Source organism: Mobula birostris, chromosome 19 (assembly GCF_030028105.1).
Source record: "Mobula birostris isolate sMobBir1 chromosome 19, sMobBir1.hap1, whole genome shotgun sequence".
Taxonomy (NCBI): domain Eukaryota; kingdom Metazoa; phylum Chordata; class Chondrichthyes; order Myliobatiformes; family Myliobatidae; genus Mobula; species Mobula birostris.
The window spans coordinates 57,010,133-57,154,311 of NC_092388.1; the positions used below are offsets into that span (position 1 = coordinate 57,010,133).

At 42.3% G+C, this 144,179-nt stretch overlaps 2 protein-coding genes across 5 annotated transcripts; both read right to left on the reverse strand.

Annotated features, from left to right (window-relative positions):
* Positions 1-3,262: 3,262 nt before the first annotated feature.
* Positions 3,263-13,215, reverse strand: LOC140212620 (CD83 antigen-like). The gene is made up of 5 exons (XM_072283653.1): positions 13,110-13,215; positions 12,580-12,704; positions 10,118-10,340; positions 7,256-7,350; positions 3,263-6,999 (listed from the first exon to the last, which is right to left on the reverse strand). The coding sequence occupies exons 1-5, from the start codon at positions 13,171-13,173 to the stop codon at positions 6,889-6,891; spliced, it is 618 nt and encodes a 205-aa protein (XP_072139754.1). The 5' UTR covers positions 13,174-13,215; the 3' UTR covers positions 3,263-6,888.
* Positions 13,216-21,117: 7,902 nt separating this feature from the next.
* c19h18orf21 (chromosome 19 C18orf21 homolog) lies at positions 21,118-91,022 on the reverse strand. Of its 4 annotated transcripts, none has more exons than XM_072283652.1 (6): positions 90,937-91,022; positions 79,331-79,428; positions 72,559-72,581; positions 72,270-72,469; positions 30,933-31,156; positions 21,118-24,100 (listed from the first exon to the last, which is right to left on the reverse strand). In XM_072283652.1, the coding sequence occupies exons 2-6, from the start codon at positions 79,414-79,416 to the stop codon at positions 23,947-23,949; spliced, it is 687 nt and encodes a 228-aa protein (XP_072139753.1). In that variant the 5' UTR covers positions 79,417-79,428; positions 90,937-91,022; the 3' UTR covers positions 21,118-23,946. The 4 variants fall into 4 exon arrangements, with proteins under 4 accessions (XP_072139753.1, XP_072139750.1, XP_072139751.1 ...); XM_072283649.1 differs by lacking the exon at positions 21,118-24,100 and adding an exon at positions 28,659-29,577; XM_072283650.1 differs by lacking the exon at positions 21,118-24,100 and adding an exon at positions 28,659-29,577 and having other exon boundaries at positions 90,949-91,018.
* Positions 91,023-144,179: the final 53,157 nt, after the last annotated feature.

The window sequence follows — 144,179 nt, forward strand, 5'->3', positions numbered from 1 at the left end:
ATGGAAAAGAGTAACAGTTGACGTTTCAGGCTGAGACCCTTCTTCAGGACTGATGAATGGTTTCGGCTCGAGACGTCCACTGTTTATTCTTTTCCATAGATGTTGCCTGACCCGCTGAATTCCTCCAGCGCTTTTTTTTTGGTGCTTTGCTGCCCCTTTTTTCAGCTTGGATAACTCAACTAGTTACAGCCAGAGGATATTTACTGCGGCAGTAATTCCTCGATTTAGAGCCATTCGATTTGGATCCCACAGCAGGAAGACTGCAGTGGATTTTCTGAATAAAGCTGTACCTGCTATCTTGGCGTTTATTTAACAAGAACTTCACTCTGTGAAACATTAGTACACCGAAATCTGAACTCAAGTCTAGATGTCGTCCTGTTCTTGACAAAGCTGGTTTTTTTCTTAATTACTTCTTACACAAGGAGTGTATTGCACCAATTTCCTGGTGCATTTTAATCTTGTCCATACAGATGTTCCACTGCTTGAATAACTCACTTGTGGGAAACATATTAATCACCAAAAGAAATGGTTATGAAATGCCAGTGAGAGATTATTAGAGCTGGAAAACAATGCACCATGTTTTCCCCAGTACTGTATTCACAGAGCCTGAAAGTCCTGCACGAGCCTCCTCAGTTATAGAAGTCCTGAAGTTCCTGGCAGCTGCTCGGCAGACACCCTACGAGGCTCTGCTGCTGGAGTTGTGGCCGTTCCTACCACTTGAACAAACTGTACCAGCTACTCCTCTCCTCCACTTATTTTAATAGAGATTGAGACATAGAAGGTTGTGTTTTTACATATAATTTGTTAATCATGTGATTAATTTAATAGTTTTGGACCATTTATATTGGTTTGAAAGTCAGCTGACTCTGCTATGGTCCTTAACACATTTCCAAGGCAGGCTGTTCAAATTTACATACAGAACATCCCATGGAAGTCTTGGTAATGAAGTAATCTGCCGGTACTCAACATAATGATATGTGTTTTTGTTCCAGAGGTCAACAATGAGCACCAGCAGCTGTCACCTGCAATAAACAGACAATTTATCATCTGCCTTCCACAGACAGCCGTGAACACCAAGTCTTTGGGTATACCTAAAAAGGAGGTTGCTAGGTTCTTGATTAGGAAGGGTTATCAAAAGCAGGTGGATGGGATTGAAAGTGATCATGATGGAATGATGGCACAAACTCAAATGGGTCAAAAGGCCTGATTCTGCTCCGGGGTGAGGGCAAAGCAGACTGCTGATGCTGAGTTGGATCTTTATTGCAGAAAAAGAGGTGGCTTCAAGACCTTCCTGATGGGGGAATGGTGCCGTACAAGACTGAACATCAATGGTGAAGATGAGCCAGAGATGAACATGGAAGTTGGTAAAATGGTGGAAGTCGTGCCAGTTGCCCCAGATACAGGTGGGAAGGGGAGATAGAACTGAGTCAAAGTATGAGGAGGTTAAGTTCAGTGGGGCAGGAACGCTGTGAGTCACCTGCTGGTGTTTAATTTCTTTTCAATAGATGAAGTTAGGAAATATTTCTGTATGCAGAGAGGGAAGAACTCTGGAATTCTATTAAGTCACACTTAATGTTAATTGTTAACTTTAAAACTGGAGATTAATAACTTTTTGATAATCCAGAAATCCAAGAAGGGAGAATCTTCTTCCTGCTTCCTTTCCAGTACTGATGAAGGGCCTTGGCCCAAAATGTTGACTGTTTAATCCTTTCCATAGATGCTGCCTGACCTGCTAATTTCCTCCAACAGTTTGTATGTGTTACACTGAATTTCCAACATCTGCAGAATCTCCTGTGTTTATGAAACAAGCTTTGCCTGTCCAACCTATTCTCGTATTTCCAGATATCTCTCAGAATTTCCAGATTTTTATTTAATATCAGGTGGTGCATATGGCTCTCTTTTAATACTTAACATTTCCTAATTCAACAGCCAAAATGAAAATATGCCAAAGTGTTCAGGAAACATTTTCTGACCGATTCATGTGGAGAGAATTTTTGTTGGAACTCATAAGGAACAGGTTGAAGGCTCACAGGCCACCCTGCATGAATCATATTACATTGTGCCTGGCATTCACCACTTGCACTTCTCACCATCAATAGTGCTGCATGTCATGAAGATTTAAAACCCATAGGGTCATGCCTCTATCACACCTCAGCTGTGCTCCGCTTCTTTCAGAGGAAAGGTCAGCCATTTGAAATTAGGGCTTGGCACGTCTGGTGCCAGCTGATGAGTAATCTTGTCAGAAGAGTTAAATGAGAAAATGACCCCCAGGAATGAGTCAGTTAACAGTCCAGATGCTGAACACTTTAGGATCTATGAAATTATGTAAAAACAGCTGTTAATAAATGCCAATAATTCAGGAAAAAGCCAACAATTGTTGCATAAAACAATCAGTCAGACAGCAACAACTCCAAAACCAATTGAAGGTATGGATCCTCTAATTCCCAAACGGGGTAGACTGATCCAGCTAATGACAGGGTGCTGGAGACCCAGCTTCTCAGTCCAATCAGATTAAACAAAATGAAGCAGCAGGAAAGAACTGGGTAATGCTATGAAGCTGGAAAATTATTGGACAAAAGTATGGAACACAGAAAAATAATCAATTAGAGGAAGTAGAATCTTAACAAACATAGGCCTATTGTTGGTGCAGAAGTGAGATCTCTACAGGTACATTGTGTCATGTTAGAACTCACAATGGTCAACCCTAAGTCTATTACTATCTTCCTCTGGAGAGAAGCAAGTAAAATATCATTGGATAAAAAAGACCTATGATTAGATTAGATTTCTACGAGTCTGTGGTGGCCAGTGCTATCATGTTTGCTGTTGTGTGCTGGGGCAGCAGGCTGAGGGTGACAGACACCAACAGAATCAACAAACTCATTCGTAAGGCCAATGATCTTGTGGGGATGGAACTGCACTGTTTCATGGTGGTGTCTGAAAAGAGGATGCTGTCTAAGTTGCATGCCATCTTAGTCAATGTCTCCCATCCACTACATAATGTACTGGGTAGGCACAGGAGTACATTCAGCCAGAGGCTCATTCCACCGAGATGCAGCACTGAGCGTCATAGGAAGTCATTCCTGCCTGTGGCCATCAAACTTTACAACTCCTCCCTTGGAGGGTCAGACATCCTGAGCCAATAGGCTGGTCCTGGATTCATAATTTCCTGGCATAATTTACATATTACTATTTAACTATTTATGGTTCTATTACTATTTATTATTTATGGAGCAACTGTAACAGAAACCAATTTCCCCCGGGATTAATAAAGTATGACTATGACTATTCAACTTTATTGTTATTGTGCCAAGTACAGATACAAAGCCAGTGAAAAGCATTTAGCATCTGACCAGAAAATCAAAGAAGTGTTATTTACAAAATAACTGCAAATTTAAAAAGTACTACAGCACACAAATATAAAAGTACTGAGACAGTACAATACGGATGCAATACTGCTTAGCGCAGTGAGGAGAGGTTCAGCAGTGTCACAGCCAGGGAAGAAGCTCTTCCTGTCCCTGCTGGTGCGGGAGCGGAGGCTCCTGTAGCACCTACCAGACGGGAGGAGAGTAAAAAGTCCATGGTTAGGGTGAGATGTATCCCTGATAATGCTTTTCGCCCTGCCCAGGCAGCGTTTATGATAGATGTTCTCAATGGTGGGCAATTGGGTGCTGATAAAAGATATGTTATGGCTAGTAATGGAAGTTCAGAAACAGGCCAGTCTTCTATGGCAGCCCTGATACTTAAATAAAACATTATTTTAAGTATCGGCTGCTGAAGCATCTTATGTGTTTATGTGAACACCTTCGACATCCTCAGTTCATTGTTTTCCCAGGCAATTTCCAAATAACCATCACCTGTGGCACAAGATCTTGTCTGCAAGGTCATTTTAGAAAAAACATTTTCATTTAGTTAATTTGTGAGTGTCAGGAGTCTGCTGACAAGGGGTTGTTGTCAGTCATTCGAAATAGAGCAGAATGCACAGCATAGAATAACCACAGAAACGGGCCCCTTGCCCATCAATATACTAGCTGCTTACTCTAATCCTACAGTAACTACATTTAATATTCTTATGAAACACAGTTATGAGAAAAACTGATTGCGAGTGGGGCATGTCTGGTATGAGAAAGGGTGTGGTAATTGGGGGCAAAGAGTGATGTAATTTATTGTGTACATCCAGCCTGGGTGATGTAGGTGTATCCTCAATAAAAAAAAAACATCAAATCAGGTTACAGGTGGTTCTGGTAAACACCTCTGTGAATCCCTGTATCCACTAGCATAGAGCAAGAATTGTCCCAGAGCTTGGGGTGGAGAGGCTGCCTGTGAGGTGCACTCAGTGCTGAGATTCAGGGCTCCAGGTTGAACCCTGGTCATCAGAGTGAGTGGGGGCCATTGATAACACCAGCTTTGTATTGAAACACCAAATCCTCTGGTGTCTCTCATCCCCTCCTGCTAAGTAAGACGGAATCTGTGGTATCTTCTTTCGGTTAGGCTACACACCTCTCCCCACCCCAAGGATTTCACTAACGGCAAAGATCAGACAGCCAAGTAAGGTTGTGTGTGCATCTGTACACTTAGAACCACACATGCTATTTCCCCTCCATCCGGTCCATGCATGCTCCCTTTGAAGAAACCACATCAGTCCTGAAGTCACACAGAAACTGATAATTGCTAAATACGGAACTTGTATCCGGTCTATTCAGACGGTGAACCTTCAGGGAGGGAGAGGGAATCTCACTCTCCTGAAATAACAAACAAGAGAAAATCTGCAGATGCTGGAAATCCAAGCAACACACACAAAGTGCCAGAGGAGCTCAGAAGGCCAAAACGCTGACTGTACATTTTCCACAGATGCCGCCTCCTGGCCTGCTAGGTTCCTCCAGCATTTTGTGTGTGTTGCTCCTGAAATGATGTTTTACAATTACAATTTTTCAACATAAGGATAACAATAACTGATTAACGACAGTTTCAATTGCTGTAATCACTTAATTAACATTCTAAATAGAGTCAGGTAAAGAAAGAGAATTTCATATTTACAATGGTAGCACATCCAAGGATTAGAGGGATCTCCCTTCCCGCATTTGTGACATTTACTAGACAAAAGGCCCAACCCACAATCTCAACCGACTACCGTCAGTAAGGAGGTAGAAGCATCTCCTGGACTACTGGACTAGGACATAGAACATAGACTAGGTAACAGCTTCTTCCCTCGGGCTGTGACATTAATGAATACCCTGCTTCCACCAGGGTCTGATCATTGCGACAGCGATAAATTTACTGTTTACTCGTGCTGCACTTTACTACATACATTTCAAATTGCATCTTATTAACTTATTTAAAGTATAATGTTTTGGTTTATGTGCTGTGTGTGACATAAGTTTTGTGGGTGCACTATGATTTGGATGAACAGTGTTTCGTTTGGTTATAGATATGTACAGTCAGATGACAATAAATTTGAACTTGAACCCCTTTGGATGTTCAATACTGCTGACTGCTCCGTAAGCCAGACATCCAAAATATACCCTTTCTGTCAGTGACGGGTGGCTCCATGAAGGTACAACTAATTAGAAGGTTAAGAGAGAAAATGGGGCAGCACGGTAGCGTGGTAGTTAGTGTAATGCTTTACAGTGCCAGAAACCTGGGTTTAATCCCCACCACTGTCCGTAAGGAATTTGTACATTCTCCACGTGACTGCGTGTGTTTCTTCCAGGTGCTCTGTTTTTCACATTACATCCAAAGATGTAAGTTAAGTGGTCACGTGGGTGTAACTAGGCAATCCAATACAGGAAGCACTTCATCTCTAAACAGACAAAAACAAAACAGACATTGGCAGGGATACATCTTTAACAACGTGCTCATACAGGAACGTTCTCCTCATCTTCTTGATACCCCTTTAAGTGTGTCAGTAGCAGGAATGTTCAGATGGAGGATCTCGACCTGAAAGATTGACTGTTTATTCTCCTCTACAGATGCTGCCTGACCTGCTGAGTTTCTCCAGCATTCTGTGTGGGTTGCTTCCACCTTCACCTATTCTCTTTCCTTATGTAGTTCCAACGGGACAGAAGTGTCCCATCAAATTGTGTACAGATTTTATTTCCTGAAGACTAATTCTTATTTTAGTTATCCATAGTTATCTTATCCATAATGTCTCAGATCCAGAATGATCCCTAACAAGTTTTTCTGTATCATGCAATCTCTCACATATAACATTGTCACTAAGAGACAATAAGGGCCAATTTAAAGCAGAAGATTAACCTACCAATAAATTTTGTGGGTACAAGGAACCAGAACACCGGTGGAAAGTCACATGATCGATTGAAGAATATGCAAACACCACATGTACAACACCGAGGTCAGGATAACAGATACCGGGTGATCGTGCTTTTTCCCACATTCCAATGGGATGTGGGTCTGGTTGGTTAATTCACCACTCTAAATCAGTCTGAAGCAGGGTTTCAGGGATGAGACACTGAAGATGCTGGAAGGTGCAGCAACAAACAATCTGTTGGAAGAACTCAGCGGTTGGGAGAAAGGAATCGTGGACATTTTGGGTGGAAACCCTGCATGCAGAAGTTCTGATGCAGTGCTTCAACCTGAAATACGGACTTACCGCTTTCTCCTCCACAGCAGTTGCTGCTCAAACTGCTAAGTTCCTCCAGCAGATTGTTTATGGATACAGATTACAGCATCCACAGTCTCCTATGTCTTAGCAAGAAGTACTTGGGCTACTTTAGCACAAATAGGAATTTAACAGGAAATGGGAACAAGCATTCCCTTATTACTTGATTCGCGATCTGCACACAGTTTGCCTTGCTTCTGGTACTTGTAGCAGGCCTCTCATGCGAAGCTTCCATTCTGCCACGTGCAGTTTTTCATTCCATCAACTCAAGGTCACGTTGAGTTGAGCTTGTCCTTGATTGGTTCCTCAATTTGAATTTGAATGGAATTCCACAAATCCGTGTTTTTTAGCTTTCCATAGTTTTCACGTCCTCTGGTGATTTTCTGGAAATGGAATGGCGGAGGGCGGGGAGGTGGTGGTTTTGAGTAGGAAACACACACATTGTTAGAAATACTGATTTTACTTTCAATCCAAAGGACAGACTTAAATCTACTCATTCCCCTTTGATAGGAGTTTGTCTGTAGTTATAAGAGATTGTCTCTTTGTTACTAGTGAACACCAGCAGGTTCTAGGTCCCTTCAAACAGCAGTGAGTGATAAGCAGTAATTGTTTTAAAAGTACAAAGTAGAGCAAACTTACCTTGATCATAAAATACAAGCATAGTAAAGAAAGGAGGCAGGATATAGCTATTAGGGGTTTCAACATCCAGTTCAAAGTTAGCGAGCTTGTATGACCTAGACAAGTAAAAATTCAGCTCAGTTAAAACCAGACAACAAATGATGTAAAGGGCATCATTTTCACATGTACAGAAGATGACAATTTTCCAGCAGTCTGGAGATTATTGAGCATTGGAACCCTTGAGTTACTTGTCAGGGGTGTTACTGTCAGTCAGTGCAGAGGTGACCCACACTTATACAGGAGGACACTCATCCTCCAACAGTTTCACTCCTCCTCTTACTACCCCCTCTAGTTCTGCAGTTTATTCCCTCTCACACGTTCATCAATTCTACTTTGATTCTTTCTGCATTAAGCAGTAAATTTCAGATACCAGTGCAAATTTGGGATGTGGGAGGAAACACAGTCACAAAGGAAACATGCAAACTCTATGCAGACAGGATCAAGGTCAGGATTAAACCCAGGTGTGGGGGCATCTGCACTAACCACTGTGCCTAGGCTCTGCCACGCAGGTCTCCTGTAGATACCACTGCTGTAACAAGGTCGTTAGACATACAATTAGTTCTGAACTGCAACCTTCAACTACAGCTGAAGATTCCCCAGTGCCACATTCTTTTTTTGTACCCAGTGTACTTGACAGCAAATGGAGTGAAGTAAATTGGCTGAAGACTGGCTTATGTGATATGGGCACATTAGGGTGAAGACATTATAAACCATCTGCTTAGCACTTCTAGCCAAAAATATTTGCTGCAGACTTGAGAACTTGCACACTGGGCTCTGCCATTGTTCACAGAGCCTGGTCAATTGATGCCCATCAAGCAGACTAGATACGATGTGACTTCAGAGCTTTGATTTCTTCCTTCACTCTGAGACCAACCAAAACCCACCCACCTGGGTTCCAGCAGGACCACTCGCATCCAGACTTCAACACTGACCTGGCGCAAATGTGGATCAAAGATCTGAATTTCAAAGGAGAGTTGGGATTGACTCCCCTTGAGATAAGGCAGGATTTGCACATGCATGGCAGCAAGGAGCCTTGGTAAACTTGAAGTTAGTAAGTATCAAAAGGAAGTACTGCCTAAGGATTTGGGCCTGAAACATTGACTGTACTTTTTTTTTCCATAGATGCTGCCTGGCCTGCTGAGCTCCTCCAGCAGTGTGTGTGGTGTTGAAGAGGAACTACTCCAACGGTTTGACTTGTACCTCTTACAAAGGGAAGAGGTTGTGGTTGTCACGACCTTGAGGAATGTGGATCTGAATTTCAAAAGCAGCTGTTACTATTTGTGTGTTTAGTGCCAGTAGCTGAGGACTAATTTCCACCCAAAGTCTCTGGAATAGGATACGAAGGTACAGCTGACCAATCCTAAAGCATTACCTCTGCCAACTCAACCCAGAATGGCCATCACTGGATTCAGCCAGACCCAGACTCCTGAACAACCGAACACAACCCCCACGCTGGCTGACTTGGGTGAGGTCCCAGAGTGTACAAAGTGTTCCTTCAACACCTTCAGAAGAACTAGCATAAAAACCTAACGTGTCACGATGACACATAATGAGAGGATTGTGGAATTATGTGGTAAATTGATTAGCTGCTTGTCAACAGCTGTGCAACCGCTCATCACAATCAATAAAAGCTAGCTGTAGCCATGGCAACTCTTTCACTGTAACTGGCCTTGAATTAACAGGAACATACTGCAGTAAGAAAACAAATCCTCACTAAGACAGGAGCTGGTCCATTAAAGGAGTTCAAGGAAGGTAGCAACCCAGCCCCTCAGTTCTATTTGCATATTGATTTTTTAAAATTTCAAAATATACTTTATTCAAAAATAAAATTATTTACAATAAACCATTCAGCAACTTTCCATCCTTTACATACGTTTCCATTATAGTCAGTACATATCCGTACTTATGGCCACCCACGTGGCACTCCAGTTGTTCACCTTACCACATCATTGTTGAGGGGTATACTCCCCGCCACCTGACCCCTCCCACTCCCACGGGTGGAGAAACCTATAGCGTGGTCCTTCCCCACCGGGCCCTTGCGGTGGCTGCACCGAGTTTCAGTGCGTCCCTCAGCACGTACTCCTGCAGCCGAGAATGTGCCAGTCGGCAGCATTCTCCCACGGACATCTCCATGTGCTGGTAGATCATCAAGTTTCAGGCCGACCAAAGAGCGTCTTTCACCGAGTTGATGATCTGGCAGCAGCACCGGATGTTGGTCTCCGTGTGCGTCCCCGGGAACAGCCCGTAGATCAGAGAATCCTCTGTTACGCAGCTGCTGGGGATGAAACGTGACACTAGCCCGTCCATCCTCCTCCACACCCTCTTTGCGAACTGACAGTGTGCAAAGAGGTGGGTCACAGACTCCTCCTCACTGCAGTCCTCCCGTGGGCAGTGGGGTGCGGGGACGACATTTCGGGTGTACAGGAGGGCTCTGACTGGGAAGGCCCCTCTCACCGCCAGCCAGGCGAGGTCTTAGTGCCTGTTGGTGAGATCTGGCGATGAGGCATTTTGCCAGATGAACTGGACGGTCTGCTCAGGGAACCACCCTACTGTGTCCATCACGTCCTTCTCCTGCAGTGCCTGCAGGTGTGGTCAAAGGCGTTCTCCTGGAAGAACTTTTCTACGTAGGACAGGTATGCCGGCAACGACCAGCTGACTGGGGTGTTGCGCGGGAGTGGGGCCAGACCCATCCTATTTGCATTTTGATATGATTACAGCTGTTCTATAACCTCAACCCCATACTCCCAACTACTTGTGATACCTGCACTGTTCTTTAATTTACATGGTAACTTTAAACTTGCTATAAGGTAATTATCTACTTACCCATTACTTTCAAATTCACAAATCCCTTTTTATTTTCTTCTCCAACTGGTGCCCACAAGAAACAATGGTACGTTCCCAAGTCTTCACTGGAGATATTGGAAATAATCAAGGAATAAGGTTCGGTAGGTGTCGATCTAACCGCTAAGTCGCAACCTCTATACTTCTGGGCAGTTTTTTCCTTGAAATTGTTGAAAATAATTCCTGATAACCCATTATCAGCCACCTGTTGAAGTGTAAACAGAACTAAGAGAGTTAAACAGTACTGAATAACTTTCCATTTGGAGCTGAGAAATGAACCATTGCAACAGTTAAACCTGGTGGAGAAAGTGGAGGAATAGGATGGCATTCAGTGCTGCTGCCTCTCAGCTCCAACAGCCGAGGTTCAGTCCTAATGGCTGGTCCTGGTCCTGTGGAGTTTGCATGTTTTCCTTGTGAATGTGTGGGATTCTCTCTGGTTACTGTGGTTTCCTCTCACCACCCAAAGATGTGCTGGCTGGAAGATTAGTTGGCCACTGCGAACTGCCCCTAGTGTAGGCAGGTGATAGGATTGATGGAAATGTGGGGAGAATGGGTCACAGGGAAATTAGACTTCTCTGTGAGTCAGCAAGCCAACAGATATGCTTCTATGTTGGAAAATACAGAAATATTATTCATTTGCCTTGCAAAGAGGCAGCAGAAATATGGTGAGCCGGGCTATGAATACCTTCAAGCTCTCCTCACCTGGCATGGTCTTTTTACGCAAGTTCAATTGTTGTTTATGGCAGAGACCCTTAGTAATTTAAATTCAGCTAACTGAGGCAAAAAAAATCTGGTGAAAATGAGTATTAGTAACAGCAAACTTGAAATCACAAGACTGTCACTGCAAGAACGTCATTGATTCACTAAATCCACTAGGGATAAAAACTTGCCAATTTACTCAATCATGCCATGAGACTAGTGATACATCTTTTTTTGTAAAATGACATTGCAACCCATTTTTAGTAATGTCAAGACTGTTGCAACCACAGGACCTTAAGGGGGGAGGGGGGGATGTCCCAGTACTAGCAAAATTGAGAACAGAAAGCAAATGCAAACCCACATACTACGCAAACAGAATTACAGCACGGAACCCAAGTCTACTCACGAACACCCACTGGACATGAACGCTCATGGAAATTCAGCACAACACACAGCAACAGCCAAAAGGGAAAATAATGCGACCTTTCCAAAAGGTGCAATATATAATTCTAAATGTGGTTTTCTACAAGCTTTGACATTGCTAAGTGATTACCTACGCTGGTTGGTTCCTTTTTGGCTTCCTGTCTAAAATATAAGACTGTCTCTAAGTTTAACATCTAGCTGCATATTGCATGTTTCCTCTACAAATATTCACCATTGTTTATGCTTCTCTGCAATTTAAAGTGAAGAAGCAAAGGAACTGTCTAGGGTATTTTTAGAGTTTCTAGGCCATTTGCATGGCTTTTCCTGGAGTTTCTGGGCAGTCCCCACCCACTCCAAAAAATATTTCAAACCCTTAATTTCCTGACATAGTAAAATAAATACTTCCCCCCAAAAAAACCCTGAATTTTTACTAATTTTCAATTTCAAATTTACTACACTGTAGAAGTCATGATCCTGTACAGCTTGAGTGAAATGACTCCTGGAGTGTCCAATGTGGTGATTAAAACCTCTCTCAATCAACTCCCCGAAAGGACAGGTTACTGACCTCAGTGACTGTTGCTGCAGTCCCTGAATCAACATTTTTCTTTTGTATTTATTTTCTGTTTGTAATCTCAGACAGCATTTATTGCCCATCCCTAAATCCCCTTGAGAAAGTGATACTGCACCACCTCCTCAAACTCTACAGTCTTTTTGGTGAAGGTGCCCCTACGGCGTTGTGTGAGATAGAGATAGAGGGATAGATAGAGATAGAGGCATAGGTAGATAGATAGAGAGGGGGAGATAGAGAGATAGAGAAGGAAGAACACAAACTATGGAAAGAGCCTTGAAGGAGGTGGTGTCCCATGCACTCATATCCTTGGTGGCCAAGGTCATGTTGCAGCTGCATGGGAAGTAACTCGGTACATTTTGCAAATGTGCATGCAGTGGTGATGGGGATAGGCCGTTTTGCCCTAGATGATAGGATACCCAGCTTCTAATTTACGACCTGGATCTTGCTTGTACAGGAATGTGATTGATTAAAGGGTCTCCCCACAAGACACAGACCTTTAGGCTGGGCACTACCCTAGGTTAGGGTAGGGGTTAGTGGCTCGATGCCTGCTCATAAACAGAAAAGTTTGTAAGCAGCTGGCTGTCTAACAAAGTGGCACCAATATTTTAAGGTTCCACGTACACATAGTGTCCTCTTTATTAGGTTCACCTGTACATCTGCTCAACATCATATCCGCAACTCAAAGCATAAATAGACGTTCAATAGTTGCATCATCAACAGAGGCCAACAAAGTAGCCATAACTCTACGTACCTTGTACCAGCTGATACCCCAGTACCGGACACCCTCCTTCACCTGGTCTCTGCAGGATAAGGTCGTCTCTTTGCCCAGAATTACAGAGATTTCGCTGATCGCTTCTCCGCCCAGGCAGAACAGCCCTGCAACAGTAGCGAGAAATCACAGGTTAGGAACCAAGATATAACGAACGCAAATAACTGCGGAAGCAAAGGGGTGGTTACTATTCCGGGCCCAGTCCCTGTATAACCTTGACCGGCTAAATTCCTTTAACAGATAGTTTCTTCAGATCTCCTCTTGTCTGTAGACGCTAATAAAACATCGTAACTAACTTCACATACAAAATGCTATGAGTGGTGAGCCCTGACGAAAGGGTCTCGGCGCGAACCAAGTTTACTCTCCTGCAGAATCTGCCTGGCCAGCATTTAGTCCGTGTTTCGCAAGATTTACAGCATCTGCAGAGTCTTTAGTGGCAACGCATCCAAATAAAGCTCATTGAATCTATGATAAGTAACACTGCAGCCAGAAGAGAGCACAAATATAAATACCAAGTTGTAGCATTAAGATGAAAAGCGCGCTCGGCGTCAAGCAGGAGAGCAGCTCCATCGCCATCGTTAAAGCAAGAGGAAGCGAGTCAAACTTCAGCAGCAGCGCAGGCGCATTTGATAGCAATACTTTCAGTTCGTTAAGTTTCGTTTTCCCAGAAGAGGAGAGAGGCTTAGCATTGTCAACCCGTAAACACTGAGGAATTCTGCAGATGCCGGAAATTCAAGCAACACACATCACAGTTGCTGGTGAACGCAGCAGGCCAGGCAGCATCTCTAGGAAGAAATACAGTCGACATTTCAGGCCAAGACCCTTCGCCAGGACTGACTGAAGGAAGAGTTAGTAAGGTTAATTTATAGGTTGAGTCTGGTGAGAAGGTAAATGTGATGTTAACATTCATTTCATGAGGACTAGAATATAAGAGCAAGAATGTAATGTTGAGGCTTTCTAAAGCACTGGTGAGGCCTCACTTGGAGTATTGTGAGCAAGTTTGGGCCCCTCATCTAAGAAAAGATTAGGGAGGGTTCGAAGGAGGTTCACAAATATGATTCCAGGATTGAAAGGTTTGTCATATTTCGAGTGTTTGATGGCTCTGGGCCTGTACTCACTGGAGTACAGAAGAATTAGGGTGACTGCATTGAAACCTATTGCATGGTGAAATGCCTTTGCAGAGAGGTTGTGGAGAGAACGTTTCCTGTGGCAGTTGAGTCTAAGAGCAAAGTTCACAGCCTCAGAATAGAGGTATGTCCTTTTAGAACAGAGATGAGGAGAAATCTCTTTATCCAGAGAGCGGTGAATCTGTGGAATTCGTTGCTACAAGTGGCTTGTGGAGGCCAAGTCATTGGGTATATTTAAGGCCCGGGTTGATAGATTCTTGATTAGTCAGGGCATGAAGTGATACAGGGAGAAGGTAAGAGATTCGGGCTGAGAGGGAAATGGATCAGCCATGATGAAATGGCATAATTCTGCTCCTATACCTTATGGTGTTATGGTTTTGGGCCCCTTATTGAAGAAAGGATGTGCTGGCATTGGGGAAAGTTCAGAGGTGGTTCATGAGAATGATTCCAGGAATGAAAGGGTTACCTTTGGAGGACCATTTGAGAACTCTGGGCATGTACTCATTGGAACTCTTTGGAATGAGGGGGGAATCTCATTGAAACCTACCAAATATTGAAAGGCCTTGTTAGAGAGAATGTTTCCTGTGATGGGGGAGTCTAGGACCAGAGGGGGCACTGCCTCAGAATAGAAGGGATTCCATTTATAATGGAGATGAGGAAGAATTTCTTTAGCCAGAGGCTGCTGAATCTGTGGAATTCATTGCCACAGATGGCTGTGGCCAAATCATTGTATATATTCAAAGCAGAGGTTGACAGGATCTTGATTAGTCAAGATATTAAAGGTTATGGGGGTAAGGCAGGAGGTTGGGGCTGAGAGAGAAATTGATCAGCCATGATGAAATGGTGGAGCAGACTGGATGGGCAAAATGGCGTAATTCTGCTCCTACATCTTAATAGTTTTATAATCTAACCATCCAACAACTCCAAGAATAAGGGGCAAGTATCAACATGTGACTTGCCCCGTGTGTAGCTCAGAGGCAGACTCTCGAGGGAGGCTTGTGGGAATGTGGGGAACATATCTGATGAGTGAATATTGTGGGAATTGGCACAGTCTCAATATATTGAACAGTGTCCTTCAATGCTATAAGAAAATACACAGGCATGTGACTTTTTTTAGTTTTCACAAAAGCCTTTGCCTCTACAGATCAGGAGGGAGCAAGGAACATTTATCAAGTTAGGCTGTGCATAGATGTTCACCTCCATCTTACATCTCGTACATGATGCTGTGCCAGTCTTCACCTTTACCAGGTTCTACCACCAAAACAACCCACACGTCCCTGAAGAACCTCCTTTCCCAGCATTTTCAGATCCCACAGTGGTCCTATCAGCCACAACACGAGTGAAACCAAGTGATACTCAATCCCAAGGGAACACCTGAGATGGAGATTGAGGTCCTTTAACATCTGTCGGACGATGCTGAGGATGTTCTATGAGTCTGTAGTGGCCAGTGCTATCGTGTTTGCTGTTGTGTGCTGGGGCAGCAGGCTGAGGGTAGCAGACACCAACAGAATCAACAAACTCATTTGTAAGGCCAGTGATGTTGTGGAGATGGAACTAGACTCTCTGACGGTGGTGTCTGAAAAGAGGATGCTGTCCATGTTGCATGCCACCTTGGACAATGTCTCCCTTCCACTACATAATGTACTGGTTGGCACAGGAGTACATTCAGCCAGACTCATTCCACTGAGTGCAACACTGAGCATCATAGGAAGTCATTCCTGCCTGTGGCTATCAAACTTCATAACTTCTCCCTTGGAGGGTCAGATACTCTGAGCCAATAGGCTGGTCCTGGACTTATTTCCATCTGGCATAATTTACATATTATTATGTAATTATTTATGGTTTTATATTGCTATATTTATACTCTATTCTTGGTTGGTGCAACTGTAATGAAACCCAATTTCCCTCGGGATCAATGAAGTACGACTATCTATCTATCTATTTATCTAATAGTGTCAATTATTCTAATTCGTAATCGAGCATATTTTTTTCTACTTGGCTATCTTCTGAACAAGTCAGTTGTTTTTCTAGAGCTCAAAATTTTGGGAGGGATAGATGGGGTAGATAGTCATAACAACACACATCAAAGTTGCTGGTGAACGCAGCAGGCCAGGCAGCATCTGTAGGAAGAGGTGCAGTTATCTCGGCCTGAAATGTCGACTGCACCTCTTCCTACAGATGCTGCCTGGCCTGCTGCGTTCACCAGCAACTTTGATATGTGTTGCTTGAATTTCCAGCATCTGCAGAATTCCTCGTGTTTACGTTAGATAGTCATAATCTCTTCCTCCACCCCCCACAGAAATGCCAAATTCTAGAGGACGTGCATTCAAGGTGAGAGGGGTAAAGTTTAGTTATGTGGGACAAGTCTGTTTTATATACACAGAAAGTGGCACGTGTGTGGAACAGGCCGCCAGGGGCAGGAGTAACTGCAGCAGATATTATGGTGACAATTAGAAGTCTGTACAGAATGGAGGGCCACGAATCACTCTCGTGCAGAAGAGACTTTGTTTAATTTGGCATCATGTTTGGCACAGACATCGTTAGGTCAAAGGGCCTTTATTTTTTGAACGGTACTGTTCTATGCTGCATTGTATTTATGTTCCATTTCAATTAGTAGGGGCTCCAAGGGATTAACCTTAATCCCTGTAATGGCATTGTTATTATGTACATACAGCTGAGTCTCCTGAAGACGTAGATTCAAAGGCACATGAGCATTGTTCTCAACCTGTATGTCTGGGGTTACCTGCTTTCGATTACAACCTGCAACTACTTCTTGTAACCCAGCCACAATGCCTCACTGAAAAATTTAACGAACTTGTAAAGATAGAAACATAGAAGGCATGTCAGTAAAAATAATTCCAACACAAATTGCATTAAAAAACAAACCTGAAAAGTGAACTTGAACTTTGTTGCTAATTTCTACCCTCCTCTCACAGGGCCATCAACATTTCATTACATGGAAGCCCATCAGGAGTAAACACACTGAGAGGCTACCCATTCTCTCCTTCGTGGGCATTAATATTCACCAGAGATTTGGTGGTTTGCTCTAGATTTGTGGCACTGCCTGTAGGTGGGATAGGGGTTTGTGCCAGGTTCACGGTACAGCACTGCTGTCAGTAACACATCTCAAAGTCTAATTTACTGTTATATGCACAGTATGCATGCGCACAGGTGCAATGCGAAAAAGCCTAATTGCAGCAGCATCTGATACAAAACATTCAGAAGAAAAACAAATTAACATAAATTACACAATGAATAAGCTCTTCTTGGGCTTCCAGCTGGGTACAGGTATGCCCAGCATCTCACAAGGAAGGCTGAAGAACAAAGGAGCCTTGCCTTCTCTTTACGTAATGATTTAAAGCAATGAATATTGTGGTGAACTTCCTTCTCGTAGAGGTAAATGAAAAAAGATCAAGAGCTGGAAGCCTAAGAAGAGTTTATTCATCTTACACACCAGGAAAGCTTTAGATTCTTTTCTTTAATATAAATTATACAAATAACTACAAGAAAAACAAAAATCCATTGCAGTGCAAAGTGGTCATAGTGTTTCTCAACAGATAGGAATTAGATTTGTGCGGGTTTGTTCATGAACCGAATGGTTGAAAGGAGGGAGATGTTCTTAGTGATGTCTTCATCAGTCTTCTGTATTTTATAATGACATATTTTGGTGCTGACTTCATTAATGCTAAGTGTCCTATGCTTTTTCTCCCCCACAACTTTTAATGCGGGCAAATAATTTTTGTAAAGGCCAGACATCAATGGTGATCTTGACATTACATGTCATTTCCTTGATTTCCTGAATTAATGTGATCCACTCAAACAGCCTACAATCACGAGATCCAGTGCAGATGAGATTGTCTTTCATGATGGGAATGCTAAATAAGACCAGAAGTTGTGACCCAACAGATCACAGCATCCTAGAATGACAGTACACGAGACAAACTGCACTTCTTACATTGGCTTTTTGACAGTTTCTGATTAGTCCTAGCCCCCTACCCTTTGAAATAATAGGCTATAAATGACAAGAAAAATTATCTTCTGATATTCACTGGTGATAGAGCCTTTGCTGTGACACTGAAGGGTCACCAATTTAAGTGCCTCCATCTTCCCATGTAATATTGTCAGATTCTTGCTAGTCTTCAGACCTTTCCCTGATCTCCAGATCCTCCCAGGTCATTCTGCTTCTTTAATATGCCTTCAGGGAAGACTCAATAATGGCTGGACCTCTGTGATGCCTCCAGACATACAGTAGTACCTCCAGATGTAGCCCAGTGCCTCCGTATTACATGCATAAACTCTCTGGATGTTCTAGTTCCTTACCAGCGCCCCCAGTTTTTCTGTTTGCCAGACCATCTTCACTGTTTATAGCCTCTCTTAAATGCCACTTTACTTCCCCAGTGGCACTAGGGTGGTTGCTAGCCCCTCCAGATCCTCTTCAGTATAATCAATGGTCACTGCAGACCCTCTGATAACTGGCCCTGTGCTCTACATGCATTCTACCCTCATTATCCAAGTTCTCTATTATATGTCAGAACCTTGCCTGTATCTCAGTATTCCCAGATCCTCATGATACTGACTGGCCCTCTGCACTGCAAGCTGATCCTCCCTCATGTTCCCAGACTCTAAATTCTACACGGCACCTCATTTGTTCAGTTTGACCAGACCATGCCCAGTATGTCAAAAGTTTCTCAATACAACTGGACTCTCTTGGGCATCTTCAGACATTACACTTACTCCCCGCCCCCCCCATGGATTTCAATAGAATCTTAAGGCTATCTCAAAAAAAATCACCAGACCTCTGTATTACCCTGTCCCCCTCTATAGGTTCCAGGCCATCCTGAGCTACTCCAGTGAATCCTCAGCACCTCCATGTATCCAGTTTTCTCCTCAATACAACAGAAGTTTCACTACATCCAAACATTGTTACATCCACACTCAGCTTCTAAAGTCCTACTTTCAAGCTACTCTAAGTAACTTCAGATCCTCCACTGTTTCAAACTTGTGGATATGTTCCATAGACCATCCTGAGAAAATACAGATGATTTGAAATATATTAATATACTGCACAGTACTTCCAGAGAGTACATCAGTTTCATTCATTTTACCTGAATTGTTCTAACTTACAAATAATGTGGAGTCAATGGGTCACAAGGCCTTCTTCCATGCTGTAACCATTCTACGATAGTGATTGCGAATGTAACCCCAATTAGTGTCATAACAAGCAATCATGAAGTAAATAAGATGACAGCACTCTTACTTTTGTATTTGTTCTACTAGTGTTCTCCACTTTCACTTACAAGTTATAAGTATTTCAATTCTGATAAAATAAATTACGTGGATGCAGAAATTCACAGGAAGGAGCTAGTGGTATAATATCTGAAATACTTTATTTAGAAAGATTCAAGTATCAAGAATTCTGAAGTTTTAGCTGTACCTTCCAGTAACCTTTGAATTGAGTCTTTGATGAACCAGAATTTGATGTATATATTAACAGAATAGGTTGTACATGGCAAGGAAATAAAAACCCTGAAGTATTAAGGCTGCCCAGATATTTCCCATCTTTCTTAAGTGAATCAATTTTTTGTAAATGATTGAATAAATAAGTAAGTGTACTGGTTAACTGGAAGCTAGCAGTGTTAATTTATGATGACCATCTCCCTTTCAGAGAAAGGCCACTAACTTGAAGGGACCAGACTGCATATATTGAGTTACATCCGATACGTATTCTGGTACAACATGGGGGTTTTGCTTGGCTCATTATTTCATTCAGTTTGGAATGATTTGCAAATTTAGTTTGAAATATTGAAACAGCATATTAAAATGTTACATTTATGGCAACAATCAGATAGGATTTTAATTTTACAGTTGAGCAGACCTTTACATTTTAAAAAAGCTCACTGAAATTACATTAACATTTAGCATTTAATACATTATAAACACCCTTTTCATGCATGCAAACCTATTTTAGAAGATGTTTTTAATATTTCGTTCTTAATTCTTTGACCAAGAAAATGGGTAAATCACATCATTTCTCAGGTAATTCACCAACAAGACAACATTATCTGCAAATAGTAATGTCATAATCCTTTCAGGAAAGCCAAAAACAACCAAAGTAGTCCACTCTTTATAAAGTTCAGTAACTCAGCTCTCCTTCTACAGAAACTGAAGATGAAGTCCAGAAAAATCAAGCATTTACTTTTTGTTTTTACGGAAATGAACAAGGGACTTTGGCAAAGCCTATTAAACACTTCTAATAATATAGAAAGGGATTTTCCACATCCCTGCTACTGATAACTGGACTAGGGTGAAAAACAGGCCTAACCAGTAAAATCACAAAGTTTACTGGAGGTGGGAGTTGTGGTAGATGTGTTCTACCACTGTTAACCGCAGAACAAGACTGCACAGATGGGGTAGTAAAGGATAAACATTGCAAATTACCTTTTCTTATTTCATACCACGTCCTAGAGAAATAATATTTTAGGATATTCCTCAAAACCTATAAAGAGCCAGTTCCAAACCAAGCAGCAGCAGACAGTCACTTTTTACAGTGTGATCACCACCCTATCACAATAAGTTCTGCTGATAATCTGTTTCTGCAAATGGGTTCTTTCTCCTTTGCTCAGGAGGGTACTGCTTAAGTAAAGCAGCATTTAAAGTAACTGTACCAGACTGATTCTCAGGTTTACATGGTAGACTTCTCTCTTGCTTTCAGTTTAATTTCTACTTCAGTCTTTCACTTTTGATTCTTTTAATCATGGCCATTTTCAAGAACAAGGAGTACATAATTTGAAGGAAGGGAGAAAGAATGGCATTTGCCATTGAAATGATTTTTACTTATATGGTAATGATTTTCACTTATATGGTACCAATGGGAATGAAGGCAGCAATTTGCTTCATCTCCAGCTCGTCCTGTTGATTTCCAGGACTGCATGGCAGAGAACATTTAGGGAAAAAAGAGCATGAGGATGGGGAGCGAGTGTGTGCATGGAGAGGGGGGCCTGTGGGGGGTGCATGCGGAGGGAGGGATGACTGGGAGGGTGTTGTGCAGAAAGGGGGGTGCCCTGGGGAAGGTGTGCGGGGGGGGGGGCCTGGGGGAGGTGTGCAGAGAGGGGGTGCCCTGGCGCGGAGGAGGGGGGACCTGTAGTGGGTGTGTGCAGAAAGGGAGGGCCTGTGGGGGGTGCGTGTGGAAAGGGGGGGGGGCCTGTGGGTGGTGCGTGCAGAAAGCGGGGCCTGTGGGGGGTGCGTGCAGAAAGCGGGGCCTGTGGGGGGTGCGTGCAGAAAGCGAGGCCTGTGGGGGGTGCGTGCAGAAAGGGGGGCCTGTGGGGGGTGCATGTGGAAAGAAGGGGGCCTGTGGGGGGTGCGTGCGGAAAGAGGGGGGCCTGTGGGGGGTGCGTGCGGAAAGGGGGGCCTGTGGGGGGTGCGTGCGGAAAGGGGGGCCTGTGGGGGGTGCGTGCGGAAAGCGGGGCCTGTGGGGGGTGCGTGCGGAAAGAGGGGGGCCTGTGGGTGGTGCGTGCGGAAAGGGGGGCCTGTGGGGGGTGCGTGCGGAAAGAGGGGGGCCTGTGGGTGGTGCGTGCAGAAAGCGGGGCCTGTGGGTGGTGCGTGCGGAAAGAGGGGGGCCTGTGGGTGGTGCGTGTGGAAAGGGGGGCCTGTGGGGGGTGCGTGCGGAAAGAGGGAGGCCTGTGGGTGGTGCGTGCAGAAAGCGGGGCCTGTGGGGGGTGCGTGCGGAAGGGGGGGGCCTGTTGGAGGTGCGTGCAGGGGAGGTGGTTGTGATCACCAGTGGAAAAACTGATCTTTTTCAGGCTGTAAGAATATCACTGGTACCCTGCTCTGGGGATCAGTCTTTGGAATCAACTATTTGCTAGTTAGAATAATGACTTGGAGAATGGAACAAAATGTGATGTTTCCACATCTGACGATGATACAAACATAGAAGGAAGGCATGTCGTGAGGAAGACAGTAGAGTTAGCAGGGTAGATTGAGTTAGTGGTTGAAAACCTGGCAAATGAAGTCTAATGAGAGCCTAAGCACTTGGGAAAAAGGAATCAAGAAGTGGATGACCTAAATGAAAAGAGATTGCAGACGTGTAATGTTCAGGGTTTAAGTGCACAAATTAAAAAGTTATCAGACATGTCCAACAAATAATTAAGGCAAATGGCATGTTTCTTAAATCATGAACGGTTTGAAGTTTACAAATCGGGAGGATTTGTTACAGTTGTACTGGGTCATGAGGCAGCCATACCTGGAAAACTGTGCACAATTTTGGTCCTCTTACCCAAAAGAGGATATCGTAGCACTGGAGGCAGTTCAAAGGAGACCTACCTGGCTAGTTCCTGGGATGAAAGGGCTGGCTTGTCAAGAAAGGCTAGACAGTTTGGGTCTGTACTTCTTGGAATATACAAGAATGAGCAGTAACTTTTAAGACATAGGGGTCAGGTTAGGGTTTAGAAACAGAAATGAGAGGAAGTTAGTGGTCAAGGGTAGCAAATGAAGAGTCTGGGCAGGAATTAAAATCCAGGTCAAAGTGCTCCGATGTTGAATTTTAGTAATCACAGAAAACGTGATGCAGGCTCTGAGAAGGCCAGTTCACCTTGTCAGAAACTGGACCCAGGCAGGAAGTCTGTAAAGGCAGCAAATCCCAGGTATGGGTGGGAATCACAAGGGCTAGTGGGCACTAGGGTCGGAGGTTTGGGGAAGACTGGAAGTTGAGGCCTGAAGATCAAATCAGCGAAGTCTGGAGGCAAAGTTGAAGATCAAAGCTTAAAGGTAGAGGCCCAGAATAGTCACAAGGGCCCAGTTCATCAAGAAAGGAGGTCCATACAAATTTGGAAGTCAAGGCCTGAAGGTCAAACTTGTGATTGGTGTGCTGGGTAGAGTTCAAAGTTGGAGGAAGGGCTAGACGCATCTTACCCAATGGGTTTGAGGCCTTTTTGAAGGCGTGAGAGGGTGGGTGTGTGCTTTTCAGCTGCTTGTGTGTTTCTGTGTAACATTGTGGGCTTGCTATGGTGGTGCCAGAATGCGTGGTGACATCTGTGGGCTGGATAGGTGTGCTGGTTGTTAGGAATGATGCATTTCACTGTGCTTTGATGTACATGTGATAAATAAATCTAACCTCAAGCTCTTAATACGTATTGACAGGGATAGATGTCTTCAGTCACGGGAGGTCACAAAGGATCAGAGCTACAAATCAAGGGGTCAGTCATTTAAAACTGACGTGTAGAAATTTCCTCTCAGAGGGTAGTGAAACTCTGGAATTTCCTGCCTTAGAGGGAGATGAAGGTCAGATCATTAGATATACTTAAGGTAGAGACAGATAAATATTTGATAGATAAAGGAGCTGAGGCCAGCAAAGATCAGTCATAATCATATTGAATTACAGGGCAGACAAAGGGCCCAGTGGCCTTACTTTGTGTTCTTATATGAAGCATCTTTAAACTGCAGTTGTGCTTCTTCAAATCTACATTTTAATCACAAGAAACTGAGAATATTTTATACACAGTATGTAAGTATATCATCACCCTTTAAGCAACCCAACTGGCAAACATGAAAATTTTTTTTCTTTCAGCACAACTAAAATCCTTTTCCTAGTCCACCTCTCCTGACCTTATTACTCACTCTTCTCCTTGCTCACATTCATTTCCCAGCCGACCAGACACTCATGTATCTTGTCTGATCTTTCCCACCTGCAGTCTCTGCTTAAGGAATGTTTCGGGGAGAGATGAAAAACACTATAGAATCATGCACAAGATTAAAATATTAAGAAAGTAAAACTCAACCTTTAAGACTTAAGCAGGGACAAAACTGAAAGCAGTATTTGGTTAAATATGTATTTGTTACTCTAACCATTCATCTGGAACTTCAATCTCTACAAATGTTTGCATCGTCCTGCAAACAGCAGTATGTTTCTGAGATAACCAGATGGCAGATCAGCTTATTGTACACTAGACTGCACACATGCTTTTGGGTGATCTGCAGTTCCACATTTGCACTGTAGCACAGAGCTCCAACATGCTTGCTCTTGTAATGTTTCCAGAAGTTCATCTATAAACAGCAAAATCTATTTTATGACAATACTCCAAAACTCAATTGGCACAAAACTAAGGCTGTACATCCAAATGATTATACAAATTGACAATCAACCCATCTCCCCATAATTATATCTTCTCTCGCGTAGCCGAAATCTAGGCCACACAAACCACATTTTAAAAATGTTGCACCATTGCAGTTATACTGAAGATAGAAAATCTTTCAGAGAAGCCTTTGTGCTCTGCTGTTTCTGCTCAGAATTCAAAAGCATCTTAAGACGAGAGCATTGCAGCTTCTTTCCTTTAACTGATTTCAATGAGGGTGAAGATGTAGATGGTGTAGAGACAGATGTCCTAGAAAGATAAATATGAACGTTAGAAACAGTAATATTAATGCACTAGGTAACCGTTTACATTTGAGGTAAACAACATTTCTGATCACGTGTACTAAATCCTACAGACCAAAATTAGAAATTAAGACCAACATAGACGTGAAGAGAAAAGGATGCTGGATATTTCACTTAAAATATCACTCTTTCACTCTTAACTTAAATCTGTTATGACAAAAATCATTCTGCATAAATAAATGCTGCATTGTTAGTTCCATTTATCCAGCTCTTGGTTTCCAGACCTGTACATTATAACACTGCAAGTATTCATATGGGTACTTACTGAAATGTGAGAGCTCCTGTCCTCACTTGTCTTACATTTTTAGACCCCCCCCATAACTAAATGACTGAAGCTACTTGTAAACTCCCTTTTTATTTTTCTACCATGTATTTGTGAAGCTGAAGTCATAGAAGGACATACACAATGAATGCTAGGGCCCTACAGTATATTGACAATTAGTGGGACTATAAGACCATAAGACATAGGAGCAGAGTTAAGCCATCTGGCCCATCGAGTCTGCTCCGTCATTCAACATCGTTGATCCTTTTTTTAAAAAAAATCTCCTCCTCAACCCCAGCCTTCTCCCCGTAATCTCTGATGCCATGTCCAATCAAGAATACGTCAAACTCTGCCTTAAGTACACCCAACAACCTGGCCTCCACAGCTGCATGTGGCAACAAATCCCACAAATTTACCGCCCTTTGGCTAAAGAAATTTCTCTGCATCTCTGTTTTGAAAGGACGCCCCTCTATCCAGAGGCTGTGCCTTCTTCTCCTAGACTCTCCCAACATGGGAAACATCCTTTCCACATCTACTCAACATTTGAGAAGTTTCAATAAGATCCCTCCTCATCCTTCTGAATTCCAACAGGTACAGACCCAGAGCCATCAAACGTTCCTCGCATGATAACCCTTTCATTTCTGGAATCATTCTTGTGAACCTCCTCTGGACCTTCTCCAATGCCAGCACACCTTTTCCAACGTGAGGGGCCCAAAACTGTTCACAATACTCAAGGTGAGGCCTCACCAGTGCCTTATAAAGCCTCAGCATCACACCCTTGCTCTTGTATTCTAGAACTCTTCAAATGAACGCTAACATGGCATTTGCCTTCTTCACCACCGATTCAACCTGCAAGTTAACCTTCAGGATGTTCTGCACAAGGACTCCTAAGTCCCTCCGCATCTCAGATTCCTGGATTTTCTCTGCATTTTCCAACATTGTATTTCATTTGCCACTTTCTTGCCCATTCTCCTAATCTGTCCAAGTCCTCCTGCATCCTACCTGTTTCCTCAACACTACCTGCCCCTCCACCAATCTTCGTATCATCTGCAAACTTGGCAACAAAGCCATCTATTCCATCATCTATATCATTTATATACAGCATGAAAAGAAGTAATCCCAACACTGACCCCTGCAGAACACCACTAGTCACTGGCAGCTAACAAGGATCCTTTTATTTCTACTCGCTGCCTCCGACCAATCAGCCAATGCTCTAATCATGTTAGTACCTTTCCTGTAATACCATGGGCTCTTAACTTGATAAGCAGCCTCATGTGTGGCACCTTGCCAAAGGCCTTCTGAAAGGAATATACAACATCCATTGCATCCCCTTATCTATCCTACTTGTAATCTCCTCAAAGAATTCCAACAGGCTCGTCAGGCAAGATTTTCCCTGAAGGAAACGATGCTGACTTTGTACCATCTTGTCCTGTGTCACCAAGTACTCCATCACCTCATCCTTAACAATTGACTCTAACATCTTCCCAACCACTGAGGTCAGGCTAACTGGTCTATAATTTCCTTTCTGCTGGATGGCATCTAAACAAAAATGTGTGTCATTACACGTAAACCAATTACCATTTAGGGCGGTAAAGAAAGCATACAAGATGCTAGTCTTCATTAAACAGGAAACAGAATATAAGAACAGGCACATTATGGTATAGTTCAGTTTTATTACCACAGAACTGCATTGTTTGCAATCCAGTGGAATGATCAGATAATCAGAAGTGCATATCTCTGACCTAACTGGGTGGCATCAAAGGCATCAGCATTGGTGTGCAAAGGCAGCATGCGGTGTACCAGTGGGTAATTGTCTTGGACATTTCTCTTGTGATTGCAAGACCCTGTTAGACATTGATAACGTAAGATGTTGCAAGACTGTTTCCCTTGTTTGGTGTGATGCAACTGGCGGTGGGGAAGTTGCATACCCGTGGTTGTAGTGAGGACAAGGCCTCAAGCCGTGGGCTTGCTGCTGTCGTCCAGGAAAGGAGACATCAAAGGCAGTGTAGCATGGCATCTGTGCTTGGTTGGGGGTTGGCATCTTCCATCAGTGCTGCCCTCCAGTGTTCGATCGGTGGAATGAGAGACTGGATTACGTACGTCTGTGCTTTGCGGGACATGTAACTCAGACACTTGGGCTATATACATGTTTTTTGTGTGACTATGTTTTATACTCACTATTTGGAATGTGCTATGTACGATTTGCAACATGGCCTCAGAGGAACGTTGTTTTGTTCTGGTGTATTCATGTATGGTTGAATGATAATTAACCTTTGATTTGTTTTGGAACTGGCAATTGGGTAAAATGAAACTGTGGGTCAGTTTCCATTCAGATTAGGCTTTGGCTCCCAGTCTTTATCTAGACTTAATCATATTGTCCAAGATGATAACTTTCAGTACATAATGAATTTCCAAGACATTTACTAATTCTGAAATTGTTTTACAATGATTACATTTTCAAGCATGACCATTAGAATTATGAATATGCCAGAAATGTGCTGTAAGAGTAAGTCAGGCCAGGCAGCGGGTGATTTCTGAATGACTGCTTTACAACCTCCACAGCTTGGTTCAAATTCCCACCGAGACATCACCCACCCTTGCTGACCCAAATGACTCAGTGATTCATACCTCACATGCAAATTACATTCCTTTTCTGCTGTGTCATAACACATTTGTATCACTACCTTCTAAAGTTGTATTAGTCCACCATTAGTGGCTGCTCTTGTATTTTCTATCTTATCCTCCCAGTTCTCTACATCTCCTTCAAGCCTTCTAAAGCATTTCTTCAGACAATTACCTCCCATTCTCTTTGGCTCTGGACAGGTTGTCTACATGTCCACCTGGATTGTCTTTGTACAATTCTGTTATTTACATGCACATTGTTGTTAAAGGGGAATTAGCTTTTACTCAATCCTCTTTGTTTCAAAAAGTATCAATACAATTATCAGCAATTCTCAGCCAACTTTTTGGTCAACATCATGCTTCTTACAGTTGTATTGAGATGGCGTGAAAGAAGATATTTCATAAGGAAACTCCTGTTGTAGCAATGAACTTTTAGTAACAAAATCACAATTCTGACAAACCATTTTTGCATTAAGTAGCATGTACAGTGAATCAATGATTCAGGAATGAGGGATTTTAAATTATGTGGATAGACTGAAGACGCTGAAGTGGCTCTCCTAGGTTCAGGGGAGTTGCAAGTCATTCTGAGAGAAGCGTTTGTAACCATGATGAATAAACAAGGTAGGTAGAGAGGAACTGTGCTGGCCCCACAACTGTTCAGTTTGTACATTAATGATCTAGAAAAGGGGCAAGGAGTGTAGCTTTTGCTGTTGACACTAAATTGAATGAAAAAGCAAATTGTACAGAGCATGCAGAAAGTCTGCAGAGAGATATAGATAGATGAAGTGGGTGGGCAAAGTTCTGGCAGGTGGAGTAAATGCAAGGTCATCCACTTTGGAAGGAAATATTGATCAGATTATTTAAACGGTGAAAAATTGCAGCATGCTGTTGGGAGTGGTTGTGCATGAATTGCAAAAGGTTGTTCTACAGGTATCACAGGTTATTAAGAAGGCAAATGGAATGCTGGCCTTCATTGCCTAGAAGGAGTGAATTTCAAAACAGGAAGTTTAATTAACTGCACAGCATACTGGTGAGGCCATACCAGAGTCCTGTGTTTCCTGGTCTCCTTATAGTACTTGAGCAAAGACATACTGGTTTTGGAGATGATACAGACCAGCCATGATCTTACTGAATGGCAGAGCAGGATCAATGGGCCAGGTGGCCAACTCCTGCTCATATTTCTTACGTTTCCTATAATGGCGATTATTCTAATTACTGTATTCAACATTGAGCTGGACAAGAATTTGAGGACTCTGGAGAAGACAGCAGAAAGTAGGACCAGCTGGATTCTCTTATATAGAGCTGGTTCAAACTTAACTTGCCAAATGGCTGCCTCCTACACTAACTTGTCTAAAATTATACTTCATTATTAATATACTTTAAATCTAAACATTGACATCTAGCTTCTCACAAACCTAACCTTACCAAATCTCTCTCACACATTCATCAAGGATCACTTGATAACCTGTTTGGCAAGTTCTCTTTTCACAGAAAGACTTCTCCAACACCATAAATCGTGGTAATCACCCTCTTTAATGAACTAAACTTGGCACCGTTCTTTTCCAATGGATTAGTTCAAAGTGGCATTTTACGGCAATAATTTCACATCATGCTCATCCTGATAGTACACTCTCATTTCCACCACAGCCCATAAGCTTGTTGATTGCCAGCTTTACCCATATCACTATCAATTCGCAATTGATATTGCATTCGACCTTCCCCTTTTTAACTTCTCTCCCCTTTACGCTCACCCCACTTCTTTCAGTTTGCTGTTGTTAATTAAAAGGACTAGACTGCATACCACCTTGTGCTGCTACCATTGGAAGATGTAAAAGTCTGAGTATTTACTTTAGCATAGATTTCTACTCACATTCTCACTATAGTGTACAAGGCCAGTGAACTCCTTTATCCAGTGATAGCTGCAGATGAACAAGTGGCCCCATCCAGCTCTTGGGGAGAAGTACTGGGTGAAGGGTGTGGTGTATGAGGGTTACAGATCCAGTCTATAGTGACACGCATACAAACACTACCATGCTCTCTACAGCCTGAGAGTAGAACCTGCTGGTGTGAAGTACCAATAACTGGAATGAAGGCTGAGAGCTTGGAAGTTAGATTTACTCTAAATTGCTAAAGTTTTGGATTTTCATCTCTTATTTTTCCTATACAGAAATGGCTCTGAATGTCACAAATACAGGTGTATGCTGCTTAACATCCATTCAGACAACGTCTGATCGCATATATGTCCATAGTCCCGATCGGAGAAAGTGACGTAGCGGACGTAACCAATCTCGTGTATCACACGACTCTTGAGTGTAGTGGTGTTATCTCTGTTTAATTTTCTTTTGAAAGTATTACTGTAAAGAGCATCATGGCTTCCAAACGCAGCAAAACCACTCCTAGTGATAGCAGCAGCAAGAGGCAAAGGAAAAGTATTGATTTGGAAGTGAAACCAAAGGTTATTAAAACAATATGAAGGTGGAAAACCAGTCAATGCTATTGCGTGAGATTTAGGCGTGTTGCACTCGACAATCATGACGATCCTGAAAAACAAAGAAAAAATTCTCGAAGCTGTTAAAGGATCGGCTTCACTGAAAACTAAAAGGCTCACAAAAATGCAAGAGGGACCTACATCGGATATGGAGAAATTGCTAATGACATGGATTTAGTCAATACAGGTACACTACAGTACTCCATATAGGTTTGCTAAGTATATAATATGGTGTTCGCACAACGTCCAAATCACATAACGTCCGATTTCACAGAACGTATGTAGTGTGGACGTATACCTGTAACTTACTTTGCAAAGTTGAAGACTGTATAATAACACTGCTCCTCTTTCTATGAGCAAGCTTCACAATCCAAATGACCACAGTCCTCCACAATCCATTTCAAAAGGGATTGCTCTTGGTTGGTTTCACTTTGTTGGAACCAGAGAATCAACTGCAACGGTTTTTCTGCCCAGATGCACCCAGTTACCTTTGAAATGTTACTTTGAGTAACTTGGTTGTCTATCCCTTAATAAAGTTGTTAAAATCCTCCGGGTTCCACATGTACACTGATGGCATTCAGTTCCTTCAAACATCTCACTGGGGCACTCCAGCAATTTTCAATTGTCATATACAGTCCACCTTCACTAATCTGACTAGCTGTGATCTGGTTCCTTCGATAATCCGGCACTGATTATGCTTAATGTGATCCTTCTGTAATTCGGCATTTTCACTAATCCAGCACTTCTCAGGTCCCAATGGTGCCAGATTAGTGAAGGTCGACCTGTATATTGTATGTCATTTAGACACTATTGGAGGACCAACATTTCCTTGAATTAAACAAGGAAAATACTAAAGCCACTGTTTTTGTTGCATCAGCTCAGATCTTTGATAAGCCCTCCCATACCAGGAGCTGGTTGAACCAAGAGTAACATTGCCTGTTCCGTCTCAGTAACACCAGGTTCAACACCTGGCTCAGTTCACCAGCTGCTGAAACTGTGGCATCTAAATTTGACTACTTCAGTGCTCTCTTTTTCAGTCTCTGAACTTCTAACCTACATAGATTTGTGCTCATTCAAAACCCAGGGGTCTGCAACATACATCTATGTAGCCTATGAACACAAAACGCTGAAATTAGTTTGCTGGAAATATCTTCAAAATCTTACATAGCTTAACATTGTTATTTCTGTGCTTAGTTTTGTTTCATAGCCATATGATATTTTGCGATTTGACCACACATGGAAGAATTAAGGGTAAAGGGTTTTAGATTGAATCCAGAAAATCATAGAAGAGAGATTTTAAACACCCAATTTCCTCAAGATACTGGTTCACCTGATGAAATCCCTATTGCAGTCAAGACCTAGATATAAATCATGAGGAAATGAAGTTGAAATACATAGTATAAATACCGTGGAGTTATAGCTGGGCTCTTGATTTCTGAACTCAATTTATTCACATGCGGGGAATATTTGGTTGCTTTCTCAGTGGACTGGGGCATCCTTCTTCCTTCAAGTGTCTTTATGTCAGTTTTTGTCTTGGTTAAGCTTCTTGGGATGTGGGGCCTTACAGCCAGAGATCTTCTTCTTGCTCCATTAAATCTTGATGTTTCCTTACATGTATAGCATGTAACCAACTGCAGGGATTGAAAAAAATATTGTTAGCACAATATCTGTTCAAGGTCAAAACTGAATTTAAGTGATTTCTGAGTAAATGACAAGGGTCCTCCAAGCAATTTTAATAAAATACCATGAGGAGCAAGTAGCCAGTTCATCTAAGGAATTCTAAAAATCTTGCAAAATAATTTTTATTTTTCTCCATCAGCTGTAATAATGAGACAGCATAGCAGCACTGCTCATAAGTGCTGTCAGACAGCTCCAAGGACTTGTGTTCAATCACAGTGGCATTCACACATTTTATCTGCAACTGCGTGGGTTTCCTGAGTACTCTAGTTTCTTCCCATATCCTAAAGGTGTGCTTATAGATGAAATGACTGTTGTAAATTCCCCTTTAGTATAGATAATCATTAAAAGATTCAAAAAGATGTTGGTGCGAGAGGGGAAATGGGTTTAATGGGATTGGTGAGCTATGTGCCTGCGTGAATAAAATGGGCCTATAGGGTTTATAAGATGTACCTTGTACTTTATTCATTTACTTCTGTAAGGTTCCATGTTATGCTGTTACATTAAAACAACATTATTTTCTAAATATGAGAAAGTCTACAGATGCTGGCAATCCAAACCAACATATACAAAATGCTGGAGGAACGCAGCAGGTCAGGCAGCATCTATGGATATCAATAAACAGTTGACGTTTCGGGCCGAGATCCTTCTTCAGGACAGGTAGGGGGGGAGATGCCAGAATAAAAAGGTTGGGTTGTAGGGGAAGGAGGAGAGCTAGAAGGTGATAGGTGAAGCCAGGCGGGTGAGAAAGGTCAAGGGCTAGAAAAGAAAGAATCTGATTGGAGCAGAGAGTGGATAATAGGAGAAAAGGAAGGGGGGGAGGACCCAGAGGGAAATAATAAGCAGGTGAGAAATCAATATTCATGCCATCAGGTTGGAGGCCACCAAGATGGAATACAAGTTGTTACTCCTCCACCCTGAGGGTGGCCTCCTCTTGGCACAAGAGGAGACCATGGATCGACATATTGGAATGGGAATGGGAATTAAAATGTTTGGCCACTAGAAATTCCCACTTGTGGCAGATGGTGTGAAAGTGCTCGGTGAAGCGGTCCCCCAATTTACGACAGGTCTCAATACAGAAGAGGCCGCATCGGGAGCACTGGACACAATGGACGACCCCAACATATTCGTAGGGAAGCTGAACAACAAACATTACACTTCTGGTCATGCACAATATTTGGCACTAATCCTGTACTTCAAATGGTAAGCTGTTCTTGCAGGGGCTCCCTTTAAATGCAGCTTTCCAATAGTGAAGTCAGAACTTTAATCCTTAAATGTTTTCAAGGAACTATCTATTGGAATTCCTTTTGCTCCTAAACATTTGCTTCCCAGTAAGTGTATGGGCCTATTGAGAGTGGTCACAGCTGATGGCTTGAAGGCAAAAAAGAAAAACTTGCAGTGGCACTAGTTTTAAGTGGTGAGATAATTGCAAAAATTTAATCAGCTATTCTTATGCAGTCTGGCCCACATGCATTTCCAACAAAAAATTAATTCTTAAGTGCCTCTGAAATGACACTGCAGCCATTGCTGTATGATGTGGAACAATTAAAATTCCAAAAGGATGATTTGGCCCTGACTGAGACACCAGGTTCAGACAGAAGGCATGTGGGCCCACTGAATTTCATAGTCATAGACATACTTCATCGATCCCGGGGAAAACTGGTTTTCGTTACAGTTGCACCATAAATAATAAATAGTAATAAACATAAATTTCAATGATAACCTCATCTGAGAATTTATTGTAACAAATTAGTGAAATGACAATGTCAGGAATGTCGGTATCACAAAACCACACACCAACATTACTCCCTCCTGGCACTTATCCTTGTAAGCGGAACAAGTGCTACACATGCCCTTACACTTCCTCTCTTACCTCCATTCGGGGCCCCAGACAGTCCTTCCAGGTGAGGCGACACTTCACCTGTGAGTTGGCTGGGGTGATATACTGCGTCCGGTGCTCCTGATATGGCCTTCTATATATTGGCGAGACCCGATGCAGACTGGGAGATCGTTTTGCTGAACACCCACGTTCTGTCCGCCAGAGAAAGCAGGATCTCCCAGTGGCCACACATTTTAATTCCACATCCCATTCCCATTTTGATATGTCTATCCACGGCCTCCTCTACTGTAAAGATGAAGCCACACTCAGGTTGGAGGAACAACACCTTGTATTCCATGTGGGTAGCCTCCAACCTGATGGCATGAACATTGACTTCTCTAACTTCCGCTAATGCCCCACCTCCTCCTCGTACCCCATCCATTATTTATATATGCACATTCTTTCTCTCTCTCCTTTTTCTCCCTCTGTCCCTCTGACTATACCCCTTACCCATCCTCTGGGTTTCCCCGCCTCCCCCCCCTTTCCTTCTCCCTGGGCCTCTTGTCCCATGATCCTCTCATATCCCTTTTGCCAATCACCTGTCCAGCTCTTGGCTCCATCCCTCCCCCTCCTGTCTTCTCCTATCATTTTGGATCTCCCCCTCCCCCTCCCACTTTCAAATCTCTTACTAGCTCTTCCTTCAGTTAGTCCTGACGAAGGGTCTCGGCCCGAAATGTCGACTGTACCTCTTCCTACAGATGCTGCCTGGCCTGCTGCGTTCACCAGCAACCTTGATGTGCGTTGCTTGAATTTCCAGCATCTGCAGAATTCCTCGTGTTTACACCAACATTACTGGTGTATTTTGCTTCACATTGGAAATGGAAGCACAGTAAGGAGTGGCTCAGTTCTCAATGTCATTTAAGACTCAATTAAGTCATGTGGTATCACTGCAAATAATATCAACAAGAAAACAAAAAAAAAGAAAGCTGGAAGAACTCAGCAAGTGAAGCAGCATCTGTAGAGATCTAAGGTGTACATCAAGGGTTTCAGATTGAAACTCTGCTCTAGATGCTACTTGACCCACAATGCTTCCCATGTTCCATTTTCTGTGACCAAGATTCAAATGCCTACAGTCCCTTCTATCAACAAGAAACTCCTCTCCTGATTACTGCCCGTCAGTCAGTACACACTGTACACATTGCAGGAAGTGCATTAAATTTACTCAGGGTGGGGACTTCAAACCTCTATGGCTAAGGGCAGCTTTGAGGTGGTGTTCCTACAAGCTCCAAAGAACAAGTACTGCAAACAGAAAAACTATTTCACTGCACCTCGGCAGATTACACTAGACAACAAAGATCTTGCTTCCTGAATATTTTTGGGTGTATCCTATGGATTTTGGGCTGCTGATATGAAAATCACCATGAGATTTCCCTATCAATTTTGAAATCACCTATATTTGTTATTTCAATTCATAATTTAAGTCAATTAAAATGTTGCCCACAACATAAGCTGAAAAGTTTTCTATCTTATCCAGGCATGCCTGAACACGCTTAGGCAGGGTGGATGCTGCATGGCAGGGCAGGTTTTAGAAAGGCTATAAATTTCCATGAAGGATTTCAATATTTAGTATAGATATTTCCCAGAATAGCTGATGCCAAGGTTAAGGAAGGCATTTTTGTTGGTTCACAAATCAAACAGGTCATCAATGACAGGCAATTCAAAGAAATTCTAGTTGGATCGGAGAAAATCGCACAGACATTCAAGGATGTTTTTGAAAATTTCTTGGAAACTACAGAGCACCAAACTACATACAGCTGGTTGACAACATGCTTCAAGCATGAAGCGCAACATCTCACTGAAGATTTGTTTTCTGCATTCCCATTTAGACATCTTTGCTGCAAATCTTGGTGCTGTCAGTGACAACCACGGTAAGAGGTTTCACCAGGACGTTGTGGTCATGGAGAAATGTTATCAGGGCAACTGGAATCCATTCATGCTTAAGCAAGAAGCATCAGACACTAAGAACAAATAAAAATGATCAATGAAACATTTTTAGCTTAGTTGAAGTATTACAAACATCAGCACCGTTATTCAATTAAATGTATTAAATTCAATAAAAATTATTTCGTCTCCAAATTCCTATATGATACAAGTAGTCCAAAATTATATTTGTGTTCAGCTTCAAGTGGTCTATTATTAAAAAAATGAGAAAGCAACACTTTTGAAAAAAAATTATTGTCTAGTGTTACCTGTAGCACATGAATCTGTGCATACCAATAGGTAGAATAGAGCATCAAACAGTCTTAGTGAATATGACGCCTTGCCTCATGTTATATGATATTACTACCATGGTAAATGGGATAAAGTTAAGACAGATCAAAGAACTAAAGCCTGGAGAACTGTGAAATGATAGAGTCCCACAGCAGCAAAACTGTATTTCACATAGTTTGTATCCACATGATCTAGCATAGGTCTCACTTTACCACTACAATCAAGGAAGCTGACCAACTCTGGTTCAATGAGAACAGCAGAGTAAATCAAGAGAAGTATCAAGCATACTTGAAAATGTGATACCACCACAATTATGCTATAACAGGACCACACACAGGTCATTTAGTTAATACAGCAACCAAAAGCTCAGATGAAACCATTACAATTCCTCCACCACCAGGTCAATGAGAATGAAACAACTAGTGAGAGGCCATGGCTCCATGAACATCTCCTTTCACAGTAGTGGCCATCAAGTGAGGTCAAAAGATGAAGCTGGTATTTGTAATCAACTTTTCACAGAAGCGACAAGATAATGAGTTTGACATTCTCCTGGGATCTTAAGATTTACACAAGCCAGCCTCTAGTTATTTAATACATACCTTGCTACCAAAAACCTGATTGCAGCAGGTATTGAAGGTCACTGTTCTGGTCGCATTCTGGCTGGCTGAACCAGACATGCTGCAAGTCAAGCTGTTACAGTACCGCTATAACACTGGCATCTTTTCAACAATGTGGGAAAGCTGCTCTCATCTCCTCTACACTACGTACAGGACAAATCCAACCTGGTCAATTACTATCCCATCAGTCCATACTCAGTAAATAGACTGAGGGTACTGAAGTGCTATTATGCAGCACTTTCCAATTCCATGTTTACAAATGATAGGTTTGCGTTCAGCCAGTAATACTAATCTAGACCTGTCAACACAACAGCTGGATACCAGACAGGAGGTTGAAGTGACCATTAAATGCTACTTCAATATCTAGGGCTGAATGTGGCCACAAGATCCCAGAGAAATTAAAGCCAATGAGATTTAAGGGGAATAATCTCGATTGGAGAAAACACAGGAAGATAGTAGAGGTTGCTGCAGGGTAACTTCACAGCCAGCCCCAGGATATTTATGGATGTTTTCCAAAACACTGTACCAAGCCAAATTACATAATTTTCATCCTTCCATCCTAATATCAAAAGGGGGGATTTTTACTGACTGCAATGCGTTCATTTTACTATTTGTCGGATTATGAAGTAGTCAGTGTCTGCACATAATAAAACTTGGACAACATCCATGTTCGGGCTGATTAAGTGGCACAGAACATTTACACCTTACAACTGCCATGCTATCAACTTCAACAGGAATCTAATCACCTTTCAATGACACATGAAAATGTTAACAGTAAACTTCCCACCACTAATATCTTGGAACACCAAACAATAAACTTAATTGGACCAGCTATATTAAACTTCTGCTTACAAGGACAGGTTTGAGTATTCTGTGGTATTTGACCCCTGACTCCCACTGTTTGCAACAGAGTCAAGAATGTTATAGAATGGCTTTCACTTGCCGATTAGGTGCAGGTTAAACAACACACCTCCTATAGCAATGCCATCATTTGATCAGTACCTATTCATCATCTTCAAAAATACTATACCCACCACCAGTGCACCATAGTCACCATGTGTACTTATGACTGGATATACTATTGCAACTTACCATGGTTTCTTCATTAACTATCTGCCAAGCTCACGTGCTTTATTACAAGCACCACCAGATACAGGTTAGACCCCATTCAAACATATGAATAAGTACTGCTCCTTTATTTCTCTGTCAAAAGTCTGAAACCACTAATATAACATGCCTCTACAACAAAATTATAAAGATGAGTAGAACAATACCTTTTACTATTGGGATGCAAGTACAAGAACAAGAAAATCAAAAATCTGCCGACTCTGAAAAGCTGAAATAAAAACAGAATATTGTAAATACTCAGCAATTCAAGCAGCATCTGCGGAGATAAACAGGTAATGTTTCAAGTGTTATTTCATTGGAACTAGGAAAAGTTAGAAATCAAATAATTTAAAAATAGGCTTGATTTCTAACAGTTTCCAATTTGATGAAAGGTCATTAACCTGAAAACTTAACACTATTCCTCTCTTTCCTGTTAAATCAATTTCTACTGGACTTCTATAGAGAAGGTAGAGTATGCAAATCTCTGCGAGTCCACTGGAAAAGTTGGAGTCCAATGTCTGCTAGTCAGAGTCTGCTGGAAGCCGGAGACTGGAGGTTAAAGTACTGTGTATGTGTGGGTGGGAGGGAGGAGTGGTGTTTGCTTTGCTGTCGCTGTTTGTTGTGTTCTGTGTTGTTTGGCTGAGCATTATGGGCATGTCATATTGGCACCAGGATGTATGCAACACTTGTAGCCTGCTCCCAGCACAGCCTCGGATGTGCAGGTTGTTAATACAAACAATACGTTTCACTGTATGTTTTGATGTATACATGATACTTGAGCTTTGAAATGACCACATCTGTAAAGGGCTTCATATTCATCAAAGTGCACATTTAACTTAGAGGCAATTGAAACAAAGGTTGACTGATTTTAGATTTGGGATACCTGTTCCATGAAGAGACAATGATGACTATGTAGAACATAGAATAGTACAGCACAATACAGGCCCTTCGGCCCACAATGTTGTGCCGACCCTTAAACCCTGCCTCCATATAACCCTCCACCTTAAATTCCACCATATACCTGTCTAGTAGTCTCTTAAATGTGGAAAATGTAAGTGAAACTGGAATGTTTGTATGAGGCGGATTAACACTGGTAAAATTTAACATCCATTCATGCAACCATTCGACTCTTCCCCAAAATCTGACTAAGTTCTAAATTCTTTAATTGTGAAAAGCAGCTCATCACCATTAAACATTTAAGTGTACATTTATCAACATTCTTAGAGCTAGGAATTGCAGATGCCCAATTATATATTATTAGTTTACAATTCACTGGCTTTGTGCTGTTATTGAAGATAAAATTTGACCTCTTGATGTCAGAGTGAGAAGAGCCATTTGTACTGTAATTTCAGGGCTTCCCAAACCAAATCCTACTCAACATTACCTTCCTGATTGAATCAGAAGTACACAAGTATATACACAGGATAGTCTCACAAACATCAATGAGTGAATGATGCGTTAATTTGTTGTTGCTGATGATGGCTGTGAGGAGAATTTTAGAGACACAAATGACGATCCAGAAATATGACCAATTCTTTTAACAAAGTGTCCCTGAAGCAAAAAATTACATCATAGAATGTAGTTAAGAATTCCTTTTCTTTTAAAAAGGAGTTACATAAATTTAAGCTACTGAAGAAAATAGGCTGTTGCGAATATGGGGAGCACAAGAAGCAGCTTAATTATCAGTGTGGCAGCAACTACACAATAGTTGAACATCCTCCACATTCAATCGCAGCATCTGATAGTTCAAATGTACGAAAGAAAATTTTTATGAACTCCAAGAAAGCACTCAAAAGGATTGGCTCAACTGAGTTTACATGGTATAAGGATAAAGAGACAGAACACAGAAGTCTCAGGATCTGTGGGAAATGAACCATCTCAGTGAGAGTGGAGGAGTGTGCAGGGAGATGGAAGTGAGAACATTACAACTTGGCCTCAAAGCACATGGGACTGGTCAATATCTGATACAGTGAGAAACTGTTGGAAATGTGGAAACGGTAACATTTATGATTAATGTCAGGTAACATATTCAAGCAGTAGCTTGTTGAAACGCTATCAATGCTTATACAAAGATGGCAATGTATTTTGGAACTTAACGACCTTTTCCATTGTTAATAGCCCAATGCAGCTGCAAGCACAGCCTACAAAACGTTGCATAACTCAAATCAGTTACTCATAACACAATGAGGTAGGATTTGTTTAGTGTACCAGCTCAAAAGTGAACAGAAAGCATGCAAGTGGGCAATTGTCTGTCTTTTTGGAATAAATTATGTTGTGAAAGAGAAAAGACAATTACAGTCAGAGTCATAGAAACGTACAGCAAGGAACAGGCCATTTGGCCTATCTAGTCCATGCGGCATCATTTACAATGGTTGCATGAATTTCTCATCACAAATTGTTGAATGAACGACCATTTCTAAACAACAAATATTTAAAAAAGGGAAAAATCAAAAGATATGGAGCTATTGCAGTACAGTGGGAGATAAATACCCACACAATTTTGATGAAGTGAATGGTTTGCTTGCATCAAATACATTCGAACATTCTATTTTACTCTCCCCTCACCTGTAGTAAAATGGATTAGGTACACCATGATTCTGAGGAAGAATTGTTAATAAGCTGAGTGCAGTATGCATACCAAACAACAGATGTCACAGTAACAAATAATACATTGCTGTGGAGCAGGATCAGCTATAAAGCTCATTGTCAAATGAATAGAAGTATCTAGGTTATGACTATAAATATACAGAATTCATTAAATGGCCTTGGAGGCAACATTATAACACAGATTAAATAAAAAAGATGCACAAATCTAAAGGACTAATCAAATACGATTGCATACAAATACTCCTGGTGGGAGATTATTATTTGTGGCCAAGAATTTATTGAGCACAGCATGGTTGCGACATCCTGTCAAACTCTTTGATACACTTCTTGTTATCTAAACCCACTGGGTTTCTGTGGATGAACAGACGTGCACTGCATGCTTAAATCTGAAGGTCAGTGCAATTTTATTTTCTAATACAGAACAGCACATTTCCATTTGTAATCACTTGAAAAGGATCTTATTAAAGCCTTTTCACACAGCATCGAAGGAATCAGTTTAAAATATATGTTTCAATTTAGTATCTTGTTAATTAGTTAATGCTGAGATTGTGTTATAAAAAACCTGTCTACAGGTAATGGTACAGAACAAACAGTTCAATTTAAAAACTCAATACTCACCGACACAAATGCGGCCATAACAAAAGGTACTTAACATTTACGATTTTCAAGCTGTAGAGCCGAATTGTACTGAACATTGGTTCTGACGAGAACAGATAAACGCACCAGCTTCTAGGGAGACTGGAGTACTGATATGGGGTGGGGCTCGTTGTAGCCACTGTCACATTTTACACAGAATTTTTAACCAATACCCTGCAATGAGGGAGGGTCAACAATTTATTCACGATGGTCTGTATCCTAATTACTGGAGACATGCACACATACAAAGAACCATGCAGCAAATCAACCTTGAGCAGATTTACACTAGGTGACAATTATGTATCACCACAGTCATTCATGCCTAGGGTGTAATTTGTAATACAAAGGATTGGGGTGAGGGCTACACTGGGGAGGAGTGGGTTTGCAAGCGAGAGGGTGAGAAGAATCACAAAAAAATTACTTCAAATGAATAGGCTCACAGCAACTGTTTTAGCAACATGATGATCCCTACCCGAGGGATACTGAAGTCTTTGGTAATCTGCTGCAGAAAGTAGGGCAACTGGATTTAATGATCTGTTTACGAGTGTAGTTAGTACTATCTGACTACCATGTAAATTTTCATCTGATGCCATTTACGGTGCCTTTTCTGTACATATTTGAACATTTACCTACTATGCTAAAATAAATTTATATCACTGTTTCAATTTTCTAAAACTGGAAATAATCAAGATCAAGTTCCATTTATTATCATCCAACCGTACACGTGTATATCACCAAAGGAAACAATGTTCCTCCGGACCAAGATGCACACACAACACAGTACATGTAACTCGCACACACACAACACAAAGTAATATTACCATAAATAATAAGGTGCATTTACAACAAAGGTTAAAAAGGTAAACAGTGTAAACTGGTGCTTTAAACATCATAAGACCTGGGTAGTGGCAGGGAGTTCAGCAGTCTTGCAGCCAAAGGAAAGAAGCTGTTTCCGATCCTAAGTTCTTGTCTTAATGCTATGGTGCCCCTTGTCTGATGGTTGAGGGTCAAAAGAGTGTTTTGATGGACAGTAGGGATCACTGACAATGCTCAGGACCCTATGTATACAGCAATCATGATAAATATCTCTAATGGATGAAAGGAAGACCTCAATAATCTTCTCAGCAGTCCTCACAACATGCAGTCAGATGTTTTTCAATTCCCATACCAAATTATGATGCAGCTGGCCAGGTCACCCTCAATAGTGCTCTTGTGAAAATTGGTTAGAATGGGGTTGGGAAAGAAGCTTTTCTCACCTCATCTCCTCAGAAAGTGGACACACTGCTATGCTTTCTCGACCAGAGGTGGTGTTGAGAGACCAGGAGAGATCCTCCATTATGTGCTCCAAATGGGTTTCTCAGTTACGATAATAAATATCCATGCGTCAAGCCTGTCAAGATGCTTGTAAAGTTTTATCAGACACAGGTCTTTTAGTGGAGTATTTGCAAACACTTCTACCCTCAATCTGCGGTTCATACTTGCTTTAAGACCACCATCGTCCTAGTACCCAAGAAAAACAAGGTAACGTGCCTTAAGAATTACTACCTGGTGGCTCTAACATCCAGCATTATGAAGTGCTTCGAAAGGCTGGTCATGGCATACATCAAATCCAGCCGCCCAGACAACCTCAACCCACTAATTCACCTACAACTAAAGCAGCTCTACAGCCCTACACATCTCTGGAGAATCTGGACAGTAAGGACACTTACATTAGAGAGTATTGATTATTGACTACAGCTGCACCTTCAATACTATAATTCCAAACAAATGCTTGCCAAACACCTAAACCTGGAATTTAATACCCCCCTTTGCAAGTAGATCTTTGACTTCCTGACTAACAGACCACAATCAGCAAGGCTCTCAATTTCACAATTACTCTCATCACTGATGTCCCACAAGGCTGCTTCCTTAGCCCTCTACTCTACTCATTATATACTCATGACTGTGGACAGATTCTACTTCAGCTCTATGTGCATATTTGTGGATGATACTACTGTAGTGGGCTGAATCTCAAATAACAGAGGACAGGAAGAAGATGCAGAGCCTAATGACATAGAAACATAGAAAATAGGTTCAGGAGTAGGCCATTCGGCCCTTCGAGCCTGCACCGCCATTCATTATGATCATGGCTGATCATCCAACTCAGAACCCCGCCCCAGCCTTCCCTCCATACCCCCTGACCCCTGTAGCCACAAGGGCCATATCTAACTCCCTCTTAAATATAGCCAATGAACTGGCCTCAACTGTTTCCTGTGGCATGGTGTCATAACAACAACCTCTCCCTCAATGTCAGCAAAGCAAAGGAGTTGGTCATTGACTTCAGGAATGGGGATAGTGCTCCTATTTCCACCAACAGCTGAGACCTTCAAACTTCCAGGAGCGAACATCACCATTAGCTTGTCCAAGACCTACCAATTTGAAGCCACAGCCAAGAAAACATCCCATCCAAATGCATCTTGGCTTTGTATAACAACTGCTCTCCCTGTGACGGGGTTAGGGCATAGTTTGGAGATGCAATACAGCAAATATTAGTTCAATTTCGCCAGACTTGAATATGGATTGTGGATTGAATTCAAAATGCAGCTCGGAACAGCAAATTGTAGACCATGAGATATCGAAATGATTGAGGTATCTGCATATGCATGAATGCAATCAACATCCCATTGCATGAATACAGCTCAGAGACCACAGTAATTCACACTCATTTGGTGGGAAGACCCGAGGAATTTGAAAACTACATGCAACTCAAAAGAAGCATTACGGGGGCATTATAACTATAAGAATTGTCCTGTTACCTTTGTTTTTTAAAATATAAAAATGTGCTGCAATGTTGGATCTGGGAGTCTCAGATGATTTCAAAGGCTGTCCAAGCATGTGTGTGTATCCCAAATACAAAACTACTTTACATCTACCAGCTGCATTTCTGCGGTGACTTGTTCATGTTACACCAACAGCAAGAAACTGCAGGAAGCTTTGGAAAAGTTCAGCACATTTCAGAAGCCAGCCTCTTCTTCATGGACTGTCTATATTTCCTTGAAGTAGCCAGCATCAAAGACCCCACACACTCCAGACATTCTCTCTTCTGGCAGAATGCCTGGAAGCAAGTACAGTCTGCCCTCCTTATCCCCGAGTTCCCCATGCACGAATTCAACCAACCGCGAATCGAGAAAACCCGGAAGTGCTCTTCCAGGACTTGCTGTTCGAGTATGTACAGACTTTTTTTCTTGTCATTATTCCCTAAACAATGCAGTATAACAACTATTTTACATAGCATTTACATTGTATTAGGTATTATAAGTAATCTAGAGATGATTTAAAGTGTACAGGAGGATGTGCATAGGTTATCGTGGATCAGGATTGAAAAAAAAAATGGAAGTCGGAACAGGTACATCCGATATTATTTAGCGTCAGTTAGTCAAACATTTGTCTTAGTACGTAGTATATATTTTACCTTTTCTATGCATATAAAGGGGGAGGGGGAGAAGATGGCGGCGTGATGCAGCGTGCACGGCCGCTCCGAATTGATATCGTATTTCTGAACTAGGATGCCATGCACAATGCTGATTTGATGGAGACAGCCGTGAGAAGCACAGAGGAACATCTGGAGAAACTTCTGAAATGCCTGCTTCGCTGCCGCTGCTACTGTGCGATCGAGAATCTCCGGAGGGGAAGCCCCAAATCCTTGGCTTTGCCTACTGCCTGTTGCCGGGGCCGGGGTCGAAGCGCTCGGCAGAGGTGGTGCTTGGTGTTGGAGAGCCGGTCGGAGGCTCGAAGTTCTCGGACGGACTCAGAGCCGGACTGTGGTAAGGTGCTTCCAGGGTGCTGCATCGGCAAGTTTGCGGTGCTGGAAGCTCATGGCAGGGAGAGTTTTCTTCCTTCAACCGTCTGCGTGAGATGATGGGACTTTCGAGAGACTTTGAGACATTTTACCGTGCCCATGGTCTGTTCTTTCTATCAAATTACGGTATTGCTTGCACTGTTGTAACTATATGTTATAATTATGTGGTTTTTGTCAGTTTTTTTCACTCTTGGTTTGTCTTGGGTTTCTGTGATATCATTCTGGAGGAACAAGTTGTATCATTTCTTAATGCATGCATTACTAAATGACAATAAAAGAGGACTGTGTGTCCTCATAATCTAATCCAACTCAATATAAAATACTTAAGAAACGTATGTTTCAGCGCCAGGCTCGGGAACGGAAGAGTGCGATCCAGTGACAGAGTACTACTGAGCGGGCTCTCCATTCGTGCCGGGTTGATGTGGAGGATCAAAAACCCCAAGCCCCAAAACCCAATAATTAAACCACTGTGTTGCTTAGTAATAATTGTAGCTTTAATCGGGGCAGGGCCTTTCTCACTTTATCCTTTAAAATTGTTCCGATCGTTGACCAACTGTAGCCTAAAGCTTTTCCAATGACCGATGGCGTTTCATCTCTTTCCAATCGCTTTATTATTTCCACTTTATTTTCAATTGTGATCGTGATTATTTTCGTGAACAGAAACACTGCGGATTTAGAGCTCTGCCACCGGGTCCTAACGCCCACCGCATTGAGACAGGTTGAATAAAAGTCTTGAGCATCCGGGTTTTTTGGTATCCACGAGGGGTCCCAGAACCAATCTCTCGCAGATAAGGAGGGCCGACTGTACCACCAAGCTCAAGGAGAGGTTCTACCTTGCTGTTATAAGGCCATTGAACAGTCCCTTACTACATTAAGATGGACTCTTGACCTCACCCCTTATTACCTCATATACAGTAGTTTCCCTGTATTTGCAACACTTTATTCTGCATGCTTATCATTTTACCTTATACCACCTCAATGCACTGTTGTAATGAATTGATCAATAAGAAATGGATGCAAGTTATTTTAAAAATTGTACCTCAGTGACAATATTAAAACAATTTAACAATTACTCATCGTTCTAAACACTTGGAAACTGCAGTCCCATTCACGCAAGCTCTGTTGATCGGCAAACATACCATCCTTGGAGCCGGTCTAATGAATCACTGCTGTACTCACTCCTCTGTGGTAAGTACTATCTTTCTTAATCACTTGCATCAGTTAACACGCCATTTGTCTCCATATTTCCCACTGCACTTATTTGTTGTCATTCAGTGACTTTTGTACAGTTATAACCAGATATTTGAAAATTAACACCCTCTGATCACTCACCACTTAACAAAGACTCTTATGTTCAAAGAGCTTACATTTTCCCATGTTGTGTTCTACCTGCTATGTTCTCACTATCACTTGGCTTATCCATATCCCCTTGAAGTCAGTTTGCATCCTCCTCCATAATCATAATCCTGCCCACTGTAGTAGCCTTAGTAGCAGCAACAATAGCCTGTCTTGGACCAACCACATAGATGCCACAACCAAGAAAGCCTACCATGTCTCTCCGTCCAAAGGAGGCGAAAGAGTTGCTATGGTAGCATAGCATCTAGCGTGACAGTATTACAGCTGGGCGTGTAGGAGTTTGGATTTTAGAGCTTAATTCTGAAGCCATCTGTTAAGGAGTTTGTACGGTCTCCCTGTGAACATATGGGTTTCATCCAGGTGGTCTGTTCCAAAGATGTACTGGTTAGTAGACTAATTGGTCACTGTAAATTGCCCTGTGATTAGGTGGGTTGCTGGTTGGGTAGAAAGGGCCATTTCCCATTGTATTTCTAAAAATGCAAAAAAATTTAAATGTCATGACCCTGTTTATTCTTATCAATTTTTATTAATGCAGCACAGAAAGCACTCTATCGAATGGCAACTCCTCCACTCATGACTGCAAGAAACTGCAGATAGTTGTGGACTCAGCTCAGCACATCATGGACACCAGCCTCAACTTCTCACTGCCTCAGTAAAGCAGACAGCATAATCAAAGATCTCACCACTCTGGACATTCTCTTTTCTCCCATTTTCCATCAGACAGTAGATAAAAGAGCCTGAAAGCACATACCACTAGGCTGTAGGACAGCTTCTACTTCACTTTTATAAGCCTACTGAGTGGTTCCTTAGTATTTTGAAATGGGCTCAACGTCACAATCTACCTTAAGATCTTGTACCTTGTTTATCTGCACATGCTCAGTAGCTGTTACACTTTATTTTGTGTTGTTATTGTACCGCCTCAAAACACTGTATAATATTTGATCTGTATAAACAGTACACCACAAGCTTTTCATTGTATCTCAGTATGGCGACAGTAATAAACCAATTTCATCAGCCAACTTCAAAATGTATCCCTCTTCCTTTAACATTGACATAGTATGTGAATAGTTAGGGCCCAGGCACCGATACCCCTGATACTCCAATAATTACAGCCTGGCAAGTTGAGTGAGATCCATTTGCTCGAACCTTCAGTTTTGTCTGATAACTACTTCTCTATCCATATCAATACAATACTCTTGATTCCATGTCTTCGAACTTTGATTAACCTCCTGTGTGGGATGTCAAAAATACAAATGTATCACATCCTCCAGCTCCTTATCTATTCTATTAGTCACATCCTGAAACTCCAGCCGATTAGTCAAGAATAATTTACCTTTCTTATCTGATGCTGCTCACCCCTATTATTCCTTTCATGGTTTTTGTTATTATATCCTTCATTACAAATTCAGCCCTTTTCCCTACCATTACTATCAGATTGACAAATCAAGTCACTTCCTGTTTTTTCTCTGTTTCTTCTCTTTGTTAAATACTTTGTCACAGATTTTTACCTGGTCATCCAAGGGAACAATTCTAAAATCTACATACTGCTAAATGATGACAACTGGAACATTCACCTATTGAAAATGCACACTGAATAAATCTAGGGTACAGATTATCAGATTCTTGAGAGTTATCAACTTTCAGACTCACCATCTTCTCTAGTTTTTTTTTACTAGTATTTGGCTCCTTGCTCACACTAAATCCATGATTCTCTTAATATACCCAGCAGGTATATTTGTTTATTCAGTCTGCCATTTCTTTATCACTTCCTTTTCATGGGCTTTGCTAATCTTTTTCTTTTTTGTACCTATTAAAGCTCAGTTTTTAAAAAATAGTTCTTGCCAGTCTATTCTTCCAAGGTTGAACAAAATTGTATAACGCCTCAAACCTACAGCTATATCTGGCAACCTGATAATCCTCCTTTGATTCAAAATTACATTTAATTTATTGTTAGCTTTCGATAAATTCTGTTCCCTGCTGCTAACTGAAAGGAAAATATTTTTGCAACATTATTTCTTTAATGTGAACCATTATCTGCCCACCATTTTACATTTCAACGTGTCACAGCCAACCTTTATTTACTGGGAATAAAGACCCTAAATTTTACATTGAATTCTACCATTTCTAAACAATGCAAAATTTTACCACATTATGGTCACTCTTCCCCAAATGCCCTTTCATGTGAAGGTGAACATGCATTACACACAAGATCCAAAATGACTCTGATTTTTTGAAACTTAGTGCATAAATATATTTATCCATGTTTGGTGCTGGAACCATTTTCTGGTTTTAAGGCATAGAAAGCACTTACATGAATTATTGTTCTCTCAGCTGACTCAATGACATAGTAAATGACAAAAGAGAAAATGCATAAGAGATGAAGGTGGAGAAAAGGGGAAGATATGAAAAGAAAAGCAGCTAGAAATTTAATTGCATGGCACTGCTTGCACCATGTTACACAAGAGACCACCAGACAGTGAGATTCTAAGAGGTGCGCAATATTTATTCTCAAAGAATTTCCACTCAAAATGGAGGAGGAGCAATTGGGATGGTATTGAGGATCTTGATGCAATACATCAGCAGCATACAAAACTCTGCATAAGTGGCAGATTAATGCAATATTTCCATAAGTGGTTGTATAGGTAAGTGTATGGTGTATGGGTAGATGTGTGGGTATGAAAATTAGCACGACAAGGAAATGGTTAACAATTAGGAATTTGTGGGCCTGTTATGTTGTTGGGCAGATTGACTCTTGATACTAGATGAGGGGAGAACACCATGTGACTTTGAGAGAAAGCTAAAAGTGCAGACTTGTGTAAAAGTAATTAATCACCTTGTCTCTAAAGAATGTTTTTTTTACATTGTCTGGTTGTAAGATTAATAAGATGCATTGTCCCTGAGGGGGCAAAAGCCGGTTGTTACAGGTCATCCAACTGTGGTATTTGCAGGTATGGAGGATGTATGTTGGCTTAATACGTGGCTAGGACTTGGATTGGCCCAAGTTAGGGTCATGTAAGGTTAGATTGGATGCCTAGCCCCTTCCAGCTGGACTGGGAGATGGCGATAGTCCTATAAAGGTGGGAAAGTTCTTTATTGGGTAGACCACTCGCCTGGGTCCCGCTTTCGGGCCGAGCAGTTGAACCGGTGCCAAGAACCTCCACCCTAGCCAGTCCACGGTCAATCGCCTGCTTCAGGAACCACACAGACATTGCTAAGTATACTTGGCGGTGTAGACTACTAGGGGTTGCTTAAGTTAGCCCTACCTGTTAGTGGTGTAAGTAGTGTACAATATAAAGCATTTCTCACAACTCTCTATTTTCTTCTCTGTATTAACAATAAAGTGAGTCTCAAAGGAACTACCGAGTCTGGCTCCATTTGTTCAAGCAAAACCAAATAGTTACAGCATCCACCTGTCACAGTTATTCTTACTGGGTATCAGTTTTGTGGAACAGTGGTCCTTCACCATTTTGAGTGACAGTCCCAGGAACATGTAAGTATGTTGCACTTCAAGTAAACTTTGAACTTAACATGGAACCTCTCTATTGGTAACCTGTTGTATAACACTTCAAACTATCCAGAAATCCCTTCACCTATTTCCTACCTCATCATTAGAAGAGCCTAAAGAGCTTCACATTTTGGGTTCATTTGCCACCTCAGATCCCATATATTCTTCATAGCAATGGACTGCCCAAGAAGAGGTACAACTGAGTTAGCATTTTTCTAGGTCATTTCATGACACAGCTTGTCATGATTTATACTTGTGACTAACAAACTATGTGGCATGGGACTATACTGGGGCAACCAGCTTTACTACCACTGGAATGCCAAATAGGCGAGTCAACAATTTATCTTCATCCTGTGGCTCACACACATGCATTGCATTACCCTGACCTAAGCACTGTTAGATTTCCCCACCAGTCTCCAAACCATGACCCCCTTTTTTTTTACTGTGACCCTACCTTCACCACAGCACAGACCAAATTGAGAACACAATTCTTTAAACTGAAGTGGGGCGTGGGGTAGGGCAGGGAAATTGCAGAAAATGGCACCTCCTCTTTCAACCGTCTAGTGTTTGAGCATTTCTAGGAACAGATGGACTCCTTTGGTGCCAGAGATGTATGACATATTGTGCCTCATCAGTCTCGTTTCCTGCTCTTGATCACTATCCAATGAGCCACAAAGACAATGCTTGTACACTGATGCAGGATGAAAAAAAAATCAGACATCTTGTTGCTGATAAACCATGTGTAATAAACTCTATGCAACGTACATACTAAACAATTTAATGTACAGCTGTCACATGAAGGAATTATATATTAATGCACAACAAGATCAGTCCCTAAACACATTATCAGTGAATCAATTATCTAAGCTATCATCCTATATAGTCAGGATTTATTAAACATCACTGGACTAGTATCATAATGTTACATAGAGTGCATAGATTTAAAGAATTTTGTATTTAAATTAAACTCCCAAGTATTGCATAAATATCTTCACATACAGACCTTCTCCCCTCTTGTTAAACTGTGCTGATCGCTACATTTTGACTGCACTATTTCCTCATTCTTTTATTTGAACTTTCTACATTACGCTCTCGTCCGAACTCTTACACGCCTCTCCACCTGAGTCTCCATTGCTGAAAGCATTAGCTTGAGCCAGATTTATTCAATCTAGCAGAATACTGGTTCTGCCCTTGTGCTAAACTTTCTCCACCTCAGGCACCAGGGCCCTCTGAACCAAACTCTTTTCTCCAACACCATTCTGCGCCATCAATTTTCTGATTTACCTGACACCAGATATTTATTCAGGGACTAAGTTTCTGTGTATTAGATGTTCCTCGTATTCCATTTACAGAATTCCAATTAGGACCACATTGGAAATTCATTGCAAGGTGAATATTTCAAAGTCAAAATAAAAGTATTAACAGAGTACATACATGTTACGACATACAACCCTGAGTTTCTTTTTCTGCAGGCATACTTAGCAAATCTATTGAACAGTAACTGTAAGCAGGTTTAAACTGTGCAAATGCAGATATAAATAAATAGCAATAAATAACAAGCATGAGTCCTTAAATGTGTGGTTATCTCCTTTTGTTCAAGAGCATTGAAGAGCAGTAACTGTTCTTGAACCTGATGGTGAGAAAAGAGCATGGCCTGGGTGGTGAAGATCTTTGATGGATACTGCTTTTCTACAGCAACATTTCATGTAGATGTGCTCACTGGTTGGGAGGGTTTTACCCTTGATGTACTGGGCTGAATCCACTATTTTAACTTCACTGTGTGATGCAAAGGGAAACTGGTAAGTGACCAAAGTATCCATTCTTGCAGCCTAACCATTCTTGTTGATAGTAGTAGCAGTTTAGGACGTGCTATTGAAGTGGCCTTATGAGTACAAGACTCCATGATTTTGACCGTGCACACAGTAGCCACAACACATCAGTAACAACAACAATAAACTTAAGATAGAGATTGTGTTGCCAATCAAGCAGGCTACTTCATTCTGAACTGTATCAATATCCTTGAACATTGTTGGGACTGCACCAATGGTGCCTGTGGCCTGTTCTCATGGCTTTAGTTTTATATAGCTGTCCAGCTAAATTTCTTTCAATGATAATACCGTCATTCCCCAACACCCACCATTGTGTTACTCAGCAATGGCAAAGCCATTGACTGTCAAGGGTAGCTGGTTAGATTCTCTCTTGTATCAGACACTGTTAAGGCACAAACTTTACTTGTTCTTTATCAATCCATTCTGAATGGTACCTGGGTCTTGCTGTAAGCAAGTTTGAATGTTCTTTTTGTATGGAGTGATAGAAGGAACTAGAGATCTAAATTTCCATTTCTAACACTCTGATGGAGGGAAAGTCACTGATCAGGTAGTTGAAGATGGTTGCCCTGGGAGACTGAGGAATTCCTGCAGTGAAATCGCTCAAGCTTTTCTTTTGTCTGATGGTCTGATCAGGGACAGTCAGCATGGCTTTATGAAAGTCAGATCGTGGCTAACAAGCCTGATAGAGTTCTTTTGAGGTGGTGACCAGGCATATAGATGAGGGTAGTGTAGTCGATGTGATTTATATGGATTTTAGTAAGGCATTTGACGAGGTTCCACACGGTATGCTTATTCAGAAAGTCGGAAGGCATGGGATCCAGGGAAGTTTGGCCAGGTGGATTCAGAATTTGCTTGCCTGCAGAAAGCAGAGGATCGTGGTAGAGGGAGTACATTCGGATTGGAGGGTTGTGACTAGTGACTAGTCCCACAAGGATCGGTTCTGGGACCTCTACTTTTCGTGATTGTTATTAACAACCTGGATGTGGGGGTAGAAGGGTGGGTTGGCAAGTTTGCAGATGACACAAAGCTTGATGGTGTTGTGGATAGTATAGAGGATTGTTGAAGAATGCAGAGAGACATTGATAGGATGCAGAAGTGGGCTGAGAAGTGGCAGATGGAGTTCAACTCGGAGAAGTATGAGGAGGTACACTTTGGAAGGACAAACTCCAAGGCAGAGTACAAAGTAAATGGCAGGATACTTGGTAGTGTGGAGGAGCAGAGGGATCTGCGGATACATGTCCACAGATCCCTGAAAGTTACCTCACAGGTAGATAGGGTAGTTAAGAAAGCTTATGGGGTGTTAGCTTTCATAAGTCGAGGGATAGAGTTTAAGAGTTGCGAGGTAATGATGCAGCTCTATAAGACTCTGGTTAGGCCACACTTGGAGTACTGTGTCTAGTTCTGGTCACTTCACTATAGGAAGGATGTGGAAGCATTGGAAAGGGTACAGAGGAGATTTAGCAGGATGCTGCCTGGTTTAGAGAGTATGCATTATGATCAGAGATTAAGGGAGCTAGGGCTTTACTCTTTGGAGAGAAGGAGGATGAGAGGAGACATGATAGAGGTATACAAGATATTAAGAGGAATAGATAGAGTGTACAGCCAGCGCCTCTTCCCCAGGGCACCACTGCTCAATACAAGAGGACATGGCTTTAAGGTAAGGGGTGGAAAGTTCAAGGGGGATATTAGAGGAAGGTTTCTTACTCAGAGAGTGGTTAATGCGTGGAATGCACTGCCTGAGTCAGTGGTGGAGGCAGATACACTAGTGAAGTTTAAGAGACTACTAGACAGGTATATGGAGGAATTTAAGGTGGGGGGTTATATGGGAGGCAGGGTTTAAGAGTCGGCCGAACATTGTGGGCCGAAGGGCCTGTACTGTTCTATGTTCTAGCCAGTGGTGTGTCATTCCCTTCAAGCCCACTCACTTCAGTTTTACCAGAGCACTCAGTCAACAGCTGCCTTTATATCAAGGCTAGTCATTCTCACCTTAAATTCAAATATTTCATCTATGGTTTGTTTGGAACCCCCTCCCAGAGGACCACAAACTTGTCATAGGGCTTGGAACCTCAATAACACCAAGTTATGTTGACTGGAGTCACGGGCCTGTACTGATTCCTGGTAGGGTCACCCATGCCAAACAGGTCAAAGGGTAGAGGCCAGACTAAGAGTGGTACCTGGTCCTCCATGTTCAGGGGTTCAGCTCAGGGCTAACAACCCTGACTGGTCAAAAATAATTGTTACAGAAACAGCAATGAAGATGGAGGACCTTCATTGCTACCCTAAGTGCCACGAGCATAAGAGGCAATAAATAAGTAGTTTGAATCTAGGCAAAACCAAAGCTGATCATCATTCAGCAAGGTATTGGAGTGCAGGTACTGTTTGATGACACTTAGCTGAAGTTCAAGAGTAAACTTGTACGCAAGATTGGATTTGCCCTGCATTTTACTGAATCAAATTGAATTGACTTTATTACTTACATCCTTCATATACGAGGAGTAAAAATCTTTACGTCTCCATCTGAATGTGCAATTTATAGTAATTTATAATAAATATTATGTACAACAGGATAGTCAAATATAACATAGAAATACAGTTGCATCAGCATGAATTAATCAATCTGATGGCCTGGTGGAAGAAGCTGTCCCGGAGCCCGTTGATCCTGGCTTTTATGCTGCGGTACTGTTTCCTGAATGGTAGCAGCTGGAACAGTTTGTGGTTGGGGTGACTCGGCTCCCCAATGATCCTTTGGGCCCACCTATCTTTGTAAAATTTCCTGAATAGTGGGAAGTTCACATCTACAGATGCGCTGAGCTGTCTGCATCATTCTCTTCAGTCCTGCAATTCAGGGAAATACAGTTCCAATACCAGGCAGTGCTGCAGCCAGTCAGGATGCTCTCAACTGTGCCCCTATAGAAAGTTCTTACATTTGGGGGCCCATACTAAACTTCTTCAACCACCTGAGGTGAAAGAGGCGCTGTTGTGCCTTTTTCACCATGCAGCCGATATGTACGGACTACGTGAGATCCTTGGTGATGTTTATGCCGAGGAACTTAAAGCTGTTCACCCTCTCAACCCCAGATCTACTGAGGTCAATAGGGGTTAGCCTGTCTCCGTTCCTCCTGTAGTCCCACAACCCGCTCCTTTGTTTTTGCAACATTGACACCACTGTGTCAGGGTTGTTTTCTTGACACCACTGTCTCAGGGTGATGACTTCTCCGTAGACTGCCTCATTATTATTTGAGATTAGGCCAATCAGCATAGTGTCATCAGCAAATTTAATTAGCAGATTGGAGCTGTGGGTGGCGACAGTCATGGGTATACAGAGAGTAAAGAAGGGGACCAAGTACACAGCCCTGAGGGGCACCTGTGTTAAGGGTCAGAGGGACAGAGGTGAGGGAGCCCACTCTTACCACCTGCTGGCGATCTGACAGGAGGTCCAGGATCCAACTACACAAGGCAGGGTGAAGGCTGAGGTCTGAGAGCTCCCTGTCGAGCCTGGACGGAATTATGGTGTTAAATGCTGAACTGTAGTCCAAGAACAGCATTCTCACATAAGCATCCCTCTTCTCCAGATGTGTAAGGAGCTGTTGTTATTGTGTCATCTGTCATCCAGATGTGTCAGTAGGCGAACTGTAGGGGTCCAGTTTGGGTGGTAGCATGCTGCAGATGTAGTACCTGACCAGCTTCTCAAAGCATTTGCTTATTATTGAGGTGAGTGCGACAAGACGCCAGTCATTCAGACATGTTACCTTGGTCTTTTTAGGTACCAGAACAATGGTGGATGTTTTGAGGCAGGAGGGCACTCTACACTGGGAGAGGGAGAGATTTTAGGGGATACATTATAGTTACATAATGTATAGAGGATACATTATAGTTGGACAACTTAACACATTTTGGGCAGATGGCTGGTGTTATAATTATACCAGCTTATTGTGTTCTCGGCTGTTTCTTGATATTGGATGAAGTAAACCAGATGGCTGAGTTGTGGTTGTTGTGATGGTGGGGATCTCACTGAGGGATGGATCATCCACTCAGACCTGCTGGTTGAATGTTATTGCATACATTTCACCCTCGACTTCATACTCACGTTTGGCCACAGAGAACAGAGCTGTTTTTAGAGCCTCCTCTTGTTATTGGTTTCATTACCAACCACCAAAAGGATAATGGAGGATTCCTGAGTTTCAATTTCAATTCCACCTCAGGCAACTGAAGCATGGGCCCCAAATCCTCAAGACCTTCTACAGGGGCACCACTGAGAGCGTCCTGACTGACTGTATCATCCCCTGGTACGGGAACTGCACCAACCCTGATCACTGGGCACTGCGGAGAGTGGTACGGACAGCCCAGCGCATCTGTGGATGCAAACTTCCCTCCAGTGAGGTCATTTATAGCAGCAGGTGCATTAAAAAAGGCCTGGAAGATCATCAGGGACACCAGTCACCCCAACCATAAAGTGTTTCAGCTGCTTCTGTCTGGCAAATGCTACCAGAGTCAGGACCAACAGGCTACGGGACAGCTTCTTTCTACAAGCCATTAGACTTTTAAATTCACATGTCTGTACGTTGCAAGTGGGTCATAATGCAAAGATTTTTACTCCTTCACGTTATGGGATGGATGTAAGATTTAATTAAATTCTAATTCTGTTCATTTTTCTAGCATTAAAGTTCAAGCACATTTATTATCAAAATATGTATGCCATATACAACCTTGAGATTTGTCTTGTTACAGGCAGCCATAAAACAAAGAAACCCAATTTACAATGGATAGGAAAGATTTGGAGATATATGAGCCAAAGAATAGGCAAGCAGGACAAGCTCGGGTAGACAGTTTGGTTGGCATGGACAAACTGAGCCAAAGTGCCCATTTCCTTGCATTCGAACTCAGTGACACCATGATGGTGAAGGTAAGATTTTGTCTCGATAAGAACAGTGCTTCTAGCAATGCTGACATAGGGACATGGGCTGGGATTGGAGATGCACGGCAATACCTCGTCCACACTGCATTTACCAGATGACAACCCAATTAACTCTGCCACCGAGTTTTTGAATCCAGAATAATGGTAAAAATAAATGCCAAGCAAAACCAAGGTTAAATTTGAACTTCCAAAGCAACACTATATTTTATGATGGGATTAAACATTCACTTTCCATGCTCGTCAGATATCAAACTTTAAGCACAAGGGTGAGGGCAGAGGCACGGAGGTGCACAGAGATGGGGAGAGACACACACACAGACACAGAGAACCATTTGAGAGAGGGGAGAAGGAGAGGCACCATCGGGAGGGGATAGGCAGGTGAGAAGATGTAGGAGGCTGACTGGGGAGACAAAAGAAGAGAGAAGGAGAAACTGATGTTGAAGCCATCAGGTTGGAGACTACCTAGAGAGAATAAAGTGTTGCTCCCCCACCCTGAGAGTGGCCTCTCCGTGACAAAAAAGGCCATGGACTGATATGTCAGAATGGGAATGGGGCTACAAATTAAAATGGTTGGCCACTAGGTTTGGCATATGGAGCAGAGGTACTTAACAAAACTGTCCCCCAATTTATATCAGATCTCTGCAATGATGAGGCTGCATTGGGAGCACCAGACACAATAAGGCAGTGATCCCCAACCACCGGGCCGCGGACCGGTACTGGGCTGCAAAGCATGCGCTACCGGGCTGCGACAAAACGATATGATTTGGTGATATGAGTCAGCTGCACCTTTCCTCATTCCCTGTCACAGCCACTGAGCTTGAATGCACGCGAGGTCATTACGCACGCGTCATCCACGTCAGCGCGGGAAGGAGATCAACTCCTCGAGCTTGCAAATGACAGTGGGCTGAAAAGTATGTTTGACATAACACCTCTGCCGGCACTCTGGATCAAAGTCAAGGCTAAATATCCTGAGGTAGCCATGAAAGCACTGAAAACGTTGCTTCCATTTCCAACATATCTCTGCAATGAATGCAACAAAAACTAAATTGCGGAATTGACTGGACGTAAGGAACCCCCTTCAAGTATCGCTGTCTCCCATCACCCTTCGATAGGACCGTGTGGCTGCAGGAAAACAAGCCCAGGGCTCCCACTGATTCAGCGATATTGGTGTGTTGCAATGATTTTATGTGTTCATAGGGGGAAAATATGTGCTTTGTGTTTAATATCCAAACGTTACTTAAAATGTTATGATGCTATTGACTTACAAGTGACTTATATAACCATATAACAATTACAGCACAGAAACAAATGATCTCGGCCCTTCTAGGTCGTGCCGAACGCTTACTCTCACCTAGTCCCACCGACCTGCACTCAGCCCATAACCCTCCATTCCTTTCCTGTCCATATACCTATCCAATTTTTCTTTAAATGATATTATCGAACCTGCTTCTGCCACTTCTACTGGAAGTTCGTTCAACACTTACTTCAAGCTCCCCTGGTAATTAACTTATCACTATATTCATGCGAGGAAAATATGTGCTGTGTGTTTAATATTAAATTCGTTAGATAAACCCTTTTAGAAACGAAATTGGGTGTATTAGCCACTTATCACCTATATTCCGGTCGTGATTAACACCCTCCCACTGAACAGAATCGCCAAAAACGATTTGTAGGAAAAAAAAATCGGCAGTACACGCATGCGCATTGGTGCCCGCGCAAGGCTTCATGGTCATGGTAGTCTTTCTCGGGGTAAACACAACGTATTTGACTGCTACTCTTGTCCGTTAGCAACTCTACCCCCCCCCCCCCCCCGGGTCGGCCGGTCCACAGTGCAAAAAAGGTTGGGCACCCCTGCAATAAGGGACCCCAACGTTACACCCCCCCCACCACCATTTTATTCCGGTGCCTTCCCCTTTCTGTTCTAGTACCGAAGGAGGACCTCAGCTTGAAACATTGACTGCTTATTCATTTCCATAGATGCTGTCTGACTTGCTGTGTTCCTCCAGCATTTTGTGGATGTCAACCTTTTGCTCTTTATGCTATCTACTCAATCAGCATTAAAACTGTGCTATCATCTTTTTGAGTCACTTTCCACTCTCCCATCAGTCTTTTCATAAGAATCATTTCCCATTTTACCCTGAAAAGACCAGGCAATTTCAAGGCCACATTTTGCCGTCAGTGACACCTTCACCACTGTTTCCATTCATTATCAATATTAAAAACCCTAATATCCCATCAAATCATTGTTTCTACATTCTTGCGAATACAAATGTGGTTCACCTAACCTGTCAAAGTCTAAAGTTTATGGCCCTGTTAACATTCTTGTGAAACTGTGCTGCATCCTATTCAGGCCACTACCTCCTTTCCAAGGTACGTAGCTGAAAACCATGTGTATCATTTCAGACTGTCCTAAGGGTTTCGCACAGCAATAGAACAACCTTCTCCCCATTGTATCCTAGAACTAGTTATAAATCCTGACTCCGATAACTTTTACACATGATCTTTGTACACCCTTTCAGATCTCCACTTCGCCTAGCTTTCCAGCGTCACATACTTCAACACTGAATCAAAAGCATTTCTCCTTTGTTCTCCTGAATTCAGAAGACGACCAGCCATCTTTTACAGCAAGTAAAACGAGCAAATGTTTACAAATAAGGGAGCTCAGTGCAAAAAAAAATGTAATGACACCAAGCATCTCCAATAAGCCAGCAATCAACTGGCAGTAATATCGCTTCAAGTCACTAGGTTGTACATTCAGTGCCACTCAAGTCTTGAATGTTCATGCTTCCATCTTCTAAATGAAACAGATACAAAAGCTCCCAAAATAATATTTCAAGAGTTCCATTGCTGGCCTTATTAACTTTCTTCCCTAACCTATATTACTATAAACAGATCAGATCATTTACCTCAACTTCCAAAGGGTCTAATGTAGAGACAAACCCTGGAATGGACCTTTTGAATAATATGATTTAACTCTTGGATTCACTATCTCTTTTATGATCCTGCACTTTATCGGCAGCTTTTACACTTTATTCTGGCTCAGTAAACTCTGTGGTGATTTAATTTGTATAAACAGTATGCAAAACAAGTTTTTCCAATTGATCTTGATATATGTAACAATAAAAAATCATGACTGTGGAAGTTACAGCAAGGCAAGAGTTAACGGGATGCCCAGGCAAGGGTAGATTGCAGATAGAGTGCAGACAGCCCAGGAAAAGCGCAAACACGAGGAATCCTGCAGATGCTGGAAATTCAAGCAGCACACATCAAAGTTGCTGGTGAACACAGCAGGCCAGGCAGCATCTCTAGGAAGAGGTACATTCGACGTTATGGGCCGAGACCCTTCGTCAGGACTAACTGAAGGAAGAGCTAGTAAGAGATTTGAAAGTGGGAGGGGGAGGGGGAGATCCAAAATGATAGGAGATGACAGGAGGTGGAGGGATGGAGCCAAGAGCTGGACAGTTGATTGGCAAAAGGGATATGAGAGGATCATAGGACAGGAGGCCCAGGAAGAAGGAAAGGGGGGGGGGGGACCCAGAGCCCAGGAAAAGCTTCTCTTCACTCAGCAGGGGGCTGCTAAAGATTCCTTACAGAGATGAGATAAGCAATTCAAGGAACACACCACCAAATGAAGGACAATTACTTTTATCTTCAAAGTATTATCGGTTATTAGCTTGTAGTCTCTATTGACCCCACAGGTGCATTGTGAATGGCAACTGATCTTGCAAGTAAGGAATTCAAACATACACAATTTACCATTTAATCAAAATCCGTTAACTGCTAGTCAAGTCTGTATAAAAACACCACTTTCTTTGTTCAGACCTCAGAACACTGTGGTGATAGGGTCCGTGCAGTTCTCCTTGTGCACGAGTAAAATAAAGTATGAATGAGGAATGAGTGCGAGTTTTCAGAGCCCAGTTAAACCATGACAATACCAAAAGGCTGCAGATGCAGAAATCTGGAGTAACAAACAAAATGCTGGAGGAACCTAGCAGATCAAAAAACATCTATTTCCCTCCAGAGATGCAGTCTGACCAGATGTCTTTCCAGTATATTGTTTGTTGCTCACTGTAGTGCCCTACTAAAAAAACTGTGCTCAATGCCACAGAAGTGCTATGAAATATCAACATGTTACGGTTGGATGTGCACCAAACTTACTGAACCAGGTAGTTATTCTTTTTCGGATCTCAAGAGCAAATGTTAGCAAGCTTCTCATACTCAAATCAGGTCACCCAACTACATTCATGTCCTCTGAAGATTTAGTCAAAAAGCCATTTTCCTTCGATTTTTTGACGACAGGACTAAAAATTACAGGGGAAATCAGGGCACCCATATGAACTAAACTATTTTTGTACGTATGGATGCCCTTATTTCCCCCCACCCTCAATTACAGAGAAAATCAGGTCGCTCATTGAACAAGTATTTCAATATTCATATTCTTTAATTTATCTCTTGTTGTTAAAAGACAAAGTGACATGCCGGTAGCTGGACTTGGTTGTTAGAGGCTATTTGAGACATGCTGCTTTATGTACTAATAGCACATACCAGGGGAATGCAAGCCAGGTAGCATCTACAAAAATGAATAAACAGTCAATGTTTCGAGCCAAGACCTTTCTTCAGGAGTGAGAAGGCGGGGAAGGTGTGCAATTTACGACCGATCTTCGTCAAGCACCTCTGCTCCATTTGCCGCAACTGGGACTTCCCGGTGGCCAAACATTTTAATTCAGATTCCCATTTCCCATTGCCTCCTCTTGTGCCAAGATGAGGCCACACTTAAGGTGGTGGAGCAACAATTTATATTCTGTCTGGGTACCTTCCAACCTGATGGCATGAACATTGATTTCACCTCCCAGTAAACAAATTCCACCTCCCCTCCTCTATTCTCCACTCTGATCTTTTACTTCCCCCTGGGTCCCCTCCTCCAACGGTCCATTCTTCTCTCCTGTTAGATTCCTCCTTCTCCAGCCCTTGAGCTTTCCCACCCACCTATAGGCTTCACCTATCACCTTCCAACTAGCCTCCTCTCCTTCCCCACACCTTTTTATTCTGGCACCTTCCCCCTTCCTTCTCAGTCCTGAAGAAGGGTCTCTGCCCAAAACGTCGACTATTCATTTCCGTAGATGCTGCCTGCCCTGCTGAGTTCCTCCAGCATTTTGTGTGTGTTCGAGCATCTGCAGACTTACTTGTAGCACACCATGACTGGATCTACAAAATGAACTGCAGAAACCAGGCTTCTTCAGCAACTTCCAAACCCATTATCTCTACTGGCAAGAAGGATAAAAACAGCAAGAAACTTTCCAAATCATGCAGCACACTTTTATTTTAAATGACTGCTGTTTCAAAATCCTGAAATAACCAACCCAATAAAACAAAGAATCTTCAAGCAAGGCAAGAATTCTGAAGCATTAGCTCTTTAGTCAGTTAAAGGTCAATTAGGGATGGCCATTAAATGGCTGTCTCACCTCATGCATGAATATAAATATGCTTAATAAGTGTGAAGGTTAGCAATGGTAATGAGGTCTGACAGCGTGATTGAATCACATGCATGATGGCTACGGATGCACAATTTCAACACAACATTCTCTGTCAGTGTATTTAATAGAACCTTAAAAAATATCTTGGCTTCATTTAGGGGGAGCAACTTACAACTTAAATCAGGAATAAAAATCAATTTACTAAGCAAACAACTCACACTGAGCAAAATTCATTGAGAACTGTCAATGAAATTAGTGTGTACAAATGTAACCTTACAGTTTCAGTAATCCAAACACTGTTGAGTGCACTGCCTAAGCAAATTATATTTACATGTCAAATTTTATCTGATTTGTCTAGTCTGAGTCAGTCTGATTTTGGCAATAAATTCACTTCCATTAATTATGCTTCTGATTTTGGCCAGCACGACATACAGCAGTTTTAGATTAAGGGGGAAAACAAATGAAAAGATATCAACGACTTTAATTAGTGCTACCTGAAAGTAATTCTAAAGAGGGGTTATGGTAGTGAATCACCTTCTCTGTTGAGTACAATATAAAAAAGAACCTAAGAACCTTGTATGACAGTTAAATACTAAAAAAAAGGATAAGAATTATTTTATAGCAGAGGGCACTCCAGATTACAAGTTGCTTAGAAATGCTACCCAGCATTGTCGACTTACTTTACAAATTAACAACTTCAAAATTTATTCCTCAATGATGTTAAGGGGAATTGGCAGAGCAAATAAAATCTGAGGTTTAACCATCACATTTTTGAGAGTTGAAGATGCTTACCAAGTGGAATGCAGATCTGATCTTTTAACTGAAAATGGTTAAGGTACATAATCTTCACAAAAATTCAAAGGTAAAATTATAACCATCGATTTTCAATTTCTATCTTCTTTAAGGAAGTGAAAATTTAAGAAAAACTGCAGATGTTGGAAATGTCAACAAAATCAATGTGCTGGAAAATCTCAGCCTTTTTTTGGTTAATTGCAAGAACGTTCCTTAAGGTTGTTATAACTGGGGGTGGTTGTGGGGATAAGCTCCCACTACCTATTAAATCGTCCCAATAGCCGGTGTCTCAAACAGCCTCTAACAACCAAGTCCAGCTACCGGCATTCATGCGTGGCTTAGCTACTAAGCACAATGGAACTGTTTCTACTGATAGGAGAAGGGCCCTGGCAAGTTACTGGTGCCTTAGAAAAGTCACTTCAGGCAGATGGGGCTCGTAGGCCATGGCTGGCAGTTCATCTAGAAGAAATGCTCTGATCTCAACCCTCCAATGCCTTGCATGTGAAGGACTTCAGGAGTGAATCCCAAGGAAAAATCTGGATTTGGAATCCCTAAAATAGTCCTGTGTTGAATTTAATGCTGACTGGCCACTCCTGTCACACCTCAGGTGCCAATCTACCATTCCTTCTGCTACGTGGAGAGGGGCAACAGCTTGCTCTCCATACTTCACTGCCCTTGCTTGTGTATCAACTAGACTGCTGGGACACAACATTCATGGTCAACCCTGACCAAATTGTAAGAAGTGATTCCAAGCTCTTCAATGCTCAAGACCATTTAGATTTGTGGCACAATCTTCGAATCCAAACAAAGTTGCATGGGATGTAGCCATGGAGTTGGGTGGATTATCTATCTTGTAGCAATTGGAATATACACAAATACCAAATTATTTTGAGATTATAAAGTAAGAATGAAAATAGGGTAAATCTGATAATAAATAGCATCAGTTCCAAAGAACTACTGGGATATATTTACATATTTAAATTTAGTTAATACCAGGACTGCCATAAATGCATTGTTAAGAGGGTTATGTTCCAAAACAGTCAGCAATTGTTGTCTTTCAAAAAACTCCACTACAGAGCTCAATTATTGTCATAGTCATGCTTTATTGATCCCGAGGGAAATTGGTTTTCGGTACAGTTGCACCATAAATAATAAATAGTAATAACACCATAAATAGTTAAATAGTAAAATGTAAATTATGCCAGGAAATAAGTCCAGGACCAGACTATTGGCTCAGGGTGTCTGACCCTCCAAGGGAGGAGTTGTAAAGTCTGAAGGCCACAGGCAGGAATGACTTCCTATGACACTCTGTGTTGCATCTCGGTGGAATGAGTCTCTGGCTGAATGTACTCGTGCCCACCCAGTACATTATGTGGTGGATGGGAGACATTGTCCAAGATGGCATGCAACTTGGACAGCATCCTCTTTTCAGACACCACCGTCAGAGAGTCCAGTTCCATCCCCACAACATCACTGGCCTTTCGAATGAGTTTGTTGATTCTGTTGGTGTCTGCTACCCTCAGCCTGCTGCACCAGCACACAACAGCAAACATGATGGCACTGGCCTCCACAGACTCCTAGAACATCCTCAGCATCGTCCGGCAGATGTTAAAGGACCTCAGTCTCCTCAGGAAATAGAGACGGCTCTGACCCTTCTTGTAGACAGCCTCAGTGTTCTTTGACCAGTCCAGTTTATTGTCAATTCGTATCCCCAGGTATTTGTAATCCTCCACCATGTCCACACTGACCCCCTGGATGGAAACAGGGGTCACCAGTACCTTAGCTCTCCTCAGGTCTACCATCAGCTCCTTAGTCTTTTTCACATTAAGCTGCAGATAATTCTGCTCACACCATGTGACAAAGTTTCCTACCGTAGCCCTGTACTCAGCCTCATCTCCCTTGCTGATGCATCCAACTATGGCAGAGTCATCCGAAAACTTCTGAAGATGACAAGACTCTGTGCAGTAGTTGAAGTCCGAGGTGTAAATGGTGAAGAGAAAGGGAGACAAGACAGTCCCCTGTGGAGCCCCAGTGCTGCTGATCACTCTGTCAGACACACAGCGTTGCAAGCACACGTACTGTGGTCTGCCAGTCAGGTAATCAAGAATCCATGACACCAAGAAAGCATCCACCTGCATCGCTGTCAGCTTCTCCCCCAGCAGAGCAGGGCGGATGGTGTTGAATGCACTGGAGAAGTCAAAAAATATGACCCTCACAGGCTTGTCCAGGTGGGCATAGACACGGTTCAGCAGGTAGACGATGGCATCCTCAACTCCTAGTCGGGGCTGGTAGGCGAACTGGAGGGGATCCAAGTGTGGCCTGACCATAGGCCGGAGCAGCTCCAGAACAAGTCTCTCCAGGGTCTTCATGATGTGGGAGGTCAATGCCACCGGTCTGTAGTCATTGAGGCCACTGGGGCGCAGCGCCTTCGGCAAAGGGACGAGGCAGGACGTCTTCCACAGTACAGGAACCCTCCGGAGCCTCACGCTCAGGTTGATTACATGGCGAAGTACTCTACGTAGCTGAGGGGCACAGGCTTTGAGCACCCTGGTACTGACAACATCCGGTCCTGCAGCCTTGCTTGGGTTGAGACGTTTCAGCCGTCTTCTCACCTGTTCAGCTGTGAAGCCCACCGTGGTGGTTTCGTGTGGGGATGGGGTATAGTCGTGAGAGCAGGATGGGGGACTGTGAGGAGGGGTGGGAGGGGAGAGTGGAATATGTGTTGGTTGGGGGCCGACAACAGATGACTCATGTGGGGGACGGGCAGGGGCCACAATGTCAAATCTGTTAAAGAACAGGTTAAGTTTGTTGGCTCTGTCCACACTGCCTTCAGCTCCTCTGTTGCTAGTTTGCTGGAACCCAGTGATGGTCCTCATCCTCCTCCAGACCTCTCTCATGTTGTTCTGCTGGAGTTTCCACTCAAGCTTCCTCCTGTACCTGTCTTTAGCTTCCCTGATCCTGGCTTTCAGGTCCCTCTGTATTGCCCTCAGCTCCTCCTTATTTCTATCTCTAAACACCCTCTTTTTAGCGTTCAGGATGTCCTTAATGTCCTTTGTTACCCATGGCTTGTTATTTGAATAATAAAGGACAGTTCTTGTCAGAACATTGCAGTCCACACAGAAGCTGATGTAATCAGTGGTGCACTCTGTGAGCCCGTCAATATCCTCTCCATGTGGCTCACAGAGTGCATTCCAGAATAAATCTTTGGACAGCTAGGTATCTTGCTTCAATGCTATTGTTCTTCCCTAGTTCTATCACAATCAGATGAGAATTGTATTTTTAATATTAGGCGACAAGTATTAGCTGTTGCTTTTCATCAAAGTGTAGGATTTTAAATCTTGTGACCCCTAAAAGTATTTGCCCTAAAGTGATTTAATATTATTTAAAGTAATTGTTTTAAAGGAAAATCTATTCACATTTGTTTGCAATGGAAAATTTCAAGGGCACGCTGTCATCTTTTCGATGCCCACATAACCCTTGTTATTCCGTTTCATTAACTCTAAATTTTGATGAGTAACAAACCAATGCCCAAGGTCCCTGAATCATCAGACGTACCTTTCTTCCATTCATTGAATCAGTTCCTCTTCACCCTTTAAACTAACCAAATCGATTCTCACCCAGGTTCCAGGGAATACAAACTTTGTGTAATCGCCCCTCAGCTTATATTTAGAAACCAGATAACATTCTAGTAAATCTACAATTTATTCCTATGTATCATTGATATACAGATTCCAGTGCTAAAAGTACTTTATATAATATAGAACTTGGACCTCCTTAAACACAGTATTAATACTCCAACTGGAGGTCAGCATTCAACTATTCTTTCCTATTTTCTTTGCATCTCATTCTCTGCTTGAAACCCAAGACAACAGAAGTCCCACTACATCTTGGATTTCACCAATTATACAGTACTCTAATGTTTCCTCTTAGATTCAAAGTGGATGACATCAAATTTGCCTGCCTTGACATTCATGCCATAATTTTGCTTAATTAGTTCATCCCACTTGGTGAGCCCATGGAATTACAGGGAAATTACTAGCATGGGTGGAGCACTGGCTGGTCGGCAGAAAACAGAGAGGGAATAAAGAGATCCTATTCTGGCTGGCTGCCGGTTACCAGTGGAGTTCCACAGGGGCCGGTGTTTGGACCGCTGCTTTTTACGATGTACATCAATGATTTGGACTGCAGTATTAATGGACTTGTGGCTAAGTTTGCTGATGATACAAAGATAGGTGGAGGAGTGGGTAGTGTTGAGGAACAGAGAGCCTGCAGAGAGACTTGGATAGTTTAGGGGAATGGGCAAAGAAGTAGCAAATGAAATACAATGTTGGAAAGTGTATGGTCGTGCACTTTGGTGGAAGAAATAAACAGGCAAGCTATTAGTCAGATGGGGAGTGAATTCAAAATGCAGAGATGTAAAGGGAGTAGGGAGACCTTGTGCAAGATACCCTAAAGGTCCTCCAGTCCTGACGAAGGGTCTCGGCCCGAAACGTCGACTGTACCTCTTCCTATAGATGCTGTCTGGCCTACTGTGTTTGTGTGTGTAACCTCCAGGTTAAGTTGGTTGTGAAAAAGGTGAATGCAATGTTGGCATTCATTTCTAGAGGTATAGAATATAAGAGCAGGGATATGATGTTGAGGCTCTATAAGGCACTCATGAGAGCACACTTGGAGTAGTGTGTGCAGTTTTGGGCTCCTTATTTTAGAAAGGATATAGTTGCATTGGAGAGGGTTCAGACAAGATTCACAAGAATGATTCCAGGAATGAAAGGGTTACCATATGAGGAACGTCTGGCAGCTCTTGGGCTGGAGTTCAGGAGAATGAGGGGGGATCTCATAGAAACATTCCGAATGTTAAAAGGCCTGAACAAATTAGATATGACAAAGTTATTTCCCATGGTAGGGGATTCTAGGACAAGAGGGCACGACTTCAGGATTGAAGGACGTTCATTTAGAACTGAGATGCGGAGAAATTATGTTTGTTAGGAGGTGGTAAATCCATGGAATTTGTTGCCATGAGCAGCTGTGGAGGCCAAGTCATTGGGTGTACTTAAGGCATAGATAGATAGGTTCTTGATTAGCCAGGGTATAAAAGGGTAAGGTAGGAGTAAAGGTAGGGGAGTGGGGATGACTGGAAGAATTGGATCAGTCTATGATTGAATGGTGGAGCAGACTCGATGGGCCAAATGGCCCACTTCTGCTCCTACATCTAATGGTCTATTTTTGTCATGCCAGTTACCTCAATTCTGTGTCCTACTCCACTTAAATTTTAACAAATACCCTTAGCTTTTGCTGTTTCAGGGAAAGTCACCCAATTTATACAGTCACTCTTGTAACTACAATTTCATTATCCCTTTAACTATTTTCATATGGCTCACTATACACAATCTTCATATCCTCCCACTACATGTCAACAATTTTGTATATATTTAAATTGAACAACATAGTCATAGTCATACTGTACTGATCCCGGGGGAAATTGATTTGCGTTACAGTTGCACCATAAATAATAATAGAACCATAAATAGTTAAATAGTAATATGTAAATTATGCCAGTAAATTATGAAATAAGTCCAGGACCAGCCTACTGGCTCAGGGTGTCTGACCCTCCAAGGGAGGAGTTGTAAAGTTTGATGGCCACAGGCAGGAATGACTTCCTATGACGCTCTGTGCTGCATCTCGGTGGAATGAGTCTCTGGCTGAATGTACTCCTGTGCCCACCCAGTATATTATGTAGTGGATGGGAGACATTGACCAAGATGGCATGCAATTTAGACAGCATCTTCTTTTCAGAGACCACAGTGAGAGAGTCCAGTTCCATCCCCACAACATCACTGGCTTTACGAATGAGGGGAACAGGGAAGCTTTGTTTTCCTGTGCCATCACTGGGACAATGTTTGCTTTACCAGTTCTTTACTAATCTGTAGTACCATCTATATCAATGTGTACACCAATGTACTTTGGTCTCTGCACTTTGCATTTGGTATGTATTTAACATTTTACCAGATAGCATGGAGCAACAAGTCTGGTGATGAGCTAATTTAACTTGCGTCCCAGCTGTCTATGAGACATGCAAGACAGTACAACATGGAGAGCAAGCTGTTGTCCATGTAGCAGGCCTCCCCTCTCCACACTGCCAATGAATTCAAAGGAATGGCAGAGACTGATACAGTTTGGCACCAGCAGCATCACAGGAGTTACCAGTCAGCACTGAACTCAAGCCTTAGGGACTGCAGCTCCAGATTTTTCTCCTCAGGGTTTACTATGAAAGCCTTCCCCATGGTGGGTATAGCCGCAAGGTAGTGGAGGCTTGAGATCAGAGCTTACTTTCTCCAAGATGAGCTGCCAACCACGGCTGACATACTGAACCCCATCTGCCTGAAGTGACTGGTTTTAAGCCACCAGTAATCCACCTTTGCCCTTTCTTCTCTCAGTATAAGCTATACTGATGGGGAAGATGCTGGAGTCAATTATAAAAGATGAAATAGTGGCATATTTGGATAGCAGTAGCAGGATAGGTCTGAGTCAGCATGGATTTACGAAGGGGAAATCATGCTTGACTAATCTTCTGGAATTTTTTGAGGATGTAACTATGAAAATGGACATGGGAAAGCCAGTGAATGTAGTGTACCTGGAGTTTCAGAAAGCCTTTGATAAGGTCCCACATAGGAGGTTTGCGGGCAAATTTAGAGCACATGGTATTGTGGGTAGGGTACTGACATGGATAGAAAATTGGTTGGCAGACAGGAAACAAAGAGTAGGGATTAATGGGTCCTTTTCAGAATGGCAGGCAGTGACTAGTGGGATACCTCAAGGCTTGGTGCTGGGACCACAATAATGTATATTTACAATATATTAATGATTTAGATGAAAGGATTAAAAGTAACATTAGCAAATTTGCAGATGACACAAAGCTGGGTGGCAGTGTGAAATGCGAGGAGGATGTTATGAGAATACATGGTGATTTGGACAGGTTGGGTGAGTGGGCAGATGCATGGCAGATGCAGTTTAATGTGGATAAATGTGAGGTTATCCACCTTGGTGGCAAGAACAGGAAGGCAGATTACTATCTGAATGGTGTCAAGTTAGGAAAAGGGGAAGTACAATGAGATCTGGGTGTCCTTGTTCATCAGTCACTGAAAGTAGGCATACAGGTACAGCAGACAGTGAAGAAAGCTAACGTCATGCTGGCCTTCATAACAAGGGGAGTTGAGTATAGGAGCAAAGAGGTCCTTCAGCAGTTGTACAAGGTGAGACCCCACCTGGAGTACTGTGTGCAGTTTTGGTCTCCAAATTTGAGGAAGGACATTCTTGATATAGAGGGAGTGCAGCGTAGGTTCACTGGGTTAATTCCAGGGATGGCGGGAGTATCATATGTTGAAAGATTGGAGCGACTGGGCTTGTATACACTGGGATTTAGAAGGACAAGAGGGGATCTGATTGAAACATATAAGGTTATTAAGGGATTGGACACGCTAAAGACAGGAAACATGTTCACGATGTTGGGGGAGTCCAGAACAAGAGGCCACAGTTTAAGAATAAGGGGTAGACCATTTAGAACGGAGTTGAGGAATAACTTTTTCACATAGAGGGTTGTGGATCTGTGGAATGCTCTGCCTAAGAAGGCAGTGGAGGCCAATTCTCTGGATTCTTTCAAGAAAGAGTTAGATAGAGCTCTTAAAGATAGCGGAGCCAAAGGATATGGGGAGAAGGCAGGAACAGGATACTGATTGTGGATGATCAGCCATGATCACAGTGAATGGCGGTGCTAGCTCAAAGGGCCAAATGGCCTACTCCTGCACCTATTGCCTATTGTCTTTTCCGCCTGGCTTAGTAGTTAAGCTACACATGAAGGCTAGGAGCTGAACTATGAGAGGCACACCTTTGGGAGTACTGAATAGCTAGTGGGAGCTTATCACCACCATCACCCCAGCTATAACAACCTTAAGGAAACTCATTTAACTGCTGCAACAAACTGGTTTCGATCACTGTCGGGGCATTCAGATTCTGAAATATATTTATCTGCCATTATTACATGTGTACATCTACAATAGCAGTGTTTTATACAAAATTGTATTACCTAAATATTGCTCCAAATGAGCTGTTCAAAAGCCCTATTACATTATGAAACTTAAAAAAAGATTATCTACAGAGAGATGGGGAAGACAGAATAAAGATACTGAAAGGAGGACTCGTGAGAGAACTGGGAAAGTGTTCTTAAGAATGTCACAACCATTTCCCCAAATGCCCTCGTTTTTTTACTTGCTTCTTCTCACTGCTGAGGTTGGAGGTTTCCATATGCTTCAAAAGAGTGCCAGTCAAGACCAGAGCAGGTTGCCTCAATGACCATCGCACAGTGGCACTCACATCTACCACTCAGGGAGGTTGGTCCTGGCAAGAATCAACTCCTGCCTAAGGAAGGACCTGGACCTGCTGCAATTTGCCGATCACCACAATAGGTCTACAGTGGATGCAATCTCACTGGCTCTCCACTTGGCCTTGGATCGCGTGTATAATAATAGTACCCATGTCAGACTGCTATTTATGGATTAGAGCTCAGCCTCCAATGCAATCATACCTTCTGTACTAAACAACAAGCTCCAAAATCTAGGCCTCTGTACCGCTCTCTGTAACTAAATCCTTGATTTCCCCACCAGGAGAGCACAGTCAGTACAGATTGGAAATACTACCTCCTCCTTGCTGGCCATCAACACTGGCGCACATCAAGAACGCATGCTTAGCCCACTGCTTTATTCTCTGTACATCCACAGCTGTGTATCTAGGCACAGCTCAAATGCTATCTACAAACTTGGCAATGGCACAACTGCTGTTGGCAGAATTTCAGATGGTGACGAGGAGGTGCAAAGGAGCTAGGTAGATCAGCTGTTTGAATAGTGCTGTAACAACCACCTTGCACTCAACACCAGCAAGACCAAGGAGTTGATTGTGGATTTTCAGTAAGGGCAAGTCAAGGGAAGACACACCAGTCCTCAAAAGGCATCAGATGTGGAAAGGGTGAGCAGTTAAGTTCCTGGGTGTCAACATCTCTGAGGATCTATCCTGGGCCCAACATATGGATACAATACAGCAGCCAATACTTTATTCGGAGTTTGAGGGGAATTGATACGTCACTGAAGCAAATCTCTAATTGATTGAACAATCTAGTATGGAGCTGCCACTGCACAGGATCTAAAAAAGCTGCAGAAAGTTGTAAACTCAGCCAGCTCCATCATGAGCACTGGCTTCCCCAGCATGCAGGATATCTTCAAAAGGTGATGTCTCAAAAAGGTGGCATTCATCATTAAGGACCCCCATTACCCAGGAGATGACCTCTTTTCATTGCTACCATCAAGGAGGAGGTATAGCAGCCTGAAAAAAAATGTTTCAGTAACAGCTTCTTCTCCTTCACCATCAGATTTCTGAATGAACAACAAATCCATGAACACTACTCACAATTTTTTTGCTCTTTTTGTACTACTTGTTTTATATAGTTTAAAAATATTTATTTTAATTTATAGGTATGTTTATGTATTGTATGGTATTGCTGTCGCAAATATATGCCAATGATATTAAGCCTGATTCCCACACAGGTTACTCATTCTAAAGCACATCTGTAAGGAACCCGATTAGTACATAGCAAATCACAGAACTGAAGTTTGATTAGTGATCGGGCCCCAATTTAGATAATGTGGTCAGAAAAATCACATCACACTTCAAGGCTGCATCAGCCCACAGCTAGCACCAGTTTCCACCAGCAGGCCATCTGTAGACCACCTATCAGCCCCTTCCCCATCCTCAGTACTTTAAACACGAGCAGTTGCAAGATATTGCAAGAAAACAGGAGCTTTGATGGAATTAGTGTTTTCTGTCATTTGATTGGCATCTTCCAGGTACTGTAGCTCGATAACTCCTCTCAAAGAGATTATCAGTGTAGTAGAACCCAAGACAAGGACAACACAACTACCCTTCTAAAGAAAAAGTATTCCAAAAGTCAACAACCAAAATGAACTGAAATGACATTTGTCACCATAAAGCTCCACTTTAATACAATCCCACCGGAGGACAAGATTCATTACAAGAAACATCCAATCTTAGGATATTTAACTCATTGAGTTAGTAGCCCATACAAAAACCGTTTTGCACAAATTCCTGAATCAAGACCTTTACATGCTCTAATTTACTTACTTAGCTGTACAAATTCAAAATTGTCAACTTGCTCTAGTGTTGAACCTCCATGTACAACAAAAAAAGGGAAAACAAAACTAGATATATAGTGGCTGAAAAGTTGCCACAAATCTCACCAATTTGTTTTGGGACTTCTCGTATTTCCATAGCTTCCGTAGCTGTTTGAGGGTAAGTTTCCAATTGGCTGCCTTCCGTTGCAGTAGCTTTCTTGTTTGCGTTGTTATCTTTTTTTTGGATTTCAGACGCACTCGATGGTTTTCAGGATGAAGGATCTGAAAGCAGTGCTTACACACTCCACTGGACTTAATTTTCCCATCTGGAAGATAAACAAATGATCAATAAAAAACTGTTCAAAAACTGTGCACGAAACCAAGCAATGTAGTAGGTGTATTGTTTTATACTGACCTGGTATACAACTGTGTGTCCATCTGAAGGAAAGAAGTGAAAAACATGATTACAATTATTACACATTTTAAAGTTATAGTTTACAGAAATGGTGCCATGATAATTATGCAAAACAAATCATGAACAGATCACTAAAATTCAAAAATCTAATTTATATAAATGTTACACCTCTGGTAAAATGTTTTCTTTGCTGACAAGAAAACAAAGGTAAAAGGTAAAACTGATATCGTTGAAAGTGCACAATGTCACCAATTCCTCAGCTGGATGTACTCTTGAATTCATAGTCAACTTATTCAGACAAGTCCTATTTCAAAGGATTTAAGTACAATTAGCACTGACACTCTAGTGCAGTATTGAAGGAGGGCTACAAAATTATAGCTATATCATTGGGGTAAGTGGGCACTCAAATGGATGCAAGAATTTCCCAGCATTATTCTAAAGAACAAGTAATTACCCCAGCATTTTAGACGATATTTAGTCAATATTACCAAACCAGATTATGCACAATGGAACAATTAAGTTCACTTCTTAGTTTCCATACAATGCATTTCAACAATACATAATCAACCATTGTTAAACCTCCCCAAATGCATTGCCTTGTACTTCCACAAATAAAGTTCCACTTTACTGCCCAAATGAGCAAATTATCTTCCCAAACTTGTTTCCCTCCTCACTGTCAGTCAGAATCAGGTTTATTATCCCCGGCACGTAACGTGAAATTTGTTAATTTAGCAGCAGCAATTCAATGTAATACATAATCGGGGGGAGAGAGGGGGAGAGAGGGGGAGAGAGGGGGAGAGAGGGGGAGAGAGGGGGAGAGAGGGGGAGAGAGGGGGAGAGAGGGGGAGAGAGGGGGAGAGAGGGGGAGAGAGGGGGAGAGAGGGGGAGAGAGGGGGAGAGAGGGGGAGAGAGGGGGAGAGAGGGGGAGACACAGATAGAGAGAGGGAGATAGAGAGAGAAATAAATAATAATAATAAATAAGTAAACCAATTACATATATTGAATAAATTTTTTAAAAGTTGCAAAAACAGAAATACTGTATATTAAAAAAAAGTGAGGTAGTGTCCAAAGATTCAATGTCCATTTAGGAATCGGATGGCGGAGAGAAAGAAGCTGTTCCTGAATCGCTGAGTGTGTGCCTTCAGGCTTCTGTATCTCCTATCCAATGGTAACAGTGAGAAAAGGGTGTGCCCTGGGTGCCAGAGGTCCTTAATAATGAGCACTGCCTTTCTGAGACACCGCTCCCTGGGTACTTTGTAGGCTGGTACCCAAGATAGAGCTGACTAGATTTACAACTTTCTGCAGCTTCTTTCTGTCCTGTGCAGTGGCCCCTCCATACCAGACAGTGATGCAGCCTGTCAGACTGCTCTCCACGGTACAACTATAGACGTTTTTGAGTGTATACACCTCCTAGGCGTGACTCGAGTAGAAGCAGTGCTCTCAATGGATACAATTAAACATTCCTGTTTCAGCCTGTCAATTATATCACCAGTTTTTGAATTACCTTTCAAATATTACCATAGAAGTTTCTTTGAACTACATTTGTCTAAACACTAACTTATAGTAGAAAGTGAGTTCTGAGGAACGCCATTAATGGGCTTAGTCATGAAAAGACCCTTACACTTTACTTTCTGCAAGTAAGTTAACTTCATTTTTGTTTCCGATGCATTTTATTTTACATACCAATGTTATTTCATACATTAAAAGAGGTTGCAAAGGGTTGTCAACTCAGCCAGCTCCGTCACAGGCACAACCCTTCCAGAATCGAGGAGAACTTCAAGAAGTGGTGCCTCAAAGAAAGCAGCATCCTTCACAAGGAATCCTCATCAACTGGGACCTGCCCTCTTCTCATTAGTACGATTGTGTCGCTAGGACAGAAGCTTGAATACCCATATGTCACCATAAAGAAACAGCTTCTTCCCCTCCACCATCAGTTTCCTAAATGATCCATAAACATAAACATCTTTCCTCTTCTGCACTATTTAGTTTTTTCCCCTCACTCCTTATGGGTGGTGTGTATGCGTATTTCTCCCTCAATCTCTAGTCCTCTACAGAGGCCTGCCTGGGAGCTAGAGAGTCTGGCGCAGTATCCTTGCCGGTCCTAGTAGTGTGCTGTTCTGGACCAAGATCACAGATGTTCTTCCCAGGATTTGTTAGAGCTATTCTCCCAGTCCAGGTGTCACAACTCCACGTGCTCCAACATATATACATACACCATACTCACATCAAGTTAAATTAAATTAGTGCAAAATAAGTAGTGAGATAGTTTTCAGGGGTTCAATGTCCATTCAGAAATTGGATGGCAGAGGGCATGTCCAGGGTGATGGGGGTCCTTAATGATGAAGGCCACCTTTTTCCGGCGTGTCCTAGATACAATGGAGGCTAGTGCCCACGATGGAGCTGACTACGATTACAACCTCCTGCAGCTTATCTCAATCCTGTGCAGTAGCCCCCCCCGCCACCTCCATACCAGAAAGTGATACAGCCAGTTAGAATGTTCTCCATGGTACACCTGTAGAAATTTATGAGCGTCTTTGTGACATACCAATTCTCCTCGAACTCCAAATGAAATATAGCCTCTGTAGCTGCATTGATATGTTGGGCCCAGGATATATCCTCAGATAATAAACTTGATTCTGATTCATGCCATCCTTCTGATTTCCATATTTTATCTTTTATTTCATACCAACACTTGCACTCCACCTGTACATCTTCATTTGCTGATTTCCAGAGTTGTTCACACCCTGTCTTTACTCCTGCTGCTTTCCAGCTAAGGTTCTACTGAAAGTAATTTAGAAACTCTCTGCACTATTTTCCACTTAATATTAGGCTAATTGAAATTCATTACTACCCTTGTACCTACAGATATGCTCATTAATCTCCCATGGAATATCTGGAGATCTACAATACATTCTTAACCTGTTACAATCAATTTTGCTTCAGTCGATGGGCCTTCTAATGCATCTTATGGCCATGATGGTTTCTTCAATTAGTGTGGTGGCATCTGTTAGTCTCACGAGACCATGGACCTACGCCTGGATTCTCCAGGGCAAGGTTTTATGGAAGACCGGCAGTTGCCCATGCAGCAAGTCTCCCCTCCCCCTCCACGCCGCCGGTGTTGTCCAAGGGAAGGGCAAGGGCCGATACAGCTTGGCATCAGTGACGTCGCAGGTGTTGCCAGAACAAGGTTGAAGACAACGTTGGACTGCCTTAGGGACTCCAGCTCTGGTTTTGTCCTCAGGGTTTACTCCCGAAGCCTTTCCCACGAGTGGGTATGGCCGCAAGGCAGCAGAGGCTTGAAATCAGAGTTTTCCCTCTCTTAGATGGATTGCCTTCCCAGGCTGACGAGCTCCATCTACCCGAAGCGCTGGTTTTAAGGTGTCAGGACCCACCTTCGCCCCTTCTCCTGTCAGTAGAAACAGTTCCGCCGGGCTTAGAGAAGGCCAGGAGTTGGACTGGGTTGTCAGAGGCTATTTTAGTCACATGCTGTGAGGAGCACTTCTTAGGTAGTGGGAGCTTGTCCTTCAATTAGTAGTCCTTGATATAAGGTGGCACTAGCAATCATTGGTGACGTTCCGTGGACTGCAGGAGATCCCGTTATAGTCACTATTCTATAGATTTATTGAGTACGCCCATAAGAAAATGAATCTCAGGGTAGTATATGGTGACGTATGCACTTTGATAATAAAAGGCACTCTGAACTTTTAAATTTTTTTTGCATCCAATTTTCTGCTTCATCTCCAATGTAAACATGAATGTTAAGACGCTAATCATGCTTGTGGAATTCTCTGCCCAATGAAGCTGTGGAGGCTACCTCAGAAAATATATTTAAGACACGGTTGGATAGATTTTTGCATAGTAGGAGAATTGAGGGTATTGGGGAAAAGGCAGATAAGTGGAGATGAGTCTATGGCCAGATCTGCCATGATCTTACTGAATGGCAGAGCAGGCTTGATGGGTCAGATGGCCTACTCCTGTTTCTTATGTTCTTATGTTCCTAGGGCACATTTGAGAAATAACTGAAATATCACACTTTCTAATGTTTACCAACTTCCCCTGGGGAGCCAGTGAGTAGTTTGATAACTGCATGGTCCTATAACTAGTATACAAAGAAAAATGTTATAGCATTCCTACATAGCACTGACCAATTTGAAAAGATTTTCACCTCCAATCTATTAAGGCACTTCCACAATCACAGTGGGCGAATAAACTGTATTTCTATTTTGGCCCCTCAGAAATCTACTGTGACAGCAGAGGGTGGGTATGACTTACCAGCTTGATGTATTGTTCGGCCTAAAGCTGTAGGCTGTGCACTCAGGGATTAATTGTAGCAGGCGATGTAACTTTGAAATTGTTTCTGTGTTCCTCTACAACAGCAACTACACTCAAGGATGCAATTGATTTTGTGATATCCAAGGTCATTAAGTATTCTGAATAAATGTAAATCTCACTTTTGGAAAAAAAATGTGGGTTAAAATTTAAGACAACCTACAAAATCTACCAATTTTCATCCCCGACAAGGAAAGCCCAGAAGTCAATAGTCTAAAATTGGTAACTGGAATTAGAGAGCAAGCTGTGAGACCCCTGCTGAACTGTCCCAACAGCACAATTAGGGCAATTTCAGTGCCACAGGGATTGGGTTTATGTTTTGCTATATTTATACCACTGTATCTTGTATTACTCGATCCTTTCTTTGGCTATTATTTGGCTTAAAGCATTGAATTTTTGTTCTGGTATTATGGCTTCTGTGATTATGTACAGAGAACCAATGATCAATCATGTCCTCCTGAGACAGCTCAAGACATTAACACGCTCTCGGAAGTCTAGATGTAATGTGATGTTACCAGCTTTCTCAAAGTTCCTCTCCAAACACTGACCAGCTCCTGGTGACTTTTAATAATGGCATTTTTTGGAATTCACTGTCCATACAGCACATGCACAGATCATGGAATGACGCAGTTAGCCAGCCAGGTGAAAATAAAGGCACCATAACCACAGAATGTGTGTTGCAATGTTACACAGATACTAACAAGTTCACAGAAATTTGAGGACAATCTGCTTCAGAAACTCCATGATTAAAAATAGTTGCTTTAGAAAACCTTGATGAAATCAAGATTCGAGCATTTTGATACAAAATATAATAAATAAAATGAGAAGAGCAATTTACTTGAACAGAAATGAGCAGTAATTTACAATCATTCTATTGAATCCCTCCTTACCCTTCAAGGAAATACTAATTTTAGAAGTTATGTGATCAGCATCTCACATAGCCATAGGCTTTCATTTCACCCCAACAGCAAAAGGCAAAAGAATAATGAATGAGAAATGGAACAGAATTAGTTTCTTTTCTCAGGGGCGATTGAAGGTTTCAATTTCTTTAATACCCAGAACAAACAAATGGCAAGATTACTTAGCAAAATGAGAAAATAAGCTTAAATAGTCATAGATAATTTAACCATAAGCCCAGTAACGTTCAACAGTCCCCTTCAGGTCAGATAAAAAAAATACTTTCAACACAGCCTCTGACAAAAAAGCAAGGTGTTTAAAATGGATTGCAGCTTAATGCCTGAGCACTGTAGTGAACAATGATATCTTTAAGGAGTTATGGAAGTTCTCCTCTCAAATGGAAAACAAAACGCTTCATTCTCTTGCGTGTACGATCGGGACTTTGCCAGAGACTATTTTATCATTGGGTTTTAAATAACTACCATTAAAATAGCTGAGGTTTAGTTTGCACAACACACCCAAAATGCTGGAGGAAATCAGCAGGCCAGGCAGCATCTATGGGAAAAGAGTACAGTCGACGTTTCGGGCCAAAACTCTTCAGCAGGACTGGACAAAAAAGGTGAGGAGTCAGAGTTAGAAGGTCAGGGGAGGAGAGGGAGAAACACAAGGTGAAACCAGGATTGTGATGGGGGGGGGTGAAGTAAAGAGCTGGGGAGTTGATTGGTAAAAGAGTTAAAGGGCTGGAGAAGGGGGAATCTAACAGCAGAAGACAGAAGGCCATGGAAGAAAGAAGGGGTGGGGGGGAGGGGTAAAGAGCACCAGACAGAGGCTCTGGACAGGCAAGGAGGTAATGTAAGAGAGGGAAAAGAGAGTGGCAAATGGTTGGGGGGGGGGGGTGGTGGCCATTACTGGAATTTCAAGAAATCATTGTTCATGCCATCAGGTTGGAGGCCTCCCAGACGGAATACAAGGTATTGCTCCTCCAACTTGAGTGTGGCTTCACCACGACAGTAGAAGAGACCATGGTTTGACATGTCAGAATGGGAATGGGAAGTGGAATTAAAGTGGGTGGCCGCTGGGAGATCCGGCTTTTTCTGGAAGGTGCTTGGTGAAGCAGTCTCCCAATCTACATCAGGTCTCACTGATATATAGGAGGCCACACCTGGAGCACCGAATACAGTAGGTGACCCCAACAGACTCACAGTTGAAGTATCTCCTCACCTGGAAGGACTGTTTGGGGCCCTGAATGGTAGTGAGGGAGGTTGTGTAAGGGCAGATGTAGCACTTGTTCCACTGCAAGGATAAGTGCCAGGAGGGAGATTAGTGGGGAGGGACAAATAGACAAGGGAGTCAGTTGGGAGTGATCCCAAGCGGGGGGGGGGGGGGCAGGAAAGATGAGCTTGGGGGGATCCCTTTGGAGATGGCAGAAGATACGGAGAATTATGTGCTGGATGCGAAGGCACATTTCCCCACATTAAAATAACTGGATCAGTTTCAGGAAAACAGTAGCAGGAAATGAAGATGAATAAAATAATGCAATACTTACAAGAGGAAGCTTGCTACTGCTGGGCATGTCTCCTTCAGCTGAAAAGCTGAATTCTTGAGAAATTGCAGCCTTTTTAAATTGTCCATTATCAAAGGGAGCTAAAAGGAGAGTTAATAAGCATCAGTTATTTAATCTCAAGTTTATTTAGACACCAAGCTCAAGAAAACAATGAGAAACAAGAAAATATAACAAGAGCCAATAACGAGGGACTGAACCTCCTTGCAAGAGCACTGTATTTGGCCTGGAGACAGTAGTTGCAGCTTTGGTATAGCCATGCAAAGAAATGGCTTTTATCCTTGATTTCCAACCTGACCAAAATGTCTACATGTAGGACACAGTGTGCTTCAAAAGTGAGAAATTTTACGAAAACAGTGACAAAATAAACTCTGCTAAGCAAAGGACACAATCATTCAACCGGATGGAACAGTTCTGGAACATCTACAAATCAGATGTGGTCACATAATCAATAGGCCTGGTTCTATCTAGTTCAGAGCAGTTCATCTATCCAATGTCATTCAAGCTAATGGATAGGGATAGAATAGCTCAAAAATCATCCACTGAAAAGTCAGATCAGCTGAGAACTGGCAGCTTTCATGCAAGTACTGAGCTTCCGGTCACCAGATGGCTGCTCCCTAAACAATGGCACTTTTCATAGAGTCTAGCAGGGAAACAAAGCTTCTCCAGTCAAGATGAAAATCTGCCCAATGACTTGGCACCAATAGGCCCTTTCATGTTACAGGAAGCACACAAGTGCAGGATGATCTCTTTACTTAAATACAACCTTTCTTTTTGTGTTTTCATTTGTTTAATAATTCATCTGCTTTTACTATTACATTTGAGTACTTTTTGAATGCTTGCAAATAAACATTTTATCCATTTGCTAGATTCCATAGCTTTTAAGCCTGAGGACATACTCTCAAAGTAAATTAATGAGCAGGTCTCTCAGTTTGATCTATGTTGTGTTGGGAATTGATTTATTACAGAAATCTGTGGCCTTGCACACTTCAGACAAGAGGGGATGTGACAGACAAGCTAAATAGCTGTGAGAGTATCAATGACTCCATCACTAACCCCAAGAGATCTAGGATTGTATTACAACACTTCCAATTTTTATTTCTACTACAGCATGTTCTTTTTATCAGAAATGAACAAGAGTTGCAATCTACATTCATGGGAAATATAGACACACCGTGGCTTCAAATTCCTGACGCCGGCATTCTCGATCCCAAATCTACAGGAGAGAACTCCATTTCCAGCCAGACACCCCATGCACTGGCTCAAATTCATGATTTCAAATCATCGTGACTTCAGAACCATTTATCAGTTTTATTGTACATTCCTGTTTCACAGCCAAGAACTTGCCACATACTTCCCAGCACAGGGGTGTGTTTGTGGTTGGGAAGCAACACAGAAGTCAACTCTTGCATACCAACTTCCACAGGTAAGTTCCACAAGTCCAGACTTTTCTCATTTTATTACATGCAAATCACATTCAACCCATTCCCAATCTGCCTGACTTTGTGCAGGTTAGTGAATCAGTCAGTTTTTTTAAATTACTACACAAGAGTCAACTTGCACTGACTTCAGGCCAAGAATGATCACAAACAATTTGAAAGTGGGGTAATATGAATCTAATGTGAGCAAAGATTATTTCACAACTTATATCACTCGTTCAGCTTTAAATGTCTCAAAACTGCTAATTGCAATCATTAGATCATTAGATTGCAATTAGCAGCTAATATGAATTACAATTAATTACCAGAAAGGTATGGAAACACCAATGCCCAGAATGGAAAAGCTGCCAAGAAGAGATGGATACAGCCCAGACCATCACAGGTAAAGCCCCACCCAACCACCGAGCACATCTGCAAGGTGTGTTACCACAAAAAAGCAGCATCCATCATCAAGGACACCAGTCATCCAGGTTGTGTTCCCTTCTCACTGCCTCCATCAGGGATCAAGTCCTATACCATCAGATTCAGGAACAATACTACCCTTGAACCATCAACGTGGATAACTTCACTCACTTCAGCAAAGAATTGATCACCGAACACAGCCTGTGGACTCACTTTCAAGAATTCCACTCCTGTTCTCACTATTATTCATTATTTGTTTTCTCTTTTGTATTTGCAGTTTGTTTTCTTCCACGCATGGGGTGCTTATTTGTACTGTTCATTGATTTTATCGGATTTCTTTATTCTACTGTGAATGCCTGCAAGAAAATGAATCTCATAATAGTACATGGTGACATATATGGTACTGTTAAAAAATTCTGAAAAGCGAAGATGCTTTCAAAAATAACGAAACGAAAAGTTTCTAAATATCAAAATATTTACTATAAAGAGCAGTAAAGAGTAAAAGCGTAAATCAAATCAATAGTTGTTGCGGCCACTCTGCTTTAAAACTACATCAGTTCTCTCAGGTACACTATCGTGCAGTTTTATAAGAAAATTGGCTGGTAGGTTGTTACAAGCATCTTGGAGAACTTACCAAAGTTCTTCTGCAGACTTTGGTAGTCTCGCTTGCACCTGTCTCTCCAGGTAGCCCCAGACAGCCTTGATGTTGAGATCAGGGCTCTGTGGAGGCCATTCCATCTTTAGCAGAACTTCTTGTTTTTCTTTTTACTGAGAATAGTTCTTTATGACCTTGTACATGCGTTTGGGGTCATTGTACTGCTGCAGAATGAAATTGGGACCAATTCCCTGATGGTATTGTGTGATGGATGAGAATCTGCTTGTACTTCTCACCATTGAGGATTCCATTAATTCTGACCAGATCACCAACTCCATTTGCAGAAATGCAGCCCAAACCTGCAGGAAACCTCCACTGTGCTTCACTGTTGGCTGCACACTCATCCATGTAGTACTCTCCAGCTCTCCTACAGTCAAATTGCCTCCCACTAGAGCCAAAGAATTCAAATTTTGACTCATCAGTCCAGAGCACTTGCTGCCATTGTTCAGCACCCCAGTCCTTGTGTTTTTATGCACAGGTGAGTCTCTTGGCTTCGTTTTCACTTCAGAGGAATGGCTGCCAGTGTGATTAATCTCACATCTGCTGCACTGTTCCCACGGCCAACCATTGTGCTTCTGACCCTCAACCTCGCCTGTTTCGTTGTGCTTCTTCAGAGTTTCCATTTGGGAGGGACCTTGCTGTTGCAGGATGGCCACCTTGTTTCTTGTTACTGTGCTCACTCTTGCCATGGTGTAAGTATTGATGATATGAATGTTAAACTGGCACACCCTTAGCTTGGTTGTCCTTTCCCAGTTTGATTCCTTCTATACCCATTTTCATTTTAGTTAATCAGTTCAGTTCATTCAACTCTAACCCTAACAAAATACCAAACATTACTCTGTAACATTTAATTTTTTGGAAAATGAATGTTTGGAAAGCTAAGATTTGCTCTTTTCTACTGATACACTAATGCAGAAAAAACACAAAAATAAAATTTATATTAAAAAAAATCAAGGATGCCCAAGACTTTTGCACAGTACAGTACATAGTTTGATAATAAATTGATTTTGAACATTAAGATATCCTATTGAGTTAATGTAGTTTTCATAGTTATACTGCCTTTTACTGCACGCTTTTGATGTAGTAATTGTGCTGCCTGTTCTTCATACAAATACATGCACCCAACACTGAAACTCTTGGATAACCAGAATACCAACTCATAAACCACTTCTGAACCTGCACCCCTGAACTACTCATTTTAAAGCACCGTGCATAACATGTTGAAATATAATATTAGACTAAACTTTCAAACAACTCTCAATATTTGTTAATGTTCTTCTGGCTGGTTAAATCCACCGAGTAGACTTGGACATTTCTATGTTGGATACAATTATAAATCTGTACCTTTAGTAAGTGTTTCTTTTACTTTTCTTTTTGTGATGTCAACAATATATACACTCTGGACTGAACTTATCGTATATTACCATTTCATTAAAATGGAAGTATATTTGGTTACTCACTCTTATTCTGGTTTATCTTTATTTTACTCCACATGATGCTTCCCCTGACCAGTCGATTATAAGCTCAAATGTGCTGTTAGTCAACTTTCTGTACTTGCATATTCAATACAAGTTATTTAATGCCACACTGTCAATTAATTACTGACAGCAGGAATGAATAATCTAGACCACAAATTACTAAGTGTGATTATTACTAGATCAACCTTAGTTGACCCTGAAAATATATTTGATATTTTCCGCCAGTTTAAGATATTGGTATGTAAAGAAACTACAAAGATAAATTTGTTATAAGGGAGTACAACTATAGGGAAGTTTATTGAGTTATTCCACATTGGGGTTAACTGTGTAATTTTGTCCTCTGCCTGATGTAAAATGTAGCAGCGTTGGAGTGGGTGGAATGTAGAATTAAATAATTTAAAAGCATATGTGCTTTGTAATTCTTCTGATCAAAGTCCAAATCATATTTTTCCTACATGGTTCTAAACTTACACCAATCTTACTCAGTTCTTTAAGCAGTTTACTTATATCCCTTCTTTCTTTATCCTGTTCATAACTACTTTCCCACTCAGCTTTGTATCAAAGGCAACTTCTAGAAACAGACCGACACCTTGTTGGCACAGCCGTGCTGGCAGCAAAGGTCTCCCACCTCATTTCACTCTTGCCTACCATCTCTCACCACCACCTGGCAAATCACATCCAAACTTAACCAGTTTGGGTGCCGAGAGCATACTTTGTTGACAAAGTCTGCCCTCTACCAGCACGTCCTCAACTTGCATGTAATTTGCATAAGCACCCACAGATCAACATATATCCAGGCTAGTACATCTTGCCCTTTCATCTAAAAGCCTCCCACTGATAAATGTGCCAAACTGAAAAAGGTCTTGTAATTTTTACTCAACATTCTGTTCTTCAATCAGTCCTGTATCCATTCAGGAGACTGCAGATGCTGAAGTCAGCAGCAACTAGCTGCTGAATTCATCGAGAGCAGGGATCCCACCCAGGGCCCATGTCAGTGGTAAGGGTCCACAGCATTAGAAAAAAAAGGTCGGAAACCCGTGCTCTAGAGCTTGTTGTTCCGGTAACCATTCTTCGTTCTCCAAACCCTGTTGCTATTGATTCAAAACCGCTTACAGTAACTTTAGAAAATCCTGATAACCCTTTATCCATCCCACTATCTCATGCCAAAAATCTTATACATTTGACAAAAAATTTTCCCTTAAAAATAAGATTAGATAAAACACACAATTCCCACATCCTTTTATCAGCTGTACTGATATCAGATTTCTCAACAGTCCATGAACACTGTCTTTTTTCCAAAACTTATAACTTACAGTTATGTTTACATCTTGCACTGTACTATTGCCTCAAGATAACAAACGTCATAATAAACCGAAGGCGGCATGGGATCCATGGGGACATTGCTTTGTGGATCCAGAACTCACTTGCCCACAGAAGGCAAAGAGTGATTGTAGACGGATAATATTCTGTAGGGAGGTCGGTGACCAGTGGTGTGGCTCAGAGATCTGTTCTGGGACCCTTACTCTTCGTGATTTTTATAAATGACCTGGATGAGGAAGTGGAGGGATGAGTTAGTAAATTTGCTGATGACACAAAGGTTGGAGGCCTTGTGGATAGTGTGGAGGGCTGTCAGAGGTTACAACGGGACATTGATAGGATGCAAAACTGGGCTAAGAAGTGGCAGATGGAGTTCAACCCAGATAAGTGTGAGGTGGTTCATTTTAGTAGGTCAAATACGATGGCAGAATATAGTATTAATGGTAAGACTCTTGGCAGGTTGGAGGATCAGAGGGATCTTGGGTCCGAGTCCATAGGGCACTCAAAGCTGCTGCGCAGGTTGACTCTGGTTAAAAAGGCATATGGTGCACTGGCCTTCATCAATCATGGGATTGAGTTTAAGAGCTGAGAGGTAATGTTGCAGATATATAAGACCCTGGTCAGACCACACTTGGAGTACTGTGCTCAATTCCAGTCGCCTCATTACAGGAAGGACGTGGAAACCATAGAGAGGGTGCAGAGAAGATTTACAAGGATGCTGCCTGGATTGGGGAACATGCCCTATGAGAATAGGTTGAGTGAACTTGGCCTTTTCTCCTTGGAGCGATGGAGAATGAGAGGTGACCTGATAGAGGTGTACAAGATAATGACAGGCATTTATCGTGTGGATAGTCAGAGGTTTTTCCCCAGGGCTGTAATGGCTAGCACGAGAGGGCATAGTTTTAAGGTGCTTGGAAGTAGGTACAGAGGAGATGTCAGGGGTGAGTTTCTTTTTGCACATGGAGAGTGGCGAGTATGTGGAATGGGCTGCCGGTGGCAGTGGTGGAGGCAGAAATGATAGAGTCTTTTAAGAGACTCCTGGATGGCTACATGGAGCTTAGAAAAATAGAGGGCTATGGGTAAAGCCTAGGTAGTTCTAGGGTAGGGACATGTTCGGCACAGCCTTGTGGGCCGAAAGGCCTGTATTGTGCTGTATGTTTTCTATGTTTCTTAACCTGATCTTGAGCAGGGAAGGAACAAAAGAACATATCTTTTGGAGCTCAAACATGAGGAAATCTGCAGATGCTGGAATTTCAAGCAACACACATAAAAATTGCTGGTGAACGCAGCAGGCCAGGCAGCATCTCTAGGAAGAGGTACAGTCGACATTTCGGGCTGAGACCCTTCGTCAGGACTAACTGAAAGAAGAGCTAATAAGAGATTTGAAAGTGGGAGGGGGAGGGGGAGATCTGAACTGATAGGAGAAGACAGGAGGGGGAGGGATGGAGCCAAGAGCTGGACAGTTGATTGGCAAAAGGGATATGAGAGGATCATGGGATAGGAGGCCTAGGAAGAAGGAAAAGGGGGAGGGGGGGAAAAAAAAACAGAGGATGGGCAAGGGGTATAGTGAGAGGGACAGAGGGAGAAAAAGGAGAGAGAGAAAAAATATATAATAAAAGATAAATAAATAACGGATGGGGTACGAGGGGAAGTTGGGGCATTAGTGGAAGTTTGAGAAGTCAAATATTCATGCCATCAGGTTGGAGGCTACCCAGACAGAATATAAGGTGTTGTTCCTCCAACCTGAGTGTGGCTTCATCTTTACAGTAGAGGAAGCCGTGGATAGACATATCAGAATGGGAATGGGACGTGGAATTAAAATGTGCAGCCACTGGAAAATCCTGCTTTCTCTGGTGGACAGAGCATAGGTGTTCAGCAAAATGATCTCCCAGTCTGTGTTCAGGCTCGCCAATATATAGAAGGCTGCATCGGGAGCACCGGACGCAGTACATCACCCCAGCCGACTCACAGGTGAAGTGTCGCCTCACCTGGAAGGACTGTCTGGGGTCTTGAATGGTAGTGAGGGAGGAAGCGTAAGGACATATGTAGCACTTGTTCTGCTTACAAGGATAAGTGCCAGGAGGGAAATCGGTGGGGAGGGATGGGGGTGGGGAATGAATGGACAAGGGAGTTGCATAGGGAGTGATCCCTGTGGAAAGCAGAGGGGGGGGGAAGAGGGAAAGATGTGCTTAGTGGTGGGATCCCGTTGGAGGTGGCGGAAGTTACGGAGAATTATATGTTGGACCCAGAGGCTGGTGGGGTGGTAGGTGAGGACAAGGGGAACCCTATTCCTAGTGGGGTGACGGGAGGATGGAGTGAGAGCAGATGTGCGTGAAATAGGGGAGATGCGTTTGAGAGCAGAGTTGATGGTGGAGGAAGGGAAGCCCCTTTCTTTAAAAAAAGGAGGACATCTCCTTCATCCTGGAATGTAAAGCCCCATCCTGAGAGCAGATGCGGCGGAGATGGAGGAATTGCGAGAAGGGGATGGCATTTTTGCAAGAGACAGGGTGAGGAGGAATAGTCCAGATAGCTGTGAGAGTCAGTAGGTTTATAGTAGACATCAGTAGATAAGCTGTCTCCAGAGATAGAGACAGAAAGATCTAGAAAGGGGAGGGAGGTGTCAGAAATGGACCAGGTAAACTGGAGGACAGGGTGAAAGTTGGAGGCAAAGTTAATGAAGTCAACAAGCTCAGCATGCGTGCAGGAAGCAGCGCCAATGCAGTCGTCGATGTAGCGAAGGAAAAGTGGGGGGACAGATACCAGAATAGGTTTGGAACATAGATTGTTCCACAAAGCCAACAAAAAGGCAGGCATAGCTAGGACCCATACGGGTGCCCATGGCTACACCTTTAGTTTGGAGGAAGTAGGAGGAGCCAAAGGAGAAATTATTAAGAGTAAGGACTAATTCCACTAGACGGAGCAGGGTGGGTGGTAGAGGGGAACTGGTTAGGTCTGGAATCCAAAAAGAAGCAGAAAGCTTTGAGACCTTCCTGATGGGGGATGGAAGTATATAGGAACCAGACATCCATGGTGAAAATTAAGCGGTGAGGGCCAGGGAACTTAAAATCATTGACAAGTTTCAGAGTGTGAGAAGTGTCACGAACATAGGTAGGAAATTGAACAAGGGGGGAATACAACAGTGTTGAGGTATGCAGAAACGAGTTTGGTGGGGCAGGAGCAAGCTGAGACAATAGGTATGCCAGGACAGGCAGGTTTGTGGATCTTGGGTAGCAGGTAGAAACGGGAAGTGCGGGGTGTGGGAACTATAAGGTTGGTAGCAGTGGATGGGAGATCCCCTGAGCGGATAAAGTCGGTGATGGTGTGGGAGACAATGGCCTAGTGCTCCTTAGTGGGGTCACGATCGAGGGGTAAATAAGAGGAGGTATCCACGAGTTGTCGCTGTGCCTCGGCAAGGTAGAGGTCAGTACGCCAGACTACAACAGCACCCCTCCTATCGGCGGGTTTAATAATAAGGTTAGGATTAGTGCGAAGGGAGTGGAGAGCAGAGCATTCGGAAGGAGTGAGGTTGGAATGGGGACAAGGTGCGGTGAAGTCGAGACGGTTGATCCAGAGCAGGCAGAAAACCAGAGCGGGGTGTCCATGAAGACGGGAGAAGGTGTCATCGGTGGGTGTGGGAGAGCCCTTGCCAAAGTAGGCTCAAAGACGGAGACGGCGGAAGAAGAGTTCCGCATCGTGGCGAACGCAGAACTCGCTGACGTGTGGGCGAAGGGGGACAAAGGTGAGGCCCTTACTGAGGACAGAGCGTTCTGCCTCAGAGAGTTGAAGGTCGGAGGGAATGGGAAGTGGGATCAGAGGGGTGAGGGGGAGGGAGGCTGGGGGTGTCAGTGGAGAGGGGAGGGTTGGGGTGAGAGGAAGATGGAGCCTGAAGACCCAGGAGCTGACGGTGGGATCTGAGGGAGACGGGGTTGCAGAGTGGTGGTGGGGGAAGGGGAGACGGGAGTCACAATAGCAGCACATAAAGACCTGGCCTGGAGTTCAAAGCTGGAATCGCATCTTTTGGAGCTAGTAGTTAAGTGGTGGTGGGCTGGAGATGTCGCTACCAAAAGAGATGTAGCCCCTATTTAGCCCCTCGCAGGTCAGGTGAATCTATGGGACCAAGTGACAGATGGCCGTATTACAAGTTCTGGTTACGCCAGGCAGACAATCTCTGAAGAGTATTAATAATGGCTGGGGTCAACTGTCTTGTAAAGACACTGCCCAGAAGGTGGCAATGGCAAACCACTTCTGTAGAAAATTTGCCAGAAATAATCATGGTCATAGACCAAGATCACCTATGTCATGACATGGCATACAATGATGATGATGATGATGAGTTAAGCACTCATTAAAACAAAATCAACAAACATTAATAGGAAAAGGGCCAATTGCCCCATGATCTTCAGATGGATGTGCACACAAGATTACCTAATGCAATTTATACATTTTCAAAGAGATGTGCAGAACCTGGAATCTGGAGATAAACAATCTACTGGCGGATCTCAGGGTAGGGTGGGGTGGGGTGGGGAAGGGGTCAAGCAGCATCAGAGAGGAAGGGAATTGTCACTATTTTGACAATTAAGACTGCATCAAGACTGAGAGTTAAGAGTTGAGATGACTGGCACAAGGGGAAGGGGAGTGGCAAGAAAGGAAGATAGGTTGACTTAGGAGGGATGTAAGATGATACGTAGTTAGTGCCGGATAGAGGCAAAGGGAGCTGGAAGACAGTGCAGGTGAATGATAGATGGATGGATGCAAAGAGAGGAAAAAAAGAAAAAAGAAAACTCAACATTCGTGTCATTAGGTAGGTGTTACTCCTCCAGTTTGCATTGTGCTTCAGTCTGGTGGTAGAGAAGGAAAAGAATGTCAGATCAGTGTGGAGAGAGCAGTCAGGATGACCTGCACTGGAAGCTTGAGGTGGCACTGCAGACTGAGCGTAGGTGTTCTGCAAAACAGCTACCCAAGTCTGTGCTGATGGACAGGAGGCCACACTAGAAGCACTGAATACAGTTGACAAGGTTGGGAGAAAATGCATGTGAACCTTTGCCTCACCTGGAAGATTGACTTAGGCCCCTGGATGAAGAGAGAGGAGGTGCAAGGACAAGTGTCACATCTGCTGCGGGGTGTGGGAAAGTGCCAGGAGTAAAGGAAGAAATCAAAACACTGACAATTCCTTTCCTTCTCCCAAAGCTACTCAACACACTTGTTCTCAAGCAGATTGTCTTGCTTTTAAATTCTCTACAAGTTTTTCCACGTGTCAATAGACAATAAAGTGCAGCACTAGATTTTAAAAAACAGTGCCAAACACTTTGACACTTTCATAGTTAAGTGAATAGAGAAACAAGTGTAAATTAGTTGATCTTCTGAGAGCATCCAGTCAAAAGCAGTTATTGTCTTAGTATAACATAGTCAAACACTGCTTGGCACACAGTACAAGTCGCAGTGGCAATTGTGTTGTTTGATAAAGTAAGAATAGTGCACACAGTAATTTACATATCTTCTGGTGTTGAAGTAAAATTTCACAGGACTTAACCAAGATTGCAAACTTCCAGGTGAGTTCTATGAAATTTAAAACTTTTTAAACAACAAAACTTTAAGTCAAACGTGTAAGGTTAAGTTTAAAAGAAATAAATGCAACAATGTTTAAATCATAAATGTAAGAATGCAGCTGCACACTTTCCAAAACAAAAAGACAATGCAGCATTTTATCGATTCAATTACTCAAGTTCAAATTCTAACACTATTTAGATCAGAGCATTTACAGCAACATGAGTTGTTCCAGATGCAAACAGCAGTTTTGGTCGTTTTGCAGGTAGGTTCCCTCAGTTACAAAACATAGAAACAGGCCCGTTGTCCTCAAATGATTAAGGTCAACAAGTTGTCTATCTGACTAGTCCCAACATCTGAGCCATACCTCTCTAAATCTTTCCTTCCGAAGTACCTGCTCAAATGCCTTTTAATCATTGTAATTGTATTCCAGATGCTGCAATCCAGAGCAACAGAGAAATAGTGGAAACGTCGACTAATTCCCTCAGTGGATGCCATCTGACCAGCTGAACTCCTCCACTACTTTGTCTGTTGCTCCAGCGTTCTCCAATAGCTCGTTCCATGTATCCACATGTGGAAAGTTGCCTCTCAGTTCCCCACTCACCTAAATCTAAACCCTCCATTGTTCGGCTCCTCTACCCTGAAGTCCTGACCCAGCCCAGACCTGACAGCGGGCGCAGGAGTCCGTTTCCCCTTCTGCAAGTCGAAGACAGGTGTTAACCACAAAGGCACGGCATCGAATACTGGTAAACTTACTTCTTCATTTACCTCTCCCTAAACGAACAGGACACCCGGCCACCGCAGCAACACAACACAAGTGCCTCCCAGCGGAGTCCCCCACTCAGTGGCGCACACTGAGTGACGTCCCCTCAGGCGTGAACCAATCAACGAGCGAGCGACGGCCGTTACGGGGCTGCACCTAGCGCACCAGGATGACGTTGTTCAGAGGGCGGGGCGATAATGTTGCTGGCAGGTCGGAGTGTTGTCTTTCCGTGCTCTGTACCTGTAGAATTCATCTGTCCAAATGTCAGACCATCAGCGGAAGGTAGGGTTCTGTAATGCGAGTAGTAAATCCTGGCGTCGGCCTTAAGACAGAGGAGCAGAATTAGGCCGTTCAGCCCATCGAGTCTGCTCTGCCGTGCCATCATGGGTGATCCCGGATCCCACTCAAACCCTTACACCTGCCTTCTCGCCATATCCTTTGATGCCCCTGATCGATCAGGAAACTATCAACACACGGGACTTGGCCTCCACCGCAATCTGTGGCAGCGCATTCCACAGATTCACTACTCTTTGGCTAAAAAACAATTCCTCTATTCTAAAAGGTCGCCCATCAATTTTGAGGCTGTGCCTTCGAGCTCTGGATACCCCCACCACAGAAAACATCCTCTCCACATCGACCCTATCTAGTCCTTTCAACATTCGATAGCTTTCAATGAGATCCCCAATTATTCTAAATTCAACTGAGTACGGGCCCAAAGCTGCCAATTGCTTCTCATATGTAAACCCCTTCATACCTAGAATCATCCTCGTGAACCTCCTCTGGACTCTCCAATGACAACACATCCTTTCTGAGATACAGGGCCTAAACTGTTGACAATACTCCAAGTGCGGCCTGACTAGTGTCTTATAAAGGCTCAGCATCATCTCTTTCCTTTTATATTCTATTCCTCTTGAAATAAGTATCAATATTGCATTTGCCTTCTTTACCACAGACTCAACCTGTAAATTAACCTTCTGGGAGTCTTGCATAAGGACCCCTAAGTCCCTCTACACCTCTGATGTTTGAACCTTCTCCCCATTTAGATAATAGTCCACACTATTGTTCCTTTTACCAAAATGCGTTATCATACATTTCCCAACACTGTATTCCATCTGCCACTTTTTTTTGTCCATTCTTCCAATTTGTCTTAAGTCCTGCTGCAAACGCGTTGTTTCCTCAGCATTAGCTACCACTCTAACTAGCTTTGTATCATCCGCAAACTTTGCCACAAAGCCAGTAATTCTATTATCTAAATCATTGACAAACAATGTGAAAAGTAGTGGTCTCAATACTGACCCCTGAGGAACACCACTAGTCACTGGCAGCCAACCAGAAAAGGCCCCTTTTATTCCCACTCGCTGCCTCCTGCCTGTCAGCCATTCCTCTATCAATGCCAATATCTTTCCTGTAATGCTGTAGGATTTTATTTTGTTAAGCAGCCTCATGTGTGGCACCTTATCAAATGCCTTCTGAAAATCCATGTGTAATACAACTCTGATATTTGTCTATTCCAGATACAGAAATACAGAATACTGAAAGACCATGGGTGTTGATGAAAGAAATGAGATCAACTCCCCCCCCCCCATCAGGCATGAATAAGAAAAGAAACAAAGCTCGCAGACCCCAAAAATCCCTTCCTCGCCTGCAGCAAAACACAGCCACAAAAAACAATCAACAATCCTCTACACGTAAAAATCCCTCATCCCATCGCTCTGAGAAAAGAGCGGAAACTGTAGCACCAAATCCCCAAAACCCCCCTCTTACACACAAAAACTTAACAGATCACCCAGCAGCCAATCGACCACAAGAAAGAAAACACCAAAAAACTGAGGGAAACCAATATAAAGTGCAGCCCAAAAATTGCATAAATCTCTGGATATGGGAAACATCCATTCTCTGCAGATGAGGAGAACTGCTGCACAAACTCAGTCCTCCACTGATCCAGGACTTAACGCCGCAGATCCAGGGGTGAGCATGCTGAACCTGATCTGAAGGCTGACCCAGGACTAAATGTGCTGATCTGGTTGCTGACAGTCTTGCGCCGAGCCTTCTCTGAACCTCTCCGCATTCACCTTGATAATTAAATCTTCCTCACTGCTTCGAGATGGAGTCATTCATGACCCTGGGCCTCGTCTCTGGTCTTTTAAGACCATAAGACCATAAGACAAAGGAGCAGAAGCAGGCCATTCGGCCCATCAAGTCTGCTCTGCCATTTTACCATGAGCTGATCCATTCTCCTATTTAGTCCTACTCCCCCGCCTTCTCACCATAACCTTTGATGCCCTGGCTACTCAGATACCTATCAATCTCTGCCTTAAATACACCCAAGGACTTGGCCTCCACTGCTGCCCATGGCAACAAATTCCATAGATTCACCACCCTCTGACTAAAAAAATTTCTTCGCATTCCTGTTCTGAATGGGCGCCCTTCAATCCTTAAGTCATGCCCTCTTGTACTAGACTCCCCCATCATGGGAAACAACTTTGCCACATCCAATCTGTCCATGCCTTTTAACATTCGAAATGTTTCTATGAGGTCTCCCCTTATTCTTCTAAACTCCAAGGAATACAGTCCAAGAGCGGACAAACGTTCCTCATATGTTAACCCTCTCATTCCCGGAATCATTCTAGTGAATCTTCTCTGTACCCTCTCCAACATCAGCACATCCTTTCTTAAATAAGGAGACCAAAACTGCCCACAGTACTCCAAGTGAGGTCTCACCAGCGTCTTATAGAGCCTCAACATCACATCCCTGCTCCTATACTCTATTCCTCTAGAAATGAATGCCAACATTGCATGCGCCTCTTCACTACTGACTCAACCTGGAGGTTAACTTTAAGGGTATCCTGTACAAGGAGTGAGTTAGCTTGTGTTGTCGGTTCTTTTCCACGTGACCCCCCCCCCACCCGTCGTCTCTCATCTCCACAAGGCAAGCACAGCACTGGATCCTTCAGTCAAGATTCAAACTGCATGATGCGGACTCCCAATAGTTTCCGTCACACAAACAAGCTGCTCTTTTTGGAAACTTTTGCTATCTGGAAGATGTTGCCCCTGGAATCGTTATTCGGTAGCGCCATCTTGACCGGAAGATAAGTGACATATTGCATAATCTTGAAAATATTTCCAAACTTTAGTTTACAATCCAAACTTTACAATGCAATACCCTGAGAAAGCAGTCTTTGACCTGTCCTCATAGTGACCGCACAGCTGCTATGTTTAACCATAGATTCATATATGGAGCTTACTGAAGATCAGTTGTGGAATGTTTCCTGGAGACAATAGCTGGATATTGCCTCCTGCAGGGAACTCTTAACTCTTTTAGAAGATTGTACTGCTCCAGTTTCCTCCCACAATCCAAAGGTGTACCAGTTGGGTAGGTTAATTGGTTACTGTAAGTTGTCCCGTGATTAGGCTGGGGTTAAATCAGGGGTTGCTGGCTGGTGTGGCTCAAAGGGCCGGAAGGGCCTACTCTGCATGGAATCTCAATAAATAAATGAACCAACAAACAAATAAATAAATAAATGGCAACTGCTGATATAGAAAGGCATCAGATCAATAGAAAGATGTGGCATAGGATTGAAAGATGTTGAATCCTTGTGTGGTGAGTTAAGAAACTGCAAGGATAAAAGGACCCTGATATCTTATTGACAGGCCTCCTAATAGTAGGTGGGATGTGGACCACAGATTACAATGGGAAAGGGAAAAGGCGAGTCGAAAGGGCAATGTTATGGCAGTCGTGGGAGATTTCAACATGCACGTCGATTGTACAAATCAGGTTGGTAATGGATCTCAAGAGAGTGAGTTTGAATGCCTAGGAGATGGCTTTTTAGAGCAGTTTGTCGTTGAGCCTACTCGGGGACCAGCTATACTGAATTGGGTGTTATGTAATGAACCAGAGGCGATTAGGAAGCTGAAGGTAAAAGAACACTTAGAAACCAGTGATCACAATATGACTGAGTTCAACTTGAATTTTGATAGGGAGATTGTAAAGTCTGATGTAGCAGTATTTCAGTGGAGTAAGGGAAATTACAGTGGTGTGAAAGAGGAGTTGGCTAGAGTGAATTGGAAGGAGATGCTGGCAGAGAGGTCAGCAGAGCGGCAATGACATATGTTTCTGGGAAAAATGAGGAAGATGCAGGACATGTGTATTCCAAGAATGAAGAAATACTCAAATAGAAAAATAGTACATCTGTGGTTGACAAGGGAAGTCAAAGCTAATGCAAAACCAAAAGAGAGGGCATACAACAAAACAAAAATTAGTGGGAAGACAGAGGATTGGGAAGCTTTTGAAAACCTACAGAGAGCAACTATAAGAATCATTAGAAGGGAAAAGATGAAATATGAAAGCAAGCTAGCAAACAATTATCATAGTGGATAGTAAAAGCTTTTTCAAGTATGTAAAAACTGAAAGAGAGATAAGAGTGGATAAGGGACCACTAGAAAATGAGGCTGGAGAAATAATAACAGGGGCCAAGGAGGTGGCAGATGAACTAAATGAGTATTTTGCATCAGTCTTCACTGTGGAAGACACTAGCAGTGTGCCAGATGTTGAAGGGTGTGAGGGAAGAGAAGTGAGTACAGTTACTATTACAGGGGAGAAGGTGCTCACAAAGCTGAAAGGCCTGAAGGTATATAAGTTATTCAGACCAGATTAACTGCACCCTAGGGTTCTGAAAGAGGTAGTTTTAGAGATTATGGAGGCATTAGCAATGATCTTTCAAAAGTCATAGGATTCTGGCATAGTGCCAGAGGACTGGAAAATTGCAAATGTCAGTCCGCTCTTTAAGAAAGGAGGAAGGCAACAGAAAGGAAATTATAGACCAGTTTGCCTGATCTCAGTTGTTGGGAAGGTTTTGGAGTCAATTGTTAAGGAGTACTTGGTGACACAGGACAAGATAGGATAAAGACAGGCTAGATGCAGGAAGATTGTTCCCGATGTTGGGGAAGTCCAGAACAAGGGGTCACAGTTTGAAGATAAAGGGGAGGCCTTCTAGGACCGAGATGAGGAAAAACTTCTTCACACAGAGAGTGGTGAATCTGTGGAATTCTCTGCCACAGGAAACAGTTGAGGCCAGTTCATTGGCTATATTTAAGAGGGAGTTAGATATGGCCCTTGTGGCTACAGGGGTCAGGGGTATGGAGGGAAGGCTGGGGCGGGGTTCTGAGTTGGATGATCAGCCATGCTCATAATAAATGGCGGTGCAGGCTCGAAGGGCCGAATGGCCTACTCCTGCACCGATTTTCTATGTTTTTATATTTCTATGTTTCTGTGTTTCTAACATTGTGTCCTTAAGGAAAAATCCTGCCTGATGAACCTGTTGGAATTCTTTGAGGGGATTACAAGTAGGATAGATAAAGGGGATGCAGTAGACGTTCAATATTTGGACTTTCAGAAGGCTTTTAACAAGGTGCCACACATAAGGCTGTTTATCAAGTTAAGAGCCCATGGTATTACAGGAAAGTTACTGGCATGGTTAGAGTGTTGACTGATTTGTAGGAAGCAGCGAGTGGGAATAAAAGGATCCTTTTCTGGTTGGCTGCCACTGAATAGTGGTGTTCCACAAGGGTCAGTGTTGGGAGCACTTCTTTATATGCTATCTATCAATGATTTAGCTGATGCAATAGATGGCTTTGTTGCCAAGTTTGTAGATGATAAGAAGATTAGTGGAGGGACAGGAAGTGTTAATGAAACAGGTAGGCTGCAGAAGGGCCTAGACAGATTAGGAGAGTGGGCAAGAAAGTAACAAATGAAATACAATGTTGGAAAATGTATGGTCATGCTCTTTGGTCGTAGGAATAAATGTGCAGGCTGTTTTCTAAATGGGGAGAAAATCCAAAACTCTGAGATGCAAAGGGACTTGGGAGTCATTGTGCAGAACACCCCAAAGGTTAACTTGCAGGTTGAGTCGGTGGTGAGGAAGGCAAATGCATTCCTTTCAAGAGATCCAGAATATAAGAGCAGGGATGCGATGCTGAGACTTTATAAGGCACTGCTGAGGCCTCACCTTGAGCACTGTGAACAGATTTGGGCTCCTCTTCTAAGAAAAGATGTGCTGGCATTGGGGAGGGTTCTGAGGAGGTTCACAAGGATGATTCTGGGAATGAAAGGGTTATCATATGAGGAACATTTGATAGCTTTGGTTCTGAACTTGCTGGAACTTAGAAGGATGGGGGGTGAATTCATTGTAACCTTTTGAATGTTGAAAGGCCTAAAGATGGTAGATATGGAAAGGATGTTTCCCAAAGTAGGGAAGTCTAGGACAAGAGGGCATAGCCTCAGGATAGAGGGATGTCCATTTAAAAGAGAGATGCGGAGAGATTTCTTTAGGTGAACTTGTGGAATTTATTACCACAGGCAGCTGTGGAAGCCAGGTCATTGGGTATATTTAAGGCAGAGCTTGATAGGTTCTTGATTGGACATGGCATCAAAGGTTATGGGAGAAGGTCGGGGAGTGGGACTGAGGAGGGGAAAAAAGGCTCAGTCGTGATTGAGTGGCAGAGCAGACTCAACAAGCCAAATGGCCTAATTCTGCTCCTATATCTTATGGTCTTATAAGCGAGAGGATGAAACAAATGTTTAAAATAATTACCGTAATTGAAACCTTTCTGATAAATTGGCTCATGTCCTACCTTCTGCTCCACAACATTCTGTTTTTTTAGATTATTTTCATTGTTTTATATAATCAGGCTGGTGTTCTCACAGACATGTCCTTCAAATTTACATCTGAGGATGATTTTCTAAGTTAAACATTAACATTTTATGGCAGTGTTGGAAAATCTGTTCTTAAGTTAATAAATGACAAATTGCACTTTTGCCTGTCCAAGCATACCCATACTTGGAAATATTGCAACAATCATCAGTCATTATTTCTACTTTCAAGACTCTGTAAGCATCACCTTCATTTTCCTCTATCCTGAACTATGCTACACTCTTCACGACCACTTTCACAAAAATGCATTTTTCTCTTCTGTTAAAATGTTAGATTATTGCTTTATCAGATAGAGTTCAGTTTGCTCTTTTGCAAAGTCCATTTATTAAGTCCCAGAAAATTCATAACCCACTTGTCAGAATGTGTTAAAAACTACATAAATCTATGCTTCAGGGATTTTAACTGAAGGATATTTAAAGATCATGTTAGGTCCACTGCTATCAGATGCCCACGAACTGCTTAAATTTAAAGGTGTATTAAGTATCTAGATAAAATTCTCTTTCCATCTTTGAACATGATGATTCCTTTATACTTTATTGTCGTAAAACAATTGGTGCTAGAATGTACAATCATCACAACTATATTTGATTCTGCGCTTCCCACTCCCTGGGTTGCAAATATTAAATATTTAAAACATTAAAAATAGTAAAAATTAGTAAATATTAAACATTTAAATTATAAAACATAAATAGAAAATAGAAAAATGGGAAGTAAGGTGGTGCAAAATAACCAAGAGGCAGGTCCGAATATTTGGAGGGTACGGCCCAGATCCGGGTCAGGATCCGTTCAGCAGTCTTATCACAGTTGGAAAGAAGCTGTTCCCAAATCTGGCCATACGAGTCTTCAAGCTCCTGAGCCTTCTCCCGGAGGGAAGAGGGACGAAAAGTATGTTGGCTGGGTGGATCGTGTCCTTAATTATCCTGGCAGCACTGCTCCGACAGCGTGCAGTGTAAAGTGAGTCCACGGATGGAAGATTGGTTTGTGTGATGGGCTGCGCCCTGTTCATGATCTTCTGCAGCTTCTTTAGATTAGAATAATTTATTGTACTTCTTGTTCTTCAAGCTCTGATTGTACTCTCTTTTGAAAAAAAATAATGTGCAGTGAGATTATATCACACCTCAAGGAAAAGGACTATCATTATACATAAAAAATTTCAACTGGTAGGAAGGTCTCTTCAGTTACACAAAAAGGAAAATTTACAACCCAGACCTAAACGACACAAAACATTTAAATTCTGATCAACATTATAGGTTACGGTAAATATAGAAACATAGAAACATAGAAAATAGGTGCAGGAGTAGGTAAAGCTGATATTTAGTTTTAGATTTTGCTTTCAAGAAGATATGCAATCCAAAAATTCAAGACATAAACACTGACAAAAACCATAGACCATAAGTGGGGCTGAGGAGAGGAAAAAGGATCAGCCATGATTGAGTGGCAGAGCAGACTAGATAGGCCAAATACCCAAATTCTGCTCCTATGTTTTGTAGTCTAACAAGGTCATTTTAAACTGAATCTGAGATGACTACCTACCTGTTGAAGCTCAGCGAGACTTTAGCCTTTAAAAAAAAGGACAAGTTTATGGGTTTGTCAACAGTAAGTACTGGGTGATAATAATCATAAGTTTAATAAAAGACCAGAAATGGTTGGCTATATCGGTAAGACAGACGTGTTCAATTGCATAAAAGATAACTGACTCATGTATTACTGAGTGAATCAAGCAGTATTTTAAAGCAGATTAAATAGCCAATGAGAAGTGAGCGCCAGTTTCGCTGAGTGCATTGGCTGGAAAAGTATACAGTTTGCTTAGAAGTTTAATTGCTCCAAACCAGCCAAAATGAGCTTTGCTGATATTGTGAAAGTAATGCAGGAACAATTAGAATGGAAACCGTTGTTGATCACAGAATACTTTAGGTTCCATAAGCAGAAGCAAAAGGAAGGGGAATCCATTACAGCATACATGGCTGAATTGAAGAGCTTGTCTGAGCATTGTCAGTTCAGTGATGGGCTTTATGATGCACTGAGAGATCATTTAGTTTGTGGAATCTTACAAGAAAGAATTCAAAAATGGCTCCTAACTGAAGCTACACTTAAAAAGCAGTTGAAATAGCTGTATCAATGGAAACAGCAGACAGAGACACAACTGAGTTGCAGTCAGGAATGAAAGTGAGCGTGATCAAAATTACAACATCTGAAAAGAAACCGGCTTGTCCGAACAGATTGTGTTACTATTGTGGCAGGGGCTCACAAACTCAAGTTTAAAGAAGAAACTTGCAGAAAATGCAACAAAGTAGTACACATACAAAGAGCATGTCATGCAGACAAAAATAAGTGGACTACACAGGGAAGAGAAAAAAAGATATAAAGTCAAGTTGCAGTTTCAAAAAGAGTATTAATCTGCATGCATTTTATGAAAAATTTGATAATGATCTAAATGGCACAGGTCTGGGTAGCCTTGAGATTTACAAATATCCAAGTATGAAGTTATGCTGGGGAAAAGATAAGTTCTGTGGGAATGACATTTGTAACAGTGAAATACAACTGTAAGACCAGAAAGGCCAGCTTTGTGGAGTTGTGATTGGCTGAGACAACGACAACTTTATCGTAGATCCATCGACCATTCCCTGTATGCCTTAATGTTTGCCATATTTCCTGTAATAGAGTCAAGTGAAAGTGAATTAAGGAAGGTACTAGCTGTGTTCATAGATGGCATTGGAAATCTCAAACATATCAAGGGTAAAATAGTGTTAAATAAAGATGTTACACCCAAGTTTTGCAAAGCCTGTATGCTTCCTTATCCCATCATTGATAAAGTAGCCAATGAGTTAGACTGCATGGAGGCTGAAGGAATTTTCGCTCAGGCTGAGTGGAGCCCATGAACAATGCCAGTGGTCCTAGTAGCCAAAAGGGAAGGGTCTGTCAGAATCTGTGGTGATTTTAAGGTCACCATTAATCCAATACTGAAAGTAGGTCAATACCCTCTGCCTAGGATAGAGGATATCTTTGCAAACTTTTCTGGATGGAAACATTTAGTCAAGGTGGACTTGGCTGAGCTCCCCTACAGATGGAGATGGAAGAAGAATTCAAAGTGTTTCTCACCATAAACACTTACAAAGGGCTTTATCACTATAATAGGCTTATTTTTGGAGTAACATCTGCACCTGCATCTGGCAGAAAGCTATGGACCAGGTGCTTTAGGACTGCCCAGGCACTGAGTGTTACCTGGATGACATCATCGTTACTCGTGAGGATAACAAGGAACATCTCCAAAATCTCAAGACAGTGCTTATGGTCTCAGAGCACAATGCAACAAGTGTGAATTCTTTAAACCAAGCATTATTTACTGTGGTCACACTATCATTGCACATAAATAGACAAATGTGCTGAGAAAATTTAAGTAGTTCTGGATGCCTCAACTACAAAGGGCGTGTAACAGTTGTGGTCCTTTTCAGGATTTGTCTATTACTATAACAGGCTCCTGCTACTGTGTTCCACCCCTTGAACTCATTACTACAGATTGGGAAGAAATGGTAATAAATAAAGCAGTTTGAGTTGGCTTTCAGAAATGTAAAGGAAATGGTGACTTCAGACACTGTACTCACACATTATGATGTACGTCGTCCAGTGAAGCTTGCCTGTGATGCCTTGCCTTATGATAGTCATGTTACATGTTATGAGTGATGGAAATGGATGCCCGATAGCCTTTGAAACATGTTCCTTTACTGCTCCAGAGAAACATTACACACAGATTGACAGAGGGGCCTTGAGTCTGGTTTGTGATGTAAAACATTTCATCCAGTACCGGTATGGGAAAGAGTTAACCCTCATTATCATCAACCACAAGTGTCCATTTTCAATCCACAGAAGGGTGTTCCTCTAACAGCAGCAGCACAAATGCAGGGATGGGCTCTATTTCTTGGAGACACGATTACAAGATCAAATTCAAGAGGATGACCAATCATAAAAATGCTGCCAGGTTGTCCCGTTTATCCATGGAAAAGGAAATACCTGAAAATTTTTTAAAAGGCAATCGTCTTGAAATATTCTCCTTAATGCATGTAAAGCCTCTCATGATGGCTTGTAACAAACTTTGCTTGTTCGCTAACTCTGTTAACAGCCATGAGACTCAGCAGTGAGAAGGTCACTTTCAATAAGCAACACACACCCAGGATCAGTATGATTGGGTTCACGTTGGAATGTTCCAGTGAGGGAACAGGAACTGTGGTGGATACTGCTCCATGCAAAGTTATCATTCACCAGGAAATAACAGATCATGCATCAGGATAAAATTACAGTGGAAGTATATTGATAAATATTTCAACTGGAGCAAACAGTTAACTGAAAAGGAAAAGAAAAAAGGCCCTTTATAGTTAAACCAGTCTAAATGCACACGTAAACATTTGAGCTCTTTTCTGTAGTAGTTGGGCGCTGAACTCCCATCACCAGCCACAAGTCGAACTTCTCTCGAAGAACATCATGAACAAACTGGCTAACTCAGAAGTTTTGGTACTTCCTCCTTGAAACTATTCATCTTGCAACAGGGTCTCCCCTAGGAGTGGGATCCTCCAAGCATCTTCCCCTGTGCTCTTCTCCGCACCTCCTCACAAAAAAACCCCAAAGAAGACTACTGTCCTTCAGAAATCTGATCCTGCCCAGCTCTCTCAAATCCTCCATAGCATCCCACCGGGCAGAATGTTACAATACATAACCAAAAGCATCCAACTGGCTGACACGACATTCTTAAGTTGGGCAAATGGCTCCTTATCTTACTCTTTCCCTATTTTTACCAGCGCCTGGGTGAACTTGCCCTTGACGGGTGTTGTCTGGTGTGGGGATTGAGAGTTGTTGGACCATCCAAGGTCAGAGCTGAAGTATTGACAAAACTACATGCCAGTCATCTATGCATGGTCAAAATGAAAGCTGTGGCTCATGGTTTTCTCTGGTGACCTGGGACAGATCAGCTGGTTGAGCAGCTTAGCATGCACTGTTCAGGTTGCCAGTGCATCCAGAGTTGCCAAGAGCAGCACCTCTCCATCTTGAGGAATGGCCTGCATTTCCCTGGCAGATTTTGCTGGACCACTCATGGGCATAGTTTTCTTAGTAGTACTGGATGCAGCTACAAAGTGGCCAGAAGTGTTTCCAATAGCCTCCATTACAACCTTGCACACTGTCAATGTGTTGAGAAGCCTCTTCTCTAAAACAGGTGTTCCGGAACACTTAGTGAGTGACAATGGACCACAGTTTGTTGTGGAAGAGTTTCAGACATGAAAATGAATGGAATACAACATACTTCATCTGCACTGTACCACCCAGCTACAATGGCTTGGCAGAAGGGTTTGTCCAGAGTCTAAAGAATGCACCGCAAGCAGTGTCGGAGAACGCACTGCACTGACACTGAACCAGAAGCTTTATAGAAAACATAGAAAATAGGTGCAGGAGTAGGCCATTCGGCCCTTCGAGCCTGCACCGCCATTCAGTGTGATCATGGCTGATCATCCAACTCAGAACCCTGCACCAACCTTCCCTCCATACCCCCTGATCCCTTTAGCCACAAGGGCCATATTTAACTCCCTCTTAAGTATAGCTAATGAACTGGCCTCAACTGTTTCCTGTGGCAGAGAATTCCACAGATTCACCACTCTCTGTGTGAAGAAGTTTTTCCTAATCTCGGTCCTAAAAGGCTTCCCCTTTATCCTCAAACTGTGACCCCTCGTTCTGGGCTTCCCCAACATCGGGAACAATCTTCCTGCATCTAGCCTGTCCAATCCCTTTAGGATTTTATACGCTTCAATCAGATCCCCCCTCAATCTTCTAAATTCCAACGAGTATAAGCCTAGTTCATCCAGTCTTTCATCATATGAAAGTCCTGCCATCCCAGGAATCAATCTGGTGAACCTTCTTTGTACTCCCTCTATGGCAAGGATGTCTTTCCTCAGATTAGGGGACCAAAACTGCACACAATACTCCAGGTGTGGTCTCACCAAGGCCTTGTACAACTGCAATAGTACCTCCCTGCTCCTGTACTCAAATCCTCTTGCTGTAAATGCCAGCATACCATTCGCCTTTTTCACCGCCTGCTGTACCTGCATGCCCACTTTCAATGACTGGTGTATAATGACACCCAGGTCTCGTTGCACCTCCCCTTTTCCTAATCGGCCACCATTCAGATAATAATCTGTTTTCCTGTTTTTGCCACCAAAGTGGATAACTTCACATTTATCCACATTAAATTGCATCTGCCATGAATTTGTCCACTCACCTAACCTATCCAAGTCACCCTGCATCCTCTTAGAATCCTCCTCACAGCTAACACTGCCACCCAGCTTCGTGTCATCCGCAAACTTGGAGATGCTGCATTTAATTCCCTCATCCAAGTCATTAATATATATTGTAAACAACTGGGGTCCCAGCACTGAGCCTTGCGGTACCCCACTAGTCACTGCCTGCCATTCTGAAAAGGTCCCATTTATTCCCACTCTTTGCTTCCTGTCTGCCAACCAACTTTCTATCCACATCAATACCTTACACCCAATACCGTGTGCTTTAAGTTTGCACACTAATCTCCTGTGTGGGACCTTGTCAAAAGCCTTTTGAAAATCCAAATATACCTCATCCACTGGTTCTCCCCTATCCACTCTACTAGTTACATCGTCAAAAAATTCTATGAGATTCGTCAGACATGATTTTTCTTTCACAAATCCATGCTGACTTTGTCCGATGATATCACCACTTTCCAAATATGCTGTTATCACATCTTTGATAACTGACTCTAGCAGTTTCCCCACCACCGATGTTAGGCTAACCGGTCTATAATTCCCTGGTTTCTCTCTCCCTCCTTTTTTAAAAAGTAGGGTTACATTAGCCACCCTCCAATCCTCAGGAACTAGACCAGAATCTAAAGAGTTTTGAAAAATTATCAGTAATGCATCCACTGTTTCTTGGGCTACTTCCTTAAGCACTCTGGGATGCAGACCATCTGGCCCTGGGGATTTATCTGCCTTTAATCCCTTCAATTTACCTAACACCACTTCCCTACTAACATGTATTTCCCTCAGTTCCTCCATCTCACTGGACCCTCTGTCCCCTACTACTTCTGGAAGATTATTTATGTCCTCCTTAGTGAAGACAGAACCAAAGTAATTATTCAATTGGTCTGCCATGTCCTTGCTCCCCATAATCAATTCACCTGTTTCTGTCTGTAGGGGACCTACATTTGTCTTAACCAATCTTTTTCTTTTCACATATCTATAAAAGCTTTTACAGTCAGTTTTTATGTTCCCTGCCAGTTTTCTCTCATGATCTTTTTTCCCCTTCCTAATTAAGCCCTTTGTCCTCCTCTGCTGAACTTTGAATTTCTCCCAGTCCTCAGGTGAGTCACTTTTTCTGGCTAATTTGTATGCTTCTTCTTTGGAATTGATACTATCCCTAATTTCCCTTGTCAGCCACGGGTGCACTACCTTCCTTGATTTATCCTTTTGCCAAACTGGGATGAACAGTTGTTGTAGTTCATCCATGCAATCTTTAAATGCTTGCCATTGCATATCCACCGTCAACCCTTTAAGTGTTATTTGCCAGTCTATCGTAGCTAATTCATGTCTCATACCTTCAAAGTTACCCTTCTTTAAGTTCAGAACCTTTGTTTCTGAATTAGCTATGTCACTCTCCATCTTAATGAAGAATTCCACCATATTATGGTCATTCTTACCCAAGGGGCTTCTCACGACAAGATTGCTAATTAACCCTTCCTCATTGCTCAATATCCAGTCCAGAATAGCCTGCTCTCTAGTTGGCTCCTCGACATGTTGGTTCAAAAAACCATCCAGCATACATTCCAAGAAATCCTCTTCCTCAGCACCCTTACCAATTTGGTTCACCCAATCTACATGTAGATTGAAGTCACCCATTATAACTGCTGTTCCTTTATTGCACACATCTCTAATTTCCTGTTTAATACCATCCCCAACCTCACTACTACTGTTAGGTGGCCTGTACACAACTCCCACCAGTGCTTTCTGCCCCTTAGTGTTATGCAGCTCTACTCATATCGATTCCACATCTTCCCGGCTTATGTCCTTCCTTTCTATTGCGTTAATCTCCTCTCTAACCAGCAACGCCACCCCACCTCCTTTTCTTTCATGTCTATCCCTCCTGAATATTGAATATCCCTGAATGTTGAGCTCCCATCCTTGGTCACCCTGGAGCCATGTCTCTGTGATCCCAACTATATCATATTCATTAATAACAATCTGCACTTTTAATTCATCCACCTTGTTACGAATGCTCCTTGCATTGACACACAAAGCCTTCAGGCACGCTTTTACAACTCTCTTAACCCTTATACAATTATGTTGAAAAGTGGCCCTTTTTGATGCTTGCCCTGGATTTGTCGGCCTGCCACTTTTACTTTTCACCTTACTACTTTTTGCTTCTACCCTCATTTTACACCCCTCTGTCTCTCTGCACTGGTTCCCATCCCCCTGTTCTGAACTAACCTCCTCTCGCCTAGCCTCCTTAATTTGATTCCCACCCCCCAACCATTCTAGTTTAAAGTCACCTCAGTAGCCCTTGCTAATCTCCCTGCCAGGACATTTGTCCCCTAGGATTCAAGTGTAACCTGTCCTTTTTGTACAGGTCACGCCTGCAACAAAAGAGGTCCCAATGATCCAAAAACTTGAATCCCTGCCCCCTGCTCCAATCCTTCAGCCACGCATTTATCCTCCACCTCATTGCATTCCTACTCTCACTGTCGCGTGGCACAGGCAGTAATCCTGAGATTACTACCTTTGCAGTCCTTTTTCTCAACTCCCTTCCTAGCTCCCTATATTCTCCTTTCAGGACCTAATACTTTATTGTCGCCAAACAATTGATACTAAAACATACAATCATCACAGTGATATTTGATTCTGCGCTTCCCGCTCCCTGGATTACAAATATTAAATAGTAAAAATTAGTAAATATTAAAAATTTAAATTATAAGTTATGATTATGAAGACGTGTAGTCCTCTTTTATTGTCATTTAGTAATGCATGCATTAAGAAATGATACAATATTTCCTCCGGTGCGATATCACAAAACACAGGACAAACCAAGACTGAAAAAACTGACAAAACCACATAATTATAACATATAGTTGCAAACAGTGTAACAATACCATAACTTGATGAAGAAGTCCGTGAGCACAGTAAAGTTCAAAGTTTCTCGAATGTCCCACATCTCATGCAGACGGGAGAAGGAAGAAAAACTCTCCCTGCCATGCCGACCACAATCCGACTCTGAGTCATCCGAAAACTTCGAGCCCTGATCAACTCTCCAGCACCGATTACTGAGCACCATCTCTGTCCGAATGATTCAACCTCCTCCTCGGTTGCCAAAAGCAGGCAAGGCCGGGATTTTGAGGGCCTACCCTCCAAAAGATTCCCGACCACACAGCAATGACAGCAGCGGACGGGCGTTTCAGAAATTTCTCCAGATGTTCCTCTGTGATTTCACGTCTATTCTCCATCAAATCAGAATTGTCCATGGCCCCTATTTAACAGCTACAACATCATTTTTCACCGGAGAGCTGCGCACACGCAGGTGCGCTGCCATCTTATCCTCCCATGAGTTATAAATAGAAAATAGAAAAATGGAAAGTTAGGTAGTGCAAAAAAACCGAGAGGCAGGTCCAGATATTTGGAGGGTACGGCCCTGATCCGGGTCAGGATCCGTTCAGCAGTCTTATCACAGTTAGAAAGAAGCTGTTCCCAAATCTGGCCGTACGAGTCTTCGAGCTCCTGAGCCTTCTCCCGGAGGGAAGAGGGGCGAAAAGCTTGCCGATTTCCTCCTTGCATATTGCAATGCAGCACACTCCACAACCAACAACTCACTAGCTATGCTGTTCCTGGGTTGTCTCTTGCGTTCATGTTTTGATCTCCTCAAACCCAGTCTCAGATGGTGTATGCAGGACAAACAGCTGAGACAAATTGAAGCCTCTTCAAACAAGGAGATTCAATGTTTCACTCCTAGACAAGCAATTCAGATGAGGGACGACAAAGGTGATCAAAACTGGGTATTTGGAAAGCTTAAGGACAGAACTGGACCACTCTCCTACACAGTGGAGATTGAATCTGACGTTATCTGGAGACGACACATTGATTAATTGAGGAGAGCAGAGTCGGTTGTAAGAGAAGAAAGGTGGCCAGAGCTGTCAGAACCACTTCCTGAGATCCCAGAGTCAGCTCCTGCAACCACCATGGAGGAGGCCCAGAACCTGAGATTGTTTCACAGTCACAAGTCTCACCTGTCAAACAGAGTGACTCCTCCCTCTGTACGTAAGAAGTTACCCCACAAGACTAAGAAAGCCTCCAGTGATTAAATTTTTAGGCCTAAATAGGACAATTTAAAATTTACTATGCTGTGGATGTCCATGTAGTAGTTGTATTATCTAGTATACTGTGTGCATATACAGTATATATGTATATAAATTGAGATGCATTCTATGTTTACAGCTAAGCAGGGAGGAGGGTTGTGAATTTAATATTTCAGTAATATTTGAGACCTGCTGTACGGGGAACCGGCCTCCGGCAAGAGAGCACAAGGGTGGCTCCATCTTCGTTTCAAAGACGTTTGCAAGAGAGACATGAAGTCACTGAAAATGAGCGTCGAGAGGTGGGAGGACATCGCAAGCGATCGCTCTCACTGGAGGCTGGATCTATGCAGAGGTCTAAAAAGAGGAGAAGAGAAGCTGAGGCTTACTGCTGAAGAAAAGCGCACTTGTCAGAAAAACAGCACCAAGACAACACTGGAGGACAGTGCCTTCAAGTGCAGTCGCTGCAGCCGAGACTGTCACTCCTGTGTGGAACTCTACAGCCAGAACAGACGCTGCTCTACCAGCACAGACTGAAGCAAGACCTTCCAGGCGCAGATCCATGGTCTCACGAGACTAACAGATGCCACTACCACCAATACTTAAGTAATATTGTAAATATATTGTTTGATTAAGCATTCTTTGTTGTTTACATAATGCATTGCAGGTTATGTGTAAAAGTACTGTACATGAATGCATACTTAAAGTAGAAATGAAACAAAAACATGTATTCCCCGTCTCATGTTTCCTTTCAATTAGTTTTATGTTTTGGAGTTACAAAACATAACACCTCGGTCCTGTATTACTATAATGCATTTCTTCTCAATGTACATCTTTATGTTAATTTACTTAATCTGAAATAATCCCTTTGCAGACACTTTGTGACCTCCTCACACCTGACATTCACAACCATCTTTGTATCATCAATAAACCTGAATTCATTTCACTGAGTCACTGTATATAAAGCAATAATATATATTGTAAACACCTGGAGTCCCAGCACTGATCTTTCTATCACCTACTTGTTACTATTTGTCAATTTGAAACTGACCTCTAATTCACCATGTCATCTTTAACCTCGTGAACCTTTATCATTTGTCTCTTAAGAGAATTTTTATTGAATCTTGAAATTTCAGATTCAGCACATCCACTGACTACCCTTTGTCTAAAAGGTTCATCATGCTGTGCCTTTTTAAATCCTCTAGTGCCACTATATTGATCATACAGTAGATTTCAGCATCAACCTAACAATTGTTGTTTGATTATTAGCCCATAGTTCTCCCTATCCCCACCCACCACCACTTTCCCAAATAGTAATTTTGTACTTACTATTTCCAAGCTGCTGGGAACTTTACAAAATCTTTCAAATTTTGGAAGATTACATACTTTATCTATCTCTGCAGCCACTTTCCATGGAACAATGAACAGACTAATCCTTTGTCCCATCAGCTTGCCTAGCAAATTTTCTAAAATAGTGTTGATTGTTTTAAGTTTTCAACTATTTCTGCATTTTGATTATCTATAATTTTAGGTATTTTCTAAAATCAAGAAAGACACAAATTATTTGTTAAATATACTTTGATCCCCTTTATTGATATCTTAGCCTCTAAGGAACTGATATTTCATTTCCTTGTGTGAAATAAATTTATATGAATTATTGGTATTCATTTCTATATTTTTAATAATGAGTTTAATATATTTTAATAATGAATTTAATGGTTACAATGACCAAGTAAGCAATTGATCTGAGGAGCAAGGTGTCCCACTGGTAATGGACTGAACATTTAAAATATTCTCACCATCAGGACTCAAAGTCCAGAAGAGAATTGAATTGCTTATGTTAACCATTTGTTCTGTGATGTTCTGGTCAAGGTGGTGTCAGCATATAACACTCCCTTGGTCAATGTCTTCCAGATAGCTCAGAAAAATGTCTCTTTTACTTCTTTTACATCTGCTTTTCACCTTAAATGTATTTCTGGAACTGTTAGCGCCTGTGTGTGACTTACAGTTTCGTGATCATTTGGGTGATCCAGTGCTTTGCTGTCTCTGAGAAGATTCCAGGAAGCGAGCACGTATTCGGACGTCCTCAATGCGAAGAAACTTCAAGATGGGGCGTGAGCCAATGTTCGATTCCATTTTGTCAATTAAAGTGTCAAGGAAGATCGAGACATCGAGGCGAATGTGGAGGACGAGTGAGAGTTCAGTGCTGACTGCCTTCCTTTTAATCGGTACTGGAGAAGGAGCCTGTCACTCTGTGGTTCAGTGTGGAAGGTGGTTAGGCCTCTCTGCCTCGTGTGGTGTCCCTCTCTTTCGATTAATGTTGGTGAATGTAGGATGGTATCGTGGTTCTGCCTTCACGGACTGTGGACTTTTTAAGACATCCGGTTTTCATATTCTGTGTTTTTTATTGCTCGTTCCTCTTCTGTTTTGTTGTGCGAGGGGAGGCTGTTCTGTTGGGTTTATTTGTGTGGGGGAGGGGTTGTTTGTGAGGGTTGATCTTCATGTTCCTGTTCTGTTTTGTGCTGAGTGAGTGGTGGGGGTGTGTGGGGTTTATGATTGGGATGCCCTTCATTTTTGTGCGGGGGAGGGGTTTGATGTTTCTTTCTGAACGACTTTTATGTTTTTTCTTTGCTTTGTGGCTGCCTGGAGAAGGCAAATTTCAAAGTTGTATATGGATCCAATTTCTGATAATAAATGAAATTCTGACCTTTTGTTACCATAAGTGTCTACACCACATAGCATCAGCCATCACATCACTGTCACCAAATGCAACTTATATAACATTAAACCTCATCGAGTAAAATGTTCTTGCTGTGCCAAGAATTCTCTCTAATGATCCAAGAACGTAAGACATAGGAGCAGAATTAGGCTATTTGGTCCATCAAATCTGCTCCAGAATTTGATCATGGTTGATTTATTTTCCTTCTCAACCCCTTTCTCCCACTTTCTTTCCGTAAACTTTGATGCCCTTACTAACCAAGAACGTCCACTTTAAATCTACCCAATGACTTGTTGGCAATGAATTCCATAGATTCATCACCCACTCGCTCAAGAAATTCCTCCTAATCTCTGTTCTGAAGGCTCATTCTTCTATTCTGAGCCATGCCCTCTGGTCCTAGATCCCCCATTGTGGAAAAGGTCCTCACCATTTCCACTCTGTCCGGGTCTTTCAATACTTGGTAGGTTTGTATTCTTGTAAAGTCCAGCGATTACAGGCCCAGAGCCATCAAATATTCCTCATGCATTAACCCTTTCAGTCCTGGGATCATTTCTGTAAACCTCTTCTGGACCCTCTTCAATGTTAGCATGTCCTTCCTTGATATGGGGCCCAAAACTGTTCACAATACTTCTAATGTGGTCTGATCAATACCTTATAAAGCCTCAGCAGTGTATCCTTGCTTTTATATTCTTGGCCTCTTGAAATGAATACTAACATTTAATTTGCCTTCCTTACCTCCAATTCAACTTGCAAGTTAACCTTTAGGTAATCCTGAATGAGCACTCCCAAGTCCCTTAGCACCCTTTTCTCTGAATTTGCTCCCCATTTAGAAAATAGTCTACTCCTTTATTCCTTCTACCAAAGAGCATGACCATACACTTTCCTACACTGTCTACCATTACTTTGTCAACCTCCTACTTTGTCCATATCCTTCTTCACACTTTTGCTTCCTCAAGACTACCTGGCGTTCTACCTACCTTCGTATCGTTCCCAAACCTGACCTCAAAGCCATCAATTCCATAATCCAAATCATTGACACATAACCTGAAAAGAAGCAGCCCCAAAAACCAATCCCTTTGGAACACCACGAATCACTGGCAGCCAACCAGGAAAGTCCCCTTTATTCGAACTCTTTGGGTTCCGCCAGTTGGATCCATTCTAGTATCTTTCCTGTAATGCCATGGGATCCTTTCTTACTTAGCCGCTTCATGTGCACCACTTTGTCTGAGGCCTTCTGAAAATCCAAGTTTAAAAAATCCACTAACTTCTTTGTCTATCTTGCCATTTACTTTCTTGAAGACTTCCAACAGATTTGTCAGGGAAAGTTTTCCTGAAGGAAACTAGGATGACTTTGGCCCATTTTCTCATGCCTCAAGTACCCTGGCATTGTCTAATATCTGTGTATGTGATTGGTTGACATGCTTCAATTTAGGTGACCTTTTCCACTTCCGCAAGTCTATTTCATGTACTGACTTTCATTGGTGGTTATATAAAGAAATTCCAGAGAGACAGAGTCTGCCAACTGTGCATATGTTCAATGGGCACTGGCATAATTGGCACTGTTGCTGTAAAGAGAACTATTAGAAACTTTTACCAAAAATATACCACAGCCATTGAAGGCAAAAGTCATTGAGTATTGGCAGCTTTATGTGATCCACTTTCATTGCTATACAATGGTATTCTGAAAATATAGACTTTGAAGATTAGCATCTTTATATCCAGAGAGAAGGCATTGAAGAGTAGGTAAGGGATGGTATACATGTAGTAAATATTAAATCACAAACACAACAAATTCTGCAGATGCTGGAAATCCACAGCAACCACACAAAATGTTGGAGGAACTCAGCAGGTCAGGCAGCATCAGGCTGAGACCCTTCTTTAGGACTGAAGAAGGGTCTCGGCCCGAAACGATATCTGTCTGTTCATTTCCTACAAGGAAGTGTTAAACCACAGATAGTAAAGGATGTGGAAAAACTGGAAAGGGTGCAGAGAAAACAAAAAAAAAGATAATATTAGTGATGCAAGGATTTATCTATCAGGAACAGATAAGCAGAATGAGTGTTGAAGAAAGAAGACAGAGATGACCTTATAAGGTGAAAAATGACTAAAGGTTTTGATAGTGTGAGCACAGAGGAAACGTTTCCATTTGTAGTAAATGTATAGCTACAGACCATCACCAAGACATCCAATGGGAAATTCAAGAGAAAACATAGAACCTGCTCCCAAGGGAAGGGAATAAATGAATAATATAGATGTATTCAAGAGGAAGCTGGACGCATGTAACAGAGAGCTACCCCGTTAGATTTAAATGAGGAAAGATGAACAGAGGCTTTTGTGCTGCATAAAAGCCAGCTCAGTCTGATTCTGCTGAATTGGATATTTCTAAGTTTATATCTTATGAAATCTTGGATTTAAGGGTGAGTTTGCTATTTTACGTGCCTATTTTACATAGTTCCAAGTTAGTGGCTGTCTTTGCAATGCACATATTGAATTATTCATCAAAACAAATGTTACCTGTCACAAAGTACCCATAATAACAATAGATACGGTTCTATTTCTTGTGTAGTGTTGTTGAATCTGACCAAGGATGATACAATGTTTCATAACTATGCTTTCTTGGCAGTGTGTGTCAAGGGGTGCATTGTGCAGGTATAGGGAAGATGATCCCTGAACCTTTGAGGTTTTCTAGTGCAGCATCATGAATGCTAGAAAATGCAAGTTCTCTGATCAGAACTTTCATTTTAGCTCTAAGGCCAAACAAGTTGAAAACATTGTGCATATCGAGTGAAGATTTCAGGCATCAGCTGCCAATAAATTTCCTTCAGAAGACATCTCAGAGCACAAAGTTCTTCTGCCTCTGATGTTACTTCTTCTTTGTAGATTTGAACTTAAAGCACAATAAGTACTGTCCAAGCAACTTTGAATTAATTTTGCCATTTTTGCTTCATTGCCTGTCTTTTATGAGACATGGGTGGCTCTGAAGTAGTTAAACTGCCCTACACCAACTCTGGTTAGTCAGCCTTCATAAGTTCCTGCAAACAAGCCAGCAACTTTCAATTTCTGAATAGAGTTGGTCTTAATGGAGAGAGTCAGCTTTTAAAAACTTTAACCTCCCCTTCGGAATTAATATGTTCCATTGAAAGTATGGGGAGAATAAACTAGAATTACTGTAGGATTTGTGTAAATAGGTGTTTGTTGGTCAGTCTCTGTCCGCCAGAGAAAGCAGGATCTCCCAGTGGCCACATATTTTAATTCCACATCCCATTCCCATTCTGATATGTCTATCCACGGCTTCCTCTACTGTAAAGATGAAGCCACACTCAGGTTGGAGGAACAACACCTTATATTCCGTCTGGGTAGCCTCCAACCTGATGGCATGAACATTGACTTCTTTAACTTCCGCTAATGCCCCACCTCCCCCTCGTACCCCATCCGTTATTTATTTATATACACACATTCTTTCTCTCTCTCTCCTTTTTCTCCCTCTGTCCCTCTGACTATACCCCTTGCCCATCCTCTGGGTTTTTCCCCCCTCCCCCCTTTCCTTCTCTCTGGGCCTCCTGTCCCATGATCCTCTCATATCCCCTTTGCCAATCACCTGTCCAGCTCTTGGCTCCATCCCTCCCCCTCCTGTCTTCTCCTATCATTTTGGATCTCCCCCTCCCCCTCCCACTTGCAAATCTCTTACTAGCTCTTCCTTCATTGAGTCCTGAAGAGGGGTCTCAGCCCGAAACGTTGACTGTACCTCTTCCTAGAGATGCTGCCTGGCCTGCTGCGTTCACCAGCAACTTTGATGTGTGTTGCTTGAATTTCCAGCATCTGCAGAATTCCTCGTGTTTACGTTTGTTGGTCAGAGTGGATTTGGTAGGCTGAAAATCATTTTCATGTTGCATTGCTCCTTGACTCAGCCATTTTCTTTTGTGCAAAGTAAAAATTCCAATCACTGGGAAGTTTTTGCCTTGATTATCATTGATTTCAGATTTACTCAAGCTGCTTGAGGGCACCTTGAAACAATTGCTGTCTATACGTCAAAGGAATTCACTTTCCTTTTATCTCTGGAATTCAGGTGTTTCTTCCATGTTTTGAGCAAAGCAGCTAGAAAACCTGGAGCCAAGTGGTCCTGGTGAAACCACAACAAAACACAACTTTTTGGTCACAGCAAATTCCAGGACAAAATCTCATAATAATTCTGTGGACAACAGGAAGTGTAATGACTATTAGAGAACGTTTATTCATTTCTAACTGCAAACTCTGAGTCAATATTTTGCAAATGTTTATTCATAAGTATAAACAGCAATTTCTTTAGAGCATTGTTTTTATGTATGTCAAAGTTACTCAGTTTTGAGTTGAAATATGGTTAATGTGTTGACACTTGCACATTTTCCAAAACAATGATGTAAATCAGGGGTCCCGCAGTGACAAGGTCTCTGGCACTGAGTCTGGCTTTGTGGTTCAGAAAGAAAAGGAGGAGAAGAGGAGTGACAGGGAATTCCGTGACTGGAGGAGTAGAAGGCAGATTCTGTGGATATGGAAGAGACACCTATATGGTGCGTAGCCTCCCAGGTGCCAGAGTCAGTGATGTTTTGGATGGGGTCCACAACATTTTAAAGGAGGTGGAGAGAACAGCCAGATGTTTTGGTCCACATTGGTACCAACAACATAGGTGGGAAAGGGGAGGACGTCCTGAAGAGAGAATAAATGGAGTTGGACAGAAAGCTGAAGAGCAGGATTGCTGGATTGCTGCCTGTGTCACATGCCACAGAAGGTAAGAATAGGATGATATGGCAGATGAATGTGTGGCTGAGGAATGGCACAGGGATCAGTTTCAAATTTCTAGATTATTGGGACTTTCTCTGGGGAAGGAATGACCTGTACAAAAAGGACAGGTTACACCCGAACCTGAGGGGGCCAATATTCTTGTGGACAGGTTTGCTAGAGCCGTTGGGAGGGTTAAAACTAATTTGGCAGGGGGATGGGATCCAGAGTGATGGGGCAGTTGGTATACAACTAGATGCAGTGCATAGTGAGACTGTGAGGAAGGACAGACAATTGACAGTGCAAAACTGCAGTCAATGGGATGAGTTAAAATATACCAGGGGGCCAAAATCAAAAATGCTGATGAATACAGGAATGAATGTCTTATATTTGAATGAATTCAGAATATAGGGTAAGGTAGGTGATCTTGTTGCACAGATGTACAGTTGAAGTCAGAAGTTTACATACTCCTTAGCCAAGTACATTTAAACTCAGTTTTTCACAATTCCTGACATTTAATCCTACAAAACATTCCCTGTCTTAGGTCAATTAGGATCACTACTTTATTTTAAGAATGTGAAATGTCAGAATAATAGTAGAGAGAATGATTTATTTCAGCTTTTATTTCTTTTGTCACTTTCCCAGTGGGTCAGAAGCTAACATACACTTTGTTAGTATTTGGTAGCATTGCCTTTAAATTGTTTATCTTGGGTCAAATGTTTTGGGGAGCCTTCCACAAGCTTCTCACAGTAAGTTGCTGGAATTTTGTTCCATTCCTTCAGACAGAACTGGTGTAACTGATGGACTACACCCCAGGATTCTGAAAGAGGTAGCTGAAGAGATTGTGGAGGTATTAGTAACAACCTTTCAAGAATCACTAGATTCTGGAATGCTTCCTGAGGACTGGAAAATTGAAAATGTGACTTCATTCTTTAAGAATGGAGGGAGGCAGAAGAAAGGAAATTATAGGTCATTTGGCCCAACCTCAGTGATTGGAAAGACCTTGGAATCTAATATTAAGGGTGAAGTTTTGGAGTATTTGGAGGCACGTGATAAAATATGCCAAAGTCAGCATGGTTTTCTAAAGGGGAAATCTGCCTGTCAAATCTGTTGGAATTCATTGAGGAAATAACAAGCAAGATAGACAAAGGAGAGTTGGTGGATGTTGTTTATCTGAGTTTTTGGAAGTCCTTTGACAAGATGCTGTGCATGAGGCTGCTTAACAAAATATGGCCCCATAGTATTACAGGAAAGGTACTAGCATGGATAGAAGAATGGCTGATTTGCAGGACCTATTCTGATTGGCTGCCGGTGACTAATGGTGTGCTGCAGGGGACAGTGTTGGGACTGTTTTGTCACATTATATGTCAACGATTTGGATGTGGAAGGGTTGGCAGTGTTGAGGAAGCAGGGTGTCTGCAGGAGGACTTAGACAGATTGGAGGAATGGGCAAAGAAGTAGCAGATGGAATATGATGTAGGTATATGGTTATGCACTTGGGCACAAGTAATAAAGGAGTGGACTGTTTTCTAAATGGGGAGAACATGCAGGATTCCCTAATGATTAACTTGCAGGTTGAGTTGGTGGTAAGGAAGGCAAATGCAATGTTAGCATTCATTTTGAGACAACTAGAACATAAAAACAAGGATGTAATGCTGATGCTTTATAAGGTATTGGCCAAACTGCCCTTGGAGTATTGAGAGCCATTTTGGGCCCTTGATCTAAGAAAAGATGTACTGGCATTGGAAAAGGTCCAGAGGAGGTTCACGAGAATGATCCCAGGAATGAAGGGGTTAACAGATGAGGAGCATTTCATGGCTCTGGGCCTGTACTCGCTGGAGTTTAGAAGAATGGGTGGGGGGGGGGAGTGGAGGGGAAAGAATCTCATTGAAACTTATTGAATATTGAAAAGTCTGGATAGAGTGGATGTGAAAAGGATGTTTGCTATAGTGGGGCAGTCCAGGACCAGAGGACACAGCCACAGAATTGAGACATATCCATTTAGAACAGGGATGAGGGAATATTTCTTCAATCAGAGGGTGGAATCTGTGGAATTCATTGCCACTGTGTCAGGGCACTGAAGCAGGGACCCAATCACAGACCAAGTACTATGCACACCGCAATATTTCTTGAGTAGCAAATCCAGAGAGGTAACAAAATCAGCATCAAAGTTCAGGTGGCAATCAAAAGTTCCAGAGAAATCCAAAAACCAGAATCAGGTGACAGACAGAGTTCAGATGCAAATACTGGACAAGCTCAGGAAAACTCACTGGCACAATCTGACAACAAACAGCTGAAAACACAGGACTAAAATACACTGAGCAATAAACAAAGAGGCAGATGATAGGTGGAGCACAATGAGACACAACTGGCAGCAAAACAGGTAATAATGAGAAACAGGTGAGAGGCAGATTACTCAGTAATATTGGGGCTGGAGTAGAGCAGTAGTGGGGACAGGAGAACATTGGGCATGAAAACAAACAAGAGCACAGACTGATGGCTGGGGGAATACACACAAAAAGGCAGAGTTCAACTGGAGGCACTGATGGCTATGCAGACATTAAGTGTATTTAAAGCAGAGGTTTATAAGTTCTTGATTAATCAGGGCATCAAAGATTATGGGGAGAAGGCAGGATAATGGGGTTGAGAGAGACATGATGGAATGGTGGAGTGGACTCGATTGGCCTAATTCTGCTTCTATGGTGCCTTGGTAACAACAGGAGAATAAAAGTGGGATTACCTTTGGCTTAATGGAAAATATGTGTTTGAAGTTTGTGGGCTCAGTGTTCTCCTTCTGTGCTATATGACTCTCTGGGAAAGGTAGAAGTTTGATAAATGCAGCAAGGGAGGCATTTGTCTTTAGTTTCTTGCACTAAATAGGAAAGAGATTCCCAGCTGTCAGTTGTACTGATTTCCAAACAGTTGATTGAAATGGAATTATATATCATGAAGTGTAATCTACAGCCATCAATCTTGTGCCTGTTTTCTGTTAATGATCAGAAGAAACTTCCCTCCCGCTGTTTCCTTGCTATACTAATTCGGGATGTTAAAGGGCTTGGCACTAGGGGGCAGTGTTGTGCATTTATGACAATCTGAGTGTTTCCACTCTGATTTGAAATACACAAAGCATTATACAGAGTTTGATGCCAATTAGAAAAGGATGTGAACTTCCAGGTGGAGTTTTCTAACATTTAGTGTAGTTTCCCCATTTGTTAAATTCAGCTTATTCCCTCAAAACTTTAGAATTGGTCTGTTATTCCATAAGGAGAATTTAATTTTCATTTTATGATTTCGAAAAAAGTTAATGTTTTTTAAAGAGAACAGATTCCATGGTAGTAAAGGCAATTATATGCCACTGGGAGCAATCTTGGAAGATTGGATCTTGATTGTCACAGTCCAATACCTGTATGGGCAACAGCACAGAATAACTTTTTTCCACTAATATACTTCATTCAAAATACGTATATATGTAGCAAATGCAACTAGGGTGCACCTTTCTGTATATTCATTGTACCATCAATTGAATACACTTTCTCACAATGTGCCAATACCATTCATAACTTTTTATGAACCCCAGAAACTGACTTTTACTGGAAGTGATAGAAGTAACACAATCGGGCCTTGGGGAACGTCCTTTTAGAGCTGGGTTAATGAGCTATTTGCACGCGACAACAAAAAAGAAGTAAAGGATAGCAGTATGTAACACATACATACCTGAATGATTATAGCTGTTGAAGAGTTTCTCATAATGTTGCACTTACTAGGTCAGAGGGTAACTACAAAGTGCAACAGTCTATAAATCAGAGTGGTATAATGCCATTTCTGGAGCACTGATGTTGAAATATGAATAATTCCTCAACACTTCCCATGCATAGTGTAAATTATGGCAGGAGCGACTTCTCTCCCACTCCTGTATCATTCCGTCAGGATCTCTCTTTTCCATCTTTTAATTTATGCTGTACCTTGATGATATTAACAAAACTCATCACCTCACCATGTGTTTTATATATAAACTCATAACATTAAGTCCACATTTGGCCCCCAATGTTTGAAGAGCAGAAATTTCCTTAAAATAAATAACAGGAAGGCTGAATCCATTATATTTATTCTCCAACACAAAAACAATTTCAAGACTATCCTTTCTCAAGCAACAGTTGGTAACTGTCCCAGAGAGTGTGCCATTTTGATGCTGTGTATGACTCGAAGCTGAGTTTCCCTACTACACCAGTCTTTTCAAGATGCTCCCTGTTTAATTTTAGCATCATAAAAAAAAATCCCACCAGCTTCACAGCAAGCCTCAAAAAATGCTCAGACACCACTCTCTCCATTACCTATTTACCTATTTTTTATGTTTCTATGTTTCTATATATTAGTTTGGATTCAAACTCAACGGTTCACTGCACTGCCACATCCACATCCAACAGCTCGAGCTCATTACAAAGGTCTTCTGAACAGAGTTCTAGCGCAGAGAAATAGACCATTTAATCCACCATATCCATCTGCACTCATCACCTGTACTAGTACTTGTTTCGCGGCCTTTGATGCCTTGGTGATTCAACGGCCCTTCCAGAAACTTCTGAAAGTATGTGATGCTACCTACCTCCACCACCCCCTCAGGCAATGTATTCCAGATTCCAACCACCCCCTGGGTGAAGAAATTCGGATACCTTTTCTGTGTCTTACCCCTTATCCTAAGTGAATGCACTCTGATGATTAACTTCTGCATGGGTAAAATTTTCCTATCTCCCCTATTCTATGCCCCTCATCATTTTGTATACCTCTGTCAGTCCTTGTCAGGTTCCTTAGCTTCAAGGAAAACAAATCCAGCCTTTTCAGGTTCTCTTCAAAGCTGAAACATTCCATTCCAGTCCAAATCCTGATACGTCTCTTCTGAACCCTATCCAGTACGATCGCATCCTTCCCATAGTGTGGTAACCAGAACTGCGTAAAGTACTCTCGCTGTGGCTAAATCAAGTTTTTAAAAATTGTTGCATGGCATCCATACCCTGGCATTCAATGCAGTGTCTAATAAGGGAAAGCTTCCTGTAGGCCTTTGTCATTCATTACCATGTTTATCTGTGCTGTCACCTTGAGAGATATGGACGTATACCAAGGTCCCTCTATTTATTAATGCACCCTAAGATTTTAATGTCCTACCCCCAATTTCCTCATAAACCCCATCACTTCTCATTCATTGGGATTATATTCCATTGCCCATAGCCCTTCCCAACTATATTAAGCTAACTTTGAATCTAATTTGCCGACTTGCTCCGAATCCCATGAGGTCTAACATTCTGGTCCATCTTCCATGTGGTATCTTGTCAAATATGTTACTGAGATCCATGCAGATCATATCAGCCTCACTGTCCTTATCAATATATTGTGTTATTCCTTCAAAATGTTTGATGAACCATCAGGTAGGATCACCCGCCAATGAAACTATGCCGACTATCTCTGAGCAACACTTGCCTTTCAGTTGTAAATTAATCTTCCCCTCAGAACATTTCCAATAACTTTCCTGCTACTAAATCAGACTCAGTAGCTGGTAATACCCAACTTCCCCCCTCCACACACATTAAAATGCTTCACCTTCTTTCAATCTTCTGTATTTGCCACTTCGTCTTTTTTTTCTTAATCAAACCCTCAATATGCCTTAATGTCCAATGTTCCCTGAACTTACTGTGCTTACTTTTCAGCCTTACAGGAACATTTTGGCTCCTAAATTTCACAATTCCACTACAAAAAGTCTTTCACCTGTTGGATGTAGATTTACCCACATGTTGCTGCTCCCACTCTACTTTTTCTAGCTCCCATCTTATTTTCCCCAATTTCAGGACATTAATTTTAAGACTACCTTTATCCTTTTCCATAATTTCCTTGAAACTCGTAGAGTTAATGTCACTGTCCTCAAAGTGCTCACCAACAGACACTTCAACTGCCTGCTCAGCTTCATTCCCTGGATTTAGATCCAGTGCAATCCCTTCTCCTGTAGAATTATCCACAGGATAGTTCCTTTCAGACAAAGCCAATTTCAGGAAGTTGAAATCTTGCAGTGTAACTTTATTGCTCTTACACACCTGTGATTTGCTTATATCTGCTCCTCTTACCCTGGCTGAATTTTGGGAAGCCTGTAATATAATCCCAACAACAAAATCATCCCACTGTTTACTTCTTGTCTCTTCCTATACAGCCTCATTTGAAGAGCGGTCCACATGGTCTCCTGATCAATGCTCTTTCCTGCTTTTACTTCCTATCACACCCGAAGCTTCCATGCCCTAGAGCGTTGAGTTGGCAGTGGCACCTTCTTTCAATTATATCTCAGTATTTACATTTATATTATATTCTCACATACTGATCAACATTCGTAACGTCATCATCTTTAAGTTTTCTTGCATTAAAATAATTACAATTTAGTCTTCAGTTCTTCCCATGTGCTTTAACACACACACCCACATCTGCTCTGCCTACCAATTGACTTAGTTTTTCCTCTATATCTAACTACACCTTTGCCCCAACTGCAAATCTACTCTGTGCCCCATTTCCCTCTGTATTGGTTAAACTCTCCTCAATAGCAGGTGGACTTACATCCTTGAAGTGTAGAGGTGTCACGTACTTTTCCTTGTTGAAGCTAAGCCAGGAAAGATGCTCCTTGGACACTCAAGATCAATACGGATGCCTGTTGAAAGCTCCCTTCCATCTCTCCTTCCTATTCCCCAGAGACCGTGTTGCTTTACTTGCCTTCTGCAAAATCTCTGCAGGAAATATGCAATAAATATGCGTAAAGCTCTGTGACTCCAAAAGCTTGAAGTCAAACTGAGGTCCTGCCCTTCGGATATTATTTCCTGCAGATATTAGCAATGTTATGGAACTCTAGAATATGCAAAATATTTGTAGAATCATAGCAGCCACCAATAGAAACAATTCATCAACTAACCTGCAAACTGTTGATGATCTTTGTAATTAAACCTTAAGTGAGAGGTCCTCCCTGCAGCTGAACACACATATAACTGTGGGGGATTAAATGAGGGTGTTATTTGTAAGTTGAGCTCCAAAACGGTTGCACTGACATCCAATAGCATTGCACATTGACTGGCTTTAAAACTCTGCCCTGCATTCCACAGGTTGTACTGTCATAGGCACCAAACTGGCATCCAGACTATTCCCATTGCTACCATCAGGAGGGAGGTAGTACAGGAGCCTGAAGACACACTCAACGATTCAAGTACAGTCTGCTATCCAATTTCTGAATGGACATTGAACCTACGAACCCTACCTCACTACTTTTTTATTGTTATTTTTGCACTACTCATTTAATTAAACTATTTTATATATATATACAAGAAAATCTGCAGATGCTGGAAACCCAAACAACACACACAAAATGCTGGAGGAACTCAGCAGGTCAGGCAGCATCTATGGAAAAGAGTACAGTCGATGTTTCAGGCCAAGACACTTCATCAACGTTTTAACGTTGACTGTTTACTCTTTTCCATTGATGCTGCCTGGCCTGCTGAGTTAGTCCAGCATTTTGAATATATTTTATATATATTTTTTACTATAATTCACATTTTTTCTCTAGTTCTATGTATAGCATTGTACTTCTGCCACAAAGGCAACAAATTTCATGGCATATACTGGTGCTATTAAATCCAATTCTGATTCCAGAGCAACTTGCAACCTAACTGTCTGTGCGTGCATCAGATATCCCATTGGATCTAATTTTGCACCTATAGTGTTTGTCACATTTATCACAAGTATTTAAGTGACTTCCAGGTTGGCAATTAAAGTTCCAGCAAGGTCACCAGATTATGACCTTGATGGTGTATGTAATTATCTGTATATGCATACACACACGCACACAAACAAAATGATGCATTTCTGCTTAGTGTATTTGCCTTTTATTATGGTTCCCTTATCTCTTTTCCTATTGGCTTGAGTCTAGCACATTTTCATTAGCTCACTCTGCAGGTGCACTAGGTAATGTCTAATGATTTTGTAATTTGCTGGTTGAAGTGCTTTGCAGAATATAGATTTTATAATATTATAGATTTCCATCAAACTGGATTCAAACTATCCTATTAACATCACTGACCAGTGGCACTTATTATCATTGATAAATGGTGTTACCATCATTGAAAATAATTATAGTTATGACAGTGGTTGTTAGCAGCGTTCCAATCATTATCTAGTGGGGACTATGTATTTATTGAAGTACAGTGCAGAATAGGCCATTCTGGCCCTCCGAGCTGAGCAATCCTCTGAATTAATCCTATCCTAATCATGCGATGATTTACAATGACCTATTAAACTACCACCAGTAGGTCTTTGGACTGTGAGAGGAAACCGGAGCACCGAGAGGAAACCCATGCAATCACAGGGAGAATGTACAAACTTCTTACAGGCAGCTGCGGGAATTGAACCCAGATCCCCTGCACTGTAAAGCGTTTCTTCTACACTACCGTAGCACTCATTAATGTCCAGTCACTCTCAGCTGTTATTAATAACTATCAAACAATTATTCCATTGAAAGGCAAATTAAGTTCTAAATTCATCCAACTACAATTGCACGATAAAAATTCCACATTAAATCTGTTCATTTTTTAATATATTTGAAGTGACTGCTTACCTCCCCCACACTCTTGTTCATCAAAACTCCAATTAAGCTTTCAATGGTTCTCATCTTATTTTTGACAAAGAAAAAAGATGGATAAAATTTAAAATGTTATAATGTATTACTTGAACTGACCAGTTAAATTGGCTGATGGGTAATGCTTTTAACTCCACATGTGAAATTAGACGTGTTCCCCAGAGATACAATCAGACTTGACTGCCTGTAGCACCAGTATGTGCTTTTGACCATGACCGACCTTAAACAACATATGGTATAAATATTTAGGGCCTCAGACAAAAGATATGATGTGGTTATGATGTTGGATCCATTGATAGCAGATTAAAACCTGGGCCTGAAGTGTGAATCTTCATGACTTTAAATTACATAGTATACAGGGAGAGATTTTGAATAATCCTCAGAAACAGGAATGTAGATCGTTGTGGCCAGTTAATGTATCACAGGCAACATACTTAATGGGTGCAGCCTACACTTTAAAGTGATTGCCACTTAGAGCCAGTGCTTCTCATTCTACTCATGAATGCATTTATCAGCAGGCTCTAATGTCACAATGCCTGGAGCTGTTTAAAGGCAGCCCAAGCCTCTTAAAGGAAACATGCACTAAGGTGGGAATTTGTTTTCTAAAGTCATTCTGGTCTGTGATTCAATAAGCAATGGCCAAAAATATGACAGAATAAGTTGAAGGTTTGTAGATGCTGTACAGCAGAAAGAGAGAAGTTCTGTATCTGCAGAGGTGGATTGCTGTGTGACTGGTGGCAAAAGGAACAACTGAAGATGGAGGGACATGTCATTAATGTTACTTCGAGAATATGATTGACATCAGGAGGAGGTTAATGAGTCTTACACACTCAACCACGATGGCTTCATTATCAAAGCAAAGTGCGGGCCATCCATTGATATGCTTCCCTCTTCCTTGCAGGAGAAGGTGCTGCAGAAGAACACCATCAGGAAAGAATTAAAGAAGAGAAAACTATCTGCATGTTTTAACTGGCACGAAGGAGACAATGCTGGCTTACATAGCAAGGTGTGTTCTTATGGCTATAGCCAATGAAGATTGGTGATATCAATGATGAGACCACCCACACCCCTCATCCAGAGTGAAAGGTGACAAACTAAGATGTCGACAGTTGTATTTCCCTCTAAAGATGTCGCCTGACCAGCTGTTCCTCCAGCATTTTGCTTTTCTTTTGCTTCAGATACCACTTCCTTGGGATCTTTTGTTCCAGATTCTACCACCTGCAGTCTCTTCTGCCTCCCTGTGATTTTCCCCTGTTTATAGATAGATAGATAGATAGATATATTTTATTGATCCCGAGGGAAATTGGGTTTTGTTACAGCTGCACCAACCAAAAATAGAGCATAAATATAGCAATACAAAAACCACAAACAATCAAACAACAAAATGCAAACTATGCCAGATGGAAATAAGTCCAGGACCAGCCTATTGGCTCAGGGTGTCTGACCCTCCACAGGAGGAGCTGCAAAGTTCGATTGCCACAGGCAAGAACAACCTCCCATGACGCCCAGTGTTGTACCTCGATGGAATATAGTCAGAGTCCAACAGCAAAAAGTTCAATATCCAGTCTACAATCACGTTCCTCGATCGTAATATGACCAGGATTACACCATCCGTTGTTAACCAGAACAGCAAGCCCCCAACTCCTTTATGCTTACCTCTCTCAGTGCACTTCCGGTCAGCCCGAACGGTCTGGAAGCCCTCCATGGAAAGGTTTTGGTCGGGTATGTCCTCATGCAGCCCCATTTCCGTGAAACACATCACACTGCACTCCCGAAATGTTCTCTGACTCCTGGTTAGCGCCGTCAACTCATCCATTTTATTACCCACCGAACTCCTCTTCTCCATAAGTCTCTGTTGTCTCGACCCGGTCCTCTTTCCTCGCCTTTGTGATCCCCCTCTGCATCCTCTGTGTGTTTTCCTCCAGATTTCAGCAGGGGTGCCTGCCGCCCTGTTCGCGAAACCGGCCGGCATTAGCGCAAGCAGCTGGTCCCTGGAATAAACAATGCGACTCCTGCCCCGCTAATGAGACATGTCCGAATGTAACTAATCGTTAATGAGAAGTGTCCGAATGTTTGAGACCTCTTCCCCACTCTATCTTCAGTCCTAGTGCTCATCCTCTCCATCACCATCTTTCAATCCCCTCAGTATTACAAACTGCAGCTGGTGTAGGAAGGCACGTCCCAAATATGTTCCTTTGAAGTGGCACTTTCCCAAGCAACAGAGGGAAGTGAAGAATTTATTTCACTGAAAATAAAAAGGCTCAATATTCTGCCATCAGGTCAAACAATGGCAGGTAGGTGAGACAAGACACCTACAAATGGTAGGGCACTGTGGGTGAAGGTTACAGTTTAGTAGGAGCCCAAGTGGGGGAAATAGATATCTCATATGCCTGTTATCACTCAGTAAGGTTGCACACTATTTCTGTTGCAGGGACTGAGCTGAGTGCTTTGTTTGGGCCTGATAAATGTGTCCAGCCACATGCTTGGTGAGCAAGAAAGCCTGACACAATGACTTTAGGCAATGCCAAGGAGGATGAAAGACTACAGTAATAATCTGGCACAAGACTTGGCATGGAGCTGGCAGTCCATCCTTTCCAAAGTGGATACCTCCATCAACACTCCAGAGGAATCAAACTTTATACAACTTCTAGCATTGCAGTTTCCATGCTGTACAGTGTTGGAGAGCCACTATCCTGGTTTTGGATACCAGTGTTCAGGACATCATAGTGCCCATCATATTGTTCTCCAGGTCCTTGAGAAAGTAACCTTGACACTATAGAACAGAGACCAGAAGACCGCACATCTGTAATTCAATCATAGACCCCACCCATCACAGGCGTTCTCCCTTCCTCCCTCTCACATCAGGCAGAAGGTACAAAAGCCTGAAAGCACATATTGCCAGGCACAAGGACAGCTTCTTTCTCGCTTTTAAAAGAGTATTGAACAGTCCCCTAACACATGACTTCTGATCTTACAATCTAACTCATTATGTATGGCCTTACACCTTACATATACTGCACTTTCTCTGTAACTGTAACACTTAGTTATGCACCTTGTTATTGTTCTCCCTTCTGCTAGCTCAAAGCACTTTTGTAATGAAATTATGTGTATGGCTGGCATCCACTACAAAGTAGCTCAGTACATGTGACAATCATAAACCATTTTACCAATTTACCAATCAGTATCCCTGCATATACCAACCAGTCCAAGCTCCTGCCATCAAGGTTCAGTCTGAATTCATCCTCCTGGGCCATCTGCAAGCAGCTCACTTGAGAACAGGTCCTCTTCTACACCCATGTCACAGCTTCAGGGGAAGACTCTCAAAGGAGCATCAGCTTAGGCAAAGATGCACCAAAGGAAAACATGTATTGTTTGTATTATGTCATGTTTCAGCTTATAAATCAACCACATGGTGCATTTTTTTCTTACTTCCATTTTTTTTTACAAGGCAGGGGTAGGCCATTCAGCTCATCAAGTCTGTGTTGGCTTTCTGAGCACAGATGAAAGGCTGGTTCACCACTGCAATACCTTTCCCTCATCACCATCAGTTCTCCACTCTTCCTGATCTGCCTACACTAGGGGTAACTTAGAACAACCTATCAGCATTTTTTGGGAGTTTGGTGGAAACTGGAATGCCTAGGAGAGTTCCTGCTTGAGTGAGTGGAATCAATTTTAGTCCATAAGGTGGTTGGGGTCACTTCCCTGGTATAAAAACATAAGTCTTTGGCCAACAGGTCTATGGTGAAACTTCTGGATATTGAAGGCTCCCTAGAAATCTCGTGCTGTCTTCCATATAAACCAATCACCATACCTCCCTGTTCTCTTCTGCCCATGCACTTCCCTTCCTTTCCCTACAAGCATTTATGTTGTACACTTCTTGTGATATCTGGACATTGTGTTGCGTAGGCAGAAGGGATTAGTTTAGTTGGCCATTTGATGACTCATTTATTTGGTTCAGAACAACATTGTGGGCCGAAGGACAGTACATTCTGCTGTACTGTCCTATATTCTATGATCCACATTCTCACCACTCTTTGCTTAAACCTAAATCCCAGTTAGATTTTGTAATAAACATTTTTTTATTTATGCCCCCTGAGTGTAGACTTCCCAGAAGAGGAAGTTCTTTCTCTTGGCCTACCTGATGCTGTAGGGTGAGCAAGTTGTGTGCAAGCTAAAGATAATTTCCCTTATCTTCATTTCTTCCTCTCCAGAAATGAACCCTTGTGTTCTGTATCATTGCTATAGGCTCATTCGTCCACGTGGCTGAACAAAGTAATTTGAATATCTTGTGAAGACCTAATTCTGTCTGAGGATTAATAAACAGGAATAGACTCTGTTTAATGAGAGCCAAGCTCCGGCTACAAAGACTGACCTGATGTTGACTTCAGAGTTTTTCCACATTATTATCTATATTTTGCTGTAAAGAGTTATTTGGCAGCAAAATGAGTAATTTAAAGATAATTTAAAAACTCAAACAACAGGAATTCTGCAGATGCTGGAAATTCAAGCAGCACACATAAAAGTTGCTGGTGAACACAGCAGGCCAGGCAGCATCTCTAGGAAGAGGTGCAGTCGACGTTTCAGGCCGAAGGGTCTTGGCCTGAAACGTCGACTGCACCTCTTCCTAGAGATGCTGCCTGGCCTGCTGCGTTCACCAGCAACTTTTATGTGTGCAATTTAAAGACAATAACTGCATACTACAAAATGCTACCTTCCAGTGAAAGAGTAATTTATTCTTTCTCAGACAGTGCCTCCAAACGGAGAATGACTTGCTTCCACTCCAAGTTCGTGGTATTGGTCGATCAGGCCAATATAAGGCCAGCAGACTCCACCACAAGTTGAGCAGTATGTGCCTGACAGAGTTTGGGAGGAATTTCTTAACAAACACCTGACAAGGACACTCAGGGCTTTCAGTGCCTTCCCAAATTCTCCTTTTCAATTTTGAGAGGTCATGAACAAGGCACTCGACCATGCCAGCCTCTGGGGTTTAGACGCTCTGATTCTCTGAATTACGGGTTGCTGTCATAGTCCCTTTAAAGATTCTGGCCCGCTCCACTAATTGAGGTCATGTTTTGGAACCAAGATTTGGATATTTGAGGAGCGCCTGAACACAGATTATGGGCTGGGTTGGAGGTATTCAGCTGGTCAGATGGCGGTATGGCAGCGATGGTGAATTCCTTCACTAATATGTCTGCCTTCCATGAGAGAGGGCTCCTGAGAAATGCAGACAGTCTGTGCTTTCCAGGGCCTTGTTGTAGGTCTTTACTGTTGGGGATAAGTTGGCATAGGATCTTTGTTTGTTTATTTTTATATATTATTGTAAAATAAATCCATCAACAGAAGTTGCTTATCTGCTCCACATCCCGCTACTGTTCATATCTGAGAATTTGGGTTCTGAGTTATAAATAGCTTTGTTCAGTCAGAAGCTGCTGCTGCAGTCTCTGAAGGTATTGCACCTGGGAGGTGATATATATTCATCCACCTGAGTGCTTCGTAGAGTCAGATTACTCTGCTATGGTGGCTGGTTTTCCTTTCCTGTTTTGGGATTAGCCATACTCCAGACTGTCTGTGGATTGTATTATAAAATGCCATTATTATGCCACCAGTTAGGTTGGGTGTGAACTGTCTGCAGCCTGAAGCAGGTTCATTTAAACCTTCCTTACTATCTCAGCTAGTCACTATTTGAAGGTTATCGAGCTGCAGTAAAGGAGGACAAGTCACGGGCAGTCTCTGAATGGTATGAGCTTTATTCATTTTTTTCCTTTGATTTTTGCTGTTACCAAGGTGACAGGGATGATCAGACCCTCACTGAAGCAACAAAGGCATATTACACAGTTCTGGTGAAGGAGGAGTGCACCATTCTATAAAACTGCAATATAACAGGTAAAAATGTTTCATTCTTATTAGACTTCCTGTGAACATTAAAAATATAAATCGCTTTCAGAACATACTTTAACCCAGAGAAGGAAGAAAAAGAGCAAAACCAGTGTGGTCTTGCCTTTAAACATTGCTAGATGATACAAGTCAAAATGTACTCTGGAAGAGTCTGTAACATTAGTTTATTTCATACAAGATATCTGCAAGTATCAAAGCACCCTTTCATAAAATATATCTTGATGCAGGATGGGCATCTTGCTGTCATTATTATTGCATTACAATGCTGGCACAGACCTAAAGGAAATGATGCAGTTGAAAGATTCAGAGCATTTCAAAACATACCGAAGCATCAGGCTGTTGTAGGCTGTTGCACATGCATCTCTTAAAATAATTCCCATTTGACTTGAGCCAGAAAATGAACAATGCTTCCCTCTAGGCAATAATGCTGGATTTTACCATTGATACTTTTTTTTATTGTACCTTAAAAGCTCAGTAAGAAATGACACTACTGAAAGCCTTAAGCTCATTTCATCCACCCAAATTGGCTTGATAGAGGAACTGTCTGGTGAATATTGGGAATCCCCATATTAGGGAAGGGTGCAGAATTAAGAAAATAGGGATGGAGATTTGCAGAAGTGTATCATATGTCAATTTATTTTTATTGATTCATTATAAAAATCTATATGATAGATGTCTCTTGCATGCCTCTGAATGTTTTATAACACTACATTCCTAGAAAGTATGAATTGCAGGCAGCAACTGTGTTAAAAACTACATTTAAAATACATAAAGTTAAAAAGGTTTCCACACCTTAAAGAGCTGATGGCTGCACAAGTGTGTGTCAAGTATTGCTCAGCAGTCTCTGTCATTGTGCTAGCTGCATTAAAAAAAGTCTTTTAACCCGTGATGTAATGTGAGAAGGTCTTCTAAAGTTTTCAGGTAGAATTGAGGCCACCAGACTCCTTTAGCCTAAGGACCATCAATCATGTATATAGAGCAAGGAGACAACATCTGTAAAAACAATAGGTCTTTTACAGTTTGTACATACCCGATTCATTTTAGAAGTCTTTGGTGACTAGCTCTAATAAGTTACAAGCATGATCTTTCTTTACTGAAATAGACAACAGGTATTTTACTATCAACACAAAATAACTCAAAGGACAAAAGAAGAATTACAAGGATGTGTCACACAGCATAAAACCTCTTATGCTGTTTATGGGCGGTTGAATACCCTCCAACCTAATGGTATGAATATTGATTTCTCCTTCTGGTGAACAAAGTGCCACCCACCCCACTCCCAACTCTGATTTTTTACTTCTTCTCATCTGCCTATTACTTCCCCCTGGGTCCCCTCCTCCTTCCCTTTCCCCAATTGTCCATTCTCCTTTCCTCTCAGATTCTTCCTTCTCCCGTCCTTGACCTTTCCCACCCACCTGGCTTCACCTATCACCTTCCAGCTAGCCTCTTTCCCCTCCCCTCACCAATTAATTCAGGCAACTCCCCCTGCCTTCTCTCTCAGTCCTGAAGAAGCGTCCTTGCCCGAAATGTCGACTGCTTACTCTTTTTCCATAGATGCTACCTAGCCTGCTGAGTTCCTCCAGCATTTTGTGCATGTTCCTTTTTCCAATATTTTGGATTACAAGCTCTTTGACAACAGTTATTGTGAGCAGCTCTAGTTAGAGAAATTAGCAAGGTTATTTCAAATAAAGGCATTATTTATTACAATTATTCATATATCATATATATTAATGGGTTATTTTCTGATTGCAGTCATTATACATAGATACATTCAGATCATAGAAACAATTCTACACTGCTCCAATACTCTTTATCAATGATTTTCAAAAATATCACTGCCCAAGGATTGTTGGTATTTCATTGTGATTCATCATGCTTATTATTATGCATAACACATTCATTCTGAAGCAAATGTTTACACATTCTTTTTCTAATGAAGGGCTAATATCAGAAATTGTGAAAGTGATCAGCAATGGCAATCAACAGTCAATCAAGAATTAGGACTTTAATGCAGAATAAAAGCCCACTTTCTTAGAACCTTCATAAACTGGATTTAGATCTGCTGGATAAAATAAACATTAAAACGTGTTCAATATAAAAAAATTCCTTCATTCACAATAAATATTGTAATCTATGTAAATCAGTTGGTAGTGGTATACTTTAATGAGCAGTTAAAAATGCTTCTTTGTATTTATCCATCCTTTGAATGACAGCCAATCGAATTGCAGGTACAACTGTCATTTTCCATCTTCCTTTACAATACAGACATTGCACATGTTATATTTTGTAACTTCAAAACATTAAACTACCGTAATTCAAAGCAAGGCTTTGGTGCCAATTTTGCAAAGCATAACATCTGGCATTGTGATAGGTTGCACGTGATTTACATGTGTTCAGGACATTGCTATCCTCCAGGGTTATTATTTGGGCAACAGAGTAAAAGACACTGCACCCCTTGCACTCATGAATGAGAGGCTTTGTGTCTGTTTTATCACCCCACTCCAAATTTAGCCTGCACTGATCTGAACAGGCACATCACGCCCCTTTTCTACTTGCCTGACTGAAGCTTATTAGTGCAATTGCTTGCCTGAAAGCTTGACTGGGGGGTTGAGCAGCGTAATCTTTCCCCTTGGGATTCTCCAAAATACCCAAGGATTGCTCCCCGAACCCACCTTCTCATATTCTTCATTGCTCTAGGTGAGTGCAGGACCAATGGATGTGAAGTTGGGTGGGCTGTTTCAGGCATTAGCAGCTTATTCACTTACTATGGCACAGAAATGGCCATTTGGCCCTTAGAGGCTATGCTTGCTTCCACTGAGCAATCCTATTAGACTGACTTCCTTTCTTATTTTCCTGCAGCCTGGCAACTTATTTTTTCTCCTCTGAGCCTCACAACTCTCCATTGGTTCCTTTACTTACACTACAGGGCCATTTTTAACGGTTAGTTAGACTGCAAGCATATCTTTGGAAAAAGCGAGGAAACCTAGGACTGGAGTGACCCTGTGTATTTAATATTTCAATAATATTTCAGCAATCTTCTATATGTATTGTTTGATAAAGCATTCTTGTTTGTTTAAACAATTCATTCTGGGTTATATGTAAAAATACATTAATTGCATACATCATCACACTACCACGTGATACATGTGTGCCTTGCTCGAACTAAAGATGAAGCTACACCCATAATTCAGACTCCTCCACACCCCCCCCCCCATTTCATTTAAATTAATTTAAAGTTTTGTAGTTATAAAACATAACAGACAGGCGCAGGAAGAACTCCACATAGACACATTCTAGATCAGGACTGAACCAGGCAGCCTGGAACTGTGGGGCCATTGTGACTGGTGCTGTGTCACCACACCTCTCGTATTTCAGTGCATAAATTATTGAAATAAGATGCAAGACTTGGGCTTCCTAATATGGGCCATAATCAATTTTCATCCCTTGTCTGTACATAGATCTTTGTCCCTTGCTGAACTACTGAGAAGGCAAATGGAAAATAGAAATGTGTTCTTCTCAATCATTAGCAGAGAGAGATTGATGTATTTCAAAACAATGGCCAGAAATTGTCAAAGATTCAAAAATTTAAATAATGGAACCGCAGTTTTTTCCTCTTACAGTGATTTCTGTAATTGGAGCACTCTGAAAGATTCTGCCAGTGCACTCTCATCGCCCCCGCAGAAGATGAAAAAATTCACTCACATCTTGCTTGTTACATACGCCTGTTAGGGTGCATTCTCCAGATACCTTATAAGGTAACCATGGCCTTCAGCCAGGAGCAGATGTCATCAGGTGGTTCCCAACCTTCACAGAGTGTTTCGACCCTTAACCACGACACTCTCCAGTTGGTGGGCCGGCAGTGGTGGCCAAATCACTGCCCATCTGCTCCTGGCTTCCAGCTCCTCTCCTCTCGCCTACTCCAAATCCAATGAGAGGCTCGTTCTGTCTCTTCTCCCATCCTATGAGCTGCTTGTTTTTTGCTCCTTTCATCTAGGCCCAGAGCTGACAACAACCACCATGCTGATTTGGCTGGGAAACCTCTGCAGCCGATCTCTACAGGGAACAACCATGCCTGCCATCCCTTGTCTTTACATTCCTGCACTAAGGGCTGGTACTTCAAGGCCTTTCTCTTGTGGGCCTCTTCCCATCCCTCCTCCCACAGCACAGTCAGCTCAACCAGAATTATTTTCCTGTCTTCAGCTGACCACAGTACAATGTCCGGGCGTGGGGTTGTGTGCACCACATCCGGGAACTGCAGCCTCCTTCCCACATCGACCCTCATCCCCCAGGACCTGGCCATTAGCAGCAGATTGGGCTTTGGTTGTTTGGTTATGAAAGGCCTGGCTCTCTCTTTGATGAAGGTGATGGCCTTCACCAAATCTGTGCCAGCCGTTCTCTTCTTGCATCTCTCTCGCTCTAGTGTGTCAGCAAGAGCGAGAAGCACTTTATCATGGTGCCACCTATACCGTCCTTGAGTTAGAGCTGTTTTACACCCAGACAGTATATGAGCCAGTGTCTCCTTTTGACCACAGAGCTTACAGTTCAGGTCCTCTCTCATCCTCCATGTGTGCAAGTGTAATAGCAAAAGAAGGGTGTCATACATGGATCGCAAGAGGAAGGAAATACAGAAGGGCTCCAGTCTCCGTAACTCTGCCCATGAGATCTTGCGCTTGGGCAGGTGCCATTTTGTCCAGGCACCTTAGACAATTAATATGCTTCAAAAATCATCCCTGCAACCTGAACTGCTCATTACAGGTTAATGGTTGCTGTGCATTTGAGATTTTTGCTTAAAATAGTAGTGTTCCTGTGAGCAAATGGTGCCTCAGAAACTCCAATACTGCAAGAGAACAGGGGCTAGCTTAGGATAAATGCACATTAATCAGAATATGTGGAATCACACCTCCATCCCTGGATCCCCCAATCACTTAACTATCTACTGCAATTTTTTGAGGAAATTACAAGCAGGGTAGACAAAGGAGATGCAGTAAATGTGGTGTATTTGGATTTTCAGAAGACCTTTCACAAGGTGCCGCACATGAGGCTGCTTAGCCAGGTAAGAGCCCATGGAATTATAGGAAAGTTATTAGCGTGGGTGGAGCATTGGCTGGTCAGCTGAAAACAGAGAGTGGAATAAAGGGATCCTATTCTGGCTGACCACCGGTTACCAGTGGAGTTCCACAGGGGTCGGTGTTGGGACTGTTACTTTTTACAATGTATGTCAATAATTTGGATTATGGGATTATTAGATTTGTGGCTAAATTTGCCGATAATACAAAGATAGGTGGAGGAGTGGGTAGTGTTGAGGAAACAGAGAGGCTGCAGAGAGACTTAGATAGTTAAGGGGAATGGGCAAAGAAGTGGCAAATGAAATACAATGTTGGAAAGTGTATGGTCATGCGCTTTGGTGGAAGAAATAAACGGGCAGACTATTATTTAAATGGGGAGAGAATTCAAAATGCAGAAATGCAAAGGGACTTGGGAGTCCTTATGCAGGATACGCTAAAGATTAACTTTCGGGTTGAGTCAGTGGTGAAGAAGGCAAATGCAATGTTGGCATTCATTTCTAGAGGTTTATAATATAAGAGCAGAGATGTGATGTTGAGTCTCTATAAGGCACTCGTGAGACCACACTTGGAGTATTGTGTGCCGTTTTGGGCTCCTTATTTTAGAAAGGATATACTGACATTGGAGATGGTTCAGAGAAGATTCACGAGAATGATTCCAGGAATGAAAGGGTTACCATATGAGGAACATCTGGCAGCTCTTGGGCTGTATTCCCTGGAGTTCAGGAGAATGAGGGGGGATCTCATAGAAACATTCTGAATGTTTAAAGGGCTGAACAGATTAGATATGGCAAAGTTATTTCCCATGGTAGGGGAGTCTAGGACAAGAGGGTACAACTTCAGGATCGAAGGACGTCCATTTAGAACAAAGATGCAGAGAAATTATTTTAGTCAGAGAGTGGTATCTGTGGAATTTGTTGCCACGAGTGGCTGTGGAGGCCAAGTCATTGGGTGTATTTAAGGCAGAAATAGATAGGTTCTTGATTAGCCAGGGCATCAAAGAGTATGGGGTGAAGGTAGGGGAATGGGGATGACTGGAAGAATCGGATCAGCCATGATTGAATGGCGGAGCAGACTCAATGGGCTGAATGGCCTACTTCTTCTCCTATATCTTATGGTCTTATGATCTATCCCCAATAAGATGAAGGGTTTCATTCTGACATAATCAACAACCCATTTCCATCCAGCCCAGAGATGCTGCCTGACCTATTGAGTTCCTGCAGTGCTTTTTGTGTTGCACCAGATTCTTGCACCTGCAGTCTCTTGTGTCTCCATCTATCACTTGCTAGCTTCTGCTCCACCCCTTCCCCTCACCTCTTTACTCTAGCTATCCTTCCTCCACCTTTCAATGAAAGTAAAGGATTTCAACCCAAAATTACAGCTGTCCATTTCCTTCCACAGGTGCTGTCTGATCTACTTAGTTCCTCCAGCTTTTTGCTTGTTACTACAAGGAATCAAAATCTGTCATTGTTGCTGAATCGTTTGTGACATTCATACATAAAGAGTTTACATGACCTCTTACTTTCTTAAAACAATTTTGGATGAATTGATGAATTATAACCATTCACTATAAAAGCTAGAGGAAATGAAAGAAGCCACAGTTTTGAGTGGACAGTCGAGATATACTTCACTTCAACAGATAAGATCAAGAGAATGTAGAGTCATAGAGTCATCCAGCATGGAAATGGATTCTTCAGCCCAACTGGTCTATGCCAGCCAAAATTCCCATCCAGGCTAGTCTCATTGGCCTATGTTTAGCCCATGTCACTCGAACCATTTCCTATTCATGTACCTAAACAAGGACCTTTTAAAATTTGTCAATGTACTTGCCTTAACCACTTCCTCTGGCAGCTTGTTCCATATACCAGTTAGCTTCTGGGTGCAAATGTTGTCCCTCACATTCCTTTTAATTCTCTCCCCTCTCACCTAAACTATGCCTTCTAGATCGTGATTCTCCAACCCAGGAAAAAAGACAGTGTGCATTCACCCTATCTGTGGCTTCATGATTTTATACGCCTCTATAAGAACACCCTTCATTCTTCTAAACTCCAGTGAAAGAAATTCCCCACCTACTGAAACCCACTCTATAACCCAGTCCCTCAAGTACCAGCAACATCCTTCTAAATCTCCTCTGAACTGTTTCCAGCTTAACGGAATCTTTCAGGTGACTGAACGGAACACAATATTCTAAGTAGATAGAAGCCTCAGAAATTCATCTGCATCCTAAGAGGAAACATTGATATGCACAAATCCTATTCCAATACAAAATCATTGTTTCCATTTGTTTTGCAAGATAAATGCAGCACTTCTGATCAGAAATTCCATTTTCACTTTGGTTAGTAGACCAAATTTAGCAATATAGTTAATATGCAAAGCTCAGACACTTAAGAGGCCAATCACCACCAAGGACGATCCCTCTCTAGGACATATTGTATGTGTCCTCGAGGGGGAGTGTATCGTGTCCACTGATTGTGGAGACTTTCTGAGAACAGTGGACATCACAAGAGCTGGAGTGCATCCTGGGTAGGGAAGTTTTTTGACCTTTTAAATAGTTGTATAAAGAATGAAAAAAACCAAATTGGGAGCCGATAGAAAAAGTGACACAGTAAGGAAGATTACTTTGCTACAAGTGGTATGGCTGAGGCGATGAAATAAGTTCAAGTTTACTGTCATTGGCATACATACTTACTTACTGTCGGTTACACTGCCAGTGCTTAGGGCAACAATGAAGGTCCTCCATCTCTGTCTGTCCTTGGCCGTCTTCTCTATTGTACCGCAGGTGTGGTTCAGAATCCTCATTTCTGCTGCCAAGTTGTCTTTGGTCTCCTGCATTTTCTCTGCCCTTTAGGGGTCCATTCAAGTGCTGTCTTGATGATGGAGTTGGCCTCTCTTCTTACCATGTGGTCAATCTAACTACAAAGTTTCCTTGTGATGAAACCAATTTTGGTCTTGTTCTTGGCACTGTTCAGGACTTCCTTTATCATGGCAGTAGCTTCCTCTCAGTTTTCTCTACCGTCAGCCATGCAACTACTGGGTGAAGACTCAGGGAGTACAATCCACTCACATGTAGAATGATTCTTCATTGCTGTTTCTGTAACAATTTTGTTTAACCAGTCAAGGTTGTTAACCCAGAGGTGAACCCCCAAAGCAGGAGGACTGTTTGGTTTGGCCTCTGTTGGGCATGGATGACTCTACCAAGACCCAAACCATAAGGCCCTGACTCCAGCCAACAGAACTCTCCAGGTCAATGAGGCACACAAGCCCCCAAACCCTGTGACAAGGTGTGGTCCTCCTGGAGGATTGGCAAACATACACAGGGTGTAAATACCATGAAAATCAGTTATGAAAAAGCCATGATTGAATAGGGGAGAGGCCGGAGAGTGTGTCCTAAGATTTAGAGACAGGAAAATATTAGTTAACTAAGATTGACTCTGGAAGTGAATGTGGTCGTGAAAATAAATGTTGGGAGCACTTACTGATGTTCTATGGAAGGATGACTACAACGACAGGAGCATTTGATCAAAGCTGATGTAGAATGCAGGGCATTTTATTGGAGGAGCCACCAAACAGGTTCCTTAAAATAAGCACGGATTGTGATGCAAAAAAAGCTTCAGATACATCTGATTTTACCTTTGCACAGAAGGGACAGCCATGCAGCATGCTCATTCCTTCTTGTATGTAACTATAGGGAATTTCTGTGGAGGAAAATGCAGAATGTAAGGAGCCCATGTTTGTATGGTACTCTGGAGCTGTGCAGAATAGTGGCCGTGCTTCTTTGGACCCTTGCCCTTGTCATTGAAGGCATTTGAGGAGAGGCATTCAGCCCTACACTGGGAATTGAATCCACCTGTTGTGTGTATTCGAATCTGCAGGCTATTTGAAGTCCCCTGACCACACTCCCTGAAAGAACAGGTTCTTTACAGCATCGAGGCTTGCTCCTCTTCCTGGGCAACTTCACTGGACCATCAGCTCCTCCTGCTCTCTTGCATGTCCTCCTGCTCCTCCTCTTGCTGAAGTCCCTTGGGCAAGAGCTCTGTTCTCTGCCAGCTACGTTGTTCAAGAAGCAGCAGGCAATAATGAAGAGCGAAACCTTGTCCGGTGAGTCCACTTTGCTGAACATCTACGCTCTGTCTGCCAGAGAAAGCAGGGTCTCCCAGTGGCCACACATTTTAATTCCACATCCCATTCCCATTCTGACATGTCTATCCACGGCCTCCTCTACTGTAAAGATGAAGCCACACTCAGGTTGGAGGAACAACAGATGTGGAATTGATATGGGTAGAGCTGCGTAACACTAAGGGGCAGAAGTCGCTGGTGGGAGTTGTGTACAGGCCACCTAACAGTAGTAGTGAGGTCGGAGATGGTATTAAACAGGAAATTAGAAATGTGTGCAATAAAGGAACAGCAGTTATAATGGGTGACTTCAATCTACATGTAGATTGGGTGAACCAAATTGGTAAAGGTGCTGAGGAAGAGGATTTCTTGGAATGTATGCGGGATGGTTTTTTGAACCAACATGTCGAGGAACCCACTAGAGAGCAGGCTATTCTGGACTGGGTTTTGAGCAATGAGGAAGGGTTAATTAGCAATCTTGTCGTGAGAGGCCCCTTGGGTAAGAGTGACCATAATATGGTGGAATTCTTCATTAAGATGGAGAGTGACATAGTTAATTCAGAAACAAAGGTTCTGAACTTAAAGAGGGGTAACTTTGAAGGTATGAGACGTGAATTAGCTAAGATAGACTGGCAAATGACACTTAAAGGATTGACGGTGGATATGCAATGGCAAGCATTTAAAGGTTGCATGGATGAACTGCAACAAATGTTCATCCCAGTTTGGCAAAAGAATAAATCAAGGAAGGTAGTGCACCCGTGGTTGACAAGAGAATTTAGGGATAGTATCAATTCCAAAGAAGCAGCATACAAATTAGCCAGAGAAAGTGGCTCACCTGAGGACTGGGAGAAATCCAGAGTTCAGCAGAGGAGGACAAAGGGCTTGATTAGGAAGGGGAAAAAAGATTATGAGAGAAGACTGGCAGGCAACAAAAACGGACTGTAAAAGCTTTTATAGATATGTAAAAAGGAAAAGACTGGTAAAGACAAATGTAGGTCCCCTGCAGGCAGAAACAGGTGAGTTGATTATGGGGAGCAAGGACATGGCAGACCAATTGAATAATTACTTTGGTTCTGTCTTCACTAAGGAGGACATAAATAAACTTCCAGAAATAGTAGGGGACAGAGGGTCCAGTGAGATGGAGGAACTGAGCAAATACATGTTAGTAGGGAAGTGGTGTTAGGTAAATTGAAGGGATTGAAGGCAGATAAATCCCCAGGGCCAGATGGTCTGCATCCCAGGGTGCTTAAGGAAGTAGCCCAAGAAATAGTGGATGCATTAGTGATAATTTTTCAAAACTCGTTAGATTCTGGACTAGTTCCTGATGATTGGAGGGTGGCTAATGTAACCCCACTTTTTAAAAAAGGAGGGAGAGAGAAACCGGGGAATTATAGACCGGTTAGCCTAACGTCGGTGGTGGGGAAACTGCTGGAGTCAGTTATCAAGGATGTGATAACAGCACATTTGGAAAGTGGCGAAATGATCGGACAAAGTCAGCATGGATTTGTGAAAGGAAAATCATGTCTGACGAATCTCATAGAATTTTTTGAGGATGTAACTAGTAGAGTGGACAGGGGAGAACCAGTGGATGTGGTATATTTGGATTTTCAGAAGGCTTTTGACAAGATCCCACACAGGAGATTAGTGTGCAAACTTAAAGCACACGGTATTGGGGGTAAGGTATTGGTGTGGGTAGAGAGTTGGTTAGCAGACAGGAAGCAAAGAGTGGGAATAAACGGGACCTTTTCAGAATGGCAGGCGGTGACTAGTGGGGTACTGCAAGGCTCGGTGCTGGGACCCCAGTTGTTTACAATATATATTAATGACTTGGATGAGGGAATTAAATGCAGCATCTCCAAGTTTGCGGATGACACGAAGCTGGGTGGCAGTGTTAGCTGTGAGGAGGATGCTAAGAGGATTGTACTCGTTGGAATTTAGAAGATTGAGGGGGGATCTGATTGAAACCTATAAGATCCTAAAGGGATTGGACAGGCTAGGTGCAGGAAGATTGTTCCCGATATTGGGGAAGTCCAGAACGAGGGGTCACAGTTTGAGGATAGAGCGGAAGCCTTTTAGGACCGAGATTAGGAAAAACTTCTTCACACAGAGAGTGGTGAATCTGTGGAATTCTCTGCCACAGGAAACAGTTGAGGCCAGTTCATTGGCTATATTTAAGAGGGAGTTAGATATGGCCCTTGTGGCTACGGGGGTCAGGGGGTATGGAGGGAAGGCTGGGGCGGTGTTCTGAGTTGGATGATCAGCCATGATCATAATAAATAGCGGTGCAGGCTCGAAGGGCCGAATGGCCTACTCCTGCACCTATTTTCTATGTTTCTATGTTTCTATGTAACACCTTATATTCCGTCTGGGTAACCTCCAACCTGATGGCATGAACATCGACTTCTCTAACTTCCGCTAATGCCCCACCTCCCCCTTGTACCCCATCTGTTACTTATTTTTATACACTCATTCTTTCTCTCACTCTCCTTTTTCTCCCTCTGTCCCTCTGAATATACCCCTTGCCCATCCTCTAGGTCCCCCCCCACCTCCTTGTCTTTCTTCCCGGACCTCCTGTCCCATGATCCTCTTGTATCCCCTTTTGCCAATCACCTGTCCAGCTCTTGGCTCCATCCCTCCCCCTCCTGTCTTCTCCTATCATTTTGGATCTCCCCCTCCCCCCCAACTTTCAAATCCCTTACTCACTCTTCCTTCAGTAGTCCTGACGAAGGGTCTCGGCCTGAAACGTCGACTGTACCTCTTCCTAGAGATGCTGCCTGGCCTGCTGCGTTCACCAGCAACTTTGATGTGTGTTGTCCGGTGAGCACTGAAGTGCCCATGATTGCTGCATTCAGAATAGGCCTTTGAAGCTCTCTGGATACCTGTCGCTGCACTTGAGGAATTTTCTCTCCTAGCCATCCACAAAATGAGTGAGTGGAAACCATATCTCCTCATGAAGTGCACTGTGTTCTGATAGGGGAGCCCAAACACCTCATGAGCACAGTCTGATTCTGCCTGAACCTTGGGAACGCCACAATAATTCATATTTTCCATGCTCACTCACATAAGGAGAAGAGGGAAAACCTTTTCCCATCATGGTAGACCTCTTAATGCTGCTTTGGTCAGCAAATTGTGAAATTAGCTAGGAAGCATAATGTGACAGTAACCTTGACTGCAAATTGACAAACCAGGCATGGTGAAGAGCCTGGACGTCAGTACACAGCAAGTACTATGTTTGGGTGGCAACTGATTTCTTAAACTTGAGCCTCTAGTATAGAGCTTTTCTGAGAGCAGGATAGCCGTTTGTTGTCATAATGCAAGTACAGCCTGTGAATGTGATTACATCCTAAAGGCCCCTGTCCATCCTGTACCACTTGCAATGCCTTCCCCCCAAGTTATCCAGCAGAACCAACAGGAGCACTATCCAAGCAGCCATCCTTAGGAGAGTACAAATGTTGATGGGTCTCGGTAGATTTTGTGGCCAAGCAGTCAGCCCCCATGTAGAGTGCTTGAGAGAACTGAGGCTGATAGTGGCCCTTTCAATAGCATAACTTCAGAGTTAGCAGCACTGCAAGAACACAGTATAGGTATACCATACATCATTGTTCAGAGTCAGCAACACGACAAGAACATGGTATAGGTATACCTTACATCATTGTTCAGAGTCAGCAACACGACAAGAACATGGTATAGGTATACCTTACATCATTGTTCAGAGTCAGCAACACGACAAGAACATGGTATAGGTATACCTTACATCATTGCATTTCTTAATGATACAGGCTTCAATTTTGAGTGCATGAAGGACGCTTGCAGATAACACAAACTGTGTAGTTAAGATGAGCAAGAAACCTTTTGCCCTCCAGATTCAGATGAAAAAACCTGTGCTGACTAATTCTAATTCCAGGCCATGATATTTCTCCTGCTCATGAAAGGTTTTGATAGATGCAGTTACAAATCAACTTTTAACATCCGTTAAATTTGAATTATCAGAAAATGAAAAGAAGGATTCAGAGAGATTTCTTGATATGATTTTCTAAAGGGATGAAATACTTCTTCCTTAAAAACTACTTGAGAAACAACTAACATCTTTTTCTGGAAAATTGAAGGCAGCATATACAGTATATGTGACCTGAGAAAACAAACTATGATGTCAACAAGGTAACATTACAGTGAGCAGTGGTATCACTATGTAATGGACAGATCTAAGAGATCTGGTATTGAATGGCACAGTTAGTGCAACGTTTCACAGCACCAGTTGTAAAATTAGAATTCAATTCCCATCACCATCTGTAAGGCATTTGTCTGTTCTCCCCATGGCAGTGTGGGTTTCTTCCATGTGCTTTGGTTTCCTCTCACATTCTAAAGATGTACATTTAGGGTTAGAGAGTTGCGGGCATACCATGTTGGCGCTGGAATTGTGGTGACACTTGTGGGCTGCCCAGCACAATCCTCACTGATTTGATTTGCTGCAAACAACACATTTCACTGTACGTTTCAATGTACATGTGACAAATGAAGCTAATCTTTCTTTCTTTCTTCCTCATCTTATTTTCCAGCTAGGAGTCAGATCAAAATTCTCAGTCTACCACCTTCAGTTATGAATGCTGGTAGACAATTAAACAGCAAATGAGAAGAGGAATTTCTAAAAATAACTTCATTTTTAGTTTTGAAACATAACAAGAGTGCAAATCAAAAGACTGAAGTATGTGCACCAAATTTTAGCCAGGATTATTGATTGGACAATTATATATATATACAGTCCACACCAACACAAATACCAATATTCTATTAATTTTAGTGAATCAATGTGATATCAAGAAAATAAAACTGTTACTGTTGACACAGCAAAGATGATTAGATCTGGGAATGCCCTACTACAATGCTGAAGAATTGAAGGTCAGAATTAAGCTGAGTTAAGCTGATCTGTTCCAATACAATTATAACACAAGTCTCTATGTGGGCTCCATGGTAGCGCAGTGGTTAATGAAA

Bases quoted from the DNA above. Each gene is read 5' to 3' on its own strand.
- LOC140212620 (XM_072283653.1), bottom strand. From the start codon at position 13,173: ATGGCGATGGAGCTGCTCTCCTGCTTGACGCCGAGCGCGCTTTTCATC. The intron at 12,705-13,109 runs GTATTTATATTT...CTACTGTTGCAG, and splicing joins CATCTTAATGCTACAACTTG to GGCTGTTCTGCCTGGGCGGA. The intron at 7,000-7,255 runs GTAAGTTTGCTC...TTCCATTTCCAG, and splicing joins GCTTGTATTTTATGATCAAG to AAAATCACCAGAGGACGTGA.
- c19h18orf21 (XM_072283649.1), bottom strand. From the start codon at position 79,416: ATGGACAATTTAAAAAGGCTGCAATTTCTCAAGAATTCAGCTTTTCAG. The intron at 72,470-72,558 runs GTCAGTATAAAA...TTTATCTTCCAG, and splicing joins GACACACAGTTGTATACCAG to ATGGGAAAATTAAGTCCAGT. The intron at 31,157-72,269 runs GTGAGATTTGTG...CAATCCCTGCAG, and splicing joins AGAAGTCCCAAAACAAATTG to TTGGTTACATGCTATACATG.